Genomic DNA, 144179 nt, shown 5'->3' on the forward strand with positions numbered 1-144179 from the left:
ATGGTAGGCATAGATTAATACATTATAAATGCTTACACAGAGCCTATTACAGCCGACGGGTGCATACATATGGCATGGAGGACGATGACAGGAGTCCGCGATGCAGGGCAGGTGAGGTTAACTTTACCCATCTGGTATCGGAGTGCCCTGGTGTCCGGGCATTCTGGGATGAAGTATTTGCAGCATTGTGTGATATGCTAGAGGTGCAGTTACCCGACTCCCCTATGGTTGCACTGTTGGTGTATGATAAAGACATACACAAGGTAGGTCTGAAACTAGCGGCAATAAGCATTCTCTTGGCAAAAAGGAGAATAGCAATGTGCTGGAAGAAGGACCCAGTACCCACGCTGCACGAATGGCACACAGGTTTGGCGTACTGCTCCACACAAACAGATAACTAAAACTCCCTAATACTGGTACTTTGCAGGCCCAAAAATATCTGGGGACCCTAACAAATGTACCTAATAAGGCAGAGGTCTTCAAACTTTTGTAGATTGAGCGCCCCCAGCTGAATTCCTTTAGATGTTGGGACCCCCACCACCTGACGGAAATGTCTGGAATCTGGTACACTACATAATCAACCTCGACGCGCATATCCTGGGCCGTATCCGGCAAATAATGTTCAACACAATAAGAGTGTTTAGTAAACTGCAGGTTTGTGAGTGGGTGTGGTAAAATGACAGAGGCTTATTACACAGCTCAAAACACAATTTTCCAAGATAAAATGTGCACAAATCGTTTTTACTAGGATGCTTTGTTTTACACATGACATAGCATGATAATAACACCACAAACATTATTGTGACCGGTGTGCTTGTTTTCGCCACAAATACGGTCAACCTGTGGATGGATTACTGCTACTGTCATCCTCAGGTTGTGCTCCACATCCAGTCTTGAACGGTACTTAGTCTTTAGAACCCAATCTCACATAAATAAGATGAGCTGAAATGCAAAAGAGTTTTGATAGCAGTTTCTCTCAAAGCTGAATATTCTGCAGACATTTTCAGCCAAAAGAGTGACTGTAAGGGAGAGAGTGTTGTCAGATTTTTTGAGCACTCCCTAGCTCAGAGCTGGTATACGAGAAACAATTCTTCTCTAGAAATCATTAACAAACATTTTAGGCAGCATTATAATGGGATAATTGCCCACCAACCAGTTATGGATCCGAAAGACAAAGTTGAAAGTCCACAGAGTGGACGCAGAAAGGACACCTAGTTGAGAATTCCTTACTGGTACGATAAGTTGCTTGCCTGAAGCAGTGGGAGTTTAGGACATGTCGGGCTTATGTTTAACAAAAATAGAACTAATAATAAATTAATGATGTTGCCTATTTTTCTTCAGAGCAATGTTGTCTGACAGACTTTGTGGTGGCAGGGACATGTTAAAAATTTTGGGTGACACTAAACACCACAGAGAGATATAGGGTCAAAGGGATATTTAAAGACCTGCCCAGATTCTCTTCCCCTTATACTACAATACAAATAACCAAAAGAACCGGGGGTCTAAAGTCAACAGTTTTGCCAACTAGCTTCAACTCCTAAAAACAGTGAGTCGGAACACAAGTCACATAAAAGCCCAAAGAGAAAGAAGCAAAGAAAATAGAGAGCCAAGATAGAGTGATCGATGGTTAGTTCCAGAGGCAGCTTAATGGATTCCCATCAATTTATGTGGTTATCAATCTTCTCATTTGGTCACCCACCTCTCAGCATGGTGTGTCTCTTCATCATAGAGACTATCTACCGCACAAAAGGTAAGTAGTTTGCTTGGATCAAACCCAAAATCACTTGAAAAAAGAAACATATAATGTGTTTCTAAATTTGAGATCACAAGGGAAATAAGTGCATTGCAAAACACAAAAAGTGATGATTAAAATAGGATAATGAGGCGGAAAAGCAACACATTTTATTAGAGATATCGAAAGATTTTGGGTGCTCTGGGCCAAAACTATTTTGGGGGCCCTGTACAGAACAGCTTTGAGTTTAAATGATTCACTTTCAGCTCTGCCATACCCTCTTTAGCCAGGCTACTAATGGTGCACAAGCACTATGGTTGAAATTCTAAAAGTGTTTACATCTAAAATTAAGTGACAGTGATATGTGTTTTCACTGTTGTAACAAAGCAGCAGCCCACCAAACTTACAGCAAATAATATATATGATATCCTCCAATTTCTCATATGTGAGGACCCGTTTTGATCTAAAATAAAAAAAATTATGGTTGTTACATGAAATAAGCAAATTTCTCTGCAAATAGTAATAGACTCTCACATCAATAACATTAAAAAGAAATTAAACAAAACGGTATTTACAAGAATTTGTAAGATAATATGCGATTTAAATTGAGAAATTTAAGTAAAACTCAATATTAATTCATTCAAATAATATTCACATGGTCACTGTGTCACTGTGTCACAGAGAGCATGTGAATATTATTTGAATGAAATAATATCGAGTTTTATTTAAATTTCTCAATTTAAATCGGATATTATCTGTGTATGAAATGTTACAACCTGCAATGAATACCATCTCAAAATGGTGCGCGTAGTATTTCGTTTCGCTAGCCCTCGTTTGTTTCTATGGTAAGATGCATGATGCTTTAAAGATGGTGCCTCCCAGCGCGTATTGTAATAACACCGATGAAGGATTTCATCCAAAACATGTCTGTTTTATTGAAATAAATCACTGCTGAAACCAAGCCCCGCGAGTGTTGTTATCCTTTCACGAGGTGAGAGGAGTTGTGGAGCATTAATATTCTGCGGGGCACCGCTGCAGTATGGCACCTGCCCGGCGAGGGACTCGTGTTCTGGTGCACTGGAGCGAGATGTAAATGGTTAAGGCACCGTCCTGGATCATCTGAAGCCGTGGAGGAATTCACAACAAGATAGAGGCAGCAACCTGTCAGCGCATTGGGCAAACCACTGATATAACGGTAAGCCCAGCAGCAACGTATGCACTTTAAAAAACTGTATTTATGACTGTGCGAGGGATGTAGGACAGCAAAGGTGATTAACTGAAATGGAGCCCGGTACCGGAGCTACCCGCTAAACAGAACATCAATATGTTTAGCGTTACAGAGCGCAATGAGGCAGCGGCAGATATGTTTAAGAAAAATATAAAAAGCACTGAGACAACAGCAACTTGTAATATCCCTAATACACTGTCAATGCAATATACAAAATTGGAGAGACTTTACGAAAGGGAAGTACGCAAGTGGTGGGAGGCCACCTCGCTACAAAACTATATCAAGGTTGAAAGAGTTCCCAGGGGATTGCGTATATACACCGTCCCAGCGTATAAAATCCAGACCCGATGCTCTTAGAGGCATGGACAGCACATACAGCCTTATCATGTAAAGGGATGCTGGAAATACTTGTACAGTTCGCCTGGAGTGACAGAGACAAAGCACTCAAAGAAATTGAGGCTTTGGAGGAAGAACTGCGGCAGAATTCTGATAAAGATCAGCAAGAGTACTTAAGGGAGGCTATGAAAAAAACGACTCTCCAAGTACGAAATAAAGATCAAACAACGAAGACAAGAAAAATGTGATTGCAACGAGAGGGATTACACGATGGGGAGAAATCTAACCTTCGCAAAGAGATTTGAGCAACCACGGAGAGAGGTGGTTAAGAAGAACAAAACAACTACAACTGAAAAACTGCCCAGGGTAGAAACCTCTGAGTCTGATGTAACCGAAAATGAGCAATCTGAAGATGACTCAGCCGGTCCATCTGGAAGACCCCAGAAGTCTCCTTTTCAACAGGATTTCAACATCATTCGCCAGTCATGGCTAAGGGGAGGCAAGAGCAAGTCTACAGAAGGTGAAGAAAAATCCGAAGGGGCCGCCGTAAGAGGAAGGGCAAAGAACAACCGAACAACAAGAATTACACAGAGCAAGAGGGGAGGCAGATGGTAGATGAGGACGATCATCTAACCATAATAAACTTGCATTAAAAATCTTAACAATCGCAGAAGAATGAGTGCTCAAACTGTGATTAACGTTTTGCCCTCATAACCGCCTGGAGTACACTCCAACCAGGAGTGATCTGTTTAAGTTTGTTCGTAAACTTAAACTGCATAAATATTTCAAATTGAGACCAATGACAAAGGAGGCTAGATTCCTCAAGTCACAGAGTAAAGACACAGATCTGTTGGCTGTCAATGATCTGACAACTTTAGAGATACTGGAGGATGTGCGCCAACAGTAACAATGGAAGAACTGCAGCCTGCAGTAACTTTGACTCAAAGAACAAAGCGCGTTGACATAGAACATGAAGCACCAGAAAGTGGTATGAAACCGCCTTCGCAATTTCTACCACAGATGCCTTTCAACGCCATAGATACTTTCAGAGATGCAGTCATTAAAGATCTAATCAAATTCAGAGAAAATAAGAAACCTTCTAAAACCAGAGACAATCTGACGAAAGTACAGAGTACTGCAGTGAGGAATCTTGAGCCAGACAAATCCATTATCTGCAAACCCTCGGATAAGGGGGAGAATATTTTTCTGCTGCTGCGAGAACAGTATGTGGAAGGAGCACTGCGATAGCTGAGGAATCAAGACTGCTATGAACTGACAACCACAGAGAAATATCAAGACAGCATTCAACAACTGCACACCCTAATAAAGAAATGGCATGATAAATCTATGCTAGATCTGAATGAATATTTATTCCTAAGAACTACTAATCCGATCTTACCTACCTTTTACCATTTACCCAAGGTGCACAAGGACAGAGAAAGACCACCGGGGAGGCTGATAGTCTCTTCCATGGGTAGTTTAACAGAAAACCTCTCTAGGTTTTTAGACCACTTTCTATTTGGGGCTGTGCTTGAACTGAAATCGTATATCAAAGACACAACTGACTTCATTAGTCACATTGACGGCTTAGAGTAGCAGTCATCTTATTGTCTGATTGTATTAGACATTACAAGCCTGTACACCTGCATTAATCATTCACAGGGACTGAATGCAGTGAAATACTTTTTACAGAAACGAGCATTGAAATTTGCAACCCATAAAATGATGCTGTTAGAGTTGATAGAATTCTGCCTGTTTAACAATATCTTTCTCTTTCATAGGGATCTTTATAGACAGGTCTCTAGGACAGCGATGGGCAACTGCTTCTTTCCCAGCTACGCAAATTTATTTGTGGGCTAGTGGGAGGAGCAGGTGGCCTGGTCCATGGCCAATGAAGAGTGGACTAGCAATATAGTGTCATGGTATGGATATATCGATGACCTTTTTCTGGTATAGAAGGGACCTGTGAGCAAGGTAGAAGAGTATATAGCACATCTGAACAAGAACGAGGTCAATCTACAATTTTCTGGTGAGATAAGTTTAGTGGTAGTAAACTATCTGGACCTGAGAGTGGAGATACAGGAAGGGAAAGTTCAACTGCCTTATTTAGTAAACCTACGGCTGGCAAAAGCACATTACATGCGTTAAGCAGCCATCCCCAAAAACTGAAAGATAGCCTACTTTATGAGGAGTTTCTTAGATTAAAGCGCAATTGTTCTAGAAAGTGCGATTTTGACTTGGCAGCTAAGGGAAGCCTAAACCGTTTTTTAGCTAGCGGTTATGGCTTAGGTTTTTTAGAAAGTACTCTTAGGAGAGTAGAATTGTTACGTAGACAGGATCTGTTAAAACTGAAAAAATGCCAGAAGGGAAATGGAAAATTTCGGATGATAACAACTTTTTCCGAAGATGCTGACACCCTGAGGAACATAATGAGGAGGAATTGGTTTGTGCTGAAAACTGACACTATCATTGGCCCCGAGATTTCGGCGGCCCCTCTGATCACTTTTAAAAAGCAGGCTCATTAAAAGATAGTTCAGTTCACAGTCACTTAGATACAATCCCATCAAGACAGGGAACTTTAAACAAAATGAGATGGTTCTACCCCTGTGGAAGGTGCAAGGCTTGCGCCTTCAGCAAGAGGGTATTAACCTATGAAGTAAAGGGCCTGAAAGCAGGTAAAAGGATAAACAAATTCATAACCTGCCAAACGATGCATGCTGTCTATTGCCTTAAGTGCCCTTGTGGACTTAGGTATATAGGGAGCACCATACACTGTGTAAAACTAAGGGTACTGGAACACATGCGTGCTTTTGTGAAGAAATATTTTAATTACTCAGTGGCACGTCATTTTGCCATCAAACATAAGAGTGACAGAGATTTATTGCAGTATTTCAGTATTGATTGTGTCCCATTGAACATCAGAAGGGGGATAGAGTGCTGAAATTGAGAAGATTGGAGTCCTGTTATATCGTTGACCTCCAGACGAAATCCCCAAATGGATTAAACAGTGGGGAGGAATTGACAGTACATTTAGGAACTTAAAATCTGCAGTGATATAGCATTTAAAGAATTGTTGGAAATATACAAACCAATTCTTCTGTGCTAAGAGGTTAGAATAGTGTCCAACTATATTTTCTTGAACATGCCATTTGATGTGGGTGCCGATACACAGCAAGATATGACATAGAACGCTGGGGGAATGTCTGCAACCTGACACAGGAGGTTGTAAATGGCCAATACACGGCAAGAATAACAACTGTTGGTTGGTTAAACACAGTGACCATGTGAATATTATTTGAATGAATTTTATTTATATTTCTCGATTTAAATCGGATATTATCTCTGTATGAAATGTTACAACCTGCAATGAATACCATCTCAAAATAGCGCGCACAGTATTGCGTTTCGCTAGCCCTTGTTTGTTTCTATGGCAAGATGCATGATTCTTTAAAGATGGCGTCTGCCAGCACGTATTGTGATAACACTGATGAAGGATTTCATCCGAAACGCGTCTGATTTTATTAGAATAAATCACTGCTGAAACCAAGCCCCGCGAGTGCAGTTATCCTTTCATGAGGCAAGAGGAGTTGTGGAGCATTAGTATTCTGCGAAGCTCCGCCGCAGTATGGCACCCGCCCAAAGAGTGACTCGCGTTCTTGTGCACTGGAGCGAGATATATATATATATATATATATATATATATATATATATATGTATATATATATATATATATATATATACATATATGATATTCTGATTCAAAGTGAACATTTCCACACATAGAAAGATTTCACTAGATTTTTTCTGAGAATTATCACAGGACTGACCCACTCGGAGGACTACATTGGTTATATTACCTCTCCTGATCATAGCTTGGCTAACACTTTCAACATACTCTTAATGCCATAGGAACCGGTCTAATCCTACGTACTACAGGATTAGACATCTCCTTGATCTTTATGAGGTGTTCATATTTTGAAATGTTTCCAATTTTTTCAGAAAAAATGCATGGTAATGTGGAGATTACATTGTCTACTAACAACGTGCACGGCCCACGGGATGATAGATGAAAGTGCTATTATCAAGCATGGTAGACTATGTCACAACCAGCCCCTGCGTGTACTTTGTGGTCCTTTGTACCTGACTGTGGGCCTTGCCTGGGACTTCATCCTGATATGACTATAACACTGGTTACCGAGATATCGTGCCCCAGAGCCCTCTCGCTAGAGGGGATCGTGGAAGCCTCGTGATCTGATCAGGCCTCGTTAGGGTCAAAGAAGTATTGAAAGGATGTCAGAGGAAGAATTTCCTTGATGGCTGTAGAGGGCTGACGGAGGGAGAGAGAGAGGCCCAGACACAGCACTGGAGGTGTCTGGATGAGTTAAGAGAGTGAAGAGGGTCTTATCCTCCGAGGGCACAAGATAGTTATACCTCGTGGGACGTGTGCCTGCACCTTTGAACTAGCTCATCAGGGACATCAGGGTGTGGCCAAAATGAAAGCCAGCTTGAGAAGAAAAGTATGGGTACCTGGAATGGACCGAGAGGTGCAAAATTGTGTGAGGAACTGTCGATCCTGCATCCTCACCAGTGGAGAGCTGGTGGCCCATGATCACCGAACCTCCCTGCACTACACTCTCTGCAACTGTAAGCCTGGACTTTCCCAGACCATCGTCTCACCCTAGTAATCATGGACAGTTACTGTACATTTCCAGTAGTGGAGCTTGTCAGATCAACCTCGTTTGAGCATGTGAAGCCAGCACTGGTCCGGGTCTTCACTATGCTGGGGCTAGCTGATGAAATCAAGACGAACAATCAGCCCCCATTTCAAGTCCAAGATTTTTAGGACTTTAAAAAAAGTGCTCCGGAAAACTGTTATGTGCTACTGGCTGGGTCATTGTGGAAACAATCGGTGGTAGATATGATGGCCACCCAAGGAAGGAGGCGAAACAACAAGGAAAAGGCAAGATGCAGAGGGAGAGCTGCTGGACCCAACATCTGTGTGAGAGACAGAGTGCTCATCAAAGATCCCCACCCAGGATAGAAATATTGCACCCCCTTTGAGAGAGACTTGGGATTTTGCAAGAGTCAGGGTCACCATGATCATTGCTGTGAAGTCAAATATGGAAGTTTCGAAAAATGCTTCATGGTTCAAGAAAATTGCTGACAGAGAGACAGGAGCTGTCGGCGAATTCGAGTCAGAGGAGTTGGAGGTGAGCGTTCCCAAGGCTGACCGGTGAACAGGAGCAAAAATACCCCTCATTCAGGTGTGAGAGGTGGCGCTGAGGATGTGGCCTTTTTGCAAGGAGAGGAAGATGATCAACCCGGCTAGCTCTCTGAGGATAGTCCTAGAGGTCATCCAAACGACTGAGAGCCAACTCTCAGCCTAGCCAGAGACCCTGAGAGACTTTTGTGTGCTGATTTCCAAGCATTACAGCGTACTGCATTTTGGGTTGTACTTTTTTTTCTTTCTTATAAAAGGTGTTGTGTGTTGCTTAGTTACCAGGAATGCTTGGCTAGTAAGCTAGCAAGCATTCCTGGAATGTTTGTATTTGAGTTAAAGAAGTTAATGGGGCAGCAGTTGAAAGGACACCAATGGAGCTGGTGGAGTCTTTCTGTGCTCCTCAGCAATAAAGGTTTTTACTACATTCCTGCATCCAGTGCCTTATTCAACACTGGCGATGAGCGTTTGGGAGCTATGGAGCCTATGAGTGTGGGATTTCAAGCGGATACATATCCTGCTATTCAAGCATTTTGAAGTTTTCCATGCTGAATCCCTACTATTACGAAATTGCAGTGTACTGCCATTGGAGCAATGTGTTGCCGTGCTCATTCAGTGAGACTATTCTGAGGATTCTTTATTAAGGCATTTTTGGCATTTTCTTGCCTTGGGTTATCGCATCACTGTTCTAACACGCAACGGTTCATAGAATCATCAGCCTACCTGGTTGCCAGGTGAGTGCTTGCCTCATCGTTGCCAGGGTGTCTGTTGTCAAGTGTCTTCTGTTGATGCTTCCATCGTTGCCAGGGTTTCCGTGCCTTCAGCGTCAGAGTGCGCGTACAACAAGCTTCTCTTTAGCTGGCTTCCACGCGGACCTCACAGAAGTGACATCACAACATCTGCATCACGACGTCGGGTCACGCAATGTGACCCTACCAGCGGCCATTTTGGATTTTCTTGCAGACCTGCAACTCATACCGGCTGTTGGACCTGGTCCTTTTGGCAGGTTCACCCCGAAACTTTTTGCTTTTTCCTAGCCTGTTTCTGGAACCTGGTGTTGGTGATTTTAGGCCTTTGCGCACTTTTTCACTGTGGTACAGTGTAAAGTGCTTGAGCTCTCTGTGTATGTGCGGTGAGTGACCTGCCCTCCCATAGGAATAAATGGGGCATATGTATGCCCATGGTAGTTCCTGATGTGTGGGGAGTGCAGGGCCGAGTTTGATATGTATGAACTCGTGAGATTGAATGCTGCGTAATGATATATGCGGCATGACTGTGTCTAGTGTAGAAGTGCCACTTTTAGAAGTTGGCATATTTGTGTAATTTGTGTCTGGCGTGTGATTGGCTTGTGAGCCTGGTCCAGGAGTGCCTGGGCCTGCTTGTGGATTGACTGTCTGGTTTGAGGGTGACAGGGGCTGGGAAGCCCCAGGAGGTTGTCTAAGTCAGCCCGTGGATGAAAGGCTGCATCTGCTGCCAGGGAAGTGGGAGGAGATAGCACCTGGGAGTGAAGAGGGCTGTGCCTGCCTGCCACAATGCTGGCTCCACCTCCTGCTGGACGACTGTCGCCTCTGCCCCTCACACTGAAACGAGTTCCCTATAACCAGTTCTAGCTGGTTCTCACACTGCCTGCACCCTTTAAACAAAGGATTTTATAGTATAAAAAGGGGCTTGTCCCCTTCCAAAATGTTCTTGTTTCCTACTTGAATCTGCCAGGGGCGTGGTGCTGCTTGGGCCCAGAGGAATCCCTGGGCCCTGCCCAGCCCCTGGATGCCTGGAGGACTTCTGGGGGACCCCTCTGCCTTGCCTGGGCTGATAGGGGGACTTTGCTTTGCCCTGCCCAGCCACTGGACCCCTGAAAGGACTTTGTTGCTGGACTTTCTGCTCCCCTAAGCACCTGGAAGTGCTTTTTCTTTGCTATAGCGCTTGGGAGTGCTTGATTTGTCTTTCTTAGCGCTTGGGAGTGCTTTTTGCTTTATGGGAGCGTTTCCCCGCCCCGCATTTTGCGTGAGGAATTGCAGGTGCCACCCTGCTTTATGCCCCATATCGCTATATTTTTATGTACGGGTGCCCACCCCGTTTATGGGTGCCTTAGCGAGTGCCAACCTCGCTTCTATGTTTATTTTGGACCTCGAGGGTGCCCACCCCTCATTTGTGCCCACCCCTCATTTGTGCCCCGAGTTCTCACCGCCGCGGCCCTCGCGCCGCAAAAACAGGAAGCCAGGCACTACGGTGCCTGACGCGGGGCGGGACTTCCGGTTTTGGAAGGAAGTCCCACCTGCCGCCGCACCCCGATTGGCTGCCCGCTGCCACCGGGAAAGGGGAGGAAAAGCCGGCGAATGCCTGTGGCCCGGGGCTCGCAGGAGTGAGGGAGAGCCCTTGGGCCGCCAGCAAACCAGCGCCAGTGTGTTGCGGAGCTCCCATGTAGAGGAGGGAGCCCCGGAGATAGAGAGCCCACCGGCTGCCCGGGAAGAGAAGCAGAGAAGCGTAGTCCCCAGAGAGAGCAGGCCGGTGAGTGCAAAGGGCTGGGGGGCTCTGTGAAGGCTGCTGTTGGTACCATGAGATGGCACAATGACGAGGGTGGAAGTAGGGCGGCCCCAGGTGACAGTGGGCCGTCCCAATGTTCCGACAGAGCCCGAGTGCTCCAACCAAGGCCCATATTTGTTTAAAAGTCCCTGTGAGGGGCTTGGGGACCATTGTTTGTCTAGAGCCCCGAAAAGGCTCCGGGGACCATGTTAATTAGAGGGGGCATCGGGGCACATTGCCGGTGCCCACCCCCTCCCACCTGCGAGGTATTTGTTCAGAGCCTCGAGGGCACTATGGGCCATTATTGTTTAAGAGCCTGTGTGGCTCCAACATGTGGGGCAAGTGATATGCCCAGAGCCTGTGTGGCTCCAGCAGTGGGTGCAGTTTGCGCCTAAGGGTCAGTGAGGACCCTGTCGCAGTTTTGAAGTTCCCAGCTGCCCAACAATTAGTGGGCAGCTGCACCGTTTAGGCGCTTGGGATTGTCCTCAGGTGCCCAGCAAGTAGTGGGCACCTGCTATGTTTAGGTTTTGCGCCATTGGCGCACCCCTGACTGGCGCTGCTTGGCAGCACGCCCTGACATTTTGGACACAAGGCTCTTTAGTCCCTTTATTAGATGGGGGCTGGTATGTGATTTCTGTGCAATGTGATTTCTATGTTTTTAATAGTAATTGCTAAGGTGTTTTTGCGCTATTGAGCTATGGTCTGGCACCTCTGAATGTTTTTATGCATCATGTGTCTTCCTTGATCTTACACCTCTGAATGTTTTAGGCATCATGTGTTTTCTCCGGTACCTCTGAATGTGTTTGTGATGCATCATGTGCCTTGTTCTTAACACCGCTGAATGTGTAGGTTTATGCATCATGTGTTTCCCTTTACTACTCCTCTGAATGTATATTTATGCATCATGGGTAATGTGTTCTTTCCTAGACCCCTAAACGCTGTGTGATACTTAGGTGGTTGTCCGTACACCTCTGAATGTTTTTAGGCATCATGTGTTTTCCTTTACTACTCCTCTGAATGTGTTTCATGCATCATGGGTAACGTGTTCTTGTTTATACCCCTAAATGTATTTTATTCTTAGGTGGTTGTTCTTTCTAATACAGGTGGTCCTAGTGTGGTCCTGGTCCCCTGCGTGGCATTCTTCTAAGGTGTTTAGGGTTGCGTAGGTGGTACTTACTTGTTCCCAGTAGTTACTGGATGTGATTTATAACTGTTATTTTGTGCTATACTTATTCTAATTTCTACTAAGTGCTGATTCTGACAGTGGCCCATGTGGCCCTGTCCTGTACATAATCCCTTGTGAATATTGCCCGTGCCAGTTGGCACCATGTACATTGTGTGATACTATCTGATGTGTTTTTACAATACAAAAGTTATTTTATAATAACCTTGTGTGGAGTTCCTTTTGTGGTGTGCCTAGAATGTTGTTGCTGTTGTGTGCTGGCACAAATGCTTTACACATTGCCTCCGAGTTTAGCCTTACTGCTCGTGCCAAGCTACCAAGGGGGTGAGCAGGGGTTATCTTGGCGTGTGACTCCCTTGCCCTGACTAGAATGGTGGTTTCTGGCTAGCTTTGGCGTCAGCCTTAGCCAACCAGAAATAGCCAGTTCTAACACCGGCAAACAGCATCAACTACTTGAAGCGCAGCTGTGCATGTTTTGTCAGTGTAAACTATAGATTCTGGATTCGAGCCTACTTCTCCTCACAAAGTATTTACTGGAATCAGATTAATTTAAAATTTCTCCTCACACGGTATTTAATGGAATCAGATTATTTTAATTTCGTTCATTTCTTACCCAATTCTATCGGATCCTTGATTTGAGGTCATAGATTAATGCTGTCATACTGTCAACTGTTCTTCTGTGTTGTGAAGCTCAGGACAGTGAAAAGGACACTGAACTAGTCCACACAGCAACATGTCCACTCAAAATTACAATATCAGTGCACCGCAGGATTTTTGGGCATGCGGATCTGAGCCATCTATAAAATGGATGGAACGGACAGCATATTTCACAAACTATATTGAAGCTGTGAATAAAGCTGGGAAGATGCCTGCTGCACAAAAAAGATTACTTTTGCATTTTTTAGGTCCTGCTGATTTGAAGGTGTACAATCAAATGACAAAATCTACTGTTTCTGGTGATATTAATGTTTTTGATTTGGCTTTATTTCATCCCAATAATTATTTTGCACCTACGGTTCGTATAGGCATTACAAGGTTCAAATTCCTCCAAAGGAAGCAAGGTAAATCAGAAACAGTGGATGGTTATGTCTCGAAACATAAAAAATTTGCTTTGGACTGTAAGTTTGGCACGTTGCATGACGATTTTATAAGAGATCAAGTTGTTATGCATGCTTGTAATTCAGTTATCCAAGAAAGGTGATGCACCTCTTGAAAAAATCCTTGCCTTCGTTCTTAAGGCAGAGATGTCTAGTAGGTGTGCTGTTGTTCTAAAATATGATGTGCAAGAGTCCATAGTGAGTAAGATTAACTATAGTGGTGGTGAAAGATCCGACAGGTTTAGTTCAGAAAAGTTTGATAGACAAGGTGTTGGGACGGGAAGTCTCCTGCATGTCTCTGGAGAGAGTGCTTCCCCTGCCTTATGCTAATCTCCAGGCAAGTCACTCAAAAGCTACTGTATAGTTGCTAGATCCCTACCTCAGTAAGCATGACAATCATACATGTCCACTGAGGGTCTCCCTGTTTACATGGATTGAGACCCTAGAGCTGGGCTCTGAGGTCGAGGGGGCATGCCTAGTGCACCCCTATTTCTCAGAGAGTGGCTACTGCCCTCTCTATTAAGGATGTGGTAGACTGACAGTGGTGGCAGCAATAAATCTATAGTCAGGAGGGGTGAGTCCCTAGGCACCCTCATGACCAAGTCTGTGCAGTTTGCCATGCCTGTGGGCCTGTTGCCTTTGTCTGACTGATGTGTGTTTGAGAGCCCGTGGGTGTACAGGGGAAGAATGGGATTTGAGCCAGTGTGAGGAATGCGAGCTGTTCTGCTGGACATCCCAGCTCCCCCGCGCCCCTCCCTATTTCCTTGGAAAGGCCTGGTGGGCTGGGGGAGACACTCAGCTCTTTTCTGGGGTTAGCTACACTAACTGTGTGGAGAGGCCCCTCTCCCACTGGTCAGGGCCTCCTGGACTGGAGTTAATTAAAATTCCACTCTACGGAGTTGCACCGCCTGATACAGGAAGGGACCTGGTACATGCTTGACCCATGCATTGAACACGCGGTGAATAGTTTGTGATTGGAGGTGTATTCAGGATGCAAACCCTCTATTAATCAGAGGTGATAAAAGTCTGGCCTAAGTGGTCAGCTGTTGTTCAAGACTGGTCTATGACTGACGAGCGGCCACACCAGAGCCCTCTGACAGTAACCAGCCGTGACCCCGCGGTGTGAAGGCAGAAGATAAGACTCTGTTCACTGCGGTCTGGAAGGAAGGCCTCAGCAACATTAAGGACCAGCTGTTTTTGTGAGGCTTGGAGGAGCGTTCGCTTTGGACCAAGGAAATTACAGACAGCTGCCCAAGGAAGCTTGCGGCACATCACCCAAGGTGTGGAAAGGAAGCTTACAGCACATCACAGAGGCTGGTGGAAAGAAGCTTGCAGCACATGACTAGAGCCAGAGAGGAGGATGCTTGATTCTAGTCTTTGAAGGTGAGATCAAATCCCCTCTAGGCTCCTCCCTTGCGCTGTGGGAGCCTGTACAAGCAGTAACTGGGAATAGAGGCCAGTGAAGCAGGCCCCCACCTTTCTTTTTTGTGAACTCTGAGGGTATCAGGGTGAACTGGCACTCTGCCCAGCCACTACCCTCCTACAGCTAGCCAGTGACTAGTGGGACTCCAGTAAACTGTGCCAAGACATCAGGCACCACTGATCAGATCCCTGACACCACTAGAGCGGTGTCCTCACTCACAATGGGAGGGCACTTCTGTTGCTTTGGGTGGGGGTTATGGGGCTGATCACAAACATTTGACTTCACATCATATGCTGAAACTATATCCTTTCAATGCAAAGTGTGGTATCAAGCTCTAGTGAATGAGAACAGCCCTGTGTAACATGATCTGTATTATGCAATGCTTACTGTGTGTTTTCATGTTAACTGTGTTTTTATAGTGCTTGGCGTCTAGGCGCTATAATACTGTTTGGGGTCAGAACTCTGTCCCAGAGGGTTGTAGAGACTTCTGGTTTTCACTGTTTATCCTAGTTTTATGTGTAGTATAATTATCTTATGTGTATTAAAGTACTTTTCTTTTATAAAAAGTAAAGCACTGACTGGACATTGAGTTTATCAGCTGGTGGTACGGTTTACACTGTATTCTGAATGTCTAACCCCACCTCACCTCCTTGAGTAAGCCTTGGACTGCTCGGTCTCGCTACCCTGAGAGAGTCAAGTGCTGGAGAGGAGTACTTGGTTATCCAGTTTTGGGTCCCTTAGTACTGAGGCCCCAGGACACCAGTGAGGGAACACTCCAGTTGATGCGATTGGAGCGCAGTTACCCCTGAGTGCCCTGGTGCCCAGGAAGCCGGGTCTAACACAAGGTCATGGTCGTGGGAGAGCTAGATCTAGGGGACTAACAAGGTGTTATATGTGTGATAGTTTAGACCACCTTGCTCATAGCAAAAACTGCCCAGCAATGAAACAAAAATTTAGCTATTGTGGCATCATCGGCCACTATTTTAAAGTTTGCAAATGGAAGTACCGTATTTTCCGGCATATAAGACAACTTTTTAACCCTTGAAAATCCTCTCGAAAGTTGGTGGTCGTCTTATATGCCGGGTGTCGTCTCATGCAACTTAACGTTGTGAGGAGCTGCGCCCATAGATCGATAGCAGGGGTCAGTTGCTACTGAAGGCGGCCTCTACAGACGGTACTACAGTGCTCTGGACTGCTGCGCCATAAGCGGTGGGAGAAGTGAGGCGGACTTGGTGTGCTTAATTGCCAGTGTCCCCCACAGTCTCACAATCAATCTAGGCGTCTACCGCCACCATGAATATCACAACGGTAAAGCTCTGCTTACCTCTTTGGCCTTAGTGAAAAAATCCACTTCTACACTTATTCGTCTCGGGGACGGAGTCACCCACCACAACACTGCCTCGAGGGCGCCTGGGAATACAAATAACGGTATTACTACCAAAGTCCTGCCTAAAATGCTAATCGACTAAGTCTGCCCACTCCATGTCCCGAAGGGGAACTTACCCGGGAATCAATCCACACAGCGTGCACAGTCTGCTAATCTGGCGTCTCTCTCTCTCCGTATCCGATGTGGCCATTAATCTTGTGTTCATCGGAAGGAGAGGAGCGTCAGTACGTGATCTCTTCAGTTAATGGCCATAGAAAGGGGACTGTAGATCTAAAGCGTACGCCAAACTGACTGGAGGGCCACTGCCTTTGCGCAGTATTTGGTGTGCGTTGGAAGAGGGGTAGTCTTATACAGCGAGTATAGCCCAAACCCTATATTTTAACAAGAAAAGTAGGGGGGTCGTCTTATATGCCCAGTCCTCTTATACGCCGGAAAATATGGTTTACTAAAGTTAAATGTATGTCTAAAACTAGTGAGGATTCAAGTTTACAGGACAGTTATGCAGAGGATAATCCTGTTAATGGCCTGGTTATGAATGTTAGAAGCAATTTAGTGCTTAATATACATGAGGGGAGAGGAGCTGGCCTAACGGCTAGGGCGGTCGACCTTGAATCAGGGGAACTGGTTTCAAGTCTTGACAATGATGCTGAACATCCTGTGATTCTGGACAAAGCACTTAATCTCCAAGTGCCTAACAAAAATGAATATGTACTCATGTAATGCAACTGGTGCTATGTAAAGGGCTCTGATATCCGATTCGGTGTCAAGTGTGTGCTATATAAGACTATGTAAAATAAAAAAATGCATTAAAAAATACACTATGTGGGAACAATCCTGAGAGCTGGATGAGAATTGGTGGTGTTAAACTTAAAATTTACGCAGATTCTGGTTCTCCTTCCACAATCATTAATGAGGACTTGTGGAAATCCTTCTTTATATCAAAGGTTGGTCCTCAATTGATTAAGCCAGATATACATCCAAAGGGATTCAGCAGAGAAAAAATAGACTTACTTGGTTACAGATGGTTCACGTTTGAATTCAATAGCAGGCAAAATCGAGGGAAGCTATATGTAGCTAAAACTGTTCCACCTGTTTTAGGTTGGCTGGATCAGAAGGAATTACACATTATACTGGACCCTAACAGTAAGGAACACCTACTCACTGTGGATGAAAGCAGCACCTTGGGTAAAAGAAAGCAGGAACAGTTTCCTAGAGACGTAAGATCCTTTTTAGGGATGGCTGAGCTTTGTGCCAAATACGTACCAAACTTTCCGGACAAATGTTACAATATTCGTCAATTGCTCGAAAAAGATTGTCAATTTCTTTGGTCTTCTGAATGTGAGAATGATTTTAAGTGTATCAAAACAGCAATCACTAAAGCCACTGCCTTAAGCAGTTTTGACCCCATGGTTGATAGTGTTGTCACCACGGATGCTAGTAATAAGGGTAATGGGGCTGTGTTGTCTCAAATTGATGACAAAGGAAAAGAACACATTATAGCATACGCATCCAGATCCTTTTCTCCATGCGAAGAAAAGTATCCTATCATTTAAAATGAAGCATTAAGCTGTGCCTTGGTCTTAGATCATTTAAAGTCGTTAATTCGGGGAAAAGTATGCACTTTGCGATGTGACTACAAGCCACTAATCAAACTTTTGACCAAGGAAGGCTCAACCAATATTTCTTCTAGACTCGCAAGAACATCCATGCATATTCAAAGCTTTACTTTCAAAATTGTGTACACCTCAGTTAAAAGTAATGTTATAGCTGACTTCTTATCCAGAATGCCAGTCATGCTGGAAGAATGTGAGGATGAAAAGTGGAACGATTTTCAGGTGGCATTCATTCATGACCAGAGTACTCTACCTTTAAAAATGATGAATGGGAACAAGAATTATAAAAAAAGATGTTGTCTTGCAGGAAATACCTTATATAATGAATAGATGGCCTAGCAAGGATACACTCAGTGAAGCAGCAAGACCTTTTTGGGAAGTCCAATCTGAACTTTTCTTTAATAAAGGGATTTTGTTACGAGGTGAAAAATTGTTCCACCTGAAAGTTTGCATATGGTAAATGTGGAATTATGACACTTGTAACTACGTTACATGGAGTGGTATAGAAAACCCTCATAAACGCTATGATTTTTCGTGAGTGCGGTATGTTCTGGTTCTCCGCCCCTCATAGACGTTTGGCATTCATCATTGGGTAATCTATTCGTGCAGCATGCCAGCCTCAAACCATGAGGACCACTCTGGAGCAGCGTAGTAGTGTCCAGAAATGGATTTGGTCGTTACCACTTTTGGTGAAAAATAGAGGGTAGAGTTCAATTAAAAAACAGTCATACGACTGTATGTTCTAAAAGATGTACCTAGATTCAGTAACTCGATCTGAAAGTATACACCAAAATTTTTATTACAAATCACCCCCCCCCCCCCTTTTTTTGAATAAAATAGTCACTTGGGTGAAGGTTTGTTTTTTAATTGAACTCTACCCTCTATTTTTCACCAAAAGTGGTAACGACCAAATCCATTTCTGGACACTACTACGCTTTTTGTAAAACGTCTATGAGGGGCGGAGAACCAGAACATACCGCACTCACGAAAAATCATAGCGTTTATGAGGGTTTTCTATACCACTCCATGTAACGTAGTTACAAGTGTCCTAGTCTAAGTGTTGATGGTACAAGTTATAACTGGGGAAACGACTGGACATGCATTCCTCCTCCCTAATCTTGATAGAAGAAATGTGGAATTATGTCACAAAGGTCATTCAGGCACACGTAGAATCAAGTCACTTTTGAAACGTTTATTTTGGTGGCCTGGTTTGGAGAGAGTGCAATGCTTGTAGCAGTGCTGACAAATTCTTGCATACGCTACGTCCTCCTATATGTGATAAACTTCTTACCAGAGAACCATGGGAGGTTGTTGCTATTGACATAAGGGGTCCTGTTTAGCTCACTTCCATGGTTCACACAAATATGTTTTAGTTCTGATGGATCTGATTTCTCGTTGGCCTGTTGTGAAAGTGGTGGATAGTTCTGATACAGATTTTGTGTTGAAATTTTTAGATGATATTTTTGTTTCTGAAGGCATTCCGGCGTGTCTGTTGAGTGATATTGGTGTTCAGTTCCTCTCTCAAAAGGACAAGACTTATTTTGAAAATCTGGGTATCAGACATAGAACTACATCTCTATACAATCCCAGCGGAAATGGTATGGTGGAACAATTTAACCGAGTGTTAAAGGGCACCATCCAATTGGCTGTTAGTGCTGGTGAAGACTGGATCACTCAGATTGGGAAGATGATTTGGGCTTATCGTGTCACCAACTCTGATGCCACGGGGTTACCCCCTTTCTTGATAAGACGCAAACCTAGGTCCAAATTCAATCCTGAGTGGTTATGCACATCTGGTGTGGAACAATGGTCAAGGGAAGAAGTTAGGAGTAGAATGGAAAGTATGCATGATAAAAGCAAGAAGTATTTTGATAGTAAGCATGGTGTGAAACCTTCTCAGATCGCCATTGGTGATTGGGTATGTTAGAACTGGCTATTTCTGGTTGGCTAAGGCTGACGCCAAAGCTAGGCAGAAACCACCATTCTAGTCAGGGCAAGGGAGTCACATGCCAAGATAACCCCTGCTCACCCCCTGGTAGCTTGGCACGAGCAGTGAGGCTAAACTCGGAGGCAATGTGTAAAGCATTTGCGCCAGCACACAACACCAACAACACCCTTGGCACACCACAAAAGGAACTCCACACAAGGTTATTATAAAATAACTTTTGTATTGTAAAAACACATCAGATAGTATCACACAATATACATGGTGCCAACTGGTAAGGGCAATATTCACAAGGGATTATGTACACCAGGACAGGGCCACATGGGCGCCTGTCAGAATCAGCACTTAGTAGAAATTAGAATAAGTATAGCACAAAATAACAATTATAAATCACAACCAGTAACTACTGGTAAAGGTAGGTGCACACTACCCAATACTAATAACCATAGGCCTAGATCACGCATGGACACGTAACCTCTCTAGTATAACTATACTAGGCAAAACTCGACCACCCAAGAATAAAATACATCTAGGGGTATAGGCAGAACACATTACACATGATGCATCAAAACATTCAGAGGTGTAAGGAAAGAAAATACATGATGCATAAAAACACATTCAGCGGTGTAAGGAAAGAAAACACATGATGCCTAAAACATTCAGAGGTGTAGGGAAGGAAGAACACATGATGCATAAACCAACACATTCAGAGGTGTAAAATCAAGGAAGACACATGATGCATAAAAACATTCAGAGGTGCCAGAACATAACTCAATAGCGCAAAAAACACATTAGGCAATTACCATCACATAGATAATCACATACCAGCCCCCATCTAATAAAGGGACTAGAGCCCTGTGTCCAGAATGTCAGGGCGCGCTGCCAATGCAGCGCCAGTCAGGGGTGCACCACCGGCACAAAACCTAAACGTTGCAGGTGCCCACTACTTGCTGGGCACCTGAGGACATCACAAGACCTAAACGGTTCAGCTGCCCACTAATTGCTGGGCAACTGGGAATTAAAACTGCAACAGGGTCCTCACTGACCCTTAGGCGCAAACTGCGCCCACTGCTGGAGCCACAATCAATCAATCAATCATAACACTAGTATAGCGTGCTACTCACCCGGAAGGGTCTCAAGGCGCTTGGGGGAAGGGGGCCGCTACTGCTCGAACAGCCAGGTCTTGAGGTGTCTCCTGAAGGCGAGGAGGTCCTGGGTCAGCCGAAGGTGGATGGGGAAGGAGTTCCATGTCTTGGCCGCCAGGTAGGAGAAGCATCTGCCTCCTGTGGTGGCTCTTTGGATGCGTGGTACGGTGGCGAGGGCGAAGCTAGCGGATCGTAGCTGGCGGGTGGGCGTGTGGAAGGTCAGGCGGTCGTTGAGGTACTCTTGAAACTAAACCTCTCGCAGGCAGCAGGGGGCGGGCACCGGCAATGTGCCCCGACGCCCCCCCTAGCTAAACTGGCCCCCGGAGCCTTCGGTGGAGACCCTCTCTGGGGGACTCGAAAGAACAAATGCCCCCGGAGCCTATCTAGGCTCTCCAAACAAATGTGGCCCCTTCGGGGGAGCGGCCCCCTATCAGGCGGGGGCCGCTCAAGAACTAATGCAGGCTCCCCCCCGCACTCACCGGGACTCTCACTGGGCTCCTCTTGGTGCTCTCTCCTCCCCCGCCTTCCTCCCCGGCAGCGCCACTCACCAGCTGCTTCCCTGGGGCGGGGGTTTGCACCAGGCTTCACCCGGTCCCCCATCTCGGGACCGGGACTTCGGAAGGTGGAGCCCTCGTGGCTCCAGGCTCATTCTTCTTCTCTTGGGGCTCCCTCTCGGTCACAGGAGCCCCGCAGCGGCCACCGCCATCTTCATCTCTGTCCCCGGACTGTGGGCGGGACTTCCAGGCGGGCCGCCCTGCAATTGGCCGGCCGGCCAACCACTTGCGGGTCGTCGCGGGCAGCGCGGTGGCCCGTTTCAGGCACTCGTAGGCGGGGGCTGAGTTAACCGAGGAGTGGGCTCCCTCGAGTTTAAAATATAAAAAATAACGGCCAGGTCCCCGGCTGGATGGGCACCTGCCAGGGGATGAAATAATCGCAAAATAGCGAGGTGGGCACTCGCTAGGGCCACCATAAGCAGGGTGGGCACCTGCAAGGCAAATAAAGCGCTAAAAGTTAAATAAAGCGCCTTTCAGCGCTAAAGGGACAAGAGAAAGCGCCCTCCAGTGCTATAAGTAACATAAAGCGCACTCAAGGCGCTTGGGGGACTCAGACAGCGCTAGGCCCCTCAGAAAGGACCCCAATAGCAAGGAGGGTCCCAGCAACAAGTAGGACATCACAGGCAAAGGTTTCCAGGGCTAAAACACAGTCTCCCATCACCCCAGGCAAGGCAGAGGGGTCCCAGGAAGTCCTTCAGCAGTCCAGTCATCCAGGAAAGTCCATCAGGTATCCAGGGGCTGGGCAGGGCCCAGGGATTCCCCTGGGCCCAGGCAGCAGCACGCCCCTGGCAGGATTCAAGTCAGAAACAAGAACATTTTTAGAGTGTCACAACACCCTTTTTATACCCAAAATCCTTTGTCTAAAGGGTGCAGGCAGTGTGAGAACCAGCTAGAACTGGTTATAGGGCATTCCTTTCACTGGCCAGGCTAGGGACATCAGACGCACCTCAGGGGGTGGAGCCAGCATTGTGTGGGGAAAACCCAGCCTCATTCAGGACCCTCAAACCAGCTGGTCAATCCACAAGCAGGCCCAGGCTCACTCCTCCCCTCACATCAGCATGCTAAACACTCCATTCACCACCGGTGCAGACCCTCCCAGACTCTTGGAGCCAGGCTCACCAGCCAGCCTCAACCAATCACACGCCAGACACAAATTACACAAATATGCCAACTTCTAAAAGTGGCACTTCTACACTAGATACAATCATGCCGCATATACCATTACGCAGCATTCAATCTCACGATTTCGCACATACCAAACTCGACCCTGCACTCCCCACACATCAGGAACTACCATGGGCATGCATATTCCCCATTCATTCCTATGGGAGGGCAGGTCACTCACTACACAGTCACAGAGAGCTCAAGCACTTTACACTGTACCACAGTGAAAAAGTGCACAGAGGCCTAAAATCACCAACACCAGGTCACAGAAACAGGCTAGGAAAAAGTTTACACCGCACTACCTTTACAAAGCTGCCATTACAACGCAAGTCGTTACTACGACTTGCTCTGGATGGCGCTGTTGGTTAAGGAATGTTGTAATTTTATATTGCAACACCTTCCCTACTGTTACGTGGGCTGGTGTTGGAATAGAAAATTATAATAATCCTCAATCCGCACCCTCCAACGCAAGTCGTTGTAACGACTTGCGTTGTAAAAACCGTGTTCAGGGTGGACTTCCGGTGGTTGATGAGGAACCCAAAGGACCCTAGAAGATGACACACCTGGTCCACATCCGAATGAGCCTAAGAAAAAGAAGGAGAAACAATCAACTAATCGTCAAGATAGGGAAAAACCTGAAGACCTCTGGAATGGAGAATCCCCACCAGAGGGGCCAAGATCTTCGTAAAAATCCTTGGCGCAGATGAAAGGCCGAAAGGAAGCCCCCGGAACTGGAAGTGGCAGGAACTAACAGCAAACCGGAGATACTGCTGATCCACAGGATGGATAGGGATGTGCAGGTAAGCATCCATCAGGTCCAGGGATGCAAGGAAGCACCCCAGAACCACCAGAAGCAGGATGGAAAGCAAAGTCACCATCTTGAACGTACGTCTTGGAATGAAGAGATTGACCCTCTTGAGATCCAAGACAGGACGAAGATCTGCTGTTTCCTTCTTGGAGACCAGGAAGAGGATTGAATAACAACCCCCGCCCCTCTGCAGAGGAGGAACCTCCATGATAGCCACTTTCTCCAAACCCCTACCAAAGGATAACGTCTGGACAAAAAGCCAGGGAAGGTGGACTTATCAACCTCCTTCCATTCATGATCCAGCACCTTGTGCACAGCACCATGCAAGGGGAAGGACTCCGGAGTCGGTTGGTGATACTGGGTAAAGAAGTCATCCTCCAGGACCTCAGATAAAGGAGGCGCAAACCCTAAATTATCACGCAAATGGGAGAATAAATCAGAGTGCTCTGCACCCTGAACAAAACGCCCACGCACACACTCCTTTTCCTCAGTCAAATCATCGGCAGGAGTGTCAGGTGAATCAACAGATCCACGAGGTACCTTGGCAGGAGGGCCTGCTGCCTCCCAAGTCCAGAAAGCAGCAGAGACAGCCTCATTAATAATGAGACGCAGGGCATCGAAAGTTGGAGGAGCAGAGCCCGAGGCACCCTGGTCCGTGGCAGCAAGGAAGCAAAAAGCAATACAAGGCACTCCAACAACCAACAAAAGTTCGGGGACCAACAGAAAAAAGCTCCCAGTCGAAAGGAATGAAGTCCCGAGGCGCCCGACCTCTTGCGCAACTAACAGAGAGGGCGGAAGTTTAAAGGGAGAGCCCAGGCCGCCGGAAATCCCTTAATGAGGTGGGGAACCCAGGAGGACGCTCCGCACCGCAAGGAACCACCGGAGACCCGCGCCCGCTATAGCAGGGCGCAAGGGGAGAGCCAGAAGGTGAGCAGCCGCAACAGCACGCCGCATACCACACAAGAAGAAACAGGCACAGGCAGCTGCTAGAGCGAGCCACGTAAACAGCACAAAAAAGAAAACAAACACACCAAAAGCTACAAAAAGCATAGAAGAAGGCCGCTGAAAAAATAAATTAAAGAAAGAAAAGAACGTTACACATACTGGACCCACGTCCTGCTAGGCAAAGAGACTGCGAAGGCAGAAAAAATCAAACAGGAAGTTGTGTGACACACTTCCCCCTATATGCTCGCCTGATTGGTGGCGCCATATAGGGGGAAGTGCTAAAAAGTTCTGCTAGGAATAGGGTTCTGGGGAGCAGACTAGCTGATCACTGTTAAGGAATGGGACTGGAAGACAGGAGAGGAGGAAATGCTTGGCTAGCAAGCATTCCTGGAATGTTTGTATTTGAGTTAAAGAAGTAAGTGGGGCAGCAGTTGGAAGGACACCGATGGAGCTGGTGGGGTCTTTCTGTGCTCCTCGGCATAAAAGCTGTTACTACATTCCTGCATCCAGTGCCTTATTCAACAAAAGGTTATAGGGATGTAGTGAGCCACCTGGCCCCTGCCGATACCATACAGTATACATGCAATCATCAGAGGGCTTAATTAAAGGTGCTCTTCTTACCGCTGGAGTGGAGAAGTGTGGCTCAATGATTAGAGCGGCAGACCCTGTTGCAGAGGTCTAGCCCGGGCCCAGGGTTCAATTCCCCGCCTCGGCGGATCTTGGGCTCAAAATTCCACGGACCTGATAATTTTCGCCTCAGTGCCTAATCTCCATAACCCCTGCACGTGCCCATTCCGTGGGTACCCAACAGCAACTCCCCGGGCTCTCCCCACCCTGAATGCCCGCATGCCATTCTTAAAATAATGTCAGCCAACAATACCGGTTATTAGTGATGGTCATTGTTGGCCGCAGTTTTATTAATATTAAAACACATACTGGTTATGCAATTTTCCATTTGCGAACAGTACCCATCAATCATACATGTCATATACAATCCATGACACCATCTTGTGAGAACAGGTGTCAGTCTTTTGTGTACTCCTCAGTTTGTAAATGGCACTGTACAAAACCAGTTCCTTGTCGGTCCATTGGTGTTCCAGTGGTTGGTCGCCCATGCCTTCTACGTGTCATGAAGGGGAGCTTTTTTCTCTGGAGTTAGGTCCCCAGCTCGCTACCATTTGCGCCCTGCCGTCCGGCCGGATCTGGGCCACGAGGGCCGTCTTCTCCTGCTACTCCCCTCCTTGGTGCGGCCACGTCACCCTACCGTGCGGCATTCAAAAGTGAGTGGCCCTCCTCCTACACACCGCCCGCCGATGTGTTTCCCTAGCCAACCATTGTAGGATTTCTAGGATTTCCACCACGCCGCAGGGAGGCTCACGTCTTTCTGCGGCTCCCCCCCGCCCCTGGTTCGTGGCTTCTCATGTTGTTTTTTTTTTTTTTTATCTACAACCTGCGAGCACCATTGCACCCCATAGGTTATCCTAGAAGACCTTTATCCCTTTGTCAGAGAAGTGCACCCCGTCCTGGCCATAAAGCTCTGGGCGTCCCGGGTGGATGAGGCCGTGCCTGATTGATTCCAGGCCGTTGGTGGAGCAAAACTTGTGCATTGCAATGTTCAGTTTTCTCCTTACATTATCCACCGCCTTGTTGGAGTCAGCACCTCTCCAGTGCCTCCTGCTGATCATTTCCGACCAGACCACCATCGTGGGGCCCAGCCATGTCGTCGCCTTGGTGAGATCCCTTTGGATGGCCTGCCCCACCGCTTTGCTCCCTAGCCGCGTAAGGTAGTTGCCTCCGAGGTGAATGATCAGGACGTCAGGATGCCACGCCGAGTCTGCCAGGAGGCTGTCCAACGTTGGCAGTAGTTGCTCCCATCTCATCCCTGGTTGCCCTATCCAACGGATGTACGTCGCTTTGAGTCTGCTCGCCGCTTTGTGCCCCGACTGCCACCACCAAGACTCCATTCTGGACACGAATGAATGTCCCACCACCCAAACCAGCCGCGGGCGTCCCCCTGCCGAGAGAAAGAATTCCGTTAAGGTGGCCTGCTGCGCACCGGGTTTGGCTGAGAGAAAGAATTCAGTTATGGTGGCATGCTGCGCACCGGGTTTGCTGTCTGTAATGTGGGGGCGTGTAAGATGAGGGTGGCCTCCCAGCACCCTGCCGTGCGGCATCCCAAAGTGACTGCCCCCCCCCCCCTTCCCCCTTTCTTCCATTTTTTTTAATTTATTTTTTTTATACCAGATGTGGGCATATGTAAGACTTGTAAACCCTGGATCGCCATCTGCCCACGGCCTGGATACTGTCCTCCGGCATGCCATGTTGCAATGCCGAGGTAGCGGCGCCGATCCTGAAAGAGTGAGGGGCAAAAGACGCCGGGTTAAACCCGGCTTTTCCAAGACCCTGGCGCATCACGCCCGTGAATTGAAACTTGCTCAGGTTCCTTCCATCCTGATGCTTGAAAGGGGGCCCTCGCCAGCCGGGCGGGCCACCATTTATTTGAATAGCCAGCATACCGCACAGAGCCCAGCCTCTGGAATGCAATGCAGACGTATCGTCACCCCTTTTCGCGCCTTGTCTGTCTTAGACTGCCTCAATGTGATCTCCACGGCCCTTGCCATTGGTTTGATGTCCCTAGCCTGCGCCGGGTCTGTCTTGTTGGGCGCAACTATCTCGCTGATGCGAAAAGCGCCAAAGAAGGCCGTGGTGAATGCTGCCCTAAATAGCAGTAGCTCATATTTGTCTGAAATGATTCCTACTAAAGCGCCCATGAGCTGGCCCAGTTTGCGGAAGTCAATGGGGCGCCTGTTGTCTTTCTTTGTCCCCTCAACTCTCCTCCAACCCCTCAAGGCTGTCTTTAGATATGGGGAGGCCGTGGGATCCTCCCCCGTGTGGAGCTTGGCAAAATGGGCAATGGCGGACAGATGTGCCTGTGCCCATGATCTTGTCTTCTTGGCGTTGAATGCCCATTGCACAAACTTCTCTACTGCTGTACGTGTCCCTGCCTTGTCCTCCAGTGACTTTATGCCCCCCACTCTCATTACTGTGCTTGCGTATTTCTTGTATCTCCTGGTTGCTTCCGGGGTGAGTGAGTGCCCAACTAGTCTGGACAGGTCTACCCCCCCCGGTCCCAAAGGTATGTCGGGAAAGGGGTAATCTCCTTGTCTGCCCCAGGGACCAGCTCTCTGAATCGCTTCATTTGGGACCGGGACAGTACATCCGCCGCCGGGTTCTCTGCCCCGGCAGGTGGCGAGCCTTCATCTCCAAATTCCCTTCCAGCTGTAATTTAATTAACTGCCGCATTAGCCTCAACGTGTCAGGGCATCTCGCTGCGCCTCTGTTAATAGCCTGCACTACCCCCTTGTTGTCTGACCATAGGGTTAGCTTCATGTTTTTTAATTCCTGCTTCCAGATTGGAAAAAGCTCAAGGAATGTGATATCTTGGTGACCCCTTGCGCATGCCACCTGTCTGGCCACTGGCTCGCACACCATAGTTTCCCCAGGATTGCCCCGAAGCCCAGGCTCCCGGCTGAGTCAGTGAAGAGGGCTATCTGCTTGGCCGTCACCCATCACTCTCTCCAGATCAACACCCCGTTGAAGTCCTGAAGGAACTCGTCCCACATCCGCAGGTCCTGTTTTACACCCGCACCCAACCGGATGTGGTAGTGTCTGTGGGTGACGCATGATGTCAGCTGTGTCAGGCACCTGGAGAATACCCTGGCGGTGGGGATCACCCTGGCCGCAAAGTTCAGCTTTCCTATCACCCCTTGAATGTCACGGAGGGTGGCTTTGCTCCGGCCCCGCAACCTGCCCACCTCCTCCCTGAATGCCTTCACTTTGTCTGCGGGCAGCCTGGCTGTCCCTGCAATGGAGTCCAGTTCTATGCCTAGGAAAGTGAGTCTTGTGGTTGGGCCTGTCGTTTTTTCTGCTGCCAGGGGGACTCCAAGGGTCCTGGCCAGCCCCTCAAAAGCTGCCAGCGCGCTAGCACACATAGGGGAACCCGCTGGCCCCGTGAACAGGAAATCATCCAGGTAATGCAATTTGCAGCCTTCCTGGTGACAGTCATGGAGAGCCCATTCCAAAAAGGTAGCGAACTGCTCAAAATAGGCACATGATATGGCGCAGCCCATGGGCATGGCCTTATCGACAAACATGTCTCCCTCCCACTGGAAACCCAGTAAATGAAAACTGGAGGGATGGACGGGCAGCAGACGGAAATCAGATTCGATGTCTGCTTTGGCCATGAGGGATCCCTTTCCTGTCGCTTTTACTAACTCAATTGCGTCGTCCACTGATGCATAACCCACTGAGCAGGCTTCAGGAGCAATTCCGTCATTCACGGATGATCCTTCAGGAAATGAGAGGTGATGTATTAATCTAAATTGACCATGCTCCTTCTTGGGGACTACCCCCAGGGGAGAGACCACTATGCCTCCGTGTAGTTCCTTTGGGATGTTGCGTGTTTATCTAGGTTCCTGATCGATACTGTGACCTTATGCCCCTATTCGTCTATAAATCCATTTATTCCCTATATTGGCATAACCGTTCAAGTGCGATTTTCTGAAAAGTCATCTCTGGCCTCACACGAACAGAGCCACATTCCAGCATAGTTCTCTCTGCCACTTCCTTTGCGACCAATTAGTGCAATGACAGAGCAGTAGTCACTATCTGATATTCCTAGATAACACTCCGAGTTCTTCAACAAGATAAAAACTCAGCAAACCTGGAAATCCCCGCTTGCTATGTTTTGATTAGTAATGGAACTCTAATGAGCAACTGATAACTATCACTTCCTAGTGACATCTTTAATTGACGTCTTATGTCCAGCAAACTTGCGTCAAACCCGGCACCTGTCAGGTATAAATATTACCAACGTTGCCTTAAGCAATGCGAGCTACTGTTGCTGATGCCAGCTGCCTGCAAGACCCCGTGTTGGTAAATCTAGCACTCTGTCGCTGCAGCCTGCTGTCCCTGTGGTGGTGAAGCTGCTGATACTATTATCGCCGCTAAAGCGCGAACTATGGTGCAGTACGCTTAAGGAGCTGAACAGCCGTCCCTCTGCGAAGACATCCAGCAGATTCCAGCTGCCCGCGGACGCTGTCCCCCCTCCTTCCTCGACGCGCTGAAGAGACCCGCTGCCTTTCTCGTGCAGAGAAATCCAGCTACGGCGTTTCCGGTTTACCCTCGCGGGTGACTGGGATATCGAGAGAGACCCCTGAAGGAGATACCAATCCTCCATCATTCTATTCAGAGGTATGGTGTTGACTAAACCCTTAGACGAGAATTCTTGAAACAAACCTTGGCAAAACCAACTTAACTTAAAGCTACTTACTTACTCCCCTTCCACGTGTTAGGCTTAGGTCAGGCACACTGGGGTAGGCGTAGTTAGAAGCACCAGTTGAGTATGTTAGCCTAATGTATATATGACTGTATATATGTTTTATTACTTTTAAACCATTGTATGGCTTAGAAACCATATCAATGCTTTTACAGTTCTATTTCGCAATACTTATCTTACTGTACGTACTTTTTATAATAACAATTATTGCAATTGTGGCAATACATTTCTCTTGTATGAGAAGAAAGACTGTTCAATAAATGTTAACCTTTTATTGATAAACGCCCATCTCTCTATTCTCTACATCTCATGAAAGTAAACTGCACTAGACTGACTGAGTGAAATACATGTCTATTGTTTCACACGACCCTAGAGATTGACTCTTGATCTGAGGAGCAAAGTTGTCATGTTGCACGGTTGTTGGAAAGCTGAATCCCTTCTTGTCTGTGCCAGGGAAGCTGATCACTTCCTATGCAGAGAAGAAAGTTTCCAGTGACCTCTGAGCTAGTTGGTAACACAACCCAATTAAGTTTAGCATAGTCAGTGGAGGCCTGGAATATCCGCAGTTCCACGTCGATACTACTGTTTATGTTATTTCAATGCGCAGGGCCTAGTGGGAAACTAGGAACTACACTACATGGCGCCCAACGTTTGGTAAGGCGATAAACTAACGCAAGACTTTTAGAGTAACTCAGTTGTGCATATTTCACACCCCTTTCTCCCGTAAATACTCCAATAGACGTCTGGAGTGGGTGAAAGGTTAAAATCCGCCCGACCTTAGTAGGAAGAGATTCCTATGTAAAGCTCTGGTTTATTCAACGTTGAAGGATACAGTGTTCCAAAATATTGTGCACCTAATCTTTGTCTCCTTGGAGACCTACTCTGCAAAACCTGCATTTATACAATGTCAGTAGAAAATAATGGAACCACTGGGGGCGCAGCAGATGCGACTCAGCAAGGTCCCGAATACACAGACCCGGATGCTATTATCATCCCGGTCCACTTAAGAAGATTTTTAACTTTAAAACTTATAGAAAACGGACTGACACCTCTAGGTGGTACAGTAACTTTCGTGATAGGGGCTCACGAGTATCGGCAGACAGAGGTATTCTATTCATGGATAAACTTTCCAGCGGTAAACGCTAGAACAAAAGAGTTTCACTATTACAAAATAGAGAAACCTCCGGAAGAGTACGCTCCTTTCGAGGAGATTGAAATTCCACTTAAATTTCAAGAGCACCTGCTCTGGTTTAATGGCGCCCTAAAACATAATGATCACATAACCAGGCTCGGTCCACTAGGTAGACCAGGAGCCACGTGGCCGGTTCTAACCAGCTACACACCACATCCTGACATTGTAAAAATGTCTAAGGAAGAGCTGTTAGCACAGCTCAAAACACTAATTAAAATACATAGGCAATTAGTCCAATATGTAATGCGGATTGCTACAGTCCAGCCAGCTGTTAATACACCACAGCTGACCCCTCATCAGGGGAACACATATAAAATTACACCACAGAACATACAGTCATGTCTTGGTAAAACACCGGTAAAACGGGAACAAATTCCTTTCTGGTTAGCACAGAAAATCACTCAAATAGAGGCAGTATTTCCTGATACTACCCCTATTGAGAAACACAGAATCTTGACCATCTGCCTTCCTATGGGAATCGCACCACACGTGGAGGACTGTGACACTTGGGGTACAGTCTTTGCTTCCATTTACACAAAAACACACGGTGTTCCGTCTATGGCGGTAATACCAGAAGTGCTAAAACAGATTCAAAATGAATTCGGTCCAGAGCCCGCTTTAAATTTAGGTATGAAATTACTGAAAGACTTCAAGCAGGTCTCTGCTATATTATTAGCCAATATAAGGGGAGACGCAGCATCTGTGGCGATCCGCCAGAAGTTGAAGGAAACAGATATAAAAGATCCTGTTGAGCTTGCAAAAATCATAGAAAAATGCTATGAAGAATTAGGTAGAGACAGCTTGGGTGGAAAACCGGTAAAGCCCCAACTGCTCGAAAATCCTGAAAAATTATTCATTAAAAATAATTTAAACACTCCTAAAAAGAGCTGGTATGGAAATAAACAATCCACTCCCAAGGAAAAAGTTTTCCAGTCCAGAGGAAGGTCTCCTCGACGGAGGGAAAGAACTCCGACTCGAGAACGCCAGTCTCCCCAGCGGGAGCCCTCTGAGAAAAGATATAACCTTAGAAATAGGGATAATCTGAAAAAACCTGATAGATATCAAAGTATTGATACACGTCCCTCTCGATCTCTTCCACAGAATTCGGAAAGAAGAGGACGGTCAGACCCAGGAGAGCACACCAAGTCCAAAGACAAGGAACCTGCTCAGAGTAAAAAATCTCAATTTCAGAAAAAGAAGGTAGCCAGTATTAGAGTAATCAACCATGCCGAGAATACTGAGGACACAGTTGAAAAACGGGGAGTGGGCATTGACAATGTTGGACAGTGCAGCAGAGATCAGTATAGCGCGCAAGATCTTGATGAGTCATCTGGAGACAGTGGACACAAATGAATACATTCAGGTTGAAACTGCCGACGCCAGACTTAGCGAGCCCCATAAAATATACGAAATAACATTGCGTATAGAGGGTGATAAGACTAGGAAAATTAAGGGTCTATTTTGGGATAAGCTCTCAAAAGGCTATGATATTCTGTTAGCTGAAAAAGATTGGCCCCCAGAGTTTGTCAGGGAGTGCCCTCGTGGCGAAGAAGTGATTATGCCAGCCTTCTCGAATCACATACCGATTCACAAAAAATATGCACATGCAAGGAAATGGGCAGTGGCCCAGGCACCTGCATTATATAAAAATCATGTAGGATGGGATGAGGATTCACCTCCTCACAAAATCCAATTAAAAAGTGAACCAACTGCCCAACGGCAGTATCCCATAAAGCAAGAAGCTAAAAAACAAGTCAGGGAGATCTTACATCAACTTGAGTACCAGGGGGTGATTGAAACATGCACCTCTCAAATGAACAATCCTTTGTTTCCTGTCTCCAAGCCAGACAATTCATATTGTCTAGTTTTGGACTACAGACATCTTAATACATGTTGTAAAACTTTTGCAGTACAAAACTCGCATAGTGCAGCCCTAATGAATAACATAGTTAGGAAAAAATATAAAACGACATTAGACATTTCTAATGGTTTCTTTTGTCAAAACATTGCACCAGAAAGCAGATATTTGACCGCTTTCTCTGCATTTGGGTCGCAGAAAAAATTCTGTCGACTCCCACAGGGGTTCAAGAACAGCCCAGGACTATTCTCAGCTAGGGTAACAGAGTTACTACAAATCTATGATGATGAAGCATTATCTTACGTAGATGATATTTATCTCACAGACGACGACTTGGATACTCACTTGAAAAGAGTGAACACCATTATACTTGGGTTCGCAGCAGAGGGTTACAAATTCAACTTTAAAAAGTCCCGAATTGCCCATCTGACAGTACTGTTTTTAGGGTACGAATTATCAAGTGAAGGGAAAAGCCTAGCGGACAACTTCTTAGAGAAGTGCGCTGTACTCCAAGCTCCAAAAACGCTGAAGAATTTACAATCCATTCTATGTTTTCTGAATTTCGGAAGAACTTACATACTAAATTACGCAGAGAGGGTTAAACCTCTCTACGAACTAATTAAACCTGATTTCAAACAAATCAATTGGACTCAAAAACACACAGAAATGTTGAGGTCACTGCAAACAGACATGTTAGCATAAACAAAATAGATACACGTGACAACACGATCGATCTTGTAATCCGAGTCATCCCAGGAAGATCCGGATTCACATACCTGACCTCTAATGAGGGAGAAAAGGTACCTATTTCAATTAAATCTCACTTGTACACACAAGCAGAAAAAGCATTCAGTCACACAGAAAGAACTGTGAACGCAGTGCAAATTGCATTAGCAAATGAAAGAGAACTAGCACGCGGCAAACGGATTAATATCCTTACAGCGGAATCCGCCTTCGAAGCGCTATTCAGCCCAGTAAACCTGCCTACAGTGTCACTGGATCCAAAATGGATACAGTGCATAGATTCTCTAGGAGCGGAAGATGTGAAATACTATTTCGCCCCGCAATACAAAGAACTGAATGATTTAGAATATGAAGAAGAATATCCTCTGCCAATTGAAATTCTGCCTCTCCCACAGTACGCCTGTATAATCTATACAGATAGCTTTGTACAGCATTTCAACGTAGAGAAAAAATCCTACGATGCAGCATGTGCGATCATTAAAGGTCGTTGGCTGTGCGGTAAATTCAGACCGAAAGTAACAAAAACTGAATCTGTAAGAAACTGTTCGGTTCAAAGAACTGAAATCAGATGTTTAAAGATGGCGCTCGAAAATGCAGAACGTGAATTCCCGACACTTATTGTGTGCGATTCTCATTTTTGCGTCAATTCTTACAACAATAAACTGCAGAGTTGGATCGAAAACGACTACAAAGATGACACAGGTGCCACAATAAAGCCTAAAATGCTCTGGAAACAGGTAGCTCTTTTATACAAAGAACTACAAAAGACTCACGTGATACACGCACAGAGTCTTCAACGTGATGGCGTTCACGTTGCAGGGAATTCATTGGCTAAAACAGCCACAGCGGAAGCAACTAACCCGGCTTCCGTAGCCACAAAAAAGCGTACAGATAAATACATAGACGGGGAAACCATGCTGGCAGTAAAAACGACCATAAAAGGCGACTGTGCAGCACTACCCGTAAACTATCCACTCAATTATGCATACATAATCGATGCAAACTCCGTTCCTTTTGCTCGAATCCCTGGAGTGGGGGACAGAGTAATTCCAAACATGAACAGGAGAATATTTTTAATAGCAGACGCACACATGGGTTTGGGTCTAAGGCACAGAGAGATCAAGGAATCACTGACTGAATTACAATCAGTATTCTGGTGGCCGGGAATGAGTGTAGAACACCAAATATATGCAAACAACTGTGAAAACTGTAATAGGGATCGCAGTAGCGAACCTTGCTACCGGCTACCAGTCAGAAAGAGCGTAACGCTGCCTACACCCCATCCTGCGTCCTATTAATAGTTAAGACGAAAAGCACTTAAAAAAATGAGGCCTCCAGCGCTCGGCTGACGCTAGAACGGTTATAAAAGATTTGCGAGTCAATATCGGCACATACGCAATTACCACGTTCCATTCTGACCAGGGTCCTGCTTTTAGCTCTCGAGCATATGGGGAGGCCATGGCCGGCATGGGAATTGGGTTGCGGTATTCTTGTCCGTCATACCCCGGAAGGGAACAGTGTGGTAGAAAGAAAACACCGTGACATAAAGCAATCTATAACGGCGAAGGTATTAGGTTCAGGCGCTGGGTGGGTCAAACATTTAATAAGTGTCCAGACTAGTCTTAACAACATGCCAAGAAATTCTCTAAAAGGTTTCAGCCCATACGAACTATTGTTCGAATTAGAATGCGAGTTCAGGACCTCGATAGTCAGATGTCAGTGGTACAAGAAGAAACAACAGACTTTGACATCAAAGATCGTTTGGCTGTTTTACAGGAACTGAATGAAACAAGAAAATCATTAAGCAACATAAAGTTAAAGCAACAGCCAAGTACCACTGACGAGGCACCACCCGCAACAGCCCCAGCAAGGCCTGTCTGGATTCCAAAGATTGGGGATCTAGTCAGAGAAAAGATCGCGGTGAAGAAGGAATTTGGGCCTTCTTACAGAAAAGCAGTACCTGTCTTGGCAGTCACCGGAACAAGATCAGTTGTGCTACCGCCCCTTGCTGGTAAAAAGGAGAACAGAGTCGTGTCCATCGATCTGGTAAAACCACAAGCATGTGGCCTATAATCAACAGTAGGCCCAGTGGACTCCCAAGAAACAACAGAATACCCAAACTTGCAACAATCCAAGAGGTTCAAACTGAAAGACTAATCACATTCGATCAGCCTGCACAGTGCACAATGAAGGACTATGCAATAATGCCATGGAACTCGTGCCTCTTGAAACACAGATTGAAACAGTTCGTCAAGAAACAACACCAGTCTACACTGATGTGGCATCAGAAAGTGCTACCGAAAGACAGATTGAAAGAACAATCCCATCAATTGACAGAACTGCCTCTGGTTATTTCATCAACTTCGACAACTTCTCTGAAGATTTAAATGACCCCGAAGTGATGCCAGAAACAAAAAAGTATTCTAAAGAAAATACAACAGGACTCCTTCAACAAATCAAAGAACTATATCTGGATTCACCGTTGATTGAGCATTGGATTATTTCAGGGGTATTCATACTCCTACTCTGCCTAATTTTAGTTTTAATTTTAGGAAAGTTCATTACAATTGAATGGACACAGCAAGTCAGAACATCAACCTAGTCCTGAAACCACACAGATCATCCCACGTGAAGAAAAGACAACTGTCAACAGTAAATGTCACAGCAATTCCAATACCTGGTGGGGTAGTATGGGAGAAAACAGACTATGAGATATATGGTCCGGTCGAAATCCTGAAGTATCCTCATCAACTGAAGGTTTCCTTAAGTGACTTTTTGGCACCAAGTACATTCTCTGATGATTGGGACTTTAACAGTATTAATGACATGATGTCTGATTTAGTAATGTCAGCTAGATTCACAGATCATGATTATTTACAAGGTTCATCTAGTTAGGAGCAGTTATTCTGTTACACCCACTATGGGGATCACTACTTGCATAAATCTGCACAGCCTAGAAATGTTTTTATGTATAATCAATGGGAACATTGTTCTACACCACCTAAAAGCAGTTCTAAAGCATTTTTTGAGAAATTCAAATACTTCTCAGGGTTTAACACCAGTGATGCAGAAACGTTTTATTATAAACTGTTAGATAAAGCAGGTATGAAAACAATGCTGACAAATTCTAAATTGATATATTCAGAAGCATTTTATGACAAAATGATGACATTTGGTTTTGATTATTGGAAAAATAATATTGAAACGAAAACAATTTGGGGTACAAAAGATTGGCAGGTGCAAGGCATTGAAGCACTATTTAGAACCTGCATGATACCAGAACAAATGTTGTTTTTAAATGACACAATACACCAAACATCTTGTCTTGGCCTCGCTAAGATCAAAGACCTTAAAACACCGTCTATACCAAAGCCAATACCTGAGAATACAACCACAGATATTGAGTTAGACGTGTCACAAATTTTACATTTCAACAGAACAAATCCTGATTGGAAAAAGTGGTTAATCTGGCCTACAGACACGAATAGCTGTCAAGATAGATTCCTGAATAAAACACAGGGTTTAAAAATGACCAGATTAGACTCTAGATACTCCCAGAGACAACATCCAGGGATTATAACAACATACAGTGTAGGGAAACTCTGCCTTGAATGGCTAACTACATCCACACTGGCTGAAATTAAGCAACATTTGTCTTTACTAAAACATGGTGCTGATTTGCGCGACTTCATTCTTGGACCACGAAAACAGCGTCAGAAGCGTTTCATAGCGACCCGTATCTATGCTGCTTACAACGAGGCTTAGAAATTAAAGCAAATTGAAACTGCTGAAAAAATACGAGAAATTGATCGTATTAATTTGGAGAAATCACTTTCTGTAGTAGACAATGGGTTAATGACTCTGTCTTCCAGAATATATTCGTTGGACAATATTGTATCCTCTGCCTTTGATGTGATAGACAGAGATTTGCTAATGTTACAACATGGCCAGTCTCAATTACGCTCTATTATAGAATTAGGCTGGACGCTGCAAAATCTTCGTTCAGGCTATGTGCCTTGGCGTTTAATCAACACAACGTCATTATTTTCCAGTTTTAACCTTACTGATAAACAGATTAGTTTGGCACAGAAAGGAGCAGACTATACAATCCTGAGCATCGAAAAACTCGAGAGATTACCATTGACAATGTCAGAGAGTCCTGTCATTGAATGGATAATACACGGAATTATGACAATTCCGATAACAACTTTCCGATTTAAAAAGTGCCTTGAGTACATACCTGCTGGCCAGTATGAACAATTGGGTAAAGGATATGTAAAATCTGAATGGAAATTACCATACACTCATTCTTGCTTTAGTGACAGCGACAAAAATGTATTTCTTAGTGGTGAGAACTGTAAACATTCACTAAGCGGTATACTTTTGTGTCAGGGTATTAATTTACACGGAGCATGTGATGGAAATTCTAACAACCTTTCATGCCACCAGCTAGTCACACCTGCAACTCAGATAGAGCCCTTCTTTATGCAACTTTCGAACGGGAGTTACATTCTTAGAACGGATCACAGATGTTGTGGCCTCGTGCCAGGGAAAAGTTATCTAGTAGAAGTAACATCCATGGTCAAATGCTGTATGCAAGCATTGTTTCCAAGTGGGCCTCCAGACATAGTGACTCCCATCTGGCCTCGTCTGAATCTCTATTCTATACGAATTGATACATTAAGCAAAATGAAATCTGTACTTTTACAGACAACAGTGCCATCTAAAGAGACGTATGATCTTCTAGTTGCAAGGACAGCTACTGAAGTTCATGACCTTTTATCAACAAATTGCCCCGTGCATTTCGTAGAAATGTTCAGCCAACTCCTTAACATGTCTAGTGCAACAAGCATCCCAGGCATATTTAAGACAGTCTTTACGGGACTGCTAACACCCTTCCAGGCAATTTTGGGAATCTTTCCTAATTTTGTGCACTCTATTTTTGGCGGCATACCATTATTTTTGGGACTAGTCGCAGGGATTCTATTTTTGACCCTCCTGCTTCGTTATGGCAAGTCTCGGCTCAGACATAGCTCCCATGGGAATGGAAGAGACAATCCTAGCAATGCGCTACCGGGACAGGATAACTAACGTCCTCGGATTGGCCAGGCTGAGAGATCTAAACATGACCTGGTTCCTTTCATTCAGACCGATATGGCAAAATTGCATTTTACCTGTGCTACGGTGTATGCTTTGCGGCGATGAATGCGTGTTGGACATCTGTCTTTCACTTCCATCAGCAGTACCAATGGACGTCGATACTTTGCTCAGTCCAATAACGGCTCACGCATTGTGTTGTCCCCAGCGGGTACCAATCCTGATGACGGCATTCGTGGAGACTCCTGTACTACAGCCAAGTGGTAACAGTGGAGCGAGTGAAAAAAGCAACATCATCCAGGTACAACGTTCAGTGAGCATTGCTGGTCCCGGCTATGATGACAGCAATCATTCTCACACCTGCCAAGTTACAGCGCTATCTAATTTGGTTGAACTATCACCTGTATTTGTAGACCAATTCTTTGAGAGCCTGTCTGATACGATGTTCTCACCCGTACAGAAACAATAACTTTTAGAAGCTTTTCCGACACACAGCGTTCCCATGAACTCTGAATTCGGCCTTCAGTTTTGATCAACAAAAACTGCCAAGAGCTTTGGAAATCTATTTTCTTTGAATTGGACAATTTTTCTAATATTGACCATTTTTTGGCACGAACAATTCTTTGCTTAACGTAAAAACTATTCTTAGAGAACAGAAGCTTCACACTTCTATTTCTAAACACATCTAGAGACATAACAACATTACACCAGCCTCTAGCACACATGTTATTACAATGCATTTTTATGTGATGATTTACCTCGCCCTTCTTCTGTCAGAGATACTTCATGTGTAATTCCTTTTGCATAATCGTTCATGGATTTCATATGCAATAATTTTTTGAATGATTTCTATGCTTTAAAAAACGTACAGTACCTAAATTCATGTATTACAAGTACGCCTATTTCGAATGCATTTATGTATTTTGGGGTGGGCAATGTTACACATGCATCTAATTGCTTTAGTTTTAGTAATTTTGATGGACATTAACCCGTGGAGTGGGTGTTGCGTGTTTATCTAGGTTCCTGATCGATACTGTGACCTTATGCCCCTATTCGGCTATAAATCCATTTATTCCCTATATTGGCATAACCGTTCAAGTGCGATTTTCTGAAAAGTCATCTCTGGCCTCACACGAACAGAGCCACATTCCAGCATAGTTCTCTCTGCCACTTCCTTTGCGACCAATTAGTGCAATGACAGAGCAGTAGTCACTATCTGATATTCCTAGATAACACTCCGAGTTCTTCAACAAGATAAAAACTCAGCAAACCTGGAAATCCCCGCTTGCTATGTTTTGATTAGTAATGGAACTCTAATGAGCAACTGATAACTATCACTTCCTAGTGACATCTTTAATTGACGTCTTATGTCCAGCAAACTTGCGTCAAACCCGGCACCTGTCAGGTATAAATATTACCAACGTTGCCTTAAGCAATGCGAGCTACTGTTGCTGATGCCAGCTGCCTGCAAGACCCCGTGTTGGTAAATCTAGCACTCTGTCGCTGCAGCCTGCTGTCCCTGTGGTGGTGAAGCTGCTGCTACCATTATCGCCGCTAAAGCGCGAACTATGGTGCAGTACGCTTAAGGAGCTGAACAGCCGTCCCTCTGCGAAGACATCCAGCAGATTCCAGCTGCCCGCGGACGCTGTCCCCCCTCCTTCCTCGACGCGCTGAAGAGACCCACTGCCTTTCTCGTGCAGAGAAATCCAGCTACGGCGTTTCCGGTTTACCCTCGCGGGTGACTGGGATATCGAGAGAGACCCCTGAAGGAGATACCAATCCTCCATCATTCTATTCAGAGGTATGGTGTTGACTAAACCCTTAGACGAGAATTCTTGAAACAAACCTTGGCAAAACCAACTTAACTTAAAGCTGCTTACTTACTCCCCTTCCACGTGTTAGGCTTAGGTCAGGCACACTGGGGTAGGCGTAGTCAGAAGCACCAGTTGAGTATGTTAGCCTAATGTATATATGACTGTATATATGTTTTATTACTTTTAAACCATTGTATGGCTTAGAAACCATATCAATGCTTTTACAGTTCTATTTCGCAATACTTATCTTACTGTACGTACTTTTTATAATAACAATTATTGCAATTGTGGCAATACATTTCTCTTGTACGAGAAGAAAGACTGTTCAATAAATGTTAACCTTTTATTGATAAACGCCCGTCTCTCTATTCTCTACATCTCGTGAAAGTAAACTGCACTAGACTGACTGAGTGAAATACATGTCTATTGTTTCACACGACCCTAGAGATTGACTCTTGATCTGAGGAGCAAAGTTGTCATGTTGCACGGTTGTTGGAAAGCTGAATCCCTTCTTGTCTGTGCCAGGGAAGCTGATCACTTCCTATGCAGAGAAGAAAGTTTCCAGTGACCTCTGAGCTAGTTGGTAACACAACCCAATTAAGTTTAGCATAGTCAGTGGAGGCCTGGAATATCCGCAGTTCCACGTCGATACTACTGTTTATGTTATTCCAATGCGCAGGGCTTTGTGGGAAACTAGGAACTACACTACAGGGAGAGGGCCCTCAATTCTGCCCAAAGGCTTTTCTTTTGCTAGTTTGGCGCGTACCACCTCCGGGTGCTGCATCGCTGATTTTAGGTTGTTTGCCCCCTCTAGTGGTAATGGGCCCTGGAATGGGATGACAAATCCTTCCTCAGATCCTTCCACCAGCACCCTGGCTTCTGCTCTGTTTGGATATTTGTTTGCCAATCTGCGCAGCTGTTGTATATTAATAGGGGATCTGGCCAGCTGGCAATCTCGAATGTCTACCAGGTCACCCCCTCTACTTGCCTTGCGGCTAATGCTTCTTGCTCTTCTCTTTTTTGTCTCCCTTCGACTCACGCTTGCCCCCCTTGCATGATGCCGCAGCGTGCCTGCCTCCACAGCTAGAACATGCGTGTTGGAATTTACATGAAGAGCCCCATGAGCAATCCCCCACGTCATATCTCCAACAGATGGCTTTGGCTTTGTTTGGTGAGTGAGATCTCCCTGTGTTCTGCCTCTGATATGTTCTGCCCCTACCTTTTTGGTAAGAACTCCGAAAGGACTGGTCGTTTCTACCTGCCCAAGATTTCACCTCTTTAGCTGCGAGCATTTTGTGAATGAAACCTGAGACATCCTCCTCGTTCCACTCTATCTCAGGATGCGTCTGCATCTTTAGCCTAAAACCTTTATCATATTCCAGCCACGCCTCCCCAGGGAACTGCCTCTGTGCTAAATGGATATTGGCCTCATATAACCATAAATCTGCAGTGCAGTGGGGGAACTTCTCCACTATAATACATGCCATAATTCTGAATGCATCCAACCAATTTTCAAAGTTAGGCTCCTTTCTGGTGCCGCGCCTTTCCTTCCTGTCCTCCTCTTTCCTGTCACACGTGGTGAGGTCCAGGCCCTCGAGTTGTATCTCGTGTAGTGAAAAGATGTCTATGAATTCCTTGCGCCATATTCTTTCCTTCACTGCAAGGGGGATGAGGCATGCTAGGCCGGTTGCCTTTGTTGTCAAGGACGCCGGACCGGGGGATGGCCTGGTGTAAGGGTCAGTGACTAGACCACCCAGCGCTGGGCTCCCTGACGTGGCTCCGTACCCCCAACCAGATACTGAGGAAATGTGCTCGCCCTGTGCTGACAAACCCACGTGCTCTTGCACCCTTGCCTGGTGAGCCCACCCTGGGTCGACCATATGCCATGACGTGCCAGCCGCCTCTTCTGCACGCTGCTCCCTGGGCCCCGCTATCCCCTGCCCTGTGCCATTAAGCCATGCTGGCGCCAGTGATTTTAAGCACTCTTTTACAATGTTACTGATATGCTCACCATTCGCTGTGCTGCCAGTCGCCTCGCTCTGATCCCCATCGTCGAGCCGTGGCGGAGGGGCTTTCTGGCGCTCTTTCTTCGGGGGGGTTCTTCTTGGATGCTTTCTTCAGTGGCGTGCCTTTGCGCTTCTTGGGTGCTGAAGGGCCCGCTTCCTCCTCTGCCAGGTCCTCCGATCTGTTCTCCTTCCCCAGGTCCAAATGAGGCTGCAGACAGTCGTTTCCGTGGATGGCCGATATCTCACGTATCCTTTTCAGCAGCTCTGCAACCTCTTCAGGCTGACCCTCTGCCATGGTTCCTTAGTGTAGCTGCCGTCTGTCTCTTGGACGCCCAAGGAGCTGGGCTGACCTTTCCTGTTGTTCCCCCCCGCACGTTGGCCGTTCCGCCTCTGTACCCGACCCCTCGACTTGCCGTGTGCTTGTCTCTGTTGTCCCAGAGTACCTGCGTCAGGCCTTTGGTGGGGCACCGCCCGATGCGTGTGCTTTAACGGGGCTCTGAGCGTACCGCTCCTTCTACGGGCACGCTCCGCCCGATGCATGAGCTCCGACGGGGGGGCGCGCTCCTCCTACACGCTCCGATCCCCACGTGGAAGCTGGGGGGGGGGGCGGAGTCCGTGCGGGCTCACTCCGCTGCTATGCGCCGCTAGTGCTGCTTGAGCTGAGAGAGGTGGATGTCCTGACCCGGGACTGCGGGGGTCAGGTAGGCTCTCTGCTGTCGCTGAGGCAGGAAGGGAGGACCGCGCCTTCTGGCGGCGCCGGAGAGCGGGCGCAGTGCTTCGCTCCGCACCGGTGCCTGTTTCCGGCCTACCCAGACTCCTCTGCCCTGTAAGGTTGTTCTCCCTTTCTCGTAGCGGCCCATTGCGCGCTATGTCCGAGGGAGCTGACAGAGGTAGGACTGGGTCGGGCGGACACGTTTGCTTTCTTCGTGGAGCTTAGCTGGTGTTTACCGAGTGAGCCACCACGTCCTCACCGTATGTACTTCTTATCGCAGCTCTCGCCTCCGCAAACGGCTCCGGACTTCGTCTGGCTGCGGCAGGTGTCGTGGCCGCGTCCTTTTGGCGCCAAAAATGTATAAGGCCGGAGCGGGGCTTCGCAATCACGCTCCGCAGCAATTTCTGCCTCGGGCGGCACACTGCGCGCTGAGAGGCTGTCTCTGCTGAAACGAGGAGGTGGGGAGAAGCTTCGGCGCACCGCTGGCTGTTGACTCTTCTTCGTTTCCGCGACCCGGTGTTCACCGACAGGGCTTCGCCTTCCGCCTTTCGCCTTCTGCTGCAATTGTTGTTGTTGTTGCGCCGCTCTCCCAGCTCCTCGAAGAAGTTATGTCCTTGCTGGGAGAGGCGGCGACTTAAATCCCCTTGACCCCTCCATAGGGGCCTCAGGTGGACCCCCCTGATTGGGGGGTTCAAAACAAGCCAGGGTGACCATTGACCGCCCTTTAGGGGCGCACAGGACATGGGTCACTTCCGGTCGGAGTGGGCTGGTGCGTGTCATGTCCTACGACCAAGGGACTCACACAGGACATGACGTGGATTATACAGGTATTCTTTTTATTCGTCTGGTTACAGCATGCATGGATTATGACCTCCTGCCTCGATGTCCAGCAGCAGAATGCTCTCTCTCCCCACCCCTTGACCGGATGTGGTGTCTGGTGTCCCCTCGCCCCTGCGCTGTCCCAGGGTCCTAGTGCCCTTGTCCTGGTCACGATATCTCCCCCCTTGTTGCAAAACAAACATTTTTCTTTTTTGAAGAAAGGAAATGAGAGAGAGAGAGAGAGAGAGAGAGAGAGAGAGAGAGAGAGAGAGAGAGAGAGTGCTGAAGTGCAATTTATTTACACTTCCTCAATTAGTCTCTTAGGTTCCATGTGTTTCCTTCTTGATCGCTTTTTTCTGATATCCGCTTGACCTGCTTCCTTTTGTGTGTCTTTCTACAGTTCTTGCTTTGACCTTTCCGCTTCTCTTGCTTCTGCCTTGCTGACATGCGAAAGGTGCCCTGTGATGTGACATTGTCCAAACTGCCGCCTTTGCCATCCGTTCTTTTGCTTTTGTCATCTTCAACTTGCCTCCGGGGATCTCGTTGCTACATTTCCTCGCTTGTCCTTCTTTGACCATCGCGATGCCTCCTTTCTTTCTTTTTCGTTTTGTCGCATGTCTTCCTTTCTTTTCATGGGCCTTTGTTGCGTTTGCTTTTTGATCTCTTGCAGCAGTGTCTTCTTGTTCTAATCTTTTTACCCTTCTTGTGTTTGATAGTCTCATTCTTCTTAATTCCTTCATTGCCGTTCCATTTCTGCTTTCTTGTGCCACTACCTGTCTTCGGTGATCTTTTCTTTGTTGTTGTTGTGTCACCTTTGCAACCAGTTCCATTTCCTTGCCATCTGAATTTGGTTCTCTGCGCAGCCTCCGGTCAGCATGTGCTGGGTCGTCCTCGGCCGTCATAGCAAATCTGATCTCTTGCAATTCTTTGTGGTGCTCTTCGGTCCATGTGAAACATTTTCCTTTGTTTGTTAGCCCCCTCAGTGGGGTGCTTGTGGCAGCATCATCTTCTTCCAGTCTTTCAGTTGCCATGAGACCCATCATTTGCGTTGTGATGTTGCTCAACAGGCACGGCGCTGTTTCTTCTGTGAACTTTCCTCGCTCCATTTCCTTTGCGTGTGCTGTCGCTCTAGCCTCCGCTCTTGCTAGGGCCAGGATGTTTTCTAGTGACGTCTTCTCTTTTAGTATTTTTGCACGGAACCCCGTGTCACGGCAGCCTTCTATGATTCGCAACCTTATTGCTTGTTTGTTGTCAAATTTGTCAAATTCACAATGTGTTACAAGTTTCCTCAGTCTGGTCGCAAAGTCATCTGGTGTTTCGTCTATTTGTTGAGACGCAGTTGCGAAAGTGTATCGTTCAAAATCAATATTTCTTTGCTGGTCTAATTTCGTTGTTAAACATTTCTTTAGTTTCTTATAAGTAGTTGTTTCCTCTATTGGTAGCGTCACTAGAAGGTCCTCAATGTCATCGCCTGCAAAATTTAGTAATAGACCCAGTTTCTTTGCCTCTGTCACATCAGTCGCTTCCATGTATCTCTCCAGACGTCTGATCCAATTCTCCCACCTTATTCCTACTTGTGGCTCCGACAAGTTGAACGGTGGTTGTTTTCTGTATTGTGCGCTTTGTCTTTCTGGCTTGGGGTCTGTCATTTCTTCTTTTCTGTGCTCTTCTTGACACTCTTTTGTTATTTCTTCTATTATCTTTTCCTTTTGTCCTCTTTTCTTTATTGCCTGTGCTTGTTTGTTTTCCTGGTGCTCAACTCAGCACTTTTTCTTTTTCTTCCTTTGTTTTACTTTATTTGGCCTCTTCTGGGCTTTCTTAGTCCTTTTTCCTTATATTTCCTTTTCTCTTTGTGATCTTTTGTCCCTTTTTCTTCCTTTGTTTTACTTTATTTGGCCTCTTCTGGGCTTTTGTTTTACTTTATTTGGCCTCTTCTGGGCTTTCTTAGTCCTTTTTCCTTTTATTCTCTTCTTTTTCCTTGTATTTCTTTGTCTCTTTGTTTTATTTCTTTGTCTTCTCCTTTTCCTTTATTTCTCTTGTGTTTGCTGTCTTATCTTCTTTCTTTTTACTTTCTTTGCATTCTTGCCTTTTTGTTTCTCTTTTGGTGCCCTTTATTCTTGTATGTGCTTTGTTTCGTCCTTTTTGTGTTGCTTTGCCAGTGCTTTTCACTTTCCACCTTTCTTTTCCTTATTTCGCCGATCTTTGCGCTGTGCCTGACTCTTAAAAATGGCCGCCGACGTTTCCTTTGATTTGATTGGCTCCTGCGCCTGTTCTAAAGATGGCCGCCGGTGCTCTCGCAGGACTTCACGTCCAATCAACGCGATGCCTGACTCCAAAATGGCCACCGCTCTCATTCGCTGTTCCTATTGGCTCTCACGCCTGACCCCAATATGGCCGCCGAGACTCTCGAGAGAGCTCGCGCTGCTATTTTGAAATCACACGTCCCTTCGCTCTTACCGCCGTTTGCAGGCAATTTCTCAGAAGCGGTCGGGTGGGCTCCGATGTTGCTTCTTTCCTCCTCTTTTTCTTGGCACATCCGGGGTGGGCACCTGGTTCTTCTTGATCTTCTGGTTCTTCTCCGATGTCGCCGTCGATCGATGTGTGACGATCTGCGCGTCGGTTCGTTTCACCCTTCGTCGCCAGTTGTCATGTCCTACGACCAAGGAACTCACACAAGACACGACGTGGATTATACAGGTATTCTTTTTATTCGTCTGGTTACAGCATGCATGGATCATGACCTCCTGCCTCGATGTCCAGCAGCAGAATGCTCCCTCTCCCCACCCCTTGACCGGATGTGGTGTCCGGTGTCCCCTCGCCCCTGCGCTTTCCCAGGGTCCTAGTGCCCTTGTCCTGGACACGATAGTGCGCAGTCCGCTTCCTCTGGTTCCTGGGCGCTTTAAGGCGCCCAGAACCAGTTTCCCCACCGGTGGGCACCGCGTGGGTTATGGCGCCGGCCTCTAAGCCTCCCCCCCCCCTGCGGGGGGGGGGGGGTGCGGCGGCCTCTGCGACAACGGCCCCCACAACGCTAAGGATGCCTGGCCTCCACCTTGGGGGTGCCCAGGAGTGGACGCCTCACAGGGAAAGCCAGGATGGGTTCCAAAGCGGTATTCGTACAAGCGCCTTGAGACCCTTGCGGGTGAGTAGTGCGCTATACAAGTATCAATTTACATTTTTTACATTTTACCGCTCGTGTTAGCCACGTCACGACCAGCTCCTGCCTGTGGTGTTTTGTGGCTGCCTGTAGGCATCGCCTGGGCCTGCATCCTGAAATGTCCTCGACATAACAGATGTAACAGTCTGCTTGTCATTAAAATTCAAAGTTGAGCTGTGCGAAGTATTTTAGCCGCGTATTGGGAACAACAAATACATAGGCAGCAGACATTGTGCATTGACGTCACCACAGAAATCCATAACTCCAGTACTGTCACAAAAGTGTACGTGAAACCATAATGACGGTCCCCATGCTTTAAATTCTGTTTATTGTGACGATGCGCTCGGAGCATGAAGCTCTCTCGCTGGTGTACACTAGGCTCTCCGTGGCTCCGCCCCGTCCCGCTCTTCCCGCTGCGCTCTCCTCCCTCCGCGTCTGCACCCTGCTGCTGGCGCCCAGGTGGCACACCGAGGCAGACGCGGCGGTGCTGCCATGGCCTGGGCCCGGCCGCCCGTCACCCAGCAGATCCAGAGGGAGCCCCGGCGGCAGAGGGGGCTTCCGGCCGCCGACCTGCCCCGCGAGCCACAGCTGGCCGAGGCGGCTCTCTGCCCAGTGGTGGACCGGACCGGGACCCACCTGCCCTTCGGGCACCTCTTCCGGGAGCAGAGGGCGCTGGTTGTGTTTGTTCGGGTAAGTGTGCGGATGGCGGAGCTGGCAAACGCCGCCCTAGAAAATGATTTCAGAAGAATAGGAGGGCACACTGAACCTTTGCCAAAAAAAACACATCCACACCCACGCACGCTGGATTACCCAATAAGGATATGCGAGCTTCTCTGGGGCTCTCGTTTTCCCACAGGCGTGGACAGCTTAATGAATGTCTGCGGACTTCCCCAGGACTTTTAAAACTGCCCATAACATTGTGCTAATTAGTTTGTAAAACGATGTACTCCGCGTTCCATTGCAAAAAGAAAAACATTGCTTTTCTTCCACTTCAGTTACTCTGATGCCAGTTCTTTAACTTTTGCCAAGTATGAAAGTTACAACACGCCAGCAGTTGCCAGGACTGCAGGAAGCAGATAGGCTGATTGATGTATATGCCAGGCGGACAACATAGTCACGATGAGTTATAAATAGCCACAACGATATATATGTAAGCAAATAAAAAGCGCCAAAAACGACACAGTACAAACCACACCAAGGAGTCTAGAGTATACAGAAACATTCTTGAAGTATTGTGCCCTTACAAAGCCGTGGGCGGAGGTTGAAGTAGGTTAGTAGTACTGAGATCTGGTGTGTGTTTGAAGGTTGATCAACATTTGTGAACACTTTCCCCTTGTTATTTTCTGTTTGGGACTCAGTTTGTTTTTAGTAGATTAAACAAACCCACGCCGTTGCGTTGCGCCCCTTGGTTGCTAAGCAAACCTTTGTTTCTGATGCTTGTTTGTTTCCCCTCTAGCATTTCCTGTGTTACACCACAAAAGAATATGTGGAAGATCTTGCCAAAGTTCCCAAGAGTTTTCTCACAGTAAGTTGCCATTCTATATGCATGGTTAATACATGGGATTCTGCAATATCTGCCTAAAAACTCGTCTCTAATTTCTTTAAAATACATGGGATGCTGCAATCCCTGAGTAAAAACCTGTATCTAGTTTCTGTATGAAAGGTCACTTGTGATGCACCCGGTCATGTAATGTAAAGAAATGGCATAACCTCTCACCTGTAACAACTTATTACAGTTGAGTTCTGACATTCCGATGCCATCTGCCAGAGCCAGCAGCTCAGGTCAGGTCAAAGAGCATCATTAAAGCAACAGTTTAAAGAAGGAAAACAAAACGTGGCTCTCCTTTCTTCTGCTGTTTTTCAAGCTGTACAGTGACGAGTACAAAGGAGCTATGTATGGCAACATGTTTATTTTTTGCACTCTTTGGGTAATTATAGAAAATTAGAATCTTTCTGTATGTTTCTACATATTATGAGCTCCTGCTCCTTTTTTTTAAACTGACTTGTATCAAACTTTTTCAAATATCTTTTTGCAAAAAATGTCTATCAGCTTTTTTGATGTGTTGAATGTTGCTCTCTCTTTCATATGAAAGAGCTACGCATCAAGGATTTAAATGTTTTGAAGGAAATGTGATGGTGCGCCCATGTATTATAAGAAATAAAGAGCCCCCTGCTGTACATTATAAATATATTGCAAGTCACCTCAGAGTTCCATAACCTTATAAAGGAACTCCGCTTTCTGTCTCATCCCTCTATATGGTGATAGAGCTCCTCTTCCTTATAATGTACGTCAGGAGGCACTTTATCCCATATGTAATCGACAGACCACAGGCCACCCTCTACATACAGCATTTAACTGATCGGAGGAGGCTTGCTTACTCATGCCCCACTTATTTTAAAGTTTCTGGGGAGAGCCTCTGACGTGGGCCCAAAGGCAAAGATGCTCTGAGGGGTGCACTCACTTTGAGTGGAGGGGAGAAAGGGGGTCCTGTGGACCCCCCAGACATCCCCTTTCAAGGGGATCTCTAATCCCCTTTAAAAGTGCAGACAGGTTGCCGCCTGCACTGTGAAAACACTGAGCAGGTGCAAGCAGACGCTTCATGTTGTCTCATGAATGCGCTGCCCTGGGGGCAGCACGAGTTCACTGCTGCCATGGGGGCAGCGCATTCACCATAATGGGACACATTGTCATTGTTCAATGACAATGCATAATACGGCCCTAGATGCCATGTTACTGTATTCAGGATTGAGTTTGCTCATTGAAGATACCTTATGCCAGTGACAACATGCCTGTCATCATGGTGTACAGCTGCACGTTTTAATCAACAGGACGTACAGGTTTAACCATTGCTACAGTCACTGGAATCAAATGATTATTCTTCATAATCTTACGTCTTTGGGAAGATTGAGGATATAGCCCCAACAAGTACCTCTATCGATCCCTTCCCTAGGGGTCCCCTAGTTGTGTCAACATTGTTTTAGCTGCACCAGATACTTCAGAACTTGCTGGAATAAATGCCTCTGAAGGTGAGGACTGGCTCATTGTCAACAAGTCTCACTGGTCCCATTTTTGGTCATCATTGGACAGCCACTGTGAGTCAAATTATTTTTGCCTTTATATCAGATGTTGATGGATAAAATTGCAGGGTTGGCTCCCCATGTTTGGCGGAGGAGTGTTACCAAACTGCTTTCTCGCAGGGCGAGAAGCAGAAACATAAAATGGTATTATAAATACCATTTTGTGTTTCTGCTTCTCGCACTGCGAGAAAGCAGAGGGGTTTGGTTGGAGGCGGGCGGGTGGGTGATCCTGTTCTAGGGCAGGGAGGAGTGGCCTGCTCACTCTGAGGGCGCTGACTGTTTGGTCGCCCCCAGAGCCGACCAAAGCAGTCATTCGCACTCTACCCTTTTTTGAGAAAATGGCCATCCCATATGCACCAGTGCAGTCAGCGTTACAGCCAATCACAAAGCTGTCATTGCAGCATAGTGATTGGCTTAGGGGAGGAGAGGGAGGCTGCCTGCGTCCGGTGTAGAGGAGAGGACGCGGGACCGGACAGGGCCGCAAAAGTAAGTTAACATTTTAAAAAATGTATTTAAAATTAAACCCCCCGTACCCCTCCCCAACCCACCCAAGAGCCATGCCGGCCGTGACTGTATAATTGGACTTTCTGAAGCATTACCACCTTGTGCGTCACTTGTTCATGTCCATTCACTGCTGTCACCATTGTGTCCCTAATGGAAGTTACTGTCCATGGGCCACACTCGAAGGGGGTGCAGCATTTGCCTACACGGTGTCTGTCTCTTACAAGAGCTTCATGTCCATCACAAATGTCATCTTTTTTTGCTCTTTGCCTTTTACCTGCCGGTATCTCATTTGACTTGTGCCGGGTCCTAGTGTCGAGGTACCCACTTAGGAGGCACTGGAATGATATCTCTGAAGGCACAGGCAAATAGTATTGAACCCACTGCACATTTTACCATAGCATTTGTATAGCGCTTACTACCCTATGTGTGGTGCTGAAGCACTTTCCCACATGGGGAGTAAGCTGCATTGTGTAAGTAAGGTGTGTGGTTAGGAGGGTGCTGTTTTTGTTTTGAGCCCATAGTCTGTATGGGAAGTGTTTTCTGGCAATGCCTGATGATCACCCAGGTGCTGTTTTCATGTTATGGGATGTAGCGCCTGGCGGTGTGGTGCGTGAGGGTATGTGGGAGACAGATGCACACAGTATAATACAGGGGAAGCAAAATGGGGTGTACTTGTACACCAAAAAAGGAGGTAGTAATCCTTACAGTGACATGCGTTAGGCAGAGATTATGTAAAAGGAGTAAAAGGATACCAAATGGGCAATAATGGGAATTGGTTACAAGAAGTAGCCAATAACCTTGTATTTCATTCTTATTTCTGCATTTATTCGATTTATTCATTTACTTTAAAGACAGGAATACTTCTCGTGTAGGAGGAAGGAAGTGAAAGAGCAATCAAGGCTATCAACCTGACCAAAAATTCCATAAACTTGAAAGGCTAACATTCAACCAACTCCAGTTAGGCTAAAGGAAGACGACATTTTGAGAAGAGGTTCATGCCCCAAACCCCTCTCAAGCACTCAAAGATAGAAAAGCGGGGAAGCCCTAGTCGGGTCATAGCTCAGACCCCAGCCAGGCTGGCAACCTTCACATACGAGAGTAAGAGATGACACACTTGGCAAGTTGCTGCCCTATCAGCGCAAGACCAAATTGTTTAGCCTTGTGTTACCTTACTTTTCTCACCCTTACATGCAAGCCTCATACTCTTTTGAATCCCAGATACCCTCTTCTTTTTTAATGTACATAAGGTGGCATCCTCTTCACCATATAGATTTACCTGCTAGAACAGCTTTCGCTTCATTATTGATAATGAATGACGTTTCAGGGTAAGAAAAGAGACGGGGCTGAAAGGAGGTCTACTCTGCTTCCTTTATTTCAACTAGGCCAGAGTAAAGTGCCGATTTGGTAATTCTCAATATGTTCAATCTTAGCCCAGCTCTCCTCTGACTTGTGAGCTTTGTGGAAAACATCTTTTATAAATGTCTCCACAAGTTAACTTCCCTTAGGAAGTCTCACATGTAGTCAGAGACCTTTGAATTAATTCAGTAGTAGCTGATAGGTGTCATTTCCTGTCCCACACAACTCTTAATTGAACCCCTATGAAGGCCTGCTCCAGCCAGAAGAATGCTTTGATTGAGTCTACTGGATTCTGCAGGTTGAGCCTGCCCCGGGGGAGCAGAGCCTTTGCCTGCCTTTTTCATCCAAAATCTCTGGTCACCGGCCATAGTGGCACATTGTAGGGAAATAGTAGACTACCCCTTCCGCTTAAAGGCTGGTCATAATTTCTCGTGCTAGCCTGACTGATTCCTACCCATTGCATTGCAGAGATATGACCCTCAATGTGCCTTTATCAGCATTAGAAGATGAAAGCATGCTGAGCCCTGCCTATGAGGAAATCCCCCACCACATTAAGGCTAAATTCAATGTTTCAGACTAGTCTTGCTGATTTCTGGGTGCTTGATCATATCCTTCTGACCAGCCACGGCCCGTGGAGGGAGTTTCGGTGGGGCGGAGAGGCGGGACGGGGGAGGGGCAGGGTGGGGGGATGCTAAAAACGGGTGTATGGATAATTGAAGGTAAGTAAACAATTTAATTAATAAAACTAATTTCGTAGCGCGCCCTGCATCGCAAGATGCGATACAGGGTGCGCTAGGAAATTCGTTTTATTTATTAGATTGTTTACTTACCTTCAATTATCCATACCCCAGTTTTTAGCACCCTGCCCCTCCCCCGCCCCACCTCTCCACCCCACCGAAACTCCCTCCACGGGTTGGGGCCGCTCTAACCCTTCCTACTGTGTAGAAATGACGGTGGTGCAGTGTGTTGTTTTGCTATATATTATAAGGAAATTTCGTATTTTCCAGTCAGCATCTTCAATAGCTGCCACTATTTCTAGTTGTAGACTAGCAAAGTCTGCTGATGATTTCACAATCTCCTCTAATATTGTTGTATTTGAGATTTCACTTTGTACTAGTAGGCAGAAAAGTACCTCAGTGTTTTTTGTCCTTTCAGTCTTGCAGTCCCCAGCAGTTGCCGGGTGATGCAACAGATAGTCTGCAGGCTTGACAGACCCTTGCTGGCACATTATTGGGAAGCTATACTTTTGGAATGGAAGTGCCCATATTTCTATTCTCTGCAGCAGATGATGAGAGGTGCTATGGAACAGGGGCACAAGAGGCTTGTGGTCAGCACATTTAGTAACCGTATAAATAGGTGTGGAAATGGACACAGCCTCACTTGATAGCTATTGCTTCCTTCTCTATCTTATAATAGTTTTTTTTTTGTGTCTCTCAATACTCGGTCAGCAAAGTTACCAGGGCCCTCTGGTCTCAAGAATGCTTTTGATGTCACGCTCCACCTAATCCCACTGGACTGGCATTCTCTATCCGCTTTTTGTTGGCATTTGAATCAAGATCTCTCATTGTACTTTAACTCAGGATCACAAACATGGTGTTCAATAATGGCTCATTGTGTTCTTCAGACCACTGCCATTCCATCTTGATTTTGGTGGGATTGTTAATTTAGCTAGATTGGGCATGAATTTGCACAATAGTTCATCATTCACAAGAAGCTACAAGCTTCAGTCACACTATGCAGTGGAAAAGCACATCATATGCTATCTACCTACTCGGGGTCCACTCGTCTGCCCTGATTGGAGAACACTTAGCCAAATAATTTTATGGAGCATTCAGAAATGTGCATTTTTCTAGGTGCTTCAGCAATGCGTTGCAGAGTGGCTTTGTAGGCACTTATGGTGTTCCACAGTGGTGGATGCATGTATTCGAATGTTATCACTTATATTCATAACACCATCTAGCCCAGATAGTTTTTGATTTGGTGTTTTGGAAGATCTCTGTGTCTGACAACACTCCAAAACATAACCTTTTGTAGCCTTAAACTTCCGTGTGTGGAAAATGTTATATTGTATCATCTTGTTTTGTTGTGAAACAACTGATAGCTGGATTTCAGATCCAGTTTTGAAAACCACTTGATGCCATTGAGGTCTACAGGACCATCTATCCTTGAGGTAATGTCTGTGTATCTCAGTGACACTGTTTGCTAGCGCCCTATCAATGCCGATGTGCACTTCATTTTGTGTAGTTGGACGCCACCAAGAAAGCAACACCCATGGTGTAGGCCCAATGAAATTTTGTAATAACACCCATTTACTCTGTTCCAAGTTGACACACTCCTTTTCTAAATCCATATTGGACTTGTGTGAGGATCGACTTCTCTGTGGCCCAAGCTTCTAATCTTGACAGCATAACCCTGCTCATGATCTTTATAGAAGAATCCAATAGGGAAATTGGGCGGTAGTTAAAGACGTCAGTTTTTACACCTTTCTTATGGATTGGAATTATAATTGACTGGCCTCATGATAAAGGGAGTCGGGTCTCAACAGACAAGGAACCCTGGTGACTGTCGAGAAAGAGGGAGAAACAATGGCCCACTACATCTTTTGGTTCAAACAGTGGACAGGCCTACTCCGCCCACTGCCATCATGAACCACGCTGGGGAGACAGAGGTAAGCCAGGGGGAGCTCCAAGGAGCAGACGACCACCATCCAGAAGCGACCCCTTGTTGGCAAGTCCAGAGGCCACCTGTGAAATTCCGAAGTGCCGCCAGCACCACAGTCCCTGCCTCAACCACCGGCCGGGGCCCTCCCAGGTATGCCATGAGAGAGAATCCTCCACCGAACACTCGCCTGAGGGACTTTGCCTGTCAAGTAAGTGAACTACGAGACTCTTGAGGGCTAGTCAAGGACTGAGTTAAGATGGGATGTAACAGTTAGAGCACCTGTGTTTACCACTGGCGCGCGCCGGCAGATGCCTGCCCCTGCGCTCACGCCGGCTGGCGTGAGTGCGTATGTAAATAAAGATGGGCAGAGCTGTGACGGCAGTCCGCGCCTAACCTACACACAGTGTTTGAGTGTGTTTATTACAGCGCCGGGGAGACAGCAGCCCAGAGTGCAGGTACAATGCGGGGAGTCGCGAGTACTCAAATAGACACCGCGTGAAGGCATTCCGCGCTGTCTTGACCCACGGGAAGAGTTTTTTGCTCTCGTAACGTTTTTTGTGCCCCTGCAAATCGCAGTGAGCTACCACGGCTACTAACCGTGAATAACACTATATGGTCTAAACTTCAAAAGAATTTTTCACACTTAGAGCCTCACGGGAGGGTGCGCTGTAGCACGCGTACACCACCGGAGGACATCATTTTGGTCCTGACGAATGCTGAGCGAATTTGCAGTTGTAGCAGCAGAAACATGTTGACCAGTTGTTTGTTTTGAAGGACACAGGTTTCCTAAGACAGAACCTAGCTGTCCGCCACTTTGTTTTTAACCTAATACAGGTTGGCCGGTATTAAAGATTTTTGTATAGGCAACTACCTTGTATTTTTTTAGTTTTGCACCCACAGTTACACTCACACCTTAATTTGGGCACTGTTGCACTCACCACATCCCGCTCCGCTGTAAAACAGGCGTTGGAGCACGCTGGGGGGGGGGGCATTCGGCCACCCCAGCGGGGACCCAATGATGAAGCATGTCACCGATTAGTGGTGAGTGAGTGTCCTTTTACAAAAAAATATAAGATTTTCCTTTCCTTCTTGAAATCACACAGGGACATTGGTTCCCCTTAGGAATATTTTTCTTTAAGGGGTTTCTTTGTCCTTGAGGGGGATAGTAAGAGATATATATATATAAAGAAAAATACACTAAAAAGATTTTTTGTTTAAATATTCTTTATTCGTTTGCACTTAGTCACTCCTTCGTTGTTGTTAATAATACAGCGCGCAGCCAGGCCTCGGCGCACAGCCATCGGCGGAAAGGTGGCCCTCCTCTCCCCCAAATGCTACAGATAGGTTAGTCAGTTATTTGGATTCAGAAGGATAGTGGAGGCATAGTGAGGGAAACAGGTTTGCATTTATATAGCGCTTATAACCCCTGATGGGGGTGTTGAAGTGCTTTTTCGGCCAATAGCACGCTACTCCAGGACCCATAAAGGATTTTTGGTGAATTAGTATAGTGAAATATGAAAGTAATTTGAGTGGCCGATATTAGTCAGTTATTTGGATTGTGGAGGATAGCGGAGTATTTCAAAGTTGCGTGGAATGCTAGTTGAACCTAAAATTTCAACTAAAATAGATGCAAACGTTCAAGCGCAAACTCAGTAAGGCAATGTTTGTTTTCAGACTTCCAGCTGAAGGTCATAACCACCAAATGAGCACTACAAAATAGGCTAATCCTTCCTTTGGTGTCCTAATATTTAGGTTTAATTTCTGTGACTTGCCCTACTTGATGATGACCTACAGTACACCTATGCTATCTATCTTGTCTTTCTGCTGCCCTGGTTATACCTATTTGTTACACTGATGATGTTCATGCTGCCCCTAATCTGAATGTAAATGAAACTTGCACTGCTGTTCCTGCCACCTTTGCTTGTTCGGAGTGAATTGCTGTTGCGGATGCTGTGTTCACTATTGGGTACACTCTACATTTAGTGTTTGTATGGCGTAGAGACATACATCACTGAAAGGCATGTTTGCTCTGACACTTATATGTAGAATAGTTCCTACATAAACACGCAAAGCTGCTGGGTTTTTGAAAACAAGACCATTAGAAGAGTAAAGAGACTATAGGAAACTGGAATGCGGGCTAAATGTGTTGGAAACCCAGATTTGTATACATGTAAAATTAACATAATGTGCCGTGAATGTAACAGGAAAGAGTACCATTACGGTTTTTTTTAACAAGGAGGAATGAGGGGAATTATATTTAGGATCCATACACGTTTCAAAAAGCACAATTTGTAATGGCAGACCATCTCAAATAGCAACAATGCTAGAAAAATTAGCAATAAACCTGAAGAAAATGTACAAATTCTAGGAAGCATATAAGGGTGAAGACCAGGTCAAAATGCCTTCCACCATCTTTGACTGATGGGGTGCTAAACCGGGTTTAAAAATTCCACATTCATAATCTGTTTATTTTTCCACCTTAGTGAAATGATGTTGCTCTTGTAGACGTTGAGGGAGAGGCATCACTTGTTTCACAAGCTCAACTTCAATACTGGAGTAGATAAAAAAAATTACACATGTATTTGATCACACATTAATTCAGAAAGTCTCAAAGGACCTCATTTATAAATAAAATGGAATGGCTCTGGAGTAGTACACAGCCCTAACGACATAGCAGAGTACACATAAAGCCTGTATTTCATATGAAATTCAGTCTTTCAATCCTTCCTCTCCCGGACAAGATGGTACAACCCGCATAGATCCGCTTTTGTATAAATGAGTGCCTATGATATTTTTGGTTCAGGCGTACTGGGATACAGGGTACCTGTTCTTTTATAGTGACTTGTTCTGGGTTCATGGTGAGGGCACGAGTTATAGTTACCTTAGGGCACAAGTTATTGTTACTAAAGATAACTGTACCTGGTGAGTTTCAGTGTTTTCTTTTAATTTAAAACGTTACTTTGTCACTGAACTTTTCACCTAATTATGATGTCACTTTAACCTTTTATTTATTTTTATATCTAGGTTTTGTTTCTTTTTAAAACATTTTGTTACCATACTTAAGCCAACCACCCACTGGGAATAACAAAGTCATGCAAATCAAGGGGGTTGGGGGGGGGGGGGGGGCGCAGGGCATGGTCTGCGAGCAACCAACCCTGCACCCCTACACCCTCATCTAAACTTAAGTATAACAAACATTTCAGTGACACTTTTTTCATAGTTTTATGAATACATTTTGTAAGTGAAAAAGTTCAAAATAGGTAGTTGAAGACATTGGTTTTTTTTGGGAGGAGGGTTGCTGTTTGAAGAAAAAAACATGTCTCTAAGTTCTTCTTTTAACATTTTCAGCCCAGAAAATGCAGTCATGAAAATAACCACAAGAGGACTTTGCACTCCTGCTGAAGAACATGAAACTCCAGCTACGAGTGCTTTAATGCTTTAAAACTATGGGAAGTTGTACTTGGGTTATGGATTTAATGGCCCAGGTGACTTACTGTTTTTCTAATGGTACTGGGGAGCTGCTGGACTCCCTTAATTATGCCCTCAACAACATAAAAAAAGACTTGATGGTGCCCCACCTTATTTAAGGGGCACCACCAACCTCAAACAAATATAAAAAAGAAAGTTATTGCAGGGCGCTCCTTCAAAGGACCAGTGAATATTAAATAAGCAACTCCTGCTGCTCATTTATTCACTTTAAAAAAAATTACTGTGCGTGTCCCAGTGCCCACCCGGGATAGCCAAATATTCTTTTTATAAGGGGAGGGGAAGTGTGGCCCCCTCCCAGAGCCAATAGTGGCCCCATGGACCCCATACTGGGGTTCCTTTTTTTTATACGGAGGGGAGAGGGGCCCGCATCCCTCCTCCTTGAGCATGCAAGGACCCGGGGACCTCACCCCTCTGGGGCCTTTACTTTAAATATTAAGACGAGAGGGCGTGTGGCCTCCCTGAGCCTTAAGGGTCTTGGGGAGCCCATCCCCTGGGGTCTCCAGTGGATGGCCCAGTGCCCACCCTGAGCAACTTCAGAGCAGTATGTTGGGGGGCCACGGTGGAAACCCCATGACCCCTGCGGCCGCAGGTGGCTTCCCAACCAGCACCATACTGAGTTCTGGCAAGATCCGGCACCTTTCCTTCGCTCCTTCCCAGGTGGGAGCAGCATTTTTCTACTGCACACGTCAGATTGGAGCAAGATTGAGTTCCCTGCTCGAGAAAGTTCAGGCAGGTTATAGCCGCTCTGTCCCAGGCAGGAAACTACAGTGTCCCTGGAGTGGGCTCAGAGGGACCAGTGTTGTATGATGCCCCTGGGGTTGGGGTCCCCAAGGCAGATAACACTAGTTGGAAGGGGGGAGGGGGGCGCATGGCCCCCCTCACCTATTTCCAATTATTTGGCCTTGGGGGATGGGAACCCCCCTCCCTTCATAATTACATTTGGCCCAGGGGAATGTGGTCCCTGGGGCCCATAAGTGGATTGGAAAGGGGGGCCACAGACACCCCTCCCCTTAAAGTTGGGTTTGGCCTCGGGAATTGGGTCCTCAGGGCCCTAAGTGGCCTTACTCACACTCACTCCTGAAAAATAAAAATTAGGAGACCCTTGGGCCTAGACCCACCCTTGGAATCTCTTTTAATTATAATTTATAAACTGACCGGCATTTATTTATTTTAAAAAGCTGAAACCTGCAGGACTCCCATAGGTCTGTAGCTTTTTTAATTTATATTTTATTTTGGCCTAAGTAGGAGTCCTTCCGGAACCCACTCAGCCCCCCTCACAAGGCCTAGGGGGGAGGGGTATCCCTACCCTGCTCCCTTATATCTATATCTATGAATAGATGCCTAAACAGTCTATGGAAAATGCTTGGGGAAATGTGGTTTTGGGACCACCTTTTTTCTCAGCCTGAGTTGACGGAACACCCATAAACTTTCCAGGAAGAAGCTGTGGTGGGCAAATATTATTTTCTAAAAAGTTTTGTAAAGATTTGTCAAACTGGGGCGTGGCTTGGAGCTCGGCAAGATGGCCGCACTGTAGTGCAGCGCTGCCAGCCATCAACTATAATCCTTGAGGTATCCTTGCCCTAACCTTGCACCCGGCGGTTTCGCCCTTGGAAGCTGCACTACTGAGTACTGGAGACGCTCGGCGCTGCCCTCTGTGCCCTGAGGCGAGACATCTGGCCGAGTGCTGGGACGTCGCATGGACACCCGCCGCCTGGGAGTAATGGGGGAGCGTGAATGACTCGGAGGCTCGCGCTGGAGCAAGACGACTTTGGCGGCTGCTATCTGGCTGAGGATTTCGCCCGCGGGCTGCGTGGGATTGCACAGGCCTGCGCTCAAGATATCGGAGGGAACGGGGGCTGCTGGCGGTGCATCGGAGCCGTAGCATGGGAGCGGCCGGGAAGTGTCCCAGGCGGCGCCCCACGCAGGTCCCCGGCGCGACAGGTGCACACAGGCCGCGCTTCGGCAGAACACCGGACCGGAACTTCAAAGGCGGCATCTGGAGCCTCCCGCTGTGATCCTGGCAAAGGCGGTGTATTGTAAGTCGGCACGCTCACTATACGGGCTGATAAACAGATAGACTCTGGTCACTGAGAAGGCCCCACCCACTTCGCGCTTGGGGCTGAGCGTGCAGCGCTGTCCCAGCGCAGGCCTTCTGGAGATACCGAGAGCCTTAGAAACAGACAGGGGGGGCAGCTGACTATTGTTCGTCCTTGGGGGAGAGGTGAGAACCCTGCGCTACTAGAGTGACAATAATGGACCACCCCTCCCACGCTGGGGCCCTTGAGAGAGACGCATTTCAGGGGGTACAGTAGTCGAAATTGCGCGGGCTGGAACTGTGAACTGGGCCCTGCTCCCCCCCCCCCCCCTCCACCCCCCACCCACCCTGCTTCATGCTAACGGCCAGATAGTGCTTATACTGGTGGCTGCTGGTTATATGGACTCTGAGTGTGAGAGCAGCATCGCAGTGGCTAATACGAGATTGTGCTGAGGAGATCTGATCCCAAGTTGTGTGCGACTGCGAGGCCTTCGAGACATTGTCTAAGCTGTGGCATTCTTCTGGCTGCGCAGACCCGGTGCCATCTTAGAGACAGCCACGTGGGGGGTGGCCTAGCAGAAGCAGGGCCTAAATGAACACAGAGGCTGGGGCCACGATTGCGCACATTACAGGCACCTACGACCGACGAGTGTACAGGTATTAGAGGGCGGAGCGGGAACATTGTGACAACTTGGCTGTTACTACAACATGGGGAAACCGGAAAAGAACCAGCCCCGTCTGACGTTCGAACTGCGGAAAGGGGGCAAACCGGGACAAGCCCCGACGCCGGAATCCGAGCTGGAAAAAGAGACGCCACCCACCACCCACCACGGCACTTGAGAAATCACTCGCCGCCATACAGGCCAGCCTACAGGCCATCGATGGGAAGATTGAAGCATTGAATGGCAGGATGGACCACTTTTCGACGAAGCTAGACAAACATGCAGTTCGCATAGGCGAAGCAGAACAGCGGATCACCGACGCGGAGGATGGGCTGCAACAAGTCGCAGACAAGACAACAGACATTTCCAAATTATTAGCTGTCATACAGGCCAAGAATGAGGACATCGAAGCACGGTCCCGCTGCCATAACATTCGCGTTTTAGGTCTGCCAGAATCTACAAATGTGGGGAGACTGGAAGACTACATCGATACCATGCTTCAAGAAATCTGTGGTAAGGATGAGCTCTCCCCACTGTTCGCCATTGAGCGGGCGCACAGATCTCTAGCGACGCGGCCTCCACCAGGGACCCCCCGAGGCCCATCATAGCCCGACTACTAAACTTCAGGGATAGAGACACAGTGCTGCGCATCATCAGGCAGAAGGCGTCGATTACGTATCAAGGAAATACATTATCATTCTATCCAGATTTTACAGCTAATGTGCAAGCGGCACGTAAAGAATTCCACAATGTCAAGAAGTGGCTCCTGAAGGAACAGATCCGAACGAATCCTAAGCATGCTATGGACCATGCAAGACATCTGCGGCAACAAAAACAACGCTCCACTACGTCTCCCACGTCGGACATTGACGAATGAACAGTAAGGGGGTACTTCAACAGGTTTGCGATGGGACGGAGCGTCCTGTGTGTGTGAAAGCAGGGCGGAGGGGTGCCATGCTGGAGGCAGCTTCATAAGGGTGTTTGAACTAATTTTAAAAGTTATGAGATATAATGATATACGACTGCCGGGTTCTACAGGGTTAGTGGAACTCATGAAGCTTCGATGGCTCCTCTCCATATGAAATCTGGGAGTGGATGCAGCTGCCGCGACCCCCGATGGGTGATCCCCAATGGGAACTATGTTTACTTAAGTTGTTGTTCCGAGGGGTGTTGAATGGGGGATATGTCTTTGGCGATTGGGGTATGCTGAAGTGGGAGGAGGGAGGGGGGGTGTTTTTCTTTGTTATAGGCCAAGGGCAAGTGATTCTGAATGTACTGCAATGTGCTGTCAAAACGGGTTAGTGCACTCATATGCTGACATGAGCACTAGATGCATCACCGCGCTTCCATGCCACACCTGGGCCACATATAATACTGTAACGTGGAATGTGCGGGGTCTGAATACGCCGCAGAAAATCAGACAGGTGTTGGCACAGCTGGAGCGACACAATGTTAAAATAGCACTTCTACAGGAAACCCACCTGACCAAGGCGACGGAGGATAAAGTAGCAAGGAAGTGGGCGTCTTACAGGCTTGCATCTTCATACTCCTCGTATGCGAGGGGGGTCCTCATTTTAATCAAGAAGGGGGTGATGTTTCAGGCACTAGACTCTAGCACAGACAGGGAGGGCCGCTGGGCGATGGTACTCGGGAAGCTGGGAAATGTTCTGGTGACGATTGTAAGCTTTTATGGTCCATGTGTGGATGACGTGACAGATTATTTGAACATGTTTCGGACTTTACGCACCTGGCCTGACACAGAAATCATTTTGGGGGGAGACCTCAACACACACTTAGATCCCAAACTAGACAAATCAAACCCGCAGGGGGCCAGGATTGTTAAAGTTGCTAACTGTGTCAAGAGTGGAATGCTGGAATTTAGACTAGTGGATGCCTGGAGGCACAGGCATATAGGGGTACTAGCGGGCACGCATATTACACCGGCGACAAATAGCTGGTCCAGATTGGACTATTGGCTGCTGAGTGAAGGGGCGAACGAATGAGTCACGGACGTTCGGAATCTACCACGAACGTTATCAGATCACAACCCAGTACTTCTCACTGTGACCATTCCTCTAAATCTTCAGAAGCCATTTACGTGGCGTTTCAGAGCAGAGGCGCTGTTAGATCCAACATACGCGGAAGCGCTTAGAACGGCTATTGTGCAGTACTTCGAGACAAATGTGAGGACTGTGGACAGTCAAGAGAATCTATGGGAAGCCTTTAAGGTCACGATACGTGGAACCTGTATTAGCACATTAGCGGGGATTTTACGAGACATAAGGGGTCGGCTACACACACTGGAGAAGAAACTTGTCGAACTCGAAGCCCAATATGATAGAACACCTACTAAAGGCATACTAGCAAGCATACATGAACACATTGATGAATGTAACGCTCAGGCAGAGACAGAGGTGAAATATTTATCGAAAAGACATGTCGCCAGACGGTATGGTGAGGGTGGTCGCCCGGGCAGAGCACTAGCAGGTAGATTACAATGCAGGGCTGCTCAAACCCCAGTCGAGCGGATTGTAGATGACACTGGGCAGACACACTATTCCCCCCCGGCCATAGTAGAGCAATTTCGTCACTTTTATGCCACGCTTTACACATCTGGCGGTGGAGCTGACGAGCAGCCTCTCAATACATTCCTGGATGATATTGTTGTGCGTGGCTATCTGACGTGCATAGACAATACCTCAGTGCTCCCATAGAGGATGTCTGGAAGCTATAAACTCGCTCCCAAATGGAAAAGCTCCTGGATCCAACGGTCTAACCGCGGAATTCTATAAGGCGCACGCGGACTTCCTTGCTCCTCATCTTCTGGCAATGTATGCTGAGGCATATGACACAGGCCGCTTACCCCCCTCTCCAAGACAGGCCATGATTATCACTCTATTGAAAAAAGATAAAACCCCCGACAGCTGCGAGTCATATTGCCCTCTGTCTCTCATTAACCAAGACGCAAAGATACTTGCGAAAATCCTGGCCTCAAAGCTGCAACCACTGAAGCCATTACTGGTACTCCCGGACCAGGCCGGGTTCATTCCTGACAGATCTACTTCCCTCAACTTACGCACCATATTTGCCATGCTACATGTTCTGAATCCTGAATTGCAAGCGGTCGCAGTATTACTGGACGCCGCAAAGGCATTTGATTCCATAGAATGGCGGTACATGCTGCAAATGCTGCACAGGATGGGATTCCCCCCAATGTTCATACACTGGATACAGCTCTTATACACTGAGCCATCGGCGAGAGTCCGAGTAGGAGGAGATACATCTGCACCGTTTGACATCGGGAGAGGTACACGACAGGGCTGTCCTCTATCTCCACTGTTATTTGCCATTGTCTTAGAGCCTCTGGCATGCAAGATCCGGCAGATACACAGGGCCGTGGCACTTAACTTCAACAACAGGCCGGTAGGGATCTCCATGTATGCGGACGACATGGTCCTCTATGTCCGTGAACCGAACCAGTATCTATCTCCGGTTCTCCGCGAGTACGTCAAATTCAGCCTTTACTCTGGTCTCAACATAAATTGGGGCAAGTCTGTAATCATCCCACTCACTAAAATAACTACGCCCCCGGTCGTTGAATACCCGCTGGTCTGGTCCGCTGACCCTGTGAAATACTTAGGGGTGTGGGTACATAGAGACCCTGAGGTGGTCGTAACTGAAAATTACGGCGCAGCATATGCTACTCTTGTCACGCAAGTGGACAGATGGCTGACCCTGCCTCTGTCGCTGGCGGATCGGATCTCCATATTAAAGATGGTAATCTTACCTACATTTTTATACATCTTCTGCAATGTCCCAGTTCCATTAAGACAACATTTCTTCCGAACCGTCCAACTCAGCTGTTACGGCTGATATGGGGCGTCAATCAGCCGAGAATAAGTTGGCGAACGCTGACATTGCCATGCTTGAAAGGGGGGTTCAAAGCGCCGGACATCTATGTTTACTACCTCTGCTGTCAGGCGCAATTCGCCTACTACTGGTACAAACCGCACGCATTTACACCACATGTTGCGGTGAAGGAGGGCGACGCTCACCCCACACCATTGAGAGGCGTCATAACACACACACGCAGAAACACTCCACGTACGAAGATCAACACTCTTGATGTTACAACTTTGGCCTGGCAGGCGATTGGCTGTCGAGTGCAGAAACTCCCATTATACGCTCCTGCGATGCCCATTGAGGGACATGCTGCATTGTCGGTGGCTCGGGACAGGGGCTCTGTGCAGGCACTTCGAGAGGCGGGTATCTTGTACATGAGTGACTTGTTTCCTGAAGGCTCATACATTACAGAGGAGGATCTGGCTTATATATGCAATCCTACGTTACTGTTTAGGTTCACTTGCTACAGGTTGAGACGGGCGGTTAAGGAGCACTACACTAGCTTTCCGGAGGAGCCAGGGACACTGTCCGCATTGCAGCTGCTAATCACAGCCCCAACGAAGAAAAAACTAGTTACCAAACTGTACAAGGCAGTTCAAAAAGATGCACTGCACAATCCTGACACCAGTTTGCTTAGATGGAACAGTGAGCTAGACACTCCCATCACAGAGGCAGAGTGGGCGAACATATGCTCATTAACAGGGCGGTTAACCTCCAACAGTAACCTTCGAATAATATAACTTAAATTTTTACATCAAACATACCACACTCCTCACAGGTTATGGAGGATAGGTCTCAGAGCCACGGGAGAGTGTAGGCGGTGTAAGGTCGAGCCGGCTGGATTCATCCATATGACATGGAGATGCAGACCGGTCTTCCATTATTGGGAAAAGGTGCTATCTATTCTCACGGACATGACCGGGTTAATGTTGCAAAATGCCCCCGCGCTATGCCTACTGTGGCACGCTCCTCAGCTCAAGGGGGTGGTGGGGAGATTTGTACAGTTGGCATTACTTCTGGCAAAGAGACGCACACTATTCACATGGGATAGCCGACGATGCCCCAAAACGGACTGCTGGTTGAAAGACACGGTGTACTGCAGAGACCAATTAGAGACATATGCAGAAGAACTTCCGACGTCATCCAGACCTAGGGACATTTGGGCCCCTTTACAGGAGTATTTGTTAACATGCAGCGACGTGGATTCTGAGGGTGGATTATAACTATAGATTGTGCGGGTGGGGAGGTAGATATTTCCTGAATGATGCAATTACATTGTGGCCTATGTGGGATTGACAATACTAAGGATGGCGGATGCCTTATTGAATTCATGTTGATTATGATGCACTGCTTTATATAGGACTCACTGTAACCTTTGGATTTGTTTTGTTGAAATTCATTGAATGATAACGTCATGAAATCTGTAGACTTACCATGACTATACAACAGTTGTGATGTATGCTCAATGAAACTTGATAAATAAAAAAATAAAAAGATTCGTCAAACTGTGCCTAAGCTCTAAACAAACCAAAAAAAGCAGACCTATGTGGCATGGCGGGCGCACCAGACACCAGTTCTCGATGCGGGCTTGGCCGGGCGCAGCGCATCTGCCGTAGAAGTGGTGCAGGGGGCTCCTGCTTAGCTATGCCTATTTTTAAGAAGGTAATGCCACAGAAAATAGTACTTGAGGAACTTAAAAATATCTTTGATCAATATCAAGACAGTTAATTTCATGATCAGATCAATAACTAAAAATTAATGTACTTAAATTTGAGACATATCAAGGTAACGTCTTAGACAATTAACCATTAAAAACATTCAAAAACAAAAAATCATTAGCTAGTATAGACCCTGTATGAGCACAAGTCAACTGCATGCTCAAATGTGCCTCTGGAGCCTAATGCACTGCGCCGTTCACTCAATAGAGTGTAAATGGTAAATATATAAACAATTCTGGGGCGTGGCTAGCAGCCGAGCATGGCGGCAGCCTAGAAGAACAGCTCCGGCAGAGAAGCGACCTCTCCAACAATCCGTGACACAATCCGTGGCTAAACCTGACCTCGGACGGAGGGACCGAAGGCCTAGGACCAGGCAGCGCTGGCGACAGGAACCCAGGCGCAAATCGGACGCCGGACGGCAGAGATACAGCCGAGTGTCGGCGCGGCCTAGATGAGGGCCGGAATCCGGGGAATCCAGTGATCGGAGGTGCCGACCGGAAGTGCTGCCAGGCCAGCAGGAGTGGACCGGAAGTGGCCGGGGACTGAGGAGCGGCGTCAAAAGCAACCCGCCGGAACACAGTACTGGCCCCGGATGAGGCGGAGGAACGATCCGGAGATCGCAGCACTGCCGGTGTATTAGTGGAGGTGAACACCGCCGAAGCGCTGTCTACGAGCCGAATTCGGCGGGGAGGTGAGGCGCTGTTGCTGGGACACGGCGGAGCGAGGGGGTGATTCAAGGGGGCAGCGGGCGGCCCGGCGAGTTCTCCTCCCCCACCTTCACGCCGGAGCCGGTTGAAATCCGAACTGGGTGGCACCTGGAGGCCGCAAAACGAGCGCGGACCGAGGGAGCAGTGGTGCACAACACAGGTGTGGAGGGACCTGAGCGAGTGACCGAACCAGTCATTGGTTGGCCCCATGACTCTGAAACCCTGGTGCCACACTGGGCTGCACAGTATTGGCACTCCAATCGGGCCATAAAGACGCTAGGGGGTACAACTGGCCAAACAGAGGCGGGGCACCGCCTGTAACAACTCGGGAGCGCAGTCCAGCTCCACACGATAACGAAAATTGCCATCGGCGAAGCAGCTGTGACCCTGCGAAGCAGGGAGTGGGACAGGTGTGTGGCCAGAGGAGATATATCGCCGCACTGGACATAAGCACTGAGGCTAAGGCTCCACTGAGGTCCGGAATAAGTCGGATGTGTAACCTGGCCCAACTTAAACTGGCTAACTACTCAAAGCACTACAGGGGTTGAGCTGAGACGGCGGCTGGACCGAGGCCTTGGCCGCTCCCTCGCTCAGTCCCTCTTGAAGGCCAATTGTCATGGCAACCAGCGGAACGTTGGAAGACATTATGGCGGGAAAGGGCTCCAAAGGCGGCGCGACGCAAACACGTGTCGAAAGATACGCCTGTGATAAAACTGCGTCCCCTCCAACGGAAGGAAGGCAAAACTCCACGAGAACGGTGGACGGCGCGGGGACAAAAAAAGCGACACCGGATGACGTAATGCGAGCGCTATCGCAGGTCCAGACTACGGTGGGCTCCATCTCTACTGAAATCACTCTCATTAGAGCAGATCTCCACAAAATGGCCGAAAAGGTGGGCTCACTGGAACTAGTCACGAAATCATTGGTAGAGGATGTATCAGAGCTTCAGACGGCGATGGAGAAAGTAGCGGCAGAGAATAAAGTGCTAAAGGAAAAGCTGGATGACCAGGAAGGGCGCTCTAGACGGAACAATATGAGAATTCTCGGAGTTCCTGAATCAGAAGGTACTAGGGCAACTGATCTCTTTGTGGAAGAAGTCATTAAGTCACAACTCCAACCTAAGGGACTGTCGACATTCTTCTCGTTCGAAAGGGCGCACAGAGTACCGGGTGGCCAGCCAAAGCCAGGAGCGCCTCCAAGGCCTATCCTGGCGAGACTGTTCAACTTCCGGGATAGGGATGCCATCCTGCAAGCGGCGCGGGTATCCCCCCCACCACCCCCCCCCGTGAAGATCCAGAACTCAACACTGGCCTTTTTCCCGGACTACACGGCGGAGGTGGCCCGAAAACGAAAGAAATTTCTGGAAATCAAAAAGGAACTACGAAGAAGGGAGATCCAATACTCCATGTTATTCCCGGCTAAACTGCGGGTAGTGGCGGAAAACAGGACATGGTTTTTCGATAATCCGGACATAGCCCGGGACGGGTTGGACGGCTGGCGACCAACCTCTCAAACCCGCCGCGCAGGTCGGAATAAGAGGGACCAGCGTACAGGAGACCGTGAGGACATCCGGACGGAAGGGCCGGCAGAAGAAAGAAGCTTGCCAATGAGACAAAGTCAGTGGAGATCTGGAGGTGGAGGATTAACATTCCGGCAGATACGAGACATTTATTGATAATGGGACTGCCGCGTGGGCTGCCATGGACACTGGGCTAAGGACCTCCATGGAGGGTAAGAGGGGTCGTTGACTCCGGAGTACTCTTCACCCCCAACGAGCAAGTAACACTGTGTTTCTATTTGGGTGGGGTCAGGCACTCTGCTAAATTGGGGTGGCGGGCAGTTCAAAGTCCGAGTAGCAGGGGAGCAGGGAGGGGGGGACTTCAGGGGATAGGGAGGGTAGCAATGTTTAATTGTTTGAAATGTTTGACTCTAAGAATTGCACGAAGAACCACAATGGTCACAGTAAGCTGGAGAATACGCGTCGGGCGAGCTGATGTCTGCCCAGTAACAGCGGGCCCGTCATCGCAGGCGCATGAAGGAGTCCATGGGGATGGGTATAGACCAGGAACACTAACATCACACCCTAAGGGACCCAGGTCCATCTTTACAAACACACAATGGCACAAATGGTACGGTCTGACATAGTAGAAGGCAGTCCTGACACGGGGCCGGTGCCACCGTTGCAATTAGTATCGTGGAATGTCAGGGGACTAGGTGACAAGGTAAAGAGAGGATTGGTGCTCCAGAGTATTAGGCGAATGAATCATGATCTGATCCTCCTTCAGGAAACGCATCTAGTGAGTACAGCCAGTAAGGCTCTGGATAGACGGGGATACCGCATGATAACACGCTCAGACTTCACTTCAGGGTCCCGGGGAACAGGCATTTTAATGAAGAGAACATCCTGATTCATACCACAGACTACCAAAACTGATAGTCACGGCCGCTTTGCAGCGGTATGTGGGCAATGGGAAGGAAGGTCCCTCAATTTAGGATCGGTGTATATCCCACCTGCACTGCATGCGACTGCACTTCCAGACCTAGGACGATTTCTGTTAGAGCGCCCGGAAGGGGATCTAGTAGTGGGAGGCGACTTTAATGCGGTGGCCCATAATACACGAGATAGGTTCCCGGTTCGGGCGCAGTCACCCGTCCCGTCCCGATTCAGCGAGTTCATAGAGGCACAGGGACTGGTAGATATATGGCGGCGCTTACACCCCGAAGGCCAGCAATACTCTTACTACTCAGCTACCCACAACTGTCTGTCCCGTATTGACTATTTCCTTACACTGGGGGACGGCCATCTCACGATAAATGATGCAAAGATAAGACCCCGAGGTATCTCGGATCACTCCCCCCTGACACTGAGCCTATCATGCTCTGCAATCGCCCGTAAAAGAATTTACCCAATTTACCCAGGGTATCTTAAGGTACCTCACATCCGTAAAGACCTAAAAAAAGTAACCAGGTATTACTTTGCAGAAAATACTGACTCGGTGTCGTCCCCAACGACCCTATGGGAAGCATACAAAACAGTGCTAAGAGGGCAGGCGATTGCGACAATAGCGGGGCACAAACGTACGCAAAAACAGGAACTGTTAGATCTGGAATTGACACTAGAAAAAGCAAACGCAGACCATATGGCACACCTATCAGAGGATACACTTCACGCACTCCACCTTTGCCAACAGTCACATGACGACCTTCTCAAGCGACGGACAGTAGAAAACATAGTCGACAGCGCAAAGGGGCTATGATATAGGGGACAAGGCCAACAAGCTATTGGCATGGCTAGATAAAAAAGGGAGGGCTGCAGACACACACTACAACTGATGGACTCGGAGGGAATATCACATTCGCGGCCCTCTGAGATTGTAGAAATCTTAGCTGATCACTTCCAAGACGTTTATACCCCAAGGGCAGAAGTCACAGCAGAAGCGGCAATATCGGCGCTTCAGGATGCACAGATCGCGACTCTATCACCGGAGGCGGTGGATGAACTGGAGGCATATCTGACGATGGACGAGATACAGACGGCGATTAATGCGCTGCACACAGGCAAAGCGCTGGGCCCCAACAGGATTCCGATTGAATGGTTCCAGACCATGGCAGACACCCTGAGCTCACCTCTGTTGGCCATGTCGGGAATGGGGGACTTTGCCCCTGGATCAGCGGATGGCAACCATAGTGGCCATCCCGAAAGCAGGTAAACCACCCATAGATTGCGCGTCCTACCGCCCGATTTCACTTCTTAACGCCGAAGCAAAAATTTTGGCGAAATTGTTAGCAAACAGACTGACTCCACACCTGACCCACCTAATTCACCCGACCAGTCGGGCTTCATGCCACATAGAAGCACGGCGTTGAACCTCCGCCGTGTGCACGGAGCACTGGCACGAGCCCCCCTCTTGACGGAACCGGCGGCCATACTATCATTGGATGCCAGAATGGATTTTGACATGGTGGAATGGCAGTACCTGTTCGCAGTGCTAACCCGTATGGGCTTTGGCCCCAAATTCATTTCCTGGATCACACTGCTATACACGAATTTTGTGGTGCATGTAGCAACCAACGGTCACATCTCCCGAGAAATCCCTTTGGCTAGGGGGACACGACAAGGGTGCCCACTCTCCCCCCTACTATTCGCGCTGGTCTTGGAGCCACTGGCTACTGTCATTAGGTCTACCCCATTATTAAAAGGACTGCAATGGGGAGACGCCTGGGAAGATAGAGTTTCCCTGTATGCTGAGACATGCTCATCTATCTATCCGATCCTGAGACAGGCATTCCGGAGCTGCTGGCACTATGTGACGCACATGGTCTACACTCCGGATACACAATCACCTGGACAAAATCAGTCATTTATGTACTGAAAGGTCCTGCACAAAATCTCCCTGATAACTGCCCACTGCTGATAGCCGACACCACATTTAAGTATTTAGGTATCCACGTCGCTCATGATGTGGCTGTATTCTATGATCGACACTTACTGCCGCCACTCACTCGCCTTAGAGCGGACGTGAGACACTGGAAGGCTCTACCTCTTACGCTGTTGGGACGAGCGGCGTTATTTAAAATGATGGCGTTACCACGCCTATTATATGTATTGGAGAATGCCCCAATCCTGATACCGCCTTCTTACTTCCGGAAAGTGACAGCGCTGATGACAGATCTATTATGGGGAGAACGCCCACCTAGAATAGCGCATACCAAACTTAACCGTGGGTGGTACAACGGGGGTATAGCTTTGCCAAATATGCAGCTGTATTATTGGGCGTCGCAGCTCAAGGTCATTAACCAGTGGATCCACGCCCCGCATAATGACCCAGCATATTTAGCGGACAGAACACAATTAGGTACACACAGCTTGCTGGCCCCATTGTACAATCAAGGACTCACGGCGAAACTGATCGGCCCAACCAAACACACCGTGCTACTCTGGCACAGGGCACAGGCGCGACTTAAGTGGAAAGGGGTCATAACTAAACTTACACCGTTGTGGGACGCCAAACTGCTAGGCTGTCTTCGATCCAGCAAGGGATTTACCCAATGGGATAACATTGGAATCATGACAGTAGGAGACTTATGGACCAGTACTGGAGTGATCCCTTTTTCGCATTTGCAACAACAATACGCATTAGGCCCCACAGAAACATACAGGTACATACAAATACGGCATGCATTAATGGCAGTGATTGAGCCAGGGTCGACTGTCCCGGACTCTTCGCCGTTGGAGGACCGCCTGCTCACGGACTTTATGCAAACAGGCGCCACCTCACTCATTTATCGTAAATTACTGAATAATCTCCCGGACCCTTTGATCAAATTAAAAGAGAAATGGGAAACTGAGCTAGGAGCCATGGATGAGACCGATTGGAACGCCGCATTGGCGTCACCGCGAGAGGCGGGCGTCTCTGCTCGGTTCAGACTGATACAATTCAAGATATTACACAGGGTATACTACACCAGAACCACCTTACATAAAATGCACAGGGCAGAAAACCTGTATTATCTTAGAGGGTGTGGGGAGGAGAGGACTCTGTTACACACACTTTAGGAGTGTCCGGCCATCTTGGGTTACTGGCGGCAAGTAATGCGCACCATCTCTCAGGCTCTTGAGACCTCACTGGCACCGGACCTGCGTGTGTGTCTGCTGAATGTGTGGGAAGGGACTGACTTGACGCATCGGAAGCAGCAATGGGTTACAATCTGGACCATGGTGGCTAAGCGGGACATAGCGCAGAGATGGGGAGTGGCGGAAACACCTACGTTGGCGCTGTGGTGCAGGACGATGGACAGACTCATGCTGATCGAGTGTGCAGTGAGAGCTAACTCTCGCAAGTGGAACAAGGTCTGGCAGTCATGGAACAGATATAGAGGAGACCTATGCGATCCTCTTCCTGAAGAAGAAGTGGATAGTTCAGGAGATGAGGAAGAGTTGGACGAGTGAGACATTAGGAGGTAGGGAGGAGGTAGGAGTAGGATTGGGAACCGGGCACCAGGGATAATATATGGCCTGGATTCGGAGTGGTTGGGATAGTAACCTGAAAACCTTGAACCGGTTAGTGACATTATAGATACATTGTTCTGGCTACAAGTGACTATCTGATATTCATGAGTCTAATGTTTTGTTTGAATTTATATAAAAGTAAGACGGTACGTACTCGACAAATTTTCTCTGAATGCCTTACGTAATGAGCCAACACATGCTGCCGGACCGGAAGGTTGTCGGCTGAATAGCTGTGTAAAATTATGATTGTGATGGTGAGTGATAGACGACAATCCTTTGGTTCATGTAATGATGTAAAGTAATATTGGCAAATGTAAATAAAGTCTTACAAAAAAAATATATATATATAAACAATTCTGGTGTATTAATTATAAAAGATTCCAATTTAACATTTGAACATAAAGTGATAACAATTCAATAAGTCTTCACAAATGCCATTGGTGGATTGTTGCTCGATGATTATTTAATTAGTATTCAAGTAAAGTTGTTGTATCATCACAAGATTACAAGATTTAAGCAACATTATTTGTTGATGCGTCCCAATGCATTTTGGGCTTAACAATGAGCCCTTCGTCAGGGGAATCTACAAGATGATAATACGTGTATAAGTATACATTGCTGGCAAAAATATATATAGCACATCATACCTAGAGAGCAGGAACTTATGCTCTAAAGAACCCTGTGAGATTAAAGGATAGAACCAGAAAAGCCAAAAGTGAAAGCCCATGTGTCAATAAATAGTTGAAAAGTGTGTGAATCAAGAAACCGATAAGTGCTGCACTACATGGTGGACTACAGGCAGAAACGTTAAAGAGATGAAGGTACTGTGCGGTTCGTGAAGAAAGTAGACGCTTGTGTGTCTGACCGTGAACCAAAACGCATGCTGAACTGCATAGTGAAAAGCCTACAAACACATAAAAAAAGTGATGGCGCCGTGAAAAAGCTTTATGACAACGAATCACATTTGTTTCAATAGATAATTTAACTTTACTGAGTGCACCCGCTGCTGCATAACCCTCCCAAATGTGCCTCTGGGCAGGTGTATCATAAATATGGTGAACTTCGCACTATCGCCATTAAGGTGCTCTGGTGTGGCCAAAGGGGCAGTAGGTGTAATGACCACTGTCAAAGCCAAAAGTTGGGTCTTGTGAGGATTGAAGAAGTGAGACTGGTTGGATGCCTCGAGGCAAACTGGTTATAGAAAGGTCTGGCAGAGGCCAGGGTACAACGGATGTATGACGTTACATCGCATACTTTTACCACGCATGCCTTTACAATACGGTATTTACAACGAAAACCTTTACAACGCATAGTGCTTTGGGGTGCTGGATAGTGAATAGTTTAATTTACTATTCCAACTCCAGTCCCCGTGGACACTAGGGAAGGTGTTGGATAGTAAATTAAACGTATTGCCTATCCTAGAGCGCCCCCAGCGCAATGTGTTGTAATGGTTTGCGTTGTAAAAATTGCGTCGTAAAGGCACTGCGTTGTAAAAGTTGCGTTGTAAAGGATGTTTCCCGGGTACAACTGGCATTTGCAGGGACAAGGGTTTTCTCCTCAGACAAAACGTTCTAGTTCTGTCCCTAGAGATTGGATAGTGAAGTAGTGTGGCTCACTGGTTAGAGGCGGCAGACCCGAGAGCAGAGGACGGCCCGGGACCAGGGTTCGATTCCCGGCGCGGCAGGTTTCTGGACCAGGGTCAGCGGACTCGATAATTCTCTCGCCTCGGTGCCCACTCTGATCAGCGATCACACTCGGCAACTCTGGGCATTAGCTTGCCTCATCTTCACTAACGGCCCCACCAGACCGCCGGGGATCCCTGGTCTCACCCTGGAGATACCCATTAAGGGACCATCTCTCAGGGAAGCCAGGAAGGGTTTCGCAGCGGTCGAAGCGCCTTGGGACCCTCCGGGTAAGTAGTGCGCTATATAAATGCCTATACATACATACATACATACATACCAAAGACCCCAAAGGCCAGCGATGCCAAGCTCTCTGTTTCGATTTTTGCCCGGTATTTGAGGAAGAGTTGGAAGGTATCTGTAAACAAGTAAAAAACGCTGTCCTCTGAACGTTTTGCCAAAGCAAGTGCATCCATCATCAATGCTTCCCTTTCGAAGGTTATAGCCTCCTAAAACAGGCTTTTTTTCAGTGCACTAGTAAGAAAAAAACTAGACCCGTAAGCTCCTGCTATTCATTGACAAATTGCTAGTCTCCTTTTGACCAGCAATATCATAGGGAAGAAAGTGGCTGGTTTCAGAGAACGGATGCCCGGCACAGAGTACCTGATTGGCACAAGGACTTTCTAAGTTGAATTCACTTATCACTGGCAAAAAATGGGATGTCTGCAATCACAATGAGATCTGAACATTGTCCGTAATATGGGATGTCAGTTTCTAATAGACTGAACTGAAGTTTAAGCAAGATGAACTTAAACCCAATTGGATGCCCCCAAAAACTCGAGTGATGGACTGATCCTGAGTAACAGGGTTTGCCCCATAATGTTCACATTAGGAGTATATAAGCTTGCCCTGTGAGCCAGGAAAAGTGTTTATCTTTACTTCCAGCTGAAGCTCTACACCCAACCAGAAGAGGATTCCACCAAGAACAGAAAGGTTGTCTCACCAGACTCGGAGTGCAGAGAAGCTTGCTTTGCTTATGACTGGAGGAGGCAGTAGACTGCCGTGTGTGCTGAGAATCAAAGCTCAGCTAGCTACTTAGGCCTGTAGAGAATGAAGATGCATCACCCGACACATGCTGCTGCGACGACCATCCCCAAGAGGACCATTGCCAATAGGGGAAGCACTGCACGTGTTCTAAAGATGACACCGCTGAGCTCCAGACCATTAGATTAGAGGGGGGGATAAACTGCCTAGTGGGTTCCATCTTGAAGAATATTGGACTTGCACTCCAATATCGGGTATCTGAGAAAATGTTGTGCATTGTGTATTATTGTGCCTTAATGTAGAAAAAAAGTACTTGTCCTTTTCCAAACGTAACACATTGGACTGGACAATCACGTTATTGAGCAGCTGGGTGTATTGTTGAGAGATGAATGTGTTTCTCCACACTAACCTCGCTGAGATGCTGGTCACTGCTCGCCATCGCTGCCACTGAGAGTCAAGCACAACGGGCTGGGTACAGTAGAGTCAAACGTCATCCTTCCCCCACAGCTGTGACCCCTTTAGCCCCACCCTGCCTGCCCCATGGCCCGACCAATCGGGGTCTGGCAGCACTGTACTGTGGTGTGCCCAGGCATGGAGGACCATAGCAGCACGAGAGCTGGGGCAGAAGCATAGTCCAGCTGAGACCGATTACACTGCATTAATAAGGAACTCCGATCGCATGCATCAAAACTAGCACAAAAGACCAAATCTACAGACACAGCTATGCCAAAAGAACTGAGAAACCTCTAACTGTGCACTGTTAGCCAGATAGTGCACATCTGCATGATGCTAATGTGCCTAATGTAATGTAATATTGGCTTCTTATATAGCGCACTAATCACCCCAAAGGGTCTTAAGGCGCTTGCTTTGGGAACCTGTCCTGGTTTTTCCATGTGAGATAGCCCCTACTGGGCACCCCCAAGGTGAAAGCCAGGCATCCCACTGCGGGGGCCATAGTGGAGATTGAGCAAGCTATTGCCCAGAGTTGCAGAATGTGAGCCCCTGATTTGAGTAGGCACCGAAGCGAGAATTATCGAGTCCGTGGACATTTTGAGCTCAAGACTAAGACCTAAATCTGCACCCTTAGTGAAAAAGCACGAAGGCCCCTTGCTAACCTGAGAACGCTAGAAGTGATGAAGCAACTTAACTCCGAGCTGAAGAAACTATTCAACCGTGAATAAAGTTGTATTATATTTTTGATGAAGTCATAAAACTGCCTGTACAGTTGTATTGTAGCCTTTTTATAGCACTTTTCTACTTCTAAAATTGCATCAAAGGATGAAAAATAGCTATACCATTTGTTATGCATTGGGCTATGCTTTAAGCATGGCATAGGGAATGCAGGCATGCCAGTGCTTGAGCTTCTTTAATATACACTTACTTTACCATATTTACCCTCATTATATCTTATGTTGACTGTGTCAGAAGGGATCTCTATAACTATGCTTGGTGTGTGGATAGGGGTGTGGGTTAGTAGCCTGTGTATAAAGGGAGTGTGAAACACAAAGAAAATAATAATCACCACGCAAGTTTTGGTGTGGTCAACCAGGAGCAGAGAAGATGCAGCCTATGGAAGTCAACAGACTCCAAACGTATATGTTTTAAAAAAAAATAGTGTTAATATATTTATTTATCGTCGTTCAATCATCTGTAGCTGAATTTTGTAGCGCTCTGAGCCAATTAAGAATGAGGTTTTTGCCATTCTTGGGGGCTTCTTCTAATATCTGGCTCCTGTGGTTCCAAGGACTCCAGGTAGCCCTGGTTTCAGTTGCCCATGACTTCGGGCCCATAGAGCTGCCACAACAAGAATGCACATAAGATGCTCATGGTCATGTAGGGTGAGCTGATGAATACTTGTGTTTCAGTTTTCCGACACATAGGAGATGAAAGGGAAATTGCTAAAGATTTGTTTATGAACTAACATTTTAAGTCTTGAAAATTGATTACTTTATAGTTCTGATGTCTTTGATCTGTAACTAACAAATTATATTAACGCGAAGTATATTGTGCTATTATGCAATGAACTGGTGTTTTGTATTAATGGCAACAAAGGAACACCAGAAGTTGCCTCCTTTTCCCCAGAATTTAACAGTGCATTAAACTTGAGGCATGTAGTTGTGCAAAGGTTGACTGAAAGATAAGTGGAACAGAAGAAGAGTTATTGGCAGAGCAGGATATGCGACTGAGCCACACACAAAGCTGTCTTTCAGAATCCCCACCCTTATGTAAAATATAACACCTTCCTATGGGCCAGTGCTTCGCTGTAATCAAATATTTACTATCACAAAAATAATTACAAGTTTCTGATGTTTTCCTATTGAGATCTGAAGCAAACACAAGGCACTGAATAATTTAACACAAATAAAATAACAATAAACGTAAACACAAGAAAGACCCTTCGTGCCAGAATGAGGCAGAGTGCACTCTCAACAGCACCTTTATGAGTTGTGAGCAAATTGGCTCGCTTTTTCCTACACCCTGCAAGGTTACTGAGAACTCCAGGGATGGAAATACATAGTTTATTCGATTTTCCAGAAAAAAATGGCACCTACAAAGTTTGTATTGTGAACAATTGGCTTACTTGGCAAAAATGTGGAGCTTGATGCTGTCATTTTAAAAATTGTCCGTATGTGCACGCGAAAAACCTGTCAAGTAATTTTCGGTTCCTTTCATGTAACTTTGCCTTACTTTACAGGATGCTGCCATCAAGCTCATAGTTATTGGACAATCGTCTTTCCATCATATCGAGGTAAATATGATCTCCTGTTTTTTGCTATGTTAAAATTAGTAACTAGTTGTCACCTTCATTATTTCTGAGTGTTGTTGGTTGTGAGTTTTTGATGAAGATTAACTACATTGTTCTTGTTTAGCCTTTCTGCAAATTAACAGGTTATAAACATGAAATCTATGTGGATCCAGAGAGAGAAATTTACAAAAAGCTTGGCATGAAAAGGGGTGAAGTCTTCTCCAAAGCAGGTATGAAATTAATTGACATTGGCAAGTTCAAATTGCTTCAGCCAGGGGAGTTAAAACCATGTGTAGAGGGTGGGTCGAAGGACGTTACCTTATCCCTCAGTTTCCTAAGATGTTTAGTTGTCGGAAGTGTATAGTTCTTTGTATTTTCGCTTTGCACCAAAAGTATGCAAATAAGGAACTGATAGTGATATGTTGGAAACTAGCAGATTCAAACAGTTGCATGCATTCATCTATTATGACTGTCCATGCTACATCACAGGAAGGATTGTCACACTCTAGTAGGTCAGGGACTGCAACAAGCTCAAAAAGATGTTGCAGGGATTGTAACAAGCGCATATAGATATTCCTATAAACCCAAAGAGGTGTCTTCCTTTCAACTCAGGCTCAATAGACCAAATGCTGCTAAGTGTGCCTACTACCACAGCGTTCTGTGATGCCAAAGCCGGAATGTCTACATGTACTGCTTGCTAGATTTTATTTCTTCTTTTATGTTGACCACAGATAGTCCAATTATGGCAAATGTTTTAATTGACTTATCAGTTGATATTAGCTACATACACTTTATGGTCCCTGCTTTAATATGGGATGACGTATGTGGCTAGGAGAAAGTGTGTAGTGGAGATCTCGCTGGTATGAAAACTTGAGTACCCAAGAGGAGTCCCACTTCTCGAGTGACAGCCTCTAGTGACTTTGTGAAAAGGTTCTTTTATGCGTGGCCACTCCGTGCAGCTGCAAGTGTCATTTTTGACCCAGGTGGCAGGGTTTGTTCAGTAAATAACAAATCTGGGGGAAATTTGGGTCCGGTCATTGTTGCAGCTTTCCGCAGCCAGTTGGCATTTTGTTGATTTGGTGAAGACTGGGTGTGCCAGAGGTCAACCAGATGATCAATGTATTTGCATGGCTAATTTGTCCTTGAGGGGCACCTAGATAAAACACGATTATTATCCTCTTGGGCAAATGTAGATTTTTTGTTTTAATTGGATAGGTTTAGAAAAAGAGAGTTTTGCTTCAGAAGGACAGCTGTGATCAAAGACTATTCATTGTGAGGGTCAAACATGACCAGTCGTGTCCAGTGAGCTGTTATTGGTGTAACGTTACAGCATACGTCTTCACATTTTTTTTCTGATCCCCCAAAACTAAAGTCAGGCCTCCCCTCCAAATATTACGGCAAGGATTGGGAGAGCGGGAGGGACAGGGCTAAGTGCGGCATGGAGCATATCCATAGACCCCCGTGACTGGTATGACCCTTTTCTTCATATCAGACAACCCTATGGTAGGCCCAAGGGCAGGGTGTATTGTAAGTAAAAGGTAGGACATGCCGTGGTGTGTGTAGCATGTCCTAATAGTGAATTACAGCCATTTTCGTTTTTCACTATTGCAAGGCTATCTGTTCTCCATAGGACAGAGTGGCCAGTTAGATTATTACATCTTATAATCCTAACTGACTCAGGGAACATGGTAGAAATTAGAATTTAGTATGCCTGAACTCAGAATGATAAAATACATTTTTTAGTAAAGTTGGTTTTAACATTCTGTGTTTGAAAATACCACTTTTAGAAAGTAGGTATTTTCTTGTCTAAGTATCCAAAGCCGGCCTCTGCTAGGTTGTATATTCCTTGTCTGGAGTTTGAGTGACAGGGCTGGGGGATTCCAAGAGACAGAATGAGTCAGCCCAGTGGTGAATAGGGAGATCTGCATCTAGATGGGAGGTAGGAGTTGCACCTGGGACCTGAATAGGACTGGGCCTTCCCTCCACAATGCTGGCTCCACCTCCTGGGGTGCGGCTGATGTCTCTGCCCTGCACTGTGAAAGAAGAGAAGGAATCATGTCAACAAAGTGCTCCAGGGCATGTGCTTTCCCTCCACAATGCTGGCTCCACCTCCTGTGGGGCGTCTGATGTTTCTGCCCTGCACTGTGAAAGGAAAGAAGGAGTCCTGTAAACAGAGTGCTCAGGAACTGGTTTAGACTGGGCAAAGGCCCCTCTGCCTTCAGAGAACAAAGAGAAAAGCAGTATCAATATTGGGACTCAGACCCAAGAACTTTAGATAACGTCTGGGAACAAGAAACCTTTTGCCAAGGAGAAGAACCAAGGAAGCTGCAGGAGTTTGAACTGCCCCTCTGCCAGTGTGCTGTTTGCTGGGTTGGCCTGCAGTGGTTTCTTTATTGCCAAGGGAAAGGAGAAGGAACTTTTTAAGGACTTTCATCATCTAGAGAATATTCTCCAAAGGCTTGAATTTTTGCTTGCCTCCTGCTGAAGTCTCAGGGACAAAATACTTCATCTCCAGCTCCCCCCTGAATTTCCTTACTGGGAATTCTAACTGCAGAAACCTGTGTGTCGCTGGGAACTGGAAGCACGATGCAACGAGAAGAAGTGCGTCGCCACCGCAGCTGAAATAGTTGCACTGCCGGAGAAGCGGGCCCCCGCCGCAACTCCCAGAAAGTGTGTCTTCGTCGAAGGCTGCCCGCTGTCGCATCACCGGAGAAGCGTGACGCCATCGAGAGAGTCACCATTGCATCATTGGAGAAGCGAGTCGCAGGGCCTGTCTCGGCTCCAAAGTACAGAGTCGTCGCAAGGCTGCCCAGGGCGCCTACGCATCGTCATCGCAGCGCTGTCGCATCAAGGGCGCCGTCTTCTCGCATCGCTCCAAGATTATCGCATCGAGGCGCCACCTTGCGCATCGCAACCGGACCGCAAGCTGAGAATCTACGCATCAACCCCGCACCGGTAAGGACCACGACGCATCCCCTACTCTGCGCAAGCATTGAGGCATGACGCTTCATCTCCCCCGGATCACGAAACCGACGCACCTCCCCTTTTGCGAGCCTTTTGTTCATTTTGCGTTACGCATCCAGGTACTTTGTTGAGAACTTTGTCGCATTTATCACAAACTTGAACTAAGTAACTTTTACCATCTTTAAGTCAATCTAAAGTACAACATTGTGGATTTTTGTCGTTTGTGGTCTTGCGTTAAGTCTATATAAAGAATACTTATTTTTATAAAAACCTGTGTAGTGTCCATCTGTAGTGTTTTCACTGTGTTAATGTATATATTCGCAAATGCTTAACACACTGCCTCTGAGATAAGCCTGTCTGCTCGTGCCAAGCTACCAAGGGGGTGAGCAGGGATTATTTAGGAGTGTAATCCCCTTATCCTGACTTGGAAGTAAGGGTCCCTATTTGGACAAAGATGAATACCATTGCTAACTAGAGACCCCCAGATCTAACATCCCCATACCTGTGATTTCTCCAATATCCACTATTGGAACCTGCTCCTCACTTTTATGGTTCTAGTACTATTTATGATTCAGCTGGTTTTTCCACACAAGTACCGAAGGTCCTTTCTTAACAACATATAGATTACCCAGGGCCACTCTGTTTTTGAATCTGAACATCAGCGTTCGGTGACCTAATATATGTATAAACTCACCACTGTAACCTTCTGAATCTTGCCAGTATTTTGTTATTTGGGGACTCACTATAGTCCACCCCAAATAGTATTTGTGGTTCAAAACAGATATGAACCAACAATCTGCATATGTGAGATTTATATGGTCTTGACCCATTCTGCTGAATTTGCCCCAGTGTGTTTAAGATGCCGTGGCATTGTTTAGTACTAGTATCTTGGATTTGTGTTTCATAGTCTAGTGTCACTGTGCAGAAACTCACCAGTGTTTCCATGTGATGTTTCAGCACCAAGCCCTCACGTGAAGTCCAACTTGCTGTCAGGAAGCCTTAAGAGCTTATGGAGAGCTGTCTCTGGGCCTGCCTTTGATTTTCAGGGAGATCCAGCTCAGCAAGGAGGGGCTCTAATCGTAGGTCCTGGTAAGTTAGCTAATTTCATTTTCATGAGTTAAAAGTTGTACTTGTAATCATATGTTTTTCTTATTTGATTAGGCGGTGCAGGAACATTTAGCAAGTCACAAAGGTGTGGTACCAAAATATTACAATATCGGCTGACATATTTGTAACATAAACATTGTCTACAAACTATTGCCACTTTGGAGTTAATTGTAGAAAATATACACCCAATGGGTTGCTATTTTTGTGAATGATGTTTAGGACACAATATTTATGTCTGATATCTGAAAGATATTCTTAAATACATATTTTGTTATATATGTAGTATAATCAACTATCTGCATATATGCAAGTTTGAAATGTAGCAAATATTTAGGCCATTTAATATTTTTATCTTGTAAAAGTGCTTGTGTGTGATTTATTTGCATGTGTGTGTTTGTGTGTAAGACTATTTACATTGCTGATTTTAAGAATGCTAAAAGTAAATGAAATCTTGTCATATTAAAATGAATTGTCATGTATATCATTAGAGACATTCTCTTCTGTAGATTTGGAAGATGCATAACTACCCTTTAAAATGTTTGTTGAATTGTTGTTTTAAAAAAAAAACTTTCTTTATGCTTACATTTCCTCGGTGTCGTACATACATATCAGTTTGTAATACAGTAATGGAAATATCAGTAGTTCTTAAAAGAGACATCACATAATTATCTGATGTTCTACAGTATATCCCAGTGAGTTCAAGTAAACCTGTAATGGAAAGTGCCATGGTATTCCGCAGCGCTAATGTGTCATCAAGCTGACTGTAAGTGACTTTTACTGTGCGCACCCTATTTCCCATTATTGGAAGCTTATCAAGGTACTCTAAGAAGTACCAAGTGTATGGATTTTCTGTTTTTATCTTCACCAATCACTTGCTCTTTCCTTTTTGAACTCATCACTTTTTAAAGTGTTCTCCATTTTCGTTGATTTATGCTCAGAGACCTATACATTTGGGTCTCTTTGTTTTTTGATTTGTCTACTTGCATCCTTTTTCCTTGACTCATTTCCACCAAATGTATAGAGATACATTGGTAAAAATTAGTTACTCAAATGTTTGGCTGTGGGTTCTTGTTATCTGTTCCCAGAGGAGATCCCCTTTGATGGGGTTCTTGCTCTTTAGAGGCTTGTATACCATTGTATGGTTATTGGTTGACCTTGCCATCACAGATGCCTCCACTGATCTTTAACTTGGATGTGAAACCAGCTGTACATGGCTCATTAGTAGTAATCCACTGACCAAATTTGCTCATTAATCCCTGTTATCATTCATCTCTGTGGAAACAATTAGTGCTCCATGTGCTCTTCTGTAGCTGATCCTAACAAATACGTTTCTTTGTCACTTTAATGGTAACTAATGGCTCATGTACCATATCATTCAGGTGTCGCACAACATTATCTTTTCTTTTATATTTCAGTCATTCAGTTTAAAACTAATTGTTATGAGGATTTTTATAGTGCTTAATCACCCATGAGGGAATCCTGGTGCTCCACAGGTGTGTGGTGCCTGACCTTACTCGAAAAGCTAGGTCTTCAGCTCAGGGCCGGATTTAGCGCTGATGGCGCCAGGTACGACAATCACTTTTGGCACCCCCACATCCCATGACCACCTCCTCGGATTCTCTCTGTACCACCTGCAATAGTGCCCCTCATCTCTCCTATCATAAGATATTGCTAAAAACAGCCCCCTCCTTAGATCACAGCGCCCCCCACAACAGGTCAGCGCCCAGTGTGGCCGCAACAGTCGCACTGCATCAAAGCCGGCCCGCTTAAGCTTCTTGCACAATTTAAGAAGTGATGAGAAGGTTCTAATGTGGTGTGGGAAGTCGTTCTATGTTTAAGGGGTGATTTATGAGAATTAAGACTCTATAACCCTGAAAGATTCACCATGACAGTGGCTGTTCACCACCCTCCATATATATACCTGTACTCCAAGATGGCCGCCATGTTTCCAGCCTCCTCCAGCCCATCAACGGCAGAAACACATGTAACCTTGCCGTCACGACCGTAGGCGCCCAGCCACGCCCCGCCCCTCCCACCATTCGACTCTTACAAGTACTGCTAACTGGCAAACAGAACACTCCACGAGCCAGGGAGAGGTTGGGTAGGTCAATAAACCTCTTCTGCACGTCGTAACTGTAAGTACGGACCATCCGCTGTGCCCGCATCCTTTTGCTTTGTTTCTGCCTCTCTAGCAATGCATAACATTTACTTTTTTAACAGATCGCGACGGTGGTCACCTCTGCCGTACCTCATGGGATTATACACCCATAACGATTAGGTGAGCTGTCCTCCCTAACCATAATCGGCACAGTTTGACCACTGATGTTTTGCCATCAATGCATACTATGCCTAGCCTGAATCAACACTTTTTTAAACTACCACAGTCCTTTCTGACCATTTGAACTACATAGCGAGCTCATAACGCACACTACAAATTGCTTAGAGTGCCACACGTTGATGTACTCACTATAATGGCTTGGCATAACTAGAGCACCTCTGTTGCTTAGAAGTTTATTTGTTTGTTTGTCCACCACTCCCCTGATAACTTTCATTTTCACGCTCATTTAGTATTATTGGATACTCTGTGGGTGTGTCTATGATAATGTAGCCTTGGGCCCTTCAACCGGGGGCCTGCACTTCACATACGTACAACGTGACTATATGTGATAACTCACACTAACTACTTGTTCCTCTTCTCCTTTCGTATTTTGTCGTTACCGATAGTACCACTTCACGGATCCATTGAGTTGTACTAAGATATTTTTTGAGACCACAACATAATCCATCCTCCCCCCCCCCCCCATTTCACTGCCACTAGGTCCTGAAGAAGAGCGCAGGATCTCCTCCCGAGACCACAGCACAGCGCGAAACATGTCGACCCTATCCAAGTCTATAAAAGACTTAGCTTCTGAAGGCCATTACCGCCCTCGAGCAGCACACAACCTTTAGGTTTTTTATTGATGACAGAGGGTCTTTACATTAAAATCAATTTGCCTTACCCCCGCTAGTCACCTTTTAACATCTACACTTCACTTACCATTGCACGCTGACCCGCACACTCCTTACGGCTAGATTCCTAAAAGGATCACCGATAAAGTAACCCCTTGGGCATTGCAGCGCCTGCGCAACAAGGAGCACCACCCCATGATGAAGCATGACATCCTTCAGGGTGTGTGAATGCATCAAGTAAAGGTCCCCCCGACTTTCCCATAGAAACTACCAATCCTTCCCCGTTTCTCTCTAGTCTTACTTCTTTCTTAGGAACTGTGTCTCTCTATAGTGACGTGATTTATGAGGAACTATGACCTCCTGCCCTGCTTTTGTATATGCATGGTACTTGTGCAAGTGAAACTTCGCCTGAGCTCAGATGCCTAGTGGGTTGGTGGAACTCTACATATCTTTTCAGGTAGGTGGTACGTATGTTGTGTGTTGCTTTTTATATGTGGGTAAGGAGCTTGTATGAGTGCGCTAACGTACAGGGGGTCAATATAACGGGGACCAGTCTGGCAGCTGCATTCTGGATTGTTTAAAATCTTTTTATGAGTTGGTTGGTAATTCCTGCCTAGAGGGTGTTCCCGTTGTCCAATCTGCTGGTGACGAGGGCTAGGGTAACTTTTTTCCTGGTGTTTTAGGTAGCCATTAAAAAAAATCAGCAACCTTAGGGTGTGGAAGCAGGCTGCAGCGACATTATTGATCTGGTCAGACATGTCCAGCTTGCCACCCGGTGGAGTCCCTCGGCAAGGAATCTTCTGAAGATCACTACTTTGGTCAGGTCTGTGTTGAGTTTGAGGCAGTTGGACTTCATCCAGGTGGCCACTTTGATAATGCACAAGTTGAAGTTGTTTCTGGTGTTGGGTGTTCTTTCTGAGAGAGACAGTGTCAATTGTGTGCCATCTGCATAGGTAAATATGTTGATGTTGTGTACGCAGATGATGTCTGCTAGCAGTGTCATGTTGATGTTGAAGAGGGTCGGGCTGAGCCAAGAATTCTGCCGGACTCCGCAAATGAGTTTCCAGACTTATTTAAAGTATTGTGTCATGTTGACTGTTTTCTTCTGGTAAGAAATGTGCACATCTATGAGGGCGGGTTCTTGGATGCCAGCCTCATGAAGTCGTCTGATCAGGATGGAATGGGAGACTGCGTCGAAGGCTGCAGAGAGGTCAGGAAAGATGAAGAATGCGGTTCCTCTTCTGTCGTGGATCATCCATATGTCAGCTGTTGCTGCAATGAGGGATGTCTCTGTACTGTGGTATGACCTAAAACCTGATTGTATGCCGTCGAGGAACTGGTAGTTGGGGAGTTGGTCAGCGAGGCACCTATTGATGGCTTTTTCTAGGATTTTGGCATTGTATGGTAGGAGGAGGATTGGTCGGTAGTTTCTGAGTATGGCTGGGTCTACAGATCAATCAATCAATCAATCACAGGCATTTATATAGCGCACTACTTACCCGGAGGGTCTCTGGGGGGGGGGGGGAGTGCTGCTACTGCTCGAATAGCCAGGTCTTGAGCTTCTTCCTGAAGGAGAGGTGGTCTTGGGTCAGGCGCAGGTCGGTCGGTAGGGAGTTCCAGGTCTTGGCGGCCAGGTAGGAGAAGGACCTCCCAGAGAGCTTCTTCAGGAGGGCCTTGATGGCTGCGAGTTTCCAGACTTCCTGGAAAGTTGCTGTGTCGATGGAAGTGGTGAGGATGGGGGTGAGGGTTTTGCTGATAGGGGTTGAACCTTTATCAAAGGCGTGGTGGTGGCTAGGGCCAGGCGGGGTTCTGGAGTGGATTGTCGGTGTGATAGGGCCCAGCTTGTCAGGGTGATGCCTATGTTCGATTCTGGCAAACTTATCGCAAAATCGATGGGTCCGGTTGAGGGTTGAAATTGATGTAGGGGGTTGTGATTTTGTTGCAGAAGAATTCTGATAGGTTGTTACACAGTTCTTGGGAAGGGATAATTTCTGATGGTTGCTGCTGATGTGGTGAAGTCCTTGATGATACTAGAAATCTCATTGCTTCGGTTGGAGCTGTTGTCAAAACGCTCGGCTAGAGCCTTCCTTTTGATTTCTCAGATTTGCTGGTGATTGCATCTCTGGATGGATTAGAATGCCTTTTTTGTCCGATTCTCTCTGGCTCGCTCTGCCCTTTGGTCATTCTGATTCAGGCACTCAATAAACCAGAATCCTTTTAAAAATGTCAGGCTGTTTGTCTGGGACACGATATTTTGCGTAAAGGGGTACCAATGTCATGCAGGAGAATTGTACTACACTTGTAAATCCAGAACAAGGCTTAGCATTGTTTGATGAAGACTTGAGTGCTTGGGACAAAGAGGAGAAATGGTGAAAGGGTGCCTAGTCTTGGGAGGCAAGCCATTAGTTCCTTCCTACCAGGTAGTCAACATTCAACAAAGGCAAATTGGTGAGCCAATCACAATGACTTGTGGAGAGTTAAACATGTGAAACCTGCGATCATGACCCAGGCATCACAGATGGTGAAACTTAGGTGTAAGCAGGATGGAATTCCAAGTAGCTCTTAAGGTTGGAAGACAAGAAGAAAAGAGATGTTCATTATATACAAAGTTCCTAGTTCTTTGGAAGAGCGAACGGAATACAATGAAGAAACATTGGGGGGGTTAGCCTTGACCACACTACAGAAAGTATAACATAAATGTAAGTGTTGCAAAATCTGTAGCTACAGTAGGAGTAATGCAATGAAATGAAATCTTAAAAAGTGCACTGTTACCCAAAAGGTGTCCCAGTGCTATGACAAAGGTTAAACACAGATATATAAAGTGTAGAGCCAGATCTACAAAGCTTTTCTGAAGGAAAGTAAGGATGTGGAGGCCCTGATGGACAAGGACAAGTAGTTCCATAACATAGCAGTCGGGACAGAGACTATATGAAATCTGGGCACTTGCAGAATAAGAGAATGATCTGATCCTAAAGCCTGTGTCAGACCGTAGCTTCTAAATAACATGGATTGAGTGAATGAAAACCTCTACATATCAAATAAGGAGGTTTAATTATAGTTATTTCCTGAATCTATAGCCAGTGCAGAGAATCCAGTGTAGTAGATTAAGAGGAATCCGGTGGTCTCTAAAGGGCCATATTTCTGCTGTATTTTGAATGCACTGGCGCAGAGCTATTATACCAACAGAAGTGCCCAAAAACAGAGTCACGATAATCCAGGAGGCTTAAAATAGTTGCCTGTATTATTAAAGTTCATAGTATAGTAGAGAATATCTAGATAGTAGAGAAGGCAAGATTTTCTGCAGCAGTCTTGTGACGGTGAAACACGATGCCGAAAGCTGATAAGCCTAAACATGAGCGAGAGGTTAGATTCCAAAAAGTCCCTAAGTACAGGTTATACTGGTACAGGGGCAGTGTCTAATCGAGACATCTAGCCACTGATTCTTTACTTTAGAATCCTCCCCAGGCACGGGACTGGATCTGGAAGTTTGTTCCCATAGCACATCCACGCTTCGGTAGAGGGCATTGTGCGACTCCGTATCAATATGGTCCACCGGATGTGATGTTGACAGAGTCCATATGACTCCCTTGCCAACGTGCCGACATCAGTTCCTTCTTTTCTGAGCTTCCAAAGTGGATCCGGAGCTGTTAGGGGGCCGTTTTTACACCTATATCCACGTTTTACGAAGGAACAGTGTGCTTTTTGCAGTCTTCAGGGTTTAAACCCTGTTGATCTTGTAACAGACAGCTGTCGATCACAGATCTTCATACCATCTGTTTGTGGTGCCTTGGAGAACATTATGACTCCAAAGAGTGTGGTTCCTGTCAGAGGCTTCGGCTGGATCTGTTGAGAGAGCATCATATGAAACTACTTGCGGCGTGATTATCTGAGGCACCATGGCGTTGTCAGTCCTCGCCGAAGTCCAGAGACTTCTGGTCGAGGAGCTGTTTGGGTGAGGGGCCGCCTCCATTGACGTTGAGGAAGGCCCCGAAGTGCAAACGCTCAGCACGTAAGTCTGTCTCTGACGACTTCTGCCAACCTTCGGTTGCGGAGCATTCACTGGACTCCACCCCATGACTCCCTAAATATCCTGGAGCTGGGGCCCAAATGAAGGTATATTACTTTTGCCTGCATAAGGTTTTTGGGCCTCACTCTCCCTATGGTGCGCAGTTTGCCCCAAGGCGATAGGAGGTGCCCTAACTGAATCAATAACAACAAACAAGTGGATTGAGGGTCCTAGGGAATATTTAACGACCACACAGTTACTACCCCCTAAACATAATATACACTACAAAAAGAATAACTGTGCGTCTACAATGAATCTATGTGTGTCAAGATGACTTAATGTGTACTCTAAGTGTGTTAGTAGAGCACACAACAGGATACCACACTGTGTGGGAAGATATCCATCAGTTACTCTTCCTTTGCCGCCCTTTCATCATTTGAACCACTTCCCAAAGTGGAGAATCTTTGTTGTTGCCACCTCACTTAGTGTTGGATGGGAATGGCTAGTTCTATAGGATAAGGGGCAAAAGGAACTAGTGTTAGTAACTGGAAGCAGTGCATGAAAAAATTGTGGAAAAGAAAAAGTGCTCTATTAAAATTGGAGAGTGAACGCAAAGCTATTTTATTCTGGTGCCGTCCACTTCCAAAGTGAAAAACAATTCAGTGCTGAAGAGCCAGTCGGTTCACCTAATAGCTACTGGCCAGATGTAATGGTCGACCTGTTTCTGCGGTTATTTAAAGATCCACAAGGTATCTCCCGCTTCTTCAGGACCTGTGTATTTGCTACTGCTTGGAAAAGAAATATAACAAAACTGATACAGATATCACCTGCTCAATCCTGGTAGTCCTCCTCCAATGCAAGAGGAACGTGCTTCTCCTCACCTGGCAACAGCTCAGGAAGATAGTGCACTGCTCTGCCCGTCGGTACACCTTGCAGCCATCTGGGCTGTATGGGGAGGCCTTGCATTGGAGGAGGACTACCAGGATTGAACAGGTGATATCTGTATCAGTTTTGTTATATTTCTTTTCTAGCTTGCGTGCAGGAGAGCAGAGTTTTCCCCCGCCGAGAGGAGACTGGAAGAAGTGGTCCCAGACCCGGTCCCATCCGCGGGATGAGGCTGAAACAGAGTCCTGCCCCCAGAGCTGGTGAGTGGGGGGGGGGCTCGAGGAGACACCGGGTTGGTGCAAGTCGAGGCACATTTCTGGTGCCTGAGCTGGCCTGCCAGAGAGCGGGCTGCTCCTACGATGGGGGCATTGTTGATTTTGAGGGCCCCAGAGCGGGGCTCCAAAGCGCTTTTTTCGCTACTGCTGTGCGCAATGGTGGTGCCCGAACAGTCCCGCTGTTGCGGGCCGCTCCAACGATCGGGCCATTCCTGATAGTGTCCCAGTGGGGGTTAGAAAGGCACAATGGTGCCAGGCCCCTGTACTTTACCCCCAGCTGCCCCGCCTGATAGAGGGCAGCTGCAACGTTTTGCGCAGATTTGTGTAGAAGTCCCTGAGTGGGACAGGAGAGGGTAAAGTGGTGCCAGGCCTTCTTAGCATCACAGGTTCACAGCAATTAGCGTCAGCTGTAACGTTTAGGTCATCAGTTCTTTTGAGGGCATTTTTGTATGAGATGGGAATAAGATGCACTCCTCTGCCCCAGCACAATTGCGCACTTGTGAACTCTGCTGCATTGGCAGCCGCCCTGACATTTTGGACATTGGGCATTTGAGCCCTCTGAGAAGGCCAGTTGGCCAGGGGGACTGTGAGGTCAATAGGGCGCCAGGCCCTACTGTGATTTATGTGGTGCGGAGGAAATGTGATTCATGCCCTGTAATTTATGTACCAGGATTTATGCATAATGTGTTTACGTGTGAGGTTATTGTCTAATGCGTTTAGACTTATGAGGTTATTGCATAATGTGTTTATGCTTGTGAGATTGGCGCATAATGTATTCAACGCCTAATGTGATGCTGCTTACATAATATGATTTATGTTACAGGAGATGATGCCGATGACAGTATTTTGCCAGTAGTTACTGGTTGTGTTCTATATTTATTATTAGTTCTACATTTACTATTTGTGCTTGTGATGGTTCTGACAGTGGCCCAGTTGGCCCTGTCAGGTGTATGTAATCCCTTGTAGATACCAAGGTGGCACAATATATATTAGGTGAATACTATTCTAATGTGTTGTGAGAATACAAAGGCTAGTTTTGATATAACCTAGTGTGGAGTTTCTTTTGTGGTGTGCCTAGTCTGCTGCTGCTGTGTGTGCGTGTTGCGCAAACGCTTTACACATTGCCTCTGGGATAAGCCTGACTGCTCGTGTCAAGCTACCAAGGGGGTGAGCAGGTGTTATCTTTGGCGTGTAACTCCCTTGTCCTGACTAGAGTGGTGGTCTCTGTCTGGCTTTGGCGCAAGCCTTAGCCAACCAGAGATCCCATTTCTAACACCTGGTTTATAATTATTCTCTCTGAGTCTACGTTTCAAATGAGGTCAGCAGCAGTCAGTCTTCTCTAAAGCAAGATGCAGAAATATACTGTAGGCACCTTCTATGAAAAGTGCCAAGTGACTATTTGGAAATGTCTGTAGTGCCATTGGAGCCAGTATATTACTCACCAGCACATAGCCAGCTCAACTCCCATGTTGAACCACAATTTCATTGCCATAGTTAACAAAAAAGAAAATTAAGGGCCTGATTTAGAGTTCGGCGGCAGGTTTCTCCGTCACAAATGTGATGTATTTCTTGTTGCTGTATTCCAAGTGCCATTAGATATAATGCACTTGTAATACTGCGGACGGGATATCTTTCACATTTGTGACGGAGTGACCCATCTGCCGAACTCTAAATCAAGCCCTTAGTCACTGCAAGCAACTGGCCAGGTCACTAAACACCATGATGGTATATATATATATATATATATATATATATATATATATAGATGGCTCCACCTACTCTTGATGCAACTCTCTCTTAGGGCACAGTACGAAAAGCTCCAGGGGTGTGTATTTTTCAAGAAGGCGGTGACAAAATGCTTATAGCAAAACCAAGGATCAGGCACATCTGATACCTTTTCCCCTTGTGTGCCATCATTTCTGTGAATTAAGTATTACAAACTTGAGGCACCAGACATAGAGTTAAGGAGGTTGTGTGCTTCACACCCCAACACTTCATCATGCTAAATGGGAGATGGATTGAAATTCTTTAGGTCAAAATAGCTGTAGAAACAAATTTAAAGTCATGAGAAATTAAATAGGGACTGACCAATAGTTTGTGGTGATTGTATTGTTACTGGGTGACGAAGTGGCCGACATATTTGGATCTAAGTACTGCATGTAAAATAATTGTCAAGGTCTTCGCTAAAATACTCGCTAATCGATTAGCACCATATATCCCGAAAATAGTAAACCCTCAGCAGCATGGATTTGTCATAGGCAGAGACACCACAGCTCACATAAATACAGCTATTACTGCTTTTGATATAGCCGAGACGGAGTCCATCCCACTCAGCATGATCTTACTAGACGCCGAGAAGGCTTTTGACCGAGTGGGATGAGACTACCTCTGGTCAGCTCTGTCTTTCATGGGATTCGGGGACCCCTTCGTTAGCTGGACAAGAGCACTATATGATAGACCCACGGCGAGTATCAGTTACGCTGGGCTAACTTCTTCGGTATTCCCCATCTCTCGTGGCACTCGGCAGGGGTGTCCTTTATCACCACTGCTCTTCGCCCTATAAATGGAGCCCTTTTTATCTGCCCTCCAGCTCCAATCGCGTATCATACCGTTTAGATATGGCCCTCTTTCATTGAAAATTACCGTATATGCGGATGATATTGCCATATATTCTACGGATGTATCCCAGGCACTAGAGGGTATCAATATCGAAGCCAGCAGATTCTGTGCTGTTTCAGGATACAAACTAAATATCAATAAAACACAAATAGTTGTGAACCACAAACCACAAGGAATTATTACTGGTATATGTAAGGTTGCTAATTATCTGGGGGTTAAAATCTTGTCTAAAATCTGCGACATCATTCCCGTAAACTACGATGCTCTATTAAAATCTACCGCTTCGTCACTGAAGAAATGGCATAAACTTCCAATAAACATCATAAGTAGAATCAACTTGATCAAAATGAAAGTGCTTCCTAAATTATTGTACTTATTTCGTTCTGTACCTTTAGCACCGCAAAACTCTTTTTTTAAGAAGTTAGATGGTTTATTTAGCAGTTTTATTTGGGGTTATAAAAAGGTTCGTAGATCCTTGACGCTACTAAAAGGGACAGTAGAGGCAGAGGGACTTAATTTCCCAGACTTTAAATTATATTTTTGGTCCACTTTTATAGGCCAGCTGCGCTCCTTGCTGAATTCTGATACTCAATTTTTTTACCATATCCTTATGCTCAACTCAGACTCCAGAATGTTTTTGTTAAGATTAAACGACCCAAACTATTACAAAAGGGTCAAATTTAAGACTGCCAGAGATTCTGCAAAAATCTGGTTCAATATCTTGACTTTTTGCCACACTTCTTTTTATCATCCCAGACTACAATTGTGGGGAAATCCGGGTCTCCCTGGGACTTTTAACGATGGCAGGGCTAATAAATGGTCCACTCATGGAATTAAAACTTTGGGGGATCTTTACGGGTCTGAAGGTTTCCTAGATTTTGGGGCACTTAAAAATGTATTTAAACTTACCAACTCAATGAAGTTTCAATATATCCAAATCCACTACTTTTTAATACGTAAGATGAAAATCTCAGAACCTTCAGACTCTGATATTTGGGATTGCTTTTACTCACTGACGACCAAGTCTTTAATAAGTAAAAGTTATAAATGCTTAAACACCTATAAGACAGGCGACTGCTCTAAACTAGTGGAGAAATGGAGCTTGAAGATGGGGCGCAATGTAACCTCTAACCAGATCGCTCACTCTCTTTCCAATCTGAACAATCTTGTACGCTCGTCAAGTTTAAGGCTATAACAGTTCAAAACCACCTGTTTGCTTTATTATACTCCCGAAGTAATTTCTAAATGGTCTTTAAATGCTGCCTATAGCGATCGTACTAAGTGCCCCAAGTGCGACCTAGATGGGGCTGACCTAGAACATATGTTTTTTTCTTGCCCTTTGTTAACCCCTTCAGTGCTGGTGACAAAGCCAGCTCGTCATGGGCGTTACCTGCGCTGCACGCATGACGAGCTGGCTTTGTCACTTAACGCGCGATTTTCGAATTTTCAGCGCGCAGCGGGAAAACCGCTAGCGCGCATGCGGTTAAAGGAGTTTTGGTCAGCATTAGACAAGATATTGAAAATGAAACTGAGCAAACCACCATCACTGTCGGCTCCTCTGATATTATTAGATATTCACCCCTTTTCCTCTTCTGAGCAGAACCTAGTTACTATACTAATGTCTTGCGCAAAATTAACTATAGCTCGAATATGGATCTCCCCTAAACCTCCTCACGTTTTGGAATGGTGGTCGTTGGTCAATGAAATACATTCTATGGAAGCTGCCCTGACCAAGTTTAGAGGGGTACAGTCGTTAAGGAAATTTGAAAAGATATGGGGAATTTTTTTTATAAAATGTTAAATTAAATTTATCCCAACGATATTAGTTAAATTCTGTCAGATTGCTAGCTCTGCTCCACTGCCATTGTCATTGATTCCCCTTTATGTCGTTCTCGCTGTCTACGAACCGATTCGTACATTCTACCATTATTTTGCCAATGCTTTCCTCCCTCTGAATGTTCTGTATCTGTATTTTGTCTCCATTGCCGTGTTGTCAATAAAATTTTTCAAAAATAAAATGTGTTTAATGATAAATAAACCTACTTTAATTGCAGGTTGTGAACATCTGTTCTCTGAATCAAGACAATTGTATTCCTTCTTTCCACCAGTTAAATAGTTACTAATGTCATCCTGAACTTGTTCTATCTGTTTCAGTGAATTTAATTTGCAGGCAACTAATATAAATGTTGTAAAAAATGTATATCCAGTATGCGTCATGAGATAATGCAGTATTAGTTTATAAAAAAGTAGAGGTATTGTTCAGGGGTTAACAGTATGTTTGTCAGCTTGTGGGTAATAACTAGAGTAGGCACATTATTGAAACCTTGTAACTTTAATTGTTTGTATTTTTTACTAGCACTTGCTCGCCCGGATTGCTGCTTCCCCAAACCAGTATTGGCAAAGCAAGTAGGCGTGGCATTAATATGCTGACGTAGACACTCACAAATGTTTGCATGTGTTAGCACAGTAAATCACACCAAATGTTGATGCTAATAAAAGAGAAAGTAGCTTGAGTGATCCCCTGCAATTCAATAACAAGTCAAACAAGAGAGCATGTGATCATCTCAAACCTCACAGAACATTCAATTCCATTCTGTGATAGCCAACATAACTATTGCAAGATGTGTCTGAGTTTGGAAGGACTTTAAATCTCCTAGACCCTGCTGTATAACATTAATGAAAATGTGTGGGTTTCTAGCTGGAGCACAGTTTGCACATACCGCTGTACTGAAAGCCGTTATTAGAAGTCCCTCTTGAGTCCAACGTAAGTCCTTGAAACGTCAGATACAGTACCACAGCCATAACTAGATTTCATCTTGAGTCAGACAGTAGTTGTTCAACAGACTTTGACAAAGGTGCAGTACCTCCAGCCTTTACTAAATGTTCTTCCTAAATCAGACTCAAGTATCTGCTGTACCAGACTGCAGTGGCTTAGGCCTGGAGGTCCCATAGGAATATTCAGGTAGCCCCCAAGTGGCTACACCAGTTTGGCTGCTGCTTGTGCTTGGCAGGCGGCAGTGCATCTGAAAAGCGCCAGAGCCTCCTTTTTCATAGACTTAGAGATGAGAAAGCAAAGAAGCAGAGCAGACCCTGTTACCAGTAATAAAGCCAGCAATTTGCTAGAGTCTGTAAAAAGTTCAAATAAAAAATTGTTCCTGTTTTTATTGCACCTGGTGCACATGTCAGTGATTGTTGAATTCTGTCCTGGCAATGAGGCAGTTCGGCATCCATGTTTGTCCCTGTGAGTACTCCAAGTCTGCTGGTTGTCATAGTTTGCTGTTTCTGCAATAATGTTATCTTAGGAGGATGGAATTGTTCTTTATACAGTCAAAGTGGCTGCTGCTTCGCTCAATTTAGTGTATGGAAACTCATGGTGTCAAAAATGCCACCAACATTGTCCATGCAGCTGAAGATGCTGTTGGAGTGGGCATGCCTCCTCCTTTAAACACAGGTGAATCGTGAAGTCTGGCCCCAAGATGAGCTCAGTGGGTGAGGCACTTCCAAATCTACATTTCTCCGTTGGCACCTCAGATGAAAGGGCACCTGTGTTCTCTAACTCCCACGACATTGCCTTTGGACTCTTTGGGTGACATTGGCACTTGTACAGAATTAAAGTAGACTTTGTCAAAATATGTTCAGCTCATAGCTGCATGTGAATCCTCCAGATCAAGGTAAAGACTCTTTCGGGAGCATAAGCAACTTAAAGACAGTGTGACCCTAGCTTGTGCACTTCTCTCGGCACATGGTTTGGCTGAAGCAATGAATAAACAACATACTGTTATGTTATGTTATAGTAAGTTTATATAGCGCACGGCTACTCTAAAAGAGTGTCCCGGCGCTTTCCACAGGCAGCTCAGTGTAAAACAACATAACAAGGAAAACAAGGAAAAACGGATACCAGAAAAAGAAAAAGGCCCTACAGAAAGAACTAGAGATTAAAAAGCCAAGTCTTCAGGCTCTTCCTGAACTGAAGCAGATTGGAGGTGCTGCGTAGCGCCAGTGGAAGCGAATTCCACAACTGGGGTGCCTTGAAGCTGAAAGAGCGCCCCCCAGTGCGGGCCTTCTTCACACGCGGAACCACAGCAGTGACTGTGGATGGCTGTAGTGATTGTCCTCTTGAATCGAACACTAGTGCACATAAGCATCAAGAGGAGACTGGCCCTGCTGTGGATAGCGTCTCTTCCCCATGCTTGAAACTACCCACCACTTCAAGAGAAATACAATGCATCTAACAGAAAAGGATATATCTATGTTTACCATTCCAGATCAGCCTAGGGTTCCTGTGAAAACCATGTCCTTCGCAAAGGAGAACAAAACGGATCCTTCATGGAAATCACAATACCAAGTGAGATAATTAACTGAAATTGGATCTGGCAGCAGCTCTCCTACACATTGAGTGCATACGCCACCCTGAATTGTGAAAATATTCTTTAGCCACAAGAGTCTTGGTACTGGCGATGATGACATCAGAGAACCGGTATAGGACATTGACATTGACGGTATAAATGATCTTGTTTTCGTTACTGCAGGAGCCAGCATCAATTTGATGATAGGCACTACATTTGACAAGTTACAAAATATCTTCTTCCTTACCCCAGTATTCAGAAGTGTGCCTTTGGCTTGCACAAGTTGTTTTCAAATCACATTATCTCATGATGTCAGACAAGGTGAATTTAAAGAATTGTGATTGCAATTGAGGCAGATATAGGCAGCATTCAGAGTTTTCATTGGGCAGTTTAACTCGACCTGCTGCAGGTAGTATGCCAATTAATTGTACAAACTTAGGGCCCGATGTAGGTAAATCCCATTTACCGATTTTGAAATACCGAATCTTACCGATTCGGTATTTCAAAATCGGTAAATGGGATGTAGGTCCCAACATCTGGATTCGTTACCGAATCCTTAACAATTCTTTAATTACCGATTCGGTAAATACCGAATCGGTAATGCCCATTCATTCCTATGGGCTTTGAAGCCCATAGGAATGATTAGGCATTACCGATTCGGTATTTACCGAATCGGTAATTAAAGAATTCACAAGGGTGCAGGGGGTGTCACTTTGACACCCTCTAGCACCCCCAAAACGGGCATGTGTGCAATGTGGCACACAGACATGCCCTAAGGGCACGTCTGTCTGTCACATGGCACATGTGTACATGCACAGATGTGCATGTACACAGGAATCGGTATTTTACCATGGATTTGTGTTCCATGGTAAAATACTGATTCTGTAAGCCATGTGCAATAGGTAAATTTTCTACCTACATTGCTTTTTCGGTAATTTTACCGAATCGGTATCATTACCGAATCGGTAATTATTTTACCGATTCGGTACATATTACCGAATCGGTAAATATACCGATTCGGTAATGATACCGATTCGGTAAAATTACAGAAAATGTGCCCCTACATCTCGGTAGCCCTTTACCGATCGGAAACGGCCGAAAATCGGTATTTTCGGCCGATTCGGATCGGTAAAGGGCTACCTACATCGGGCCCTTAGACATCTGAGTGTTCCAGCGGCAGCACACCGTTTCCTGAACTCTTCCCTGGGATGGGTACACTCAAAAGAAATCCGACTCGCCTGTACATAAATGAAAATGTCATGCCAGTAACTTAGTATTTCAGAGGGGAGATCTTTCAACATCTAAAAGTAAGTTCAGGCTGCGATCCATCGCCATCTTTCATAGGACATCCTTGATCCCATCAGGGGTCCGACCTTATAGTTTTCCCTTTTGTTCCACATTGTAAAAACAAGTATGGCAATTACTTTACTTCATTCTGTGTCAGTTCTCTTTATCATCACATTTCAAAAACCTTTAAAATACATCAGTTCATGGTATGCACTGCACAAAGACCTATGTTTTAATAAAATAATGCTCCACCCTCTTCGGTGTCGATCACAGTCTCACCTAACCAGAATTCGCATACTGTCAGGCTGAAAAAGTCTCTTGCTAGAGATGTTTACTTGGAAAGTCGTTCATGATTGTTACTGACCGTCTTGCGCTCTTCACCATCTTTGGATAACTGAAAGTGAAAATGCTGCCACAGATCAAAAGGTGTGGTCTTCACTTGCAGTAATGTTGTTTCTAAATAATGCGTAGACCTAGAAATGAATAAAACGTTGCTGCTCTGTCATCCACTTTCCATTACCCGACTGTTCTCCAGATCCATCCATTGCTCAGGAGTACCTGTGGTTCCTGGTCCAACAGGCGTGCCTGGTAGCGCTCAACAAGAGCTTCCTTCGATTTCAGTGCTAGGTTAAATTGTGGTTTATTCCTGTCTGTGTCACAAACAATAATACTTTTAAAAATTGTTTTGTATAACTGGAAGGCTTTATCATTAAAAAACATCACTAGTAAAATAGTCGTCTCATGGAATGTTCTTGAATTAAAACATTTTATTGCAAGTATATGACAGCCAAGTGGCAGCATATTTTCTATTTGTCATTATTTTTGTGGCATATGTTTGCATTTTTTTTTAATTCAGATTTGCACCAGCCTGCCAAGACCTGACCCATTGGCTTTGCCAGCATTGGTTTAAAAAATTTATTTTTTTTAACAAAATCACACGTTCGCTATCTTCTAAGAGATAAAAGTATTTGACTTTCATGGTCTATTTGAAATGTATGATGTGTTTTTTCATTGTAAAAGTTCCAAATGTGTAGTTATATCAGTACAAAATATTTCATAATTAAATTGTAATTTTCTCTTTCTTCTAGGAACCAACATGCACTTCATGCACCTGGATAGCAACAGGTTGGACCACATGCCAATAAACTCCCTTTTGGATCAGGCTGGAGTTCAAAATGTGGATTTCAAGCCCAGACCTCGGATAATAGATGTGTGACTTGACACTGAATCCTGGCTTGGCAGACATTGTGTGTGATTTTAGATGGCGTGTTTACTGCATTCTACATCAACGAGAGCCCAGAGTCCACACAGAGCAAGACTGAGATGTTATTTTATGTTATCGAGTACAAAGACACAGAGAAATCTGAAAATATATATCCACTATTTATTTTCTTAAATTGAGACGTTATTTATAACTTTTGCCCTAAGTGCTGACTGTTGGGGAGGGACTCTACAATCGAGGACACTGCCTTTTCAAGAACTCTGTAGTGCATAGGTGACTCCTCGCTCTTCATCTCATTCTTGTGAGTGAGGTTTAGTGGTATTGTTGGGCAGTCTCTTGTCTTGTTTACTTTGACAGTCAGAATGGTTTGATTGTGTTCCCTTTCTCAGGGGCATGGCCCCAGCTGGTGGGGTTGGACTGTGCCTTGTGGTGGGGGTCATGCTTCGCTACCATACATTTGTTTCCTGTCTTCATTGGCACAAATCACCTGAAAAACTACCCAACACACCCAGAACAGTTGCCAGTGCTTCAGACTGAATCAAACCTTCCCATCCATAACGTTTGATTGCTTATTCAGTAGAATGTTTTTTCTTTCTGACGTGAATCCCAAAAAAAAACTTTTCTTACTTCATCCGTTATTAACTATTTCCTCTTCATCATCACTGAAGAGGTAAATCATCCCCAAAGAATGTTGTTTAGCCTGCAAAGTCACTTTTTTCTCTTTTCCCAGATTCTTGCCCGTCAGCTGTGCTCTTATGCTAGGGGAGGAGCTGACCAAGAACAAACATATTGTTTTTCTTTCTCTCTTATTAAGGTCCATTAGTACTTTTGTGTGCAGGTAAGTGGTACTACTTTTGATATTGTCCCTTTTGTCTTCTCCACAGATGGAATGTATTTCAGACTGCAGACATGGCTACTGGACTGCTGGGTCTGCACTGTGGAGGCTTGTGCTATGAGCAGTCACTTGGGTCAAACACCCTTGGCAGCTGTGGGCTGTGCCTTATGTGACTGTGCTGGGCTAACTTGGGCATACTTGCAGCATATTTATCCTTTTTACTGGGCAAGACTCTTTTACATTGCTAGTCTAATGGGATTTTGCATGCTGGTTATCCGCGTGAAGCTGGTCGCGCTGCCATTTCTGAGTTTTTAGACACAGCGATTTGTAACCATACTGCCTTCAAACGGAGGAAGAGGTTCTACTTGTCCCAGTTGGTGCCTACTTTTAAAAAAAAATTATAGAGGGAAAACATTCACCCAAAGCCTATCATTTCTTCCCAGCATCCCTTTGGGACTCTCATAATCTGATTGGGGAAAGAAAGCATAGGTCCAAGAAGAGGCATTCTGTGATGAGGGAAGTAATACTCTCCTCCGGTTAGAATGCTGTTCTCCTTCTTCCCAATAGGTTGTTGGGTAACTTCTGCTCCAATGACTGCAAATCAGTTGCAGTGCTTCATTAAACCTACTGTGCAGTTTGTGGTGAACCTGTAGCTGCAGACACCCAGGGCTTGACGGGAAAGGAGATGCCTGTCTATTGGGGTGATAACGTGGATGGGAACGTTGATATGTTTAGTATGTACATGAAAAAGTACTGGTTGGGGTATTGGCCCATATTCAATATAATTTGTGGCTATAGGAAGTTCAACAGCCATCCTCTGCAGCTCTGCTGATGGATGATGACTTCAACAGGTACAAGCCGATTCATTGCTGCCAAGTTTTCTGGTATCATACGTACCATATTTCCATGTTTTGAGTGTGCTTATTTGTGGCAATTTTAAGTAAATATATTTAAAGTGTGTTGATTCTTAAATGCTAGTGCTGTAAAAAAACAATTTTGAAAGATATCTTTTCATATGTTTCTTCATTTTCATTTGTACTATTTATAGGGGAGGTTGATAATGGAATATTGATTTGTATAGATACCGAACCTTAAATTGAGCTTTATGAAGAGTCCATTAAAATATAAATCTGCAGGTTCCTACATTTTAGATATAAGGTTTGCACACGAAGTATAACCCTCATTGTCCGTAAATAGTAATCTATGTGACCTCTATTTACTGAATCAAATAATTTCTTTTCTTCAATTGAAAGAGACTAATGTTCAAGGTAAGCTGACACTCTGCATTCTTTTATGTTTCTATTGAGTGCAAGGACCATGTGCGTGCCTTGAAAATGTTACAGAACAACAGATAAACCACACCTCTTGATCCCTGTTGAAAATGTTCCTAATTACTTCATATATTTTAAGATTTGTGTGGATAAGGAGCAAAGTGAAGTTGCCTCATTAGATGGGCTGCATTTTAAGGGTTCAACAACTTGAAGGACAGTGTGAGCTTTTGTAGAGATATTTACTTTCATTTTTCACATACCCCATGATTGAGACTAGTATCACCATGAGGCTCGAATGGAAAATATGCTAGTTTTGCGTAGCAGTGTTCGCCTCCCACTCACCCATTCAGATACCTTTTAACTCAGAAATGTACAATATTTGGAGATCCTATAAAATGAAATTAATTTTTGCTTGTTTAGAGTAGAATGGGGAGAATTACTTTTTCGGGTCTTCTACTTGGCAAGGTATTTTGGTTTCCTTATAATAAACTAAGTTGTATATATACTTCTATGGGGTGTCCGCTAGCACTTTTCATTAATTGGTCTGTTGTGTCATTCAAATTTTTTCTTCTGCCTACTAGAGCATAGGAAATGGTCAGCCCAGTTCAGCTGTTGACTAATTTCATTATGTGTGATGCCATTCTGCTCTTTAGAAGGAACACATCCACATAAATTGTAATCAGCTTCACTGATAGGGGCTACTAAGGCAATGTGAGCGTTCTGAGACACAAAAAAAGATTTTTGGTTTTCTGCATTTTTTTTATATTGGTAGGGGCCCTGCAACTCCTCCAGTCGTAACAAAATTAAACCAGCATTAACAAAGCCAAAAGGCTGGCAGCCAATTCCACACCTATTGGTTTTACCAACGCTTACTTACTATTTGGTTAAGCATGTCTCCATTAATACAGTGCTAACACTTTCACCCAGTGATGCTTGGACAGAGTAAGGGCTTCAGTACTGAGGAGGTTGAAGAACTTTTGTGACCCCACATTTGTCCTGTTCCCATGGGGAGCAGGGTCAAGGCTGATTTGCATATGGCTGGATCTAAACTGGAATGGCATTGTGTGCAAAAATAACTATGGATTTAGGCCCAGATCTCTGTATTGGGGTGAATGTTTGACATTGTTTCAGCATTCCATCCTTCAGTTGTTCTTTTCACATTCGTCCAGGCATACTTTTCTTCAAACTGTGCACTACTTTAAAGGAGGATTGTTGAACAGTTTCCACCTTTTGCATCCACTCTACGCTTATATAAATCTTCTGACTATCATATATCTATGTAGTACATACGTACGTAGCAGAAGGGTAGGGTGTAAGCAAAGTGCCAAATAGCTCATAATGACTCTTGCCTTCCTCAGTAACAGTAACAAAATGCATAGTTCCACCTCTGCTTCTGCATGTAAGGTTCATGTCATTGTGCTTTGCAACGTGTTTGTCTTAAAAAAGGTATGTATCGAAAACCAGGATGAAATGGGTAACAATTATGCAGTAAGGTAAAGTCACATTCTAGTAGTCTGGTGGCTATTAGTAGAATTGTTTCCCTGTGCGGTCTCATTGTAGCATAGCGAGGCAGTAGACTAAGTGGTAATATTTTGGCATTTGACCTCGTATTTTTGCTCTAAAGAATATGTTATTGGCCAAATTTACTTTTGCTGGCATGAGGGATGCTGGGTGGGTGTGTGCGACCTCGGTGCCCTCTAATAAGCCCAAATGAACAGCTCAGTGCTTCTGAGACCAAAGGTAATTCTTACTCTGTTAGCTCTCTCTTCTTCCTAATCGGATGGGGATTACCTGGGCTGCAGCAGGACCTGAAAGTATCTTTACATTTTGATTTGAGAATAACCTCCACCCCTGGGTCACTACGGTCACCACTCAGTGCCTGGTTTTTGCACCAACCAGGCAGGACTCTGAACAATGCATCTCTGGTGATTTCGCCATTTTTTGGAGGTTTTGTACTTTCTTTCAAGGGGCAGATGCATGTTTATAATTGGCAGAAAGAAACATTTCGCCACCCTAAGCTAAGCAATTCAGGCCTTCAGGTCAGCACATTAAGAGTCCGCAATGTAGAACTGGCTCTCTACTAGGAGCAACCGTAGACACTCTTACCTTTATTAACCAGATCCCCCAAGACCCCTCAGCTGTAATAGCTCACTCAACCCAAAAATTGGCTTAGTGGATAATTGCTACTCTTTTTCCTGCGCACAGTTGACAAAATTGTTCCCACAAACAATATTGTTGGCGTTCACATAGGAAAATACCCTATGTATAATATTTTATAATTATGATCAAGTATTTATTTTTCAGAGGAATCTTACTAATGGCATGCATTTGTTTTCTTCGTAGGGTCAGTACTAAGCAGCCTAGTCTACATAGTGCCCCCCACGTGAACTAGTCAGCTTCTTGTTTGAATGCTGTCCATGGTTCAGAGCATCTGCACTGCTTTTGCTGGTGCAGGACACACAGTGACAAGAGAGGCAGCTCCTCACTGGAAACTTGCACTGAGTCTCCCTTAACTTACTTTTGATGTGTGGTAATAGTTTGCCTCACTCCACAGCCAGTCCTTATCAGACTAGTGCGGCTGGGAAATCTGTTGGAGTCCCACAAACCGTGTTTAAAACCTAGGGTACTTAACTCTCTTGGACAACGCACATTTTCATTTTGTATTACTATCGCTCTGTAAAAAACATGCACGTTTACTTTGACCAATCCTTGCAATCAGTATCTGTTGAAAAAAATGTGCCGCCCTAATTCATGTGAGTGACATAGGGACCAAAGTGGACCTAGTTTTATTTATCTATTGAAAAAGGTGCATTGGTGAGAGATGGATTTCACCCTATAGCGTCTTCAACGCGCTATTCTTCAAGTTAATAAGGATCTTGTTTCTGTGTCAGTGTAGTCAGTCTCTGAGACATCCCTAGGAACCACACAGATCAGGACACTGTTGCTGGGCGTTGGGTTTTTTTCAGCCAAGAAGCTGAGGGGTAGAAGCTCACACATGCCATGTGCGGGTGGATCCAATGGTTTCACAACTCGGTGAACAAAATTACTGACTGGCCGGTTTTGTCTGCATACAGCTGAGCTGCACGGCTCTGGGCAGCCATGAGGTATCACTGCCCATGCCAACAGAGCTTACAACAAGCATTTACAATGCAATGGTCTCGCCTTTGCAAAAGTTAGAGCTTTTGGCATTGTAAATGTTTAATTTTTTGTTTATGTGTTTTGTTTTGAAAGTATATAAGTAAATGGCATTGTTATTTACAATGCCAATAGCTGAATTTTTTGGAAATGCGAGACTTAATAGTAGAGTTAGTAATAGTGAGTAGTAGAGAGTGAGTGGTAGGGAGTGCGGAGTACAGGAGTATAGTGTGTGTATTAGAGGAGTACATTGTGGTAGTAGAGTAGTAAAGTGAGTAGTAGAGAGCAATATTGTGATTACTAGTGAATAGTAGTGTGTTGTAGATAGTACTACAGTGAGTAGCAGTGAGCATAGTGAGTAATAGAGAGTGAGTAGTAGAGAGAGTATTCGAGCGCGAGTTGTTAGTGCAATTACAAACAAATCAAAAGAACCAAATTACAAAAAAAGACAATACATTCATAATGCAAAGAAAATAAAATATTAAACTACATGCATATCAAAAGTAAAGAAATATTGGACTTATTATAATGTATCTGCGTCACGCTCCACTGTCTATTTTGGAAAAAAACTGAGCATACCAAACACACGTGCTAAAAGAAGTTAAGTTACCTTGTCACGACAGTACACGACCACAAAGTTTAGACGAATAAAGAGCAACATTAAGAAAACAGATTTATTGTAACAAAAGCCAAATACATAAAAAGCCTACACCTGTATAATATAAACATAATTTATAACTAATATATATAAAGGTATTAAACTTTAAATAAACTTAAACACTTACCTTAATTTGCTGCGTCACACCGTGCCTTACCGTCCATTCTCGAACTCTACCGAACATACCGATAACCACCGATGCAATTAAGAACGTGCCACGCCCTGCCGTAGTCAAATGAATGACAGCAGTTTCGTAAAAAAAGTCTATTTGAACACAGTAAAAAAAATTACCTATACATGAAAACAAACAGATTATTAAGGATTATAAAAAAACAAAGTAAGAAAATGTAAGAAAAATATAATAAAATACATGAACACATTTTTTTGTAAAAACAAAACCTTAACAAGCACTTAAAATAGTAACTGCATTAGATAAAAAATGACACTTACCTGTAAGTTGCGTTATCACGTCTATACAGTTAGCTGTAAAGCAATTACAAAAAAACAAAAAAGAAGCAATATACCCAAAAGACAATACATACATAATGCAAATAAAATACATTTCTAAAGTAAATGCAAATAAAAATCAGACAAATATTGTACTTACCATAATGTATATGCGTCACTTTGTACTGTCCATTCTAGAAACAAACAGAACATACCAAACACAAGTACTAAAACAAGTTAACTTACCTCAACACGACACTACACGATCACAGAAAGTTAACACAAATAAAGAGCAACTAATGTAAACAACATAATTTTTAAGAATATTATATAAAGACATTAAACTTTAAATAGACTTACCCGAAATTTCCCACAGGCCGACCATCAGTGCAATACTTCTCTAATGTTAGAAAAAATAGCAGTATCGCCGATTTCACACAAATAAAAAAATAAACACAAAATTTGACACATCCTAAAACACATACAAATCTATAAGATAAACAATAACAATTTATAAGTATATCTAAATACAGTAAACTTTAAATAAACTTACCTGAAACTTTCCGCAACCCGACCGCCAGTACAATTCATCTCTAATGTTAGAAAGATTCGCAGATTCGAGACACCTCAAAAAATAAAAAAAGTAACAAAACAGTATTCGACACATCACAAAACACATAAAAATGTATAATATAAACTACAACATAAGTTATAAAAACAATATATACATACATTAAACTTTAAATAGCTTTACCAGAAACTTGCTGCAGCCCAACCAACAGTGCAATCCTTCTCGAATGTTAGAAAACATAGCAGTATCGCCGATTCGACACGCACCCCCACCAAAAAAACAACAGCTGAAGAAGCATATTCAACAAAACCAAAAACACATATTTAGTTTCTAAACATTTCCGAGCAAACTAAATAAAAAGCATGCATTAAATTAAAAAGAACAGAAAAGTAAAAGACAAAGAAAAACATGCATTACATGAGCAACATAGACAAGTTAGTTTACCTGAAACACAAAAACAGCAGCATCCATACCGTGAGAAGCACTGCATACACGCCGCTGCACACAGATGACACGGGCCGGGGTGAACCTGGAAAACAAACAGAGAGACATATTAGATTATAAAGCAAAATAAAGATGGCTTACCTGAAACACGAAAACACCAGCATCCATACCGTGAGAAGCACTTTGTGCACTCCGCTGCACACAGACAACAGAGGCCGGGATGGACCTAGAAAACAAACAGAAAGAAACATTAGATCAGCAAGCAAAACAAAGATGGCTTACCTGAAACATGAAAACGCCAGCATCCATACCGCGACAAGCACTTTGTGCACGCCGCTGGACACAGACGACAAGGGCCGGGGTGGACCTGGAAAACAAACAGAGAGACACATTAGATTATAAAGCAAAACCAAGATGGCTTACCTGAAACACAAAAAGCAAGCAAAACAAAGATGGCTTACCTGAAACACGAAAACACCAGCATCCATACCGCGACAAGCACGCCGCTGCACACAGACGACACGGGCCGGGGTGGACCTGGAAAACAAACAGAGAGACACATTAGATTACAAAAAGCAAAACAAAGATGGCTTACCTGAAACATGAAAACACCAGCATCCAAACCGCGACAAGCACTTCGTGCACACCGCTGCACACAGATGACACGGGCCGGGCTGGACCTAGAAAACAAACAGAAAGAAACATTAGATCAGCAAGCAAAGCAAAGATGTCTTACCTGAAACACGAAAACACCAGCATCCATACAGTGAGAAGCACTTCGTGCACGCCGCTGCACACAGACGACACGGGCGGACTGGACCTAGAAAACAAACAAAAAGAAACATTAGATTATAAAGCAAAACAAAGATGGCTTACCTGAAACACGAAAACACCAGCATCCATACCGCGACAAGCACTTCGTGCACGCCGCTGCACACAGACGACACGGGCCGGGCTGGATCTAGAAAACAAACAGATAGAAACATTAGATCAGCAAGCAAAACAAAGATGGCTTACCAGAAACACGAAAACACCAGCATCCATACCGCGACAAGCACTTCATGCACGCCTCTGCACACAGATGACACGGGCCGGGCTGGACCTAGAAAACAAACAGAAAGAAACATTAGATCAGAAAGCAAAACACGAAAACTTACCTAAGATGTTAGAAAATAAAATCTCACCAGCGAGACTGAACAAGCGCAGCCTACGCTAGTCGATACCTAAAAACGCTGAGAGGGCCTGCTAATCCATGAACAATGGAATACTCGTCATCTAGGTTACCGTGAATACCTCTCCTCAACCCATGGCAGAAACTACATTGTGGTAGGGAGCAAGCACAGGCAAGTAATTGTCTCAGGCACAGGCCTGCATAGTGCACTCCAGGGACCAGACTGACTTCTGAGAGCACCAGTTTGCGTGACAATTCATTGAAGTGCACTGATGTGGAAAAATATAAAATGTTGCGTGTCACTAACTCCCGACGAGTGACACTTGGCCCAGCTGCTAGTTAGTGATACTGGTTGTTTTGCCCCTGCCCACTATTTGCTCCCTGATCCTCAATGAGAAGGCAACACTGGAAAATTTAGTGGTCCTACACTACCTGCACAAGCTGAGTCTGTTGCAGGATTTTGAAGATAGCTTTCCCGATATTTAAAAAATGGATTTACTACTGCTCAGGCTGGCAAGGCTCACTAATGTGGCATCATAGGATGCCTTAAATTATTTCTGTGGCAAGTGTACACTGTCACTTGGAACCTGGCCGCACAGCAAAAAAAATCTAACAACCTGAACAAATTTTATACGTAAATATGTATGCACTCAAACATATATGAAAATCATTTGCACTTGATATTTATTGTAATGGGTTATTTTCCACGCTTTCTATTCCTTAGGACTCATAACAACATAATGGACATTTTGAAAAAAAATTTACATGTCTAATTGTCTTCGTGTTTAACACACATCAGTGCATTTTGGGAGTAGAATTCCTTCTTCAGGGGCCACTGCAAAATCTGATCAACAAATATACTGATACGAATTGAAAACCGGGTGTGCACAACACATTCCATTTATCAAATAATGCTTTGTCATCTGATCCTTTGCCCAAAAGTGGAAGCATCCCTGAAGAAGGTTTACTCCACTGCAATCTTTTTCTTATGCTCAGAGGCCTTCTGTCTTATTATCAAACAAAAGTGAGTTCATGCACCATTTGGGAAGACCATATTCTCGAATTGTTTCTTTGCAGAATTTTATTCCATTTGTTGCACACATGGAATTCCTGTTATCCATAAACTTAAACACATTTTTTAAATGTTATATGGTATTTATATAGTGCAAACCTAGTTGAAAGGCAGCAAGTTGCTACTCAGAGTCCAAGAAAAAGACACAAGCAATGTGCTCTAGGAGGTTGACGGTTCTGAAGAATGAAAGTGGACTGTTACTGCATCATGATGTGAATAAAAAGGTATTTTTCAGCTGTTTCCTAAATTGGGGCAGGGTTGCGCTGGTCCTGATTGATATGGAGAAGTCGCTCCAGAACTTGGAATAGAGAAGGCCTGTTCCTTGCTTTTGAGTTTTGCATTTCTTTGTCTCCCTTCTAATGCTGTCCTGACTGCAGGCGTGCCGTGAGCCACCAGAGGTAGCTTGTCCGCCACGTATGCAGGGATGTCTGTCATCGTGGCTTTGTAGATAATGGAGCCGGTTGTGAAGATAGTTTGGGCTAGCAAGGGCAGCCAGTGGAGTTCCAGCAGCATCAAAATGATCTTGTCATGTTTCTTCAGGCCTGTGATGAGGAGTGCTGCTGCATGTAGGATGCCCGTAAGGGAATCCAGTGTGGAGCTGAGGCGTTAGTAGAGCAGAGCATTGGCACCATCCAGCTGTGCACGTAGGATCGCTTGAACCGCAGCTCTAATGTCACTTTCTGCAAGGAATGGTTCCACTTCCACAGAGAGCTGCCACAAGGCTGTTTTAGATTTCATGGCGAAGCATACCTTGTGAGTGAGATCCATGTCCAAGGTGAATCCAAAAGACATGGCATTGGGTGAAAGTTGGGTTTCACATCCATCCAGGCTTATGACATTGAGCCAGTTTGCACTAATTGTAACTGGTTGTTTTTGGTAAAGACAAGAAAATCTGCTTTGGCAAGGATAATCTTGATGAAGGTGCTAGACATTCGAGTCTGAATGAGATACAAGCAATGATTGAGGGGACATTCAATTAAATTTGTATATAGTTTGCGTGTTGATGAATGTTTGTTATCTATCAGTGTAGAACCCCGAGGAGCTCCATGTAGAGGTTGAAGATCACAGAGGACAAGATTACACCCTGGGGAACTAAGCAGGTAATTGGGATTCTCTGGGACCTTGGGGAGACCATATGGACAAACTGTTGCCTGTTAAATAGGAAGGAAGAGAACCAGAGAATGGTTATTTCCCATCAGTGAAAAATTTCCTAGCTAATGTGAAAGAAAGTTTCAATTCTATTAAGGACATGGAGGCGAGGATTATGCATTTCTTTCTTCATTTATTCACTTACCAGCCAGTCAAAATTATATAAATGTAGAGGACTACATGTCCAATGAACCTCTAGAAAAAACAGCATGAGCCCCTTATCAATTGTCCTGTAACAGTTCCAATATAACAGTCTTCCACAAACAACACTTCCTTTTTCTTCGTACAATTCAGATATCCTCTTTACATAAAATGTTTCCTGCTTAGTAACCTGTTTTTGTTTGGTTTCTGTTAAAACCAATAAAAGTAAACAGAGTCATACAATGCATTTCAGGTGTCTCAACAACAATTAATTGATATGCATTTTCTTAATACCTAAGGTATGTATGTAAGCTAATAACAGGGGTGGCTCCTCTGCAATGGCAGAGGAGCGTCGCCCCACTGGCTCAAAGCCAGCAGGTGAAAAATAAAACAATGTTCTATCATCGTTATATTTTTCACCTGCTGGCTGAGCCAGCGTGCATAGGCAGGGGTGGGCCGTGGCCATGGGAGAGGGACGAAGGACTGGTTTGCGCACTTTTATTTCTCCAACCGGACTGTATTGAACAGCCAGGTTGGAGAAACAGCACAGACTTCCTGCCCTGAGCAGAGCGTCAAATCATCCCACTCAGGTCAATCCCTGCAGGGCAGGGATTCCACAGGGAGTCTGTGATGCTGATAGAGCGCGCAGGTCGCCCGACTCTTAGTTTTACCAGATTTCACGCACTTGGGCCCATGACGTGTTTATGACAGTATTTTTATGAATCGGGCGATTTCACACGACATTTCGGATTAGGTAAGAATTCAGGATACCACATACACCTCTCCAAACTATCTTCAAGCTCGGATTGATTAATTTTGTTTACTTTAGTGCTTCCAAAGCTAGCGCGTCTTTTAATTTAAAGCAACCAATCAGCACCGAGGTTGCAAATACTCTCCACCAATGGGTGCGCGGCCCCTTCGTGAGACGCGGTCTCACTCTTCGGCGCTCACCCCTCCCTTACAATTCTGGCTTCGCTACACATCCGCGGGCTCAACCAATACCAGCGCGGCACAGAGTGACGTCAGTGCAGCCTTGCGACCGACTCCCTCCTTCACAAGGTAACGGAAACTTTGAATTTTTCTTAAAGTGCAAGTGCTCAGTTTAGTTAACAACGTATAACATTCGCCGCTGTGCTTGAGGGTTTTGAAAAAGAATAAGGGTTTTTCTCTTACTGCAAGTAAACCACTTCTGTCTACTTTTCATTCACTACGGATAGATTTCTCCTACCTATCCCGTCACACAAGCATTAGAGAACCTGCTACTCCTTTGACTCATCCACTTCTTTCCGGGATATATACTCAGTCAAACTTTCACCAGCGAACTCCTCTGCTGTCACTCAAGCTCCGAAGAACCTATTACTCCTTCCGCACGTGACCCTTACTAGGTGATATCACAACGGGAGTTTCAACAGGGTACTTGTAGCTATCATTTATTCAATAATTCATTCAAGAAAGTCCTAATTAGCGCTTCCAGTTCTGCCTAACCATGCACTAATCTCCCTCCTAGCCAGTGACCTCACAGCCAAGTGGATTCTACTCACCACTTGCTTTTCTATTTCCCCGGGGATTCCCGCAACAATAAACAATCACGGACAATTGTGTTAATTACATACAATAATATAGCAGCAATTCATGAAAATATAATTTCAACCTTTTATAACATTTAAATGCAATAACAAAACTTGTTTTAGCAGCAAATAAATTTTAGCAGCACATTTTTTTATTTTCACAGTTCCTAAAACTATCTTATCTATCTATCTTAACTAGTCCTAACCATCTATCTGCTACCAGAAAATTACTGAAAGAGCGCGCAGGTCGCCCGACTCTTAGTTTTACCAGATTTCACGCACTTGGGCTCATGACGTGTTTATGACAGTATTTTTATGAATCGGGCGATTTCACACGACACCATCAGCAATTCTATGTGTTTTACCTTAACACTATTACCAGGATACCTGACTTACCACAGGCACCTATTTTCCTGACGGATCAGGAGCTAGCAGTGGACAAAAGATAAGAAAAATACTTAATACTCTATACATTTAATTATATCATATACCTTATATAATGACCACAGACACCTGAAGGGTTTTAAGGATTTTTATATATAGAAAGTTTAAAATCAGAAGGACATAAGAATAAGACTGATACAGATTAGAATATCAATAATCAGGATTATAACTATGGTATAACTGTGAATGAGGCCAAATATCATTGGGAACGAGTTAAACTATAGGGTAAGGGTAACATGGAACATGCTATTCAACTTCAGGCTTATACTAGGGTAGGTCAGTGTCAAAACATTAGTCAGTGATTTGCTAAAGTCCTACAAGTGGTTCAAATGGTCTCAATCTAACTTCTAATTCAAACCTAGATTCTAAACATAAGTGAATTTAGATCACACTAATTAAGTAAAACAGTTTCAATAATGTCCTACGGGTAGGGGGAAAAATGGAACATAACTAATAAACAATTACATGAAAATTTTGGAAAAGCAGAGGAAAATAATACGGGCAAGAGAGCTTTATTAAAGAGGAAAGAATAGTGGATAGATAGACGGTCACCCAATCTATATTTACCTAGGACAGGAATGAGGACTAACCCTGGCCACAGGTCAGTTTTAGAAAGGCGAGGACAGGGACCCTCAAGGACGTAGGATGCCAGTAAGTGAGCAGGTACAGCTCACGGACATTCAGGACAGGATACCCCTCAGGATTTGGATCAGGATTGGGCTCACCAAAGGGCATGACCAACACCTGCAGCTTCGGATGCAACGCCAGTGTTACCCCCTCTCTGCACGGAATCCGCCAGTAACCCCGATTGGGTTCTCGAATCTCCCAGCAAAGTGCTTCGCCAGCACTTAAGACTATTTTGCACTCCTTGGAGTTTGTGGATATTTCGGACAGAGTGCTCCGCAGCTCTCTGTATCAATTCACCTATAGAGCTTGTAGGGTCGGTGACAGGTCAGCTACTCGGACAAGTTGGACAATTTCTCTAGCTAAAACTAGGCTAGTTATACCCTTTTCGGGTCCTAGACCACCCACAAATGTTGCAAGTGACAGGATCCCCAACATTGGATTGGTCAGGAGAGGTGGTTAGGTCATTGTCACCACCTAAAATTCTGGGTTCTCATAATTAATATTTATATTTCAGTACCCACTTACATTCCCGTTCCCATGCCATAGGCAGCAAGGAATACAATAGGACACACAGTAAAGTATCAATTTGTTTCAAGTTCAGGTGCAGCTCGGCTCCTCTCGCTGGGTCATAGTTCAGGTTCTCATGAGCATTTCAGCTTCGGCAGCCAGCTGGCGGGGTTTTGCTTCTGCGTGGTTTGAATTGTCCCTCATCACATGACGGGGGTGCAAGGGGTTTCAAAGATGGAGCGACTCCCCACTCCCAGGCCCACAGATACGCGGTACATGAAAAGTAACCGAAAACAAATTAGAAACACAGAAAAAATGAATACACTGTACACCATGAATAGCTGCAGTACATCCCTTACTTTATAATATCTATAGCATTAGGATTTTAGGCAGAAATAGACAGCTGTGCAAAAGCAGCAAGAGCAAGCAGAGAGCATGTTTAAAGACAAGCGGCCATTTTAGCAGTAATGCGCATGAGCGAAAATATCCCTCCAGAACTGCGAGTGTGTCACATCACATGGGTATGACCAACGCATGCGCAGACTGGATTTCTGCGAAGTAGCGATGCTGTAGTATGCAAGCCTCATTATGATTAATAGACACATAGGCAAGCATCTCTGGGACACCCGAATGTACTGAAAAAGTGCGATATTAATGACAAACAGGATTGGTTAATACTATTACAGGTTAAACGAGGTTCTTGAATGTGAGCAAGGCGCTTTACGTGCGAATCCTTACTCCATCAATCCCCTCTTTGATGATATTTACTATCTTCACTATTAATGGAAACAGATGCCAACTTCCTTTCTCACATCTCACTCATTTCAATCTCGACAAATTTATTGTTGAGCCTCTTCTCAGCATCCTTATTAGGATGAAAATTCTTAGCTTTTTTGTATATCTGGTTTCTTAATTCCTCTAATTCCAGTTCATCAACATTTCGTTTCACTCCCCTCTTGTTTACTGTGTACTTCTTTCGGCATTTTTGGCATTACAGCAAATTATTATAATAAACACAATCAAACTTATTCCAGCTATTGGCATCAGTATTTTCCCGAGTTCTTTTTCCAAATTAGTTATGTTTCTCACATATTTCTTAATTTCTACGCTTTTATCAGGAATGTAAGTGCAACAATGTTGCGCCTTCAGCATCCTGCAGACTCCGCCCTCTTTTGCCAATAAGGTATCAAGAGCAAGTCTATTCTGTAAAACCATTGATCTGATCGCAACCATTTCAGTATTGACCAGCAGGAATCCAGCAGCAGTGTCAGTTGATAACCGATCCACTACTGTAGATAATTTGCAAATACGGTGAGTATTAAGAACCACTCCCACTCCAGGTATCAGTGCACTAAATATATCACCTATAATTTCTCCTACACTTTCTCGTCTACTACGTACTAAACCATTAGCATTTTCATTGCTTTCAGCGGCGTTGTTCACATGGTATATTTTCGGGAAGACAATGCCAAAATAGCAGCTTCCATACCAGTGACCCGGCAATTTGAAATAGGCCTTGTTTCCGCATATATAATACATTCCGGGAAACACAGGTTCTGACCCATTTTTGAAACCCCAACCTCCAATTACCTTGTAATTATGTTCGCATTCACTGGAACTGATGAATACATTGTTATAATAACTAGTCTTCTCTATGAAGACAGAGTTTCCCTTTTCGTTCAAAATCCAGCAACAGTGCAGGATTAGCTTCGCCATTTGAGGTGCTTTCCATGTTTTCAGCCCATTTAGGAGTTTTCTGTCTCTTATCATTTGCCTTTCTTTGGAAACTCTCCCTTCTCTTTTCTGCCATTTTCAAGAAAATTTTCTCTTGTTCATGTAATGAACAAGTTAAATTATCTCTGCGGGCTTAATTTAAATCTATGTCACCTATAGTCAGAAAGTATTCTCCCATGTAACGAGTCACTTCGCTTCTAACATGTACAATGTTCAGGTTTCCCCGAATAGGAAGTTCAGAAAAGATTACGTCAGTGTTCGAATAGTAGTACTGTAAGGTACTTCTGTAAAATAAGCTTGCTAATATACTACAGGAAATTCCATAGGTCAGGGGTAGATGGTGATAGGTCACACCTTCAGCTACAGAAGTAGGTAGCTTCATGCAGACATAACAATCTTCTATTTCCATAGCTTCTACATAGTGCACTAAAAGGTTTGCAAAGACATTTAGATGTGTTCTGTTTTTAATTCTGTGAAAATGTAGTCCTTCCTCATCTGATGCATCTAAGTCAGGTCGGGTTTGTTTCATGCTAACTGTATTCTCACGTCTTTCTATACTTTGTGGTGTTTCTTCAGTTTGTACAACTTCTGTGTCAGGCGTCATTGATTTAGTAGGGTACATGTTAGTATCTTTACTTATCATAAAAGGTATAAAGACTGTTAGTCCTATCCATACTATTAGTACTATCGCTACACTACATAAGCATATTTTACAGCAAGTTTTACAACAATTCCCTCTAGGTCTTCCATTCACATTTGAATCAGACATTTTAGCTCACAGGTGGCTTTCCAACCCCTCTTTGTTTCTCAACACAAGAGGCTTACACAGTTTCACTTTCAAGTTGGGTCTTCTTCTTCAGGACTCAGATCAGCAATCAAATCTTGGTCGCTTTTATTGCTTATTTCAGGATCATCAATTTCTTCCAACACCAAGTAGGTCCATTCAGGACTTCGATAATTTTTGTTTTGTCTCTTTATTCTGGTACTGCGTCTGTTTGGCTGAGTTCCTGCTCTCTGTCTTTCACTGGCAGCTCTTTTTCGGTCTTCTAATTTCTCCTCTACAGTCTTTAATCTCAGTTTCAGTCTTTTTATGTATCTGGGTTCACTTTTCCTCTTGAGCCTTTTAGCTGTCTCTGTAGTGTGGCCCCCCTCTCGTGCCCTTTTATTCTCGTTCAGTTGTGGCACTGTTTCTTTGTCGGTATCTTTTTCCCTTCCTGTCTGACTAGTCCCAGGTCTTTCTTCAGTTTCTTCTGCCTGGTTTCTAAGCTGGCCTTGTTGTTCAGGTATATTTTGAATTTGGCTTTGAGTTTCAGCTGTTTCAGGCTCTGCCTCTTGAACATGTTTGTCTATTTCTATCTGTTCCTGTTCATGCACTTCGAACCCTTGATTTTCTTCCGCATGAACTTCAGCCCTGATTACTATCTGTCCCTTTTCAGTTTCTGGAATCTTTGGAGGTGTGTCGATGACTTGGTCTGTCCCTGCTTGACCTATTTCCTGATCAGGTCTGATGTGATTCTCGATAACCTGATCTTCTCCTTCTATTCCTGTCTCATCCTCACTATCCCACTCTCTATCTAAGTAGGAATATTTTCTGGTTCTTATTGGATCAAGAATCAGATCGTCTGCTGGGAACCATTAGTTTTGACTGGTGCTCGGTAGTTCAATATCAGCTAGTTTCGGACCCTCATCTGGAGTCTCCTCAGCTGCTCCACCTTCAGCTTCAGTCGCTTCTTCTCCGGTTACCCTCTTGGTAGGGCTGGCATGAATCCACTTTGGCACGCCTGCGCACTTCACGGCAGTGGTAGTCACAAGGATCACTTGCCTCGGTTTCCCCACTTTGGTGCAAGGCAACTCTTCCGGGAGTGTTTCTTCAACACAACCCAATCTCCAGGTTTCAGTTTATGGGCTGGAGTTGTTGGCCATTCGACAGCAGTTTCCCCAATCTGGTGAGAGATAGAACGCACTTGGTCACCCAGCTGCTTGCAGTATTCTAGTACCAAATCATCAGAAATACTAAGCAGTTTGTGTCCAGGTACCCATGCCTGTCGCATCACTTTTCCCATTAGTACTTCATGGGGGTTCAGGCCTGTCTTTCGGTTTGGAATGCTTCTCAATCCCATCAGGACAAGGGGTAAAGCTTCTATCCAGTTCAATCTTGTAGAGTTACACATTTTTGCCAATCTTGATTTTAGAGTGCCATTCACCTGTTCGACTACTCCAGAAGCCTCTGGATGATATGCACAGTGCAGCTTTGGCTCAATTTTGAATGCTTTATAGAGTTCATCTAGGATTTTGTTGGCAAAATGCCCACCTCTGTCTGTTTCAATTGTTTCTGGAAAACCAAACCTAGGTATTAGCTCCCTGAGCAATAATTAGCTACAGTAATGGCATCATTTTTCTTTGCTGGGTAGGCCTCCACCCATCTTGAGAATAGGCAGCCTATAACTAGGACATACCTATATCCTTTGCACATGGGCAACTGAATAAAGTCCGCCTGCATTCTGATAAAGGGACCTTCTGCCTTTCCAATTGTACTCTGATCCACTACTGTTCTTTTCCCTGGGTTAAATTGCTGACAAACCAAGCACCTCTGGCAAAGTGTCTCTGCAGTGTTCCTGATTTCGAATCGTAAAACACTCCTTGGAACATACGGCACATCGCATCTCTCCCTATGTGTGTATCTCCATGTATGCCTCTGGCCATTGGAGCAACCATGCTGTCTGGTAATACAGGTATGCCATCCTTAATAACCATAACACCATCCCTGTCCCTAGGATGACATCCACCTGCCTCCCATCTCTCCTTTTCCGCCTCCTCTGCTGCTTGCTGCAACTCTTTCAGTTCCCTCCAAGGAGATACATTCTCAAACACCATAAGTTGGCAGCTGTTTCTGCCTCCCCATAATTTAATTTTTAGGGACATTTTGTATCGGGCACAATATTGGGCAATTTGGTCAGCATATCGATTTCCGGCTGTCACATCGTCGGTGCCATATTTGTGAGCAGCACATTTGACCACCGCCAATTCTTTGGGTAATTGGATTGCTTCCAGTAGGATTTGTACCACTTTTCCATTTCTGATAGGGGTACCTGAGTAAGTCATGAATTCTCTTTGCAACCATAGCTGGCCAAAGTCATGAACAACCCCGTAACCGTATTGGCTATCAGTGTATATGGTTACTCTCTTGTTTTTCCCTTGCGGGCAAGCTCTTGCTAATGCAATTAATTCAGCTACTTGGGCAGATTTTATATCACTTAAGTAGGATGCTTCTAGGGTCGTTTCTAGTGTGACTACGGCATAGGCAGCACTCAACTCTCCATCCTCATGCCTCAAGCAGGAGCCATCCACAAACATCACAAGGTCTTCTACAGGTAAGGCTGGTTCTTTTATATCAGGGCGTGGCTTGGTGCTAAATTCAGTTAAGTCAATGCAGTTATGTTCAATTTCACCCTCTATTTCTGCATTTTGGGTGAGGGGTAACAAGGTTGCAGGGTTTAAAATATTACATCGGGAAATTATCACATTTTCTGCACCAATAAGAATTCTCTCATACTTAGTCAGCTGACTGGGTGTGAGATACTGGGTTTTCGTTCGGGTCAGCAGAATCACAACTGAATGTGGAACATATACTGTTACAGGATGTCCCATAACAATGTTTTCACTCTGCTCTAGGCTAGTGCATGTTGCAGCTACTGCCTTCAGGCATCCAGGTAATCCAGCAGCCACTGGATCTAGAGTAGCCGAAAAATAGGCCACTGGATGCCTGGTCAGACCATGTTCTTGTGTTAGGAGAGTGCACAATTGTCTCGTGTGTCACAAAACAATTCAAAGTTCTTGGAATAATCGGGCATTCCTAATGCAGGAGCTGAACATAGACAGTTCCGCAATTTTATCCATGCTGTCATGCTTTCGTCATCCCACGTGACTGGATCTTGTACTCCTTTCTTGGTCATTTTTATCAATGGTTTGGCTAAAACAGCAAATCCCACAATCCACTGTCTGCAGTATCCTACAACTCCTAGGAACATTCTGACTTCTTTCTGGGTTCTAGGTAAATCCATATCTTGAATTATTCTAATTCTTTCTGAAGTGACCCTTCGGATACCTTTTTCTATCTGGTGCACCAGATATTTCACTGAGTTTTTACAGAACTGCAATTTGTTAGGTGACACCTTATGTCCTTCCTTGCCTAGATGATTCAATAAGGCAATGGTATCAGTAACACAGTTGTTCCGACTTTTAGACGCCACCAGAAGGTCGTCTATGTACTGGACCAAAACTGGTTCTTTTGGCAGAATTAGTGATTCAAGGCATCTTTTTAGAATCTGATAGAAAATCGAAGGACTCTCTGTGTACCCCTGGGGGACACGATTCCAGACATAGACATGACTGTCGAATTCAAATGAGAAAATAAATTTGCTGTCTGGATGCAATGGGATGGAAAAGAATGCGTGACACAAGTCAATAACAGTAAACCATTCCGCATTCCATGGGATCTGGTACAAAATCACTGCAGGGTTTGGCACAATGGGACAGCAAGGTACAACAATCTGGTTTACCTTTCGCAGGTCCTGTACTTTCCGCTAGGCTTTTTAATTCCAATTATGAGTGAATTGCAAGGACTGCTCATTACTTCCTGTATTATGTTTGGCTCTTGCAACCTTTTTACTTCAATAGCAACTCCTGCTTTTACTTCTGCACTCATTTTGTACTGTCTGGTTTTCGGGTAAATAGCATTTGTCTTAATGGCTATTTTAACTGGGTCTACATTTGCCATTAATCCCACATCTTTTCCCGTGAAATCCCGCACATCAGGTATCACTTTTTGTTGGAGCTCTTCTGGTAAGTCCTGTATTGTCAGTGTCTTAATTTCTGTGTCAGGCCTCAATAACATCAATTTGTACAGGCCATCTTCGTCTGGGGTCTGAATTTCAAAGCCTTTTGGTGTGCAAAAGATGGTGCAGTTCATTTTGCACAACAAATCACGTCCTAGTAGATTCACTGGACTAGAGTCACAGACAACAAATCTGTGCATTTCTTTGAAGTTCCCTATAGAAACCTCCATGGGTTCAGTTACAGGAGTACTTATTATCTGATTTGACACACCCACTACTTGGATGGCTTCTCCCGAGAGGGGTAGGTTTGGAACGTCCACTGTTGTTACAGTAGAACGGGTAGCACCAGTGTCCAACAGAAAGTTGACATTATTTCCTTCAACCTTTCCTTCAATGTATGGCCCTGTCTGGTCTACCGGTAAGGAGGCGCCAAGCAATCACTCCTCGTCCTCCCCTCTCAGGCCCCGTCAGTATGGTTCGTCACAGAGAAATGTATCATTTAACAGGAATTGCGAAGTTGCGGCATTTCCCTCATCCCCTCTTTCTCAAACCTCGATCCCCTCATTCTGCTGGGTCTGATTCTTAAAATTAGGTCTAGGAGCTCGAGGCAACGGATGCTGTTTTACCTGTTGCTGGTTCTTTCGTGGCCCCTCTTTCTGCACCTGTGGATTTAAATCATTTATGGGGGCATTACCAGCCTGCAAATGTGGACACTCGTCTCTCCAGTGCCCTATCTGACCGCACCCGTGGCAGGGGAACTTTTTCTTAGCCTCTTCTTTACTCATTTTTACTCTGGGCTTCCCTCCTCCCCCAGAAGTATTGTTTTGAGCATTATTATTCATCTTACTTAACTATTTCTCTTGTTGTTCAGCCACTTTTACTTGAGCCCACATGACCTTTTCCTTTAGGGCTTTTCTTTTGTTCTCCAACTCATCCTCACAGTACTTTGCGTACTTGAGGACCTCATCTATGGGTTTACCCTGCCAACAGATTTTTATCTCTGATCCATTGGGATATTTCAGGTCTCAAACCCAGCACGAATCGATAAATGAAATGGGTCATATCCTTCATTTCAATATTATCGATTCCACTGTAGGTCTTGAATACCTGCAGCAACCGTTCATAATAGGAGTGCACTGTTTCATCACGGTTTTGGGTAGTTCTATCTATTCGGGTCCAATCGGTTTCCTTTGCTGGCACTTTCTCCTTTAAGTATTGTATGACTTTATCATACTTTCTCATTACATCTGGTGAAGGAGCTCCGGTTCTGGAGTCTCTCTCATATTCTTCGCTTGGCCAATCAACTGCAATTTTGCATTCCGTCCATAGGTCTACAGGAACTACAATGTCAAAGAACCCATCCAGGTCCTTCAGGAGACACATTTGGACTTTCACGAATCGCTCAACCTGTCTATACCACTCCACTGGCTTCTCTCGTAATTTTGGGAAGTCATTGGTAAAGGACACAATATCCAGTCGGGACCAGGGGACATGTACATATTTCCCACCCGGTACTTCTCTCATGGGATACAGATTTTCTGCTTTGTCCACTTCCTTTAACAAGTATTCGGAAGTCCTTGGTTTGGCCTTACTATCTTCCTTTTTCTTTGCCCACCTGGCTTTCCATTTATCTAGATCTCCCCATTTCTGCAGTATGTTCAGCAATTCTTTGCATCTTCTTCCCTGACACATTCATGTTCTCTAAATCCTTGTCGAAAAATTCGGCTCTATAGGGTTTCTGCAATACCTTGGATTGACTAACATCTATTCCTATATCAGCGGCTGTGTCCATTAATTTTTCATGGAGCACTCTGGTGCTCCGGGTAAGGCTTTTGCTGATAAACAGCAACTCCTCCTCACTGAGAGTATTCAATCTATCTAATCCCACATTTCCGGCCATTAGTTCCTCCATTTCTATCCTTAGTCGGTAGATATCTAAAGGTTTGGGCTGGGGGGTTTCTTTTTCTATTTCTCTGGTCCATCTATCCAGTTCCTCTGGAGTCACTACTGTGGCACTCCTGATCCCTAAAGTTGTTTCAATTAGAACTTCTTTTGCCTTAGCCTGATTTCCTGCCCGTGGTACACTGGTTCCGGGTTCCCTTATGGGCAGATCCATTAAGGAGATCACGGACTCACATTCACTTGCCTGATCATCCACTATGAGCGGGTCTTTTCTTGGTGGGGCTACAATGGGTGTAATGACTGGGGTACTTGGACTAGCCTGTCTATCTCCATAAAGAGGTAACACAGGACCAATAGTCACTGGGATTGTTACGGAGTCAGTACTGGGATTTATCTGAGCTATGGTCTGAATTAGCTCATTTCGCTGTTTAATCAGTGCCTCTCTTTCTCGTTCATGCAAAACCCTTTCCGTCGAGTTGTCATGCATCACTTGGGGTACTAAAGGAGGGTACATACTCGGGGCAGTTGGGATTGCTAACCCTGGTCTGTCTTCACCAAAAGGTCGGTAATTTGGGATTGCTGTACCAGGTCTGCAAAACTCGTCACTATTACTGGGTTTGCTACCAGTACCATCTACATCTGTCTCACTGGCCCTTCTACTTCTAGGATGTCGGAAAAATGGATTTTTCGAGCTTAGGGGCCCAGACTCTTCGGCATAAGGAGGTGGATTTTTCATTAACAAATCCTCCAGGTATTCATCCTCCGAATCCCCCATGGCCATTAGATGTCGAGTTTTCTCTACCCTTTTTCCTCCCCCTTGTTCAGTTACCCCGAACATCGGAAATAGTCCCTCAACCATCATATTCTGTCTCCACTGCTTCATCTTTTGCTCTTTTGTTACCTGCTGCAATTTTGGATACCATTTGCTTACTCCCTTATCCATTCGGGGTCTGTCTCGCTCTAGAGCCTCAATCTCCCATTCCTCTAAGGCTTCATACTGTGTTAATCTGGGTCGGGGGTGTAATTCATTCATTCGGGTCCTCAAGTTAAACAGGATTCTACCATTAAAGGTACCATCAAGGGGAAATGCTAGGACTCCGCCATCTTCAGTATATTTTACCCAATTTTCTAACCATCCACAGGTATGATACCCTTTGTCAAACATCATAAATGATGCGGGAGTATTAGGTGGTGGAATGATTACACCTTATCTAGTTTTAATGGGTTTGTCTTTCTTGAAATAATTCTTAACTTTTTTGGCAAATGACAATTTTCTCTTTCCTCCGTACATATTGTAAGGTCTACCTCTTAGCATCTGCTCCTTATGAAAACCTAGATTTTTCGGATTAGGTAAGAATTCAGGATACCACATACACCTCTCCAAACTATCTTCAAGCTCGGATTGATTAATTTTGTTTACTTTAGTGCTTCCAATGCTAGCGCATCTTTTAATTTACAGTAACCAATCAGCACCGAGGTTGCAAATACTCTCCACCAATGGGTGCGCGGCCCCTTTGTGAGACGCGGTCTCACTCTTCGGCGCTCACCCCTCCCTTACAATTCTGGCTTCGCTACACATCCGCGGGCTCAACCAATACCAGCACGGCACGGAGTGACGTCAGTGCAGCCTTGCGACCAACTCCCTCCTTCACAAGGTAACGGAAACTTTGAATTTTTCTTAAAGTGCAAGTGCTCAGTTTAGTTAACAACGTATAACATTTGCCGCTGTGCTTGAGGGTTTTAAAAAGAATAAGGGTTTTTCTCTTACTAGAAGTAAACCACTTCTGTCTACTTTTCATTCACTACAGATAGATTTCTCCTACCTATCCCGTCACACAAGCATTAGAGAACCTGCTACTCCTTTGACTCATCCACTTCTTTCCGGGATATATACTCAGTCAAACTTTCACCAGCGAACTCCTCTGCTGTCACTCAAGCTCCTAAGAACCTATTACTCCTTCCGCACGTGACCCTTACTAGGTGATATCACAACGGGAGTTTCAACAGGGTACTTGTAGCTATCATTTATTCAATAATTCATTCAAGAAAGTCCTAATTAGCGCTTCCAGTTCTGCCTAACCATGCACTAATCTCCCTCCTAGCCAGTGACCTCACAGCCAAGTGGATTCTACTCACCACTTGCTTTTCTATTTCCCTTGGGATTCCCACAACAATAAACAATCACGGACAATTGTGTTAATTACATACAATAATATAGCAGCAATTCATGAAAATATAATTTCAACCTTTTATAACATTTAAATGCAATAACAAAACTTGTTTTAGCAGCAAATACATTTTAGCAGCACATTTTTTTTATTTTCACAGTTCCTAAAACTATCTTATCTATCTATCTTAACTAGTCCTAACCATCTATATCATATACCTTATATAATGACCACAGACACCTGAAGGGTTTTAAGGATTTTTATATATAGAAAGTTTAAAATCAGAAGGACATAAGAATAAGACTGATACAGATTAGAATATCAATAATCAGGATTATAACTATGGTATAACTGTGAATGAGGGCAAATATCATTGGGAACGAGTTAAACTATAGGGTAAGGGTAACATGGAACATGCTATTCAACTTCAGGCTTATACTAGGGTAGGTCAGTGTCAAAACATTAGTCAGTGATTTGCTAAAGTCCTACAAGTGGTTCAAATGGTCTCAATCTAACTGCTAATTCAAACCTAGATTCTAAACATAAGTGAATTTAGATCACACTAATTAAGTAAATCAGTTTCAATAATGTCCTACAGGTAGGGGGAAAAATGGAACATAACTAATAAACAAATACATGAACATTTTGGAAAAGCAGAGGAAAATAATACGGGCAAGAGTGCTTTATTAAAGAGGAAAGAATAGTAGATAGATAGACGGTCACCCAATCTATATTTACCTAGGACAGGAATGAGGACTAACCCTGGCCACGGGTCAGTTTTGGAAAGGCGAGGACAGGGACCCTCAAGGACTTAGGATGCCAGTAAGTGAGCAGGTACAGCTCACGGACAGTCAGGACAGGATACCCCTCAGGATTTGGATCAGGACTGGGCTCACCAAAGGGCATGACCAACACCTGCAGCTTTGGATGCAACGCCAGCATTACCCCCTCTCTGCACGGAATCCGCCAGTAACCCCGATTGGGTTCTCGAATCTCCCAGCAAAGTGCTTCGCCAGCACTTAAGACTATTTTCCACCCCTTGGAGTTGGTGGAAATTTCGGACAGAGTGCTCCACAGCTCTGTATCAATTCACCTATAGAGCTTGTAGGGTCGTTGACAGGTCAGCTACTCGGACAAGTCGGACAATTTCTCTAGCTAAAACTAGGCTAGTTATACCCTTTTCGGGTCCTAGACCACCCACAAATGTTGCAAGTGACAGGATCCCCAACATTGGATTGGTCAGGAGAGGTGGTTAGGTCATTGTCACCACCTAAAATTCTGGGTTCTCATAATTAATATTTATATTTCAGTACCCACCCCTTACATTCCCGTTCCCATGCCATAGGCAGCAAGGAATACAATAGGACACACAGTAAAGTATCAATTTGTTTCAAGTTCAGGTGCAGCTCGGCTCCTCTCGCTGGGTCATAGTTCAGGTTCTCATGAGCATCTCAGCTTCGGCAGCCAGCTGGCTGGGTTTTGCTTCTGCGCGGTTGGAATTGTCCCTCATCACATGACGGGGGTGCAAGGGGTTTCAAAGATGGAGCGACTCCCAGGCCCACAGATACGCGGTACATGAAAAGTAAGCGAAAACAAATTAGAAACACAGAAAAAATTAATACACTGTACACCATGAATAGCTGCACTACATCCCTTACTTTATAATATCTATAGCATTAGGATTTTAGGCAGAAATAGACAGCTGTGCAAAAGCAGCGAGAGCAAGCAGAGAGCATGTTTAAAGACAAGCGGCCATTTTAGCAGTAATGCGCATGAGCGAAAATATCCCTCCAGAACTGCGAGTACGTCACATCACATGGGTATGACCGACGCATGCGCAGACTGGATTTCTGCGAAGCAGCGATGCTGTAGTACGCAAGCCTCATTATGATTAATAGACACATAGGCAAGCATCTCTGGGACACCCGCGTGTACTGAAAAAGTGCGATATTAATGACAAACAGGATTGGTTAATACTATTACAGGTTAAATGAGGTTCTTGAATGTGAGCAAGGCGCTTTACGTGCGAATCCTTGCTCCATCAATGCTGCCCAAGTGCCTGCTGGGACAAGTAAGAAGGAAGAAAACACAGAGAAGTGACATGGGAGGCAGCCCATAGCTTCAGGTAAGTTTCTTTGAAAAACAAATTATTATTAACTCAACCCTCGTGCCCCCCTCCACCAGCCCACCACTTTTTGTTTGTGGTGGCCGCCACTGTATCTATGGACTGGCTTCCTATTTTAGGAACCATGTCCATTTTCGAGTGTGGAATACTCCCCAGATCCTATTATGTCTATCTTTGGAGCAGACAGGGAGACATACTCCCAGGGTTATACATAAGTCAGTGTGAAAGTTAACCCCTTGTGTGCTTGTGACGGAACCGCTCCGTCACAAGCCACGGGTGAGCTGTGCTTGTGATGGAACGGTTCCGTCACGGTCCGCTCGGCGCGCCTGCGCGGCGCTGATTTCGCACCTGCGCGGCGCATTCCATTGAGCGGGCGCGTTCGTGACGGAACCATTCCGTCACAAGCACAGCTCACCCACGTGCCGTGATGGAGCGGTTCCGTCACGAGCACGTGACCGCCACGCGGCCGCCCTACCCCCTTAGCGCTGCGGCGGAATAGCCGCCGCAGCAAAGGGGTTAAAGGAGGATCAGCGGAGCTAACCCATACTAAATAGCAGCCTACAAGACTCTCCATATTGAACACCAAACAAAACTATTTGAGGTTTCATTGCTTTTCACTTTCCCCACAACCATTTGTCAAATCACATGGATTTGTCTTAGACTGAAAACTCAACCTGAATGAAATCCTCAATAAACTGACACACTGCTGCCTTCCAATACTACCAGCTAAAGGAAATTATGATCTCACTCCCCCATTCAGGCTTCATCTCAGCGATCTATTCTCCAGAGTTTATCCACCTTACCAATGGCAATGATCTACTAACAAGCCTTGCCGAAATACAATTGCACCGCTGCCAATGCTTGTTGTCACAGTATTTGAGTTTTCTAGAGTTTATCCTTTCTGTATCCGGTTAAGCGTGAGGAGGATGTGTTAAAGTTAGGCATTTGAAATGAGTAAAGATGTGGTCAGACCAATCCATCTAGAGAGGGTTAAATGTGAATGTGGTGTTTCTTTCCAAAAATCCAGTCCAGAGTAGATCCCTTTTTGTGGGTAGAGAAGGTGCAGTAGTAAACCACCTACTACAGTTAAAACATAGTAGAAAGATGTCACATCAGATGTAAACTGTATATCAGTATGTTATCAGTCAATCAGGATAACTTTATTTCGGTCGGAGACCATAAAAGTGAAGATAAAATACATACAGGGCACAGTAGATAAAAGAATGAATATACACGATTCGCAATGAAGATAAAAGATTAATTATACAGATAGTTATCGGTAGGCAGTCTTGATAAAACAGTTTTTTTGTTTGTTTTTTAAAAGAAAAAGGATTAAACCGGATAGATTTACAATAACTCTAAACAAAGCTTTTCCTACGGCGCCACATACCATGTAAGAAGCGGGAAACAGCAAAGACAATAAGTGGTGATGTGTCATACATTAAGACTCTACACGCCTGCATATATTGCTTAAAGCCTAAGTTTCGGCATAACTGGATTAGCCAGCATTTTCTTATTGTAACATATGCTTGACAAAAAAACATGACTTTTGCAACATCTTCTCGGGTGTAATTACATGCTGGGCAAATTTCGTTATCTGTTTTAGCCCATTTTGAAGTAAATGCCCTTATTGGTAGGCAACCATGCCTCAATTGAGTATATAATTTCCTTGCAAGAGGGGGTTGGACAACATCTAGGAATTCCTCCTGTCGGGGTTCAGATTTTACTAGGAGGAACTCCACAGACAGCCTACCCTGGGTTGTTGATCGATGTAGTGCAATTAAGTTTTTCTCCCTCACTAGGGTTAACAAGTGTGCCCTAGATATACTCGGACAGCTGAGCTCTGGGGTCTCCCATAGTTGGGGCAGTCCTATATACCTGGTAAGGGCCTTGATATGAGACAGGCAAGGAATGTTTTTGTCTTTTACATGCCCCCAGACCTCCACGAATTCAGCTTTATAGGATACCAATTCTGGTACTGACCAGAACCTCCTCCAATAGAGCAATGGTCGGGTGGCTACCAGTTCTTCTATGGACTCTAGTCCCAAATCCACCTCAAAGGGGTAAGCGGTGTACTTTGTGGCAGGCCCACCAAATTCCTCATAAAGGACTGCTCGGCTCTCAAGAGGCTATATGTATTCATATGTCCCCAGAGTTCAGCGCCATACATGGCTACTGACCTAGCCTGGAGTCCATAGATTTCAAGGACGGGAGCTATTGTGGTTTATATACTGAAGTTCTGTGGAGCTTATTGATACCCCCTACTATTTGCGAAAGTCTGAGGGTAGATTTAGCAATTTGGTGGCCCCAACTGAAATCTTCAGTCAAAGTGATGCCAAGGTAGACAAAGGTCTTGACCCGCTCCAGTGGAATAGTGTTCAGGACAGGGTTCGGGCGGGTCTGCCTCGGGGGATTAAAGATCATGAATTTAGTTTTATCCAAATTAATCTCCAATCCCCGCAAGGCACAGAATGTTACAAACCCATCCAGAACACGCTGGATGCCCGATGATGTTTTGGATAATAACAGAGTGTCATCCGCAAACTTCAGAGCGGGCACCCGACCAGTTGCCAACCAGGGAGCGTCATTGTCTTTTACACCATTTAAGGCGTCCACAAGGCCGTTGATGAAAAGACTAAACCGCGTGGGAGCCAAGACGCACCCCTGGCGACCACCCCTAGATACTGGAAAGCGAGCTGAAAGATCCCCATGTCTCCCACACCTCACCTGAGCATAGTTGCCAAGATGCAATCTAGTTAAGATGTTCAATAGATAGGGTGGAAGGCCGAGGTCTGCCAATACCTTCCATAGCTTTTCCCTGGGGACTAGATCAAACTTTGAAGGCGGCTCGCAGGTCCACAAAAACAAGGTAGAGACTGCCACCCTCCACTCTTGCTGTTTTCCAAAAAAGGACCTGGAGCCGAAAAATGTGATCAACGGTTGTAATGCCTGATCTAAATCCAGCCTGGAGAGTGGTGAAAGTTTGATGTTCCTCCATCCATAACTGGACTCTGTCCAATATAATTCTGCCCATCAATTTTTGTGTTGTATCTATAAGGCTAATAGGCCTATAGTTTGTTGGGGTTAACGGACAACCCTTTTTGTAAATGGGGACGATCTCAGCTCCCAACCTGGTGTCCGGTAAATCGGACCCCCTGAGGATCGCATTGAACTGGATAACCAGGTATGGCGCCCATACTTTCGGTTGGGATCAGAACAGGTCCCCAGGCAATTTGTCTAGGCCTGGAGCTTTGTTTGGGGTTAGCCGCGCTATGGCAGATTCTACCTCCTTCAGGGTCATAGTCTTGGGCATTACAGGGCGGTGGACCTCCGGGACTTCCAGGTAAACCACCCGCAACCCCACGCCCGAGTTCCCCACCAGTCGATACTCGTGGTGGGGGTCTGGGATGGGGGATAGCTGTAGGGCCACAGCTCCTTCCTGAAGCAATGTCGCCACCCCAGTCAATTTGTACTCATAGGCCGGTTATGGGGCCCAGGGGGGGCATCGCCACACTCCATATTTGTGTACAGAGCACCAAAATGCGCCTCCCAAGCTGAGGGCGCAATATTTGGGAGAACGGCCTCCCCTCCCCCTCTTACTCCTAAGCTAACGATGTCCCAAAATGACTTGGCATCCTTAGAAAGGAGCGCAAGTCTCAAGTCTTCCCACCTTGTTTCCTCCCAGTCTCTCTTCCCTCTTTTAACTGCCTTTTTGTACACCTGTCTATATAGCCTTATTCCTAAACTATCTCGAGACTTAATTGCCGAAAGAAGATCCCTTTTTGCTTTCCTGCAGGTCTCATCCTACTAGGGATGAGGCTTAGCCCCAGATCGTTTGTCCCCACTTACTGGGCAAAACACGTTCCCCAGTGCAAGAGCCAACTGCTTATGGATTTCTATGGCTTGCCTGCTGGAAGCCAAATTGCCCATTTCGATAATCCAAGATAGAGCGATCTCATATATTTCTGCAAGCCTGCTCGGGGAATCCTGAAAATGGGGCCATTTGACCCTGCGCCTATTGTTGGCTACCTTAAGGGTCAAGAGCTCAGTATTGGATTTGGCATCAGGGTTAGTCAGCCCAAAACTCCCAGGCTTAAGTGATAGGACAAGGGCATTATGATCGCTATCATGCCTTGGTATGACCCTAAAGTCCATTAAACTGTCCCAGTGTTTTACTTCCATCATTATATAATCAATGATGGAAGTTTGTGCAGCCCTATTGAATGTGGCTGACCCCGGTCGGTCAGGATCCAGCCTCCCATTGCACGCCCACAAAGAGGTTCCAAGAGAGAAAGATTTAATCTGCAGGACCAACGGGGGTCCAAGCCCTAACGGGGGGGAACTTAGGGTCAGGGATATGCCAGAACGAGTCTCCGTCATCATCCTCACCCAGCTCAAGGCTAGCTAGAGGCTCGAATTGGCAGTTAAAATCGCCACCAAGGATTAAAGCGATTGAAGGGTCAAGTGTCTGAATAAAATGGTCCAATACCTTAATTGTATTTGATTCCTGCCCATTTCTGACTGGTCTTGAGTAGGTATTAATTATGGCCAGTTGGGGCATATTGTGGGGTGTCAATAACACACATTGGACTTTGAGGGAATTTTTTGGCAGTTGGACTGCCTGGACGCCTTAGTGCGTGCCTTCCCAGATCGATAAACCACTCGATGGGCGACCTCTACCCCTAGTAGTTGCCAGAATATCAAAGGTTGCATATCCTGGACTGGGATTCTGCTCCAATGCCCAGGTTTCCTGGATCAGGCAGATATCGTGTAATGCCATGAAAGTATCCCACTCTGGAGTAAGTAACTTATTTTTTAGGCCAGCGATATTCCACGAAAGGATTTTTATACTTCCATCAACTACCTTGGCATTGGGTTGTAACTGAGTTATCCCTTCTCTAGTTTCTACTCTAGGTGTAGCGTCCATGTGAGTACTAACACCCGACTGGAACACAATTTCCCCCGTTTTTCCCATTCCCTCCTCAAACGAGGGGTTAGGTACAATTTCTTCAGCGAGGTTAATTGTTATATCATTTTCTTCCCTTACAAGTGCTAGGGCAGTTATTCCAATGGGAGCATTTGGCGGAGAATTCTCGTTCGCAGGGCGTCAATCACACTCTTCTAAGCCTGATAGAGCATTAAACCTATTAGCAGACAGGGTATTTTCTGAAGCTCACCAATTTATGAACCCCCCGTTTTGTGTGTTTTCGCTAGATGGGGGGTCAGATGGTGCGTAGAAATAAGACAGAGGTGGGGAACAATTACTGACAGTAAGTCCTTCCTTGGTCAGTCGCAGATATATTGAACAGCCCTCCAGTCCCCAAAATTAATAACAATGGAGTCCCCCCTCACAGTCTTTGGCTTTTTCCCTACCCAACTTACTCTTCTTACAAAGAGGATTTCTGCACTTGAGTGCCTTGGCAGCGGGCAATTTCTATTTAGCCAAAAAACACACTGGTTTTTGAGCTCAGCATAGGATTCCCTTCTACCCTGAGCCAATGGAGGAACTCCTGCCAAGACCACCACATAGGGTGATGATTCAGGCGGGCGCTCCAGGATTGGTAAGCTAGGCTCAACGGGCACAGGGGAGGACCCAGGCATGGCTCGTCTTCGAGCGGCTGGCCTACTAGGTTCAGCTTGATGGGTCCTATCTTTCTGTTGATCTTGATCTGCTACTCTTTGATTAGTTGGGGGGGATAAGGACCAGGGCCTGCCGGCTCAATCAGAGCAGTAGTTACAGTGGCATTTTCCCTCTGGTCAACCCTGACATTCTCGTGGGGGATACGTTTAGATTAGTATCTATCACCCGTTCCCTCCCACCACTTGTGGTCTTACTACTTAGCTCATTAGCTCGATTTCCCACTCTCCCCTGTATTGAGGCGAGTGATAACTCAAGGCACACAAGCCTCGTGTCAATTGCATCCAGTCTGTCATAAATCGGGTGACATACTCTTCTGACAGTACATTCCAATTTTGCCCAAAAAGACGAACCCATATCTGTCAGTGCGTCAACCCCACTAGGTAGTTGGCGGGAATCTCCTTCCTTAGCAGGATGTGTTCCAGTGGGGTTTTCAGGGGAGATTAATGTCAAATTTCCCTTAGGTGAGGCCTCAGTCACAGTTCTTACTTTCTTCCCCTTCACTTGAATTTGAGCTCCGGTCCGCTTCCTTTTAGATGCCATACTTAATGATTGATATGTTTTAATCGTTTTGACATTACTCGCTGACCGGGTCTTAATATTTGGGGAAGACGCACCCCTTACTATAGGGCTACAGTTTTCCATAGGTCTTACATCCTTTATAAAGGCCCCTGCAGAAGCCGTTTGCTCTGGGTTGCATGTCGGGGGATCAGCTGGTTGAGCAATTTGGCTTGTCTCTGCATCCTCCAATGAGGATATTGAGTCATGTATATGTATCTGCTGGGGAACAGGTGATCTAGCTTTCGCCAAACTTCCCATTGAGGATCTTTTGTCAAAGGCGATATCCAGGGATAATCTTTTCTCTGTAAGTTCAATATCCCGAGCTAGCGCTGAGGACACTCTGACAAGGAAGTTTTCCAACGTTCCCATTATTGAGCCTCCAGTAGGTTTCACATGAGTCCCGCCACAGGGTGAAAAGGTAGACATAGTCTTGCGGGTTCGAACAGCTCAGCTCGAAAAATCTTCTTCTCAGAGTGGAGCGAAGCCCAGCTACTATAATGCACAATATGGACAATATGTATGTAGTCACTAACCTTGTTGGTGGTGATAGAGTGGTGGCCCGTCCCGTCCTTGACCGTGTTAGAACGGGCTAAAACGGGCCCGCCCTTTGCCCGGGCTTCGCCCGGCTCATCCGGCGAAGCGGGTCTCTGCTGTGAATATATGCGCCTCCTGGCACTGACGCGGCATCAATCGAGCGCGCCGCCGCTAAGGCAGCCGGGAATTGTAGTCCCAGGGCGGCAGCGCAGCTTCAACACCAAGTGACTCCTGGCGGTGGCGGCGTTGCCCCAATGCAGTGGGCCGAGCAGCTGAAGGTTCCCGGTGTGCGGCGTTGCCCCAAGTGATATGCGGCACAGGTAAGCACTCTCTCCCCCACTCCGCCGGTCTCTGCTGTGAATATATGCTCCTCCTGGCGCTGGTGCGGCATCCATCGAGCGCGCCGCCGCTAAGGCAGCCGGGAATTGTAGTCCCGGGGCTGCGGCGTAGCTTCAACACCAAGTGACTCCTGGCGGTGGCGGCGTTGCCCCAATGCAGTGGGCCGAGCAGCTGAAGGTTCCCAGTTTGCGGCGTTGCCACAAGTGATAAGCGGCACAGGTAAGCACTCTCCCCCACTCCGCCGGTCTCTGCTGTGAATATATGCGCCTCCTGGCGCTGGCGCGGCATCCACTGAGCGCGCCGCCGCTAAAGCAGCCGGGAACTGTAGTCCCAGGGCGGTGGCGCAGCTTCAACACCAAGTGACTCCTGGCGGTGGCGGCGTTGCCCCAATGCAGTGGGCCGAGCAGCTGAAGGTTCCTGGTTTGCGGCGTTGCCCCAAGTGATATGCGGCACAGGTAAGCACTCTCTCCCCCACTCCGCCGGTCTCTGCTGTGAATATATGCCCCTCCTGGTGCTGGCGCGGCGTCAATCGAGTGCGCAGCCGCTAAGGCAGCCGGGAATTGTAGTCCTGGGGCGGCGGCGCAGCTTCAACACCAAGTGACTCCTGGTGGTGGTGGCGTTGCCCCAATGCAGTGGGCCGAGCAACTGAAGGTTCCCGGTTTGCGGCGTTGCCCCAAGTGATATGCGGCACAGGTAAGCACTCTCTCCAGTATGTTATCACTTCTGGTTGACAGCACACTGAGATGCAAAATTACCCTCGATGCATCAATAGGACAAGTGTGGAAACGTTTAGAAGCACAAATCACATTTAAGTGTAAAACCACTTTTAGTTTCAAAATGAGAGATGGTGCCTAGTAAGCAGTATTGTGGAGTCACATTAGTAACCGAACCCCATTAAGGTGTAATAAGTTAATGTCCAAAATCATACTTTTTTGTATTTTAATTTTTTTATTGAATTTTCCAAAATAAATACAATAATATATAATAATACAATAAGTACACAACGCAACTTCTGATCCACTGACACCATGCATGCTACACTACAAATGACATTTGCAATAAAAACAAACTCCAAACATGAACCTACTAACCCAGCTCTCACAACCCATCCCCTCACCAAACTCAGGGGGAAAATCCCCATCCCTTACAAACATGATAAAGAAAACAAACAAATATAAACCAAAATTACTATAATCCCACATGAACTTTGTGCATCCGCACTTGGGGAGTGGCAACCCTCCGACATTATCCCCAGTATTGGCCCATAGTGCCTGTATATTTGTATCCCTAAGCGTCCATGGCGGCACCCCAGTGTGCCTCTGGCAGGAGTCTGTGAGGTACAGCTCGAAGAATTGGATCATAACAAAGTCGTACTGCAATTCTAGAAATCAGGTATCAAGCATCTAGTTAGAGGTGAAAAGGTCCGCACCTCCTCCGGAACCCGGAATGTCATGTGACTGCTGCGAAGACGCAGAGCTTTTCTTTTTCACAGCGTTGGAATACTTCTGGTAAAACTCCTGAGCATCGTGGGGGGGCGCGGTCAAATCCACATCCATCTTCAGCTGAGCTGGGTACAACATCCTGTATCATAGACCCATCTTACATAGGGCAGCTTTAACCCCCGCGTATTTCCTGCACGCATCTTAGACCATGGCAATAAAGTCAGGTTATAGGGATATACTCGAGACCTGCCAATCAAGCTGGCTCTTCTCACCAGCCAAACGTAGGGCGGTATACCTATCCCTAAAGTTCAAAAGGCGGGCTATGATCGGCCTCCTTGGGCACCCAGGATTCGGTCACGGTCCCAGGATACGATGTGCACATTCAGTGACAAAGGATTTTGGTGAATGGCTCACTGCCAAAGAGATCCATCAGGAGCTTCTCAACAAAGTGGTCCAGCCGCCCGTGTTTAATTCGGGCACACCCATAACGCTGATATTGTTCCTTCGCCCCCGAGCTTCCAAGTCCTCGTTGTTTGATGGTGACTTGTTTAAGGAGCCTCTCCATCCTCTCATATTTCTTAGTGGCCTGGTCCGTGCAGTCCTCCAAGTCGGATATCCTCCTCTCCGCCACCATTAGTTGCCCCACATGCTGGTCCAAACGGGACCCCATGGAGTCTACTCTTCTATTCAGGGGTCCAAACACAGTGTCCAAGGCCTTGAAGCCCGCACGTAGCTCCACCAACAATCCGTCGGCCCAGCCACCTCCACTGGATGCAACTCTCCGCCCTCCCCCATATTGGGCTGCGCGCTGCTGCACCTTGTCCGGATGGTTTAAAGCGGCGGTACTCATAGTACGGCCCGCGGGCCAGTTGCGGCCCGCCAGACCTCCCCTTGCGGCCCCCCAGACCTTCCCTTGCAGCCCCCATTGAAAACAACAACAGTCAGGGACTCAGCCATTCCTGCTGTTGTAATTCCTGGGAGGCGCATTTGCCAGGAAAAGGTCAAAGGGGCATGCGCAGACAAATAGTGTCTCACATGCTCACCCCAGCTCCGGTAGAAGCAGTGTGTGACCAGCTGAAACGGAGCCGAGATTCACAGGACCCTGGCACTAATTGCAGCATCCTCGCCTATGAAAGCAGTAAGTTAAGCCAATGCCATCATTGTTATTGCTGACCCCATATTTTGTGGTTTTCTGTTACAAAACTCCTTGTTCATGCACCAACACAAAAAGTAAAGATATCCTTTGTGGTTTTCGCGGGGGCTTAAAATTGGGCAGAGATATGTATGTATTTATCTTCGATTCATTGCGAGTGGTTAGGTTTTACATATTAATTTAGGTGAACGTGACAGTAGATGGTGCTGTTGCTGCTATCTGTGACCAATTTATCATCAGCTGAAATTGACTTTTTATGTGAGTTTGTTCTCCCCGAGATAACAGGCAGGGGGTTTTAGTGGGCCAGGTCCTTCAAAGCAGGTGCTGAGACGATAGCTATTGGGGCTCCATTTTTGCCTTCAGGGTGAAAAAATATAAATATCAACTCTGCAGCAAATACTGCTTAGAAAGCCTTTGTCAGTTCAAATCGACTGTTTTCATTCTTTCAGTCTCATCATTTCAGACCTCAAGCGTTTTCAATATTATATACAACAAAGCCATAGTTTTTGTATATTTATCTTATGCAACTAACAACCACTTGGGTCTTCATTTTCGGTCCCTTAGATAAATCTCAATTCAACTGCAGCACAAAGCCTTTGATGTAATTCCAAATAGGCTTGTTTAAGTTTGTTCACAGTTTCATCATTTCAGAACTGAAGCATTTTCAATGTTATATATTATATACAACAAAGTCATAGTTGTTGCTAAAAACTGGAGTATGGATAATTGAAGGTAAGTAAACAATTTAATAAATAAAACGAATTTCGTAGAACGCCATGCATCGCAAAATGTGATGCAGGGTACGCTACGAAATTCGTTTTTTTAATGATACTTTTTGCGGAATCAATCCCTCAAGACCTGCATAAAGAACATGAAAAGTGAACTGCGTTTGAGGTCTTGTTGGTGGAACAATAAGTTCTCTAAGACCTATTAGTTGAATCTCAAAAAAGATTTTTTTATTATGTAGTTTTCAGACAAAGAATAACACAGGCCAACACGTGTTTCGCAGCACACGTCGCTTCACAAGGCCATTTAACAATAACAAACGGGTTTAATTAAAAAAGGAGACATAAGTATTTATGACACATGACCAAATTCAGGCAGTGAGCATAAAGCCAGTAAAGAAAACAAAAATAGAATATTAAATCAAATAGAAACAAGACAAAAGGAAAATACTTTTAGTCACTCATATATAAATTACTGAGTTTGTACAATTCTTGAAATGCGTAAGAAATATGGAAAACGATAATAAAAGAAGCGATACAATAGAATGTTAAGACCAAGGTAAAATAGAAAAACCTTATCTGTGAACAAAAACTAGCATCGTCCACCGAATAAGTGCAAAAGATACTGAAAAGAACCCAAAAAGACATTAAAACACTGTAAACCGACTACAAACAGTAAGAGAGTTGCACGTCTTCACAGTGCAGAAAATGGATGCAAAGGATATAGAGACCATTAATGAACCAAGTGATTTATAAGAAAAGAGGTCAAAGGAAGAAAGTTAATTAGATATTATACCAATGTAGCATTGAAGTTCACAAAAATAAAGCGTTATCCGCAAATACATAAGACGATAATTTGTCTCAGTAATTGGACAGAAGGAATCTGAAATACAAAATTTTTTTTAGAATATACAAAACATAAATATGTTGCATGAAACAAGAAAAAAGGTTATAAAGTCGAATATGACTATAATATAGCTCAAGGAATATCAAATGCAGAAAAAAAAACTTTTTTAAATTATTACTCACATAATCAAAATATGATAAGGATAGTGCAGAGGAAAGAAAGACATGAAGGACCATTCATCACTGAAAAACGGAACAGAAAACACATGCAATAAATGGCAAGAAACTAAAATATAATAAATCCGTATCTTCAAGAGAGAAAAATAATTGGTGAAAAAAATGGCAGGTAACAAGATATTTAAAGTGCTAAAAAGAAAGGTAAGCACTGCATAAGACCAAGTAAATTAAATGAAACTATAGCGAGAAAAGACCGCGGATATAATAAATCGATGCATCTCAAACCAATTAACATTGTGACGCTTGAAAATCAAAAATAAAGTAAAGCACAAGTGTGAAGAAACCACAAGTCAAAACATAAGATGTTTCACATGAGAATAGAAAAGTAAAACTGAAGCATTCATTTTAGAGTGTAATACAGTGAAAGCAGCGTGGGGGTCATGACATTACTGTCACACAAAGAGAAGCCATGTAGCTGCAAAAGCGGCACTTAAATTGTAAAGAAAGAAGCAAAGCACATTCAGAGTGTACGGCTGTTTTCAGGAGCAAAACAGAAGAGCTGCGGATGCTGCACTAATATTATGGGGTAAAAGTAATAAAGCCCCCACTGCGGCACTAGCGCTTGGAAAGAAAGTAGCACAGATCATTAGGACTGAATTGAATTGAATCAGCATTTCTTAAGAGCATGGCTACCCGAGGGAATCCCAGCGCTGCTAGCAGTACATTCAAGAACTCCGAACAGCATTAGGGAAACAGTAAGGTTTTAATGTGTTTTCGGAAGGTCAGATGGTTAGTCTCAAGACGGATCTGAAGAGGAAGGGAGTTCCATAGCTTAGCAACAATATAAGAAAAAAAGATGTCCTCAACTTCTGGACTTTCTTATCCATGGGATTGCGGCCAGATGTTTACTGTCCGACCGCAGAGCCCTGCTTGAGCAATAGGGCAGAATAATAGAACTAATGATTGGGGGTCCCTTGCCTGCTAATGCCTTGTGAGCAATATACAGAGCCTTAAATTTGAGTTTCTCCTGTATGGGAGGCCAGTGTAGAGTGGCCAGGGTAGGCTTTGACGATTGATGGTTACAGATTCTCAGGAGCATATGTGCTGCACAGTTCAGGGCAGTCTGTAAATTTGTAGTGGTAAGGTATGGGGCTCCTAAATAAAGGGCATTGGCGTAATCCAGCCGGGAGAGGATCAATGCCTGGACCACACCCCTGAGCCTTTGAAGCAGCACCTGATGATTAACAGTGTCAAAGGCTGCACTGAGATCTAAAAGAATGATAGCAGCACAGCCTCTGTCATCTAACATTTTTCTGGATTCTTCTACCACTGCCAGGAGGGTGGTCTCTGTACTTTGTTGGGGTCTTAATCTGGTCTGTGAGGTTTGAAGGCAATTGTGGCTCTCCAAAAATACAGAGAGAGCTTAATTAATATGCTTCTCAGCAATTTTGCTGCTCCCTGGCAGTAGTGAAATAGGATGGTAATTTCCCCACACCTCTGGATCCAAATTGTTTTTCTTTTTAACAGTGCTTTAACCATTGCACGTTTCCAAGGGGGGACAAGTCCCATAAAAAATGAGGCATTAATCAATACCAGAATAACTGGAGCAACCGTGTCAAATGCTTGATTTAAAATGGACCGAAGTGACTAGATCTGTGGGGGAGCCGGATTTTAGTCGGTCAAGAATACCTAGCAGTGATATCAGGTTCAAAGGAGGAAATTTCTCTAGGGAACATTCTAAAATTTGCAGCCCAATATCCATTGGAGGTAAATTTAGTTGGGGCACCGCCTGATGGAAGGAGCTGCAAATATCTTGTATTTTATTGAGAAAAACTCTGACAGTCGATTACAGCGAGATGAGTCATCATCAGACACGGAAGGTGGGGCAGGTGGTTGAAGGAGAGCTTTTACAATGCGAACATTTTTGCAGGGGGAGTTGGATACCAATGTTATTCTCTCTTCATATTAAAGGGCTTGAGCTTATTCAGTTTTATCTTTGTAGATTTGTATTGCCTCCCTATATTTAACTTTATTGACAGGAGAAAAATCCTTTCTCCATCTTTTCTCCAGTTTTTTACACGTTTGCTTAAGCTCACGAAGTTTAGGAGAGTACCACGTAGTTCGATTGACTCCGACCTTGTTACAGATCCATTTTTTCAGAAGTGCAGTGTCTCGTGATGACTCAAGCCATTCATTAAACATGTCATTAGCAGAAATACGGTTTGCATCAGGTATTGGTCTGGTGTTTTTAAGAGTTGACTCCCATGCATCTATTGGAAGTTTGGACCATGGGTGAACCTGTCTTCTGTCTTCCGAAGAGGGCGTGAAGGCAGCTTGAAGAGCCCAAGTGACTTGTATCAGGAAATGGTCTGACCAGGGCACCGATACAGGGTCCCCGACCAGAAGATTCTCGATGCTTGAAAAGATGGGGTCAAGTAAGTGGCCTTTCGAATGGGTAGGACCAATGACTTTTTGGTCAAGTTGAAACGTCCCCAAACCATCCACCCAGTCATGGCTGTGTGTGAAATATCATCAAAATGGAGGTTAAAATCCCCTAGTAAGGTAAAATTGGGGAGGGAGCTAGCTAAATTGGCTGTCACATCAGAGAGGGCCTTACAAAATTGTCCATGGGCACCTTGGGGTCGATAAATAAAAATTCCAGAAAGAGTGCAGACATGGGATAGGCCAATTGCGACAAGAAGGTTCTCCCAAATTGGGTAGGGGATTGCAGAGATGCAGCAATTACATTTGGTTTTAAATATAATTGCAATGCCGCCTCCTCTGCCTAAGTCACGGTCTAACCTCTGAATAGTATACCCAGAGGGAAGTACCTGAACAAGGACAGGGTCTGCCTCACTATTCAGCCATGTTTCTGTTAAATACGGGACATTGGGATAATCTTCCTCCAGAAATAGCCAGATTTCTATTGAATGTTTGGGAATTGACCAGCAGTTAAGTAGGAACATTTTAAGAACCTTCTGAAAAGGTTTAGCAGTTGGGGGTTTAACAACAGAACAAAATTTAAAAGAACAGTGGGGGCAATGGTTGACATGGCTGTCAGGTGTAATAGAGTGAAAACACTTACTCATAGTTGGCCTTCTAAGCTGTTCCGCGGTATATGTATACTTTTCCCTGAAAAAATCAGCAGGGGGAATGACCCCTGGTCCCAGTCGGACGCAGACCGGCTTGCCTTAGGTGCGCTCGCTGAGCGGTTGCGTCATGCGCCCCTTTTAAAGTCGGGCGTGCGTGTCAGCGTCAATGTGTGGAGCGCTGACCTGCTGTATGCTTGATGTGCAAAAATGCAATTCATTAACCAACCTCCGCCCCCCGGAGCTATAACAGCTCCAACAGTGCAAAACCAGGCTTTTAGGTGCAAAGATGAGCAGTTTCTAAAATAGTTGCACACCAGAATTAAAACAATTAAATGAGCTCCTATGCTCACATGAGCACCAGGTTAACGCCTGAGAGTAATATTATTCAACGGTCGGCTGCTGCTGTACCAAATTAAAACGAATGGCCACAGGTGCAGCACACAAGTTGCTAGTGTCAAGATTGAGAGGCAAATAAAATGAACAATAAAGCTGCTTGTGCAGCACTAACATTTCGAATTAGGAACTAATTACAGGTTTGAGGTGTGGCACCAGGCAACCACGCCAGCGCCCCGCTGCCACACCGCCAAACCCATCCTCTCAAACACCCACCGGATTACGAGTTGTAATCCTGGTGGCCGGTCCTGCTTTGATGGTACCACGGCGTTACCTTTCTTATGCTCATATGTGAGCCTCAGAAAGGCACAACCATGGGACCGCCAACGTGTTTTCCTACACAGCATGGACTGTGAAGTCCAAGCCATGCAGAAATAGGGGATGCACAAAGACCCATGCACCCAGGCCATGAGGTAGTTTACTCACCACCACACTTTTCAAGGCAGGCTCACGGCCATGAAAACTGTGGCAGTGAGGAAACTCATAATATTTTTGGCGGTGCCACAGCGGCATCACCAGCATATTGCAGCCTCAGACTGCTGCGCCGCTGCTGGGGGATTAGGGATACCCAGTGGTCCTTTGGTGGTCCGACTTCCAAAGTCATATTACAGCAGTCGGACTGCCGCTGTGGACCACCAAACTCTTAATTAGAACCTAAAAGACAATCCGCTCATTAATAGCATCCACCTGTTTTCACAAGCGAAACAACAGAGCGGTTTTACTCTCTACGTTGGGGCTCATATAATAATAAGCACGATTTACAGAAAGCCTACTTCTGTGAACAGTATTTTGCACTCTAATTCTGGGAGTACAACCAATATGGGAACACTGGTTGTGCTCCCATACTGTTTCTGCTTTGCTGATGTCTGCCATACAATAATGGCTAGAAGAGTTGCGTGGGTAGGGCCCTTGCGAAAGTTCCATAGGGGTGACTGTGTAGTTATTAATTTTAAGATTCCCTTAGTTGTTCAAAGTCTATTTACATTTCATCCCCATACAGACCAATCAGAATCAAGTATACAACTCTACCCACTGGCTTTTACAATTTACGCGGGGGCCTGTCTCGCAGTTTGTGAGTGAGAACCAGAAATACGGGAAGAGGGGAGAGGTGATTGCGCGCGCAGGTCACCCGACTCTTATTTTACCAAATATACACTACTGGGCCCATAACGTGTTTATCACTGTATCTCATAAATCAGGTAACCTACACACCACTATCAGCAATTCGAGTTTCCTTTCTATTTATTTCCGTGTACCTGACTTACCAAATCCTTGTCACAGGTACCTATGATCACGATAGATCAGGAGCTAGCAGGGGTAGGAAGATAATACTAAACAAAATACCATGTATATTTATAAAACTGTTTATATTTTGTAATAACCACAAACACAAGAAGTTTTCAAAGCTTTATCCAGTCATCAAATTTACACAGATCAGACTATCAATAACTAGGATCAGAAATATAGTGTAACTATGAATCAATGTAAGGATCATCTAAGAATTTGAAGAATAAAGGGAGGGAAAATAAGGAACACGCTATTTAATCTTACCAACTTCCACAACGTAACTAAGGGTGGTAAGGAAAAGGGAACATACTAAGAAATGCTGAATTTGAAAGTGCTAATTGATTTCGACGGAAAAACTATACTTTCCAAGATGCACTTATTTTCTATAGGGAGGGTAAGAGTGGAACATACTAGATAAGCAAACAGTTCAGTGTTTAAGTAAAGGTAGGGAGAAAATATGGAACATGCTAGAATAATACTTTTCGTGAGAGTCAAATGTCGGAGAAAATCACATAGGCAAGTGAATGAATGAATGAATGAATACCTTCTTCTATAGCGCATGGCTACTCTTGAGCATCCCAGCGCTGTGAGACCAAGGGACCAGGAAGACACTATTGAAACAAGTGTGTCTTTAAACGCTTCCTGAAAGCGAGATGGTTAGACTCGTGCCTGATGTCATCTGGGAGTGCGTTCCATTCTTTAGCTGCATGCACAGAGAGCCGGCGGCCACCCATCCGGGCCAGCTTTATCCTGGGGACTACCAACAAGTTCCGCTGGTTGGATCTCAGAGATCTCACTGATCGATGGCGACAAGTTTGCTTTATTCAGAAAAATAGGAGAGAAAAGATTTAGATAGACAAACACCCCCATATATTATATTAACCTAGGACGGAAAGAAGAATAACCCTGGCCACGGGTCAGTTGGGAATGGCGGGAAAGGACTCTCAAGGACTTAGGA

The 144179-nt window shown here is 45.3% G+C and overlaps 1 protein-coding gene across 2 annotated transcripts; it reads left to right on the forward strand.

The window, feature by feature from the left end:
* Positions 1 to 45739: 45739 nt before the first annotated feature.
* PRXL2C (peroxiredoxin like 2C) lies at positions 45740 to 102847 on the forward strand. 2 transcript variants are annotated; one of them, XM_086961159.1, is made up of 6 exons: positions 45740 to 47725; positions 48492 to 48560; positions 78520 to 78573; positions 78695 to 78800; positions 82492 to 82623; positions 100097 to 102847. In XM_086961159.1, exons 1-6 carry the CDS (start codon positions 47528 to 47530, stop codon positions 100222 to 100224), a joined length of 687 nt encoding a protein of 228 aa, XP_086817285.1. In that variant the 5' UTR covers positions 45740 to 47527; the 3' UTR covers positions 100225 to 102847. The 2 variants fall into 2 exon arrangements, with proteins under 2 accessions (XP_086817285.1, XP_086817286.1); XM_086961160.1 differs by having other exon boundaries at positions 82492 to 82627; positions 100101 to 100409.
* Positions 102848 to 144179: the final 41332 nt, after the last annotated feature.

Source organism: Lissotriton vulgaris, chromosome 3_1, assembly GCF_964263255.1.
Source record: "Lissotriton vulgaris chromosome 3_1, aLisVul1.2, whole genome shotgun sequence".
NCBI classification, from domain to species: Eukaryota; Metazoa; Chordata; class Amphibia; order Caudata; family Salamandridae; genus Lissotriton; species Lissotriton vulgaris.

Excerpts from the sequence above, each read along its gene's own strand:
- PRXL2C (XM_086961159.1), top strand. The coding sequence starts at position 47,528 with ATGGCCTGGGCCCGGCCGCCCGTCACCCAGCAGATCCAGAGGGAGCCC. Across the intron at positions 78,574-78,694 it reads CGTCTTTCCATCATATCGAG|CCTTTCTGCAAATTAACAGG; the intron begins GTAAATATGATC and ends GTTCTTGTTTAG. Across the intron at positions 78,801-82,491 it reads TGAAGTCTTCTCCAAAGCAG|CACCAAGCCCTCACGTGAAG; the intron begins GTATGAAATTAA and ends GTGATGTTTCAG.